The following is a 108,081-nucleotide window of genomic DNA, read 5'->3' on the forward strand; positions in this document are numbered from 1 at the left end:
CCTTGCAGGCGCCTTTGGGTGGCCGCGGGGGTCTGTAGTAGAACTCGGGCAAGTTGCCCTTTTCCACCTCTTGCCACTCGTAGTTGCCCTCCAAGGGCTTGTGATTCTGAAAATCAAAATTCCACTTGCGCTGGCTGGCCTCTTCCATGTCTCTACAGTGCTTCTCCAAGTCCCGGGTTAACTCTTCGTGATTGACCGGGCCGAAGAGGTTTCTGCAGGCCGAGGGCTTGGGGTACTCCGCCTGTCTGGCGTCCATCCGCTCCAAGCTCGGGCTCCCGTTAGACACTCGCACGTTTGACATCTTCCTCCCCGGGCTCGGCGACCGCCTCTCTTGCGCTCTCGCAAAACAAAACGAACAAAACAAGACGCCCCGACCCAGCCCGAGCCCCTCTTATAAGCCCTGCGACTGCCCTCCGAGCCAAGAGAAACAAACACGGACGAGTAAGTGCCCGAGCGTCAGGAGCGCGCGGGGCTGGGGGAGGGGGCGAGGGGCAGCCCCGGCCAGGCAGCCCCGAGTCCCCGCCGATCAAGTGGACTGGCGAGCGGGAGGCGGGGAGGGGAGGGGAGAGGAGCGCAGCGGAGAGAGGAGGGAGCAGAGCCAGTCCAAGTCCGGGCAGCTGCGAGCCCGCGGGTCCCGCCGACCGAGCGGCTCTCCAAACCTTGCCGGCGTCGGAGTCGCGGAGCGGCGAGAGAGTGGGGACAAGGGAGGGGGAGAAAAACACCCCGAAAAGACGAGCCCCCTTTTTTTAGTTGCCCAATATGGCGGTGGAAGGGAGGCTGACGAAGAAGAAGATGATTGACACCGCAAGTCTATTTAAACAGAGGAGGAGATCATTGGTCGCGGCGCCGGGAGCCGCCCCGCCGAGGCTGGCGAGCGCGGCCTTAAGGTGGCCCCGGGGCGGCCGCGGCGCCTCCCCGCCTCCCGTGCGCGCCCTCGCCGAGCGCGCGCCCGGGAGATGGGCTGGTCGCGTGACTGCTGGAGGCGCACGGCTGCCAGCAAACCTGCTCCGGCTGGCCTCGGAGAAATTAAAAATAAGACAAACAAGCTCGCCAAACGGCCGGGGAGCCGGGGAGGGGCCTGTGCAGCGGGGCCGGCGGGGCGGCGGGTTCTGGTCCCGGCGCTGCGCGGGCCGGCGCGCGGCTGCTCCGGAGCCCCGACCTCCCGCTCCTAGCCCGGGAAAGCTGGGGAGCTCGAAGGTTGCCGGCAGCTGGTTGTGCGCCTCGCCGGCGATCTTGTTTTCTCCGCACTCGCCCAGCGGGGGATGGGGGCGGGGGCGGGCAGCTGGGGGGCGGAGGCGGAGGGTGGGAGCTCGGCCCCCAGCTGAGCTCTCCCCCGGGGTCCCAGCCGCACGCACGGCGGGGGAGGCGGGGAGCCCTTCGGCCTGGGTGACTTACTTAGGTGGGGGTGAGCAGTGGTTAGCTCACCCTTAACCTAGAAGTCTGTGCTAGTCTGGGGGGGGCAGGGGGCTTAGGGGAGAAGCCACGGCGAACGGCTTTCTATAAATTAGCCTGGAAGAGACGCAGCACTTATAATGTATTCTGAGCCCAAGCTCTCCCTCAGTAAAAAATAAGGAAGGATTTCCAGATCAAAACGTCGCCTGGTCTCCCAAGTCCCCACTAAGCTTTGTAATTGTCTCAGACACATTTAGTTTAAAAAGAGAGAGATTACACCCCTGGTCCAGGTTCTTGCTTCCCAGTCACAGTTAAGGCCACTGACACGGGCTGCGTGTGGGAACTCGTCTCTTCTTTGTATTTTTCAATTCTTTGCCGGGTTGTAGCAGTTTCCTCAACCTGAGTCCCGCCGCCAAATACAACAGTTCCTTCCTTCCTCCACCTTTCTCTCCCACCAGACTCACTTCTCGGAACCCACCCAGAACACCATTCAGATGCAAGTGACGCCTTTAGAGGGCTGCAGGTCGTCGAAGAGTGAAAGTAACCGGAAAGTCCGGATTGTGAAGTGATGTATAAAACCACCACCACCGTGTTCTCACGTCTGATATGATTACTTGGGCATATCTCTGCTCCCCTTTGCAACTTGAAATTTACCTAAGCAATATGATCTTGAGCAAGGTGATGGACGTTAAAACAGGATGGACAGGGCTGTCATATCTGAAACAGAGCTCACAGTCTTTAACTGCCTCCCCCCAACCCCGTATATGATCTTGGTCTGGGTCAAAGTTACACATTTTACTGGAAACTAATCTCCAGTTCTAACAGTACACAACGGCAACTGTACACAACAGTTTTCTTGGGCGTCTATGCTACAAATGAGTTTGACTTTTAACTTGTTTTCTTAACCACGTATTATTCGTCCACTTTGTGTCCCTGCCTTGCTTCATACACTCCAGAATGTAAGAGCTGGGAGGGACCTTGGGAACCCTGTGGTTCAACCCTCTCTTTTTTACCACTGAGGAAATAGAGACCGAGAGGATTCCTGTCCAGGGACACATAACCAGTTGGTAGCAGACTAGAGGCAGGTCTCCTGACTCTAAAGCTGGTTCATTTTCTGTCCCTTTCCCTCCTGATGACCCCAACTGGTTTGGGATTTCGTCTGGATTCGCCTATGTCCCTCTCCTACAAATGATTCAAAATGGCTCCTTCTCATGACCTGGGCTGCCTACAGATGTTTCCTTGACGTGGCCTGTGGTCCCTGATATTTTAACACAGCTGTCACTGGCCTTTGGTATGACCTTGGCACTAATTTGACTAAAATGCAGATGCCAAAAGGGCAGGGTGAGACCCAGAGAGCAGTGAGGGAGGCAGTGCCCAAAATTTGTTTCAAGGTCGGGACTACCTACCTGACCGACAGAAAATATTTCACCTGGGATCAAAGTAAAAGGTCTCATCTTCTTTATTTTTTTACATTGAATGCCCCACTTAGTTTGCTGAGTTGGAGAAGAGGGGGAGAGGGACAGGAAAATTAGGGTAGGTCTCAATACCATAATTGATACCCTATTCCTGAAATTAGATCATTGTTGTTGAAATTTTTACACAATTGCTAGACTACACCGGAATTCTATATTATATATAAGCATCAATGCAGATGCATAAATACACAAACTACCACATATATGTAAATGGAGCTATTCTAGAGGATTGCACCTTGCCACAGATGTTTGATTTTATTCGTGGAATTAATATCTTACAGAAAAGTTAAAAATGAATACTTCTATCCCCTCCACACCCTGAATATTTCTTCAACTAATATGTAGGACCACCATTTTGTCGCTTTGTTAATCTTGAAAAGTAAGCGAGTCACAGTCACGCCACCTTAAGACGTCTGGCTGCCAGCAGAAAGGCTGTGCTTACTCCGACCTTGCTATGATCTAAAGTGTTTTGTTTACAGTCAAGGCACCGGAGATCTGCACAGCAAATAATGAGAAGGCAGGCGTCTGCTGTAGTAGCGACGAAGCGTGAAAAAATACTATGGAGTCCCCGGGGGAAGAGGGAACTGGGAGCTCAGAGCGCCATCCTCCTGCGGAAAGTAGGCGGCGGCTTTAAAAGACTGAGCGGGGGAGAAGAATTTCCAATAAACAGCGTAAAGGCGGAGCCTGGGGAGAAGACAGAAAGTTCCACTGGCACTGCTCTAAAAAGGGCTCTGCTGGCCCAAGACCCAGAATCTAGTCCTGGGTGATGTTTTTGCTGTCATTTTCACTCCTGGTAGTTTTCTCCTTAGAGCTGAGAAGCGTCCCATAAGCCACCCAAGATTGCGTGTCCTTCACCAGCTGAGGAGAGAGAGGAAGACCAAAATAACTTAAAAGAAAACACCTGTGTGGTAGCCAAGTGTCCCGGCGGGGCGGCAGGGCAAGCTCGCCTCCCAGGTGTGGTCCGTGGTCCTCGCAGGGGGGAAGTCAGGCAGCCCCAAATTTCTGCGAAGGCGCACGTTTCCTTGCTCTGTTGCCCCTCCCACCACAAGCACACAATTTTAATCCTTCCTCCAGGGTGTTTATGGTGAGGCAACGTTCACTCAATTTCACTATTCTTCTAAACCGACATAGTTTTAGAGTTCAGCAATTTCACATTCGTCTGTTTCTGACACTTCTCATTCAATTTAATAAATATTTATTGAGCATTTTCTATTAATTTGCTTATTCTTTATTTCAACAAAGATTTGTTGAGTGCCTTTGATATCCGAGGCCCTGGGGATACAGAAGTAAACAAACAGATTTAAACTAGGATGAAGTTTACACTCTAGTAGGGGGAGAGGAGACAGATGATACACAGTAACACATGAGTGAAATATATACACTGTATAAGGAGGTGATACATGCTATGGAGAAAGAACAAGCAAGGGAGGGAGAAGGAGAGTGTTGTGAGGTCCCAGTGGGACTAGAGTGGTCGGGGAAGGCTTCATTGAGGAAGTGGCCTTGGAGAGATGCCCCGAGGACTCAAGAGAGGGCAGCCATGCAGATATCTGGGGAGAGTGTCCCGATAAAGGGAACAGCAAACACAAAAGCTCTGAAGTGTGGTCTTGTGTGATGTGTTCAAGGAACATGGAGGAGCAAGGGGAGAGGAGCACCCGGAACATCTGCTCCTACGAGGCCATGCAGGCCTCTGGAGGGTTTTTATCAATGACTGAGTGATAGGGGAAGCCACTGAAGCATTAGGAGGTTCTAAGCAGTGGAATGACACGCTCTTACCATGTGTAAGGTATTCCCCTAGGCGGTATTCTCAGCGGCCTAAGGATGAGAAGTCACAGTCCCTGCCTTTAGGGAGTATACCTCCTAGATGGGGAGACCACCATGTGCACAAAAACTCCAGAGACAGAAAGCAAAATCTGGAAGAATGCAGTCCAAAGATAGAGTACAAAGGAGGGAGAAAGAGGAAGCCTTCAAGGAGGTGATATGAGTCAGGTCTTGAAGAATGAGGAAAATGTCAAGAAGATTATAAGGATGTATTGGCAGGGGTGTTAATTGGCGGATGGGATCAGACAGTGGCAGGTGTATGGATGACATGCTAAAAAAAAAATGTTTTATTCAGTAAGCAATGGAGCATTTGGTGAAAAGAATATCGTGATCACTGTCCAAACTTGTCTCCTGACCCGGAGCAAGCCTGGGCCCTGAGAGACAGTGTCTAGGGACAGAGCTGAATGAAAGCTGGGTGGACCGTCCCATTCTGGTCTTAACCCAAAGGGAGCTGGTTGTTGGGCAGAGTACGGGTGTGAGGCAAGAGGGTAGAAGCATGAGCCACGAGACCACAATAAGAGGGTTTGGAACAGAGAATAGGAGGCTGTCTTGTGTGAGCTACTGAGCTATGAAGGCACAGCTGCAGATGCTTTGCATGTGGTACGCACAGCCTTGACGGGAAGCGGAGGCAACTGTTAAGAAGCCCACGCCGTCTTGGACAATCAGATGTTTGTGTTCGGTAGTGGCATCTGACAGCAGAGTAGAGGATGGGCGTGATGAGCCTGGAGGGGCTGACACAGGGAGGTGACTTTGCAGGCTGATTGCAGTTGCTCCAGCAAGAGATACAATGGCCTTAAGCTGTACTGCAGAGGAGGGAATGGAAAACTAGGAATGAATGTGTGCTTGCTTACGTAGTCAGAACAGATACAGGGGCTGGAGAAAGATGGAGAAATGGAGGATGGCTTTAAGGACTCACGCTTGGGTATTTGAGAGAATAATGCCATTAATTAAGAGAAGTAACACAGAGAGATGACGTAATAGAGAATGTTAGTTGTCCACCAAATTCCATCCTCACCTTCTTCCTCGGTATCGGAATTGTAACTGGGCATACAGCTGCGCATCCTCTCTCAATTTCCCAGCCTCCTTTGCTGTTGAATGTGGCCTGGTGCTAGGTGTTTTCCAACAGAATGTAAGCCAAAGAGATATGTGTCTTTCAGGCCTAGTGCATAAAACCTGTCACATGACTCCTTCCCTTCTGCTTCTCTCTTCCCCCTCCCATGGGCTGTAAAGGTGAATATTACTGTAACCTTGGAAGCCACATGTTGAAGGTGATAGGGCCACCATCAACCCGAGTCCCTGATCTGACCCGAGAGAAAAAATGAATTTCTATTTTGTTAAACTGTGATATTTTGGAGGTCCATTTGATAACATTTTATAGTCAATCCGAGCTAATACAGAGGGAAACGTTTGGGAGATAGGGAATAGGGAAGATTAAGAATTTGATTTGATGCAGACAGTATGTGCATTGAAATTAACTGCATCCCTGAGGAAAAAAAGAATAAGAGGTTATGTTCCTTAAGAGGGCAACTGAGACAATATTGGAGACATGAATCTGACACATAATGTGAAAGGATGCTATGGTTGGCGGGGCTCTCTGAGACCTGTCCATATTTACAAATATGCCAGTAATCATATGGCCAGAGCAGATCCTGAGTAGATTAAAGCTTTCAAAAGTGTGGAAAGAAGGGGGCTTCCCTGGTGGCGCAGTGGTTGGGAGTCCGCCTGCCGATGCAGGAGACACGGGTTCGTGCCCCGGTCCGGGAAGATCCCACATGCCGCAGAGGCCACAGCAGTGAGAGGCCCGTGTACCGCAAAAAAAAAAAAAAGTGTGGAAATAAGGATGTGTGTGGTGTTCTCAATATTTTTCATCACACTTGAGCTGTGTAACACTCATTGTTTCTTCATTGTCCCACCCTCCCTTCTCAGAAAGTCTGCTCCCTTAGGCTCTTCTGCTGAGAGATTATATCCCATTTTTCCCATTCTCTAGATTTTTTTTTTTTTTTTTTTTTTTTTGCCAAGCCACGTGCCTTGCAAGATCTCAGTTCCCAGACCAGGGATTGAACCCGGACCACGGCACTGAAAGCCCAGAATCCTAACCACTAGGCCACCAGGGAACTCCCCCGATTCTCTTTCTGAAGGTGACCAGAGGAGGGGAGAGGCTATATCTATCTGACCCGAATTTGGCCAACCAAATTCTCTCTCCTGAAAATTTGAAACGAGGTCTCAGAAACTTCAATTAGTAAACTGTAAATTAGAGATTAATAAGGTAATGTAGATTTGGAATTCAAAGAGCAGTTTTAAGAAAGCTATCTTTGGTACATGTGTGATGGAGATGCAGATTAAGATTGCCTGCAGTGTCAGAAGAAAGAAAGGGACATTCAAAGAGGGGCAGAGAAGAGAGACCACGGGTTTTAGAAAGACAGATAACACTCAGCACCCCCAAACTCCCCAGTTTCTGGATCCTGCAGCTCAGGAGGTCCAACTCCCTGGATTTCAGTTCTGTGGGACAGCCTGTGTTTGTAAAACAACTCCTCTCATTTTGCTCCAAGCTAGTTTGTTACTGGTTTCTATTAGAACCCAAGACATCCCTGATTAACACAATACTTTACATACTTGAAAGCAGCTTCTCTGGTGTCATCACATTGGACCCTCATAAGACCACCGTTTCGAGACGAATGCTGTTATCCTCTCTTGCAGATGAGGTCCTGAGATAGAGAAGGCTGAGTGCTCCAAAGCTAGGACCAGTAGGCCTGCTCTTCGGAAGCTGAGTCCAGAGTCCACTGTGATGACTCTTGAAGATGTAATGACTTGGTGGGTTTGTAAATTTTATCACGGAGGCTCATTGGCTTAAATTACCTACAGTGCACTATTCATAAAAAGAAGGTTCTGGGGAAAATGAGATTCAAATTCCTAAAAAGAAGGTTCTGGGGAAAATGAGATTCAAATTCCTAAAAAGAAAAATAGCATCTTCGAAAGAAACTGGACTCAGAAAGGGTTTGAAACTGATCCAGTGGGGTCAGACTTTAAAGAAAAAATGCATCAGGCAATTTTAATTAGAGAAAAATCTTCATTTTCAAGTAAAATGTAGTAAGCAAATACAGTATTGCTGGTTTCATAAGAAGGTGAAATAAATGGCAAACCCTGGATCCATGACTTTAATTTCCATGACTGAAACATAAGTAGACAACCTCTGTGAGTAGAATATGGAATTTGGAACAAAAAAACATATTCACCACCAACTCACCATTTTCAACAACAGTCATTGAGAAGATACAAAGGAGAAAACCTCCCTTAATTATCTCAGTCTTCAGTTTACGCAAACTTATACCTAAAAAAAAATAACTGGAAAGTGCTCATTTTTTGCTCCTGACCACTCTCTGAATAACTGTTCACATGAATATTTGTTCATTCCTTCATTCACTAAATTTTTAATGAGCTCTTAGCAGATGCCAGACACTCTGGGGACACAGCAGAAAAAAAAGATAGCCAAAGTCCTGCTTTATGGAATGGAGTTTACACTCAAGTGTGGAAGGCAGACAAGACACAAATAAATAAGCATAGTATGTCATGTTGTTATAGGTGCTAAAAGAAAAAAACTAGTGTAGTTGAGGCTGCAGAGAGTAATGAAGGCAGATGCTGTATTAACAAGGAAGGACTCTTTGATTAACTGACATTTGAATAGAGACCTGAATGAAATGAGGGCATTGGACTATGTCATTTTCTGTGTTCCAGGCAGAGGGAATAGCAAATCCAAGAGCCCTGAGGAATGTGCCTAGGGTGGCTAAAGAGTAATAAGGGAACTAGTAAGCCAGACACAGTATGTAGGGACTGGGAGGTAGGAGATGAGATCAGAGAGAAAGTAGAGGCCTGGATCATGTATATTATATAAGACATGATAAAGACGTTTGATTTTATTCCAAATGAGGTAAGCCACCTTTGAGCAGAGAGTTTTGATCAGCTAACTTTGGTCACTTTCCTGAGTGGGAAGTACTTCAGAAAAGCAAGAGAGAAGTAGGGAGACCAGTTAGTAGACCATTGCAGTAATCCAAGAAGAGGTCATACTGGTTCAGACCAGGGTGGTAGCAATGTACGTAGAAAAAGGGGTAGAGTTATTAACAGATTTGCTAAAGGATTGGAAATGGAATGTGTGTATGGGAGAGAGGAGTCCGTAGTAATTCCAAGGCTTTTTCACCTAAGCAACTGAAGAAGGTTTAGCCATTTACTGAAATGGGGTTGACTGAGGGAGGAACAAATTTTGCTTTGAATGTGTTAAGTTTGAGATATCCATGGACATCCAAGTGGAGTTGCTGAGTGAGCAGTTGTATATATGAGTCTCTCTTAGGGGAGAGAGGTTTGTGCTGGAGATACAAATTAGTAAATTTTCAGCATTTAGATGATATTAAAGCCATGGGACTAGATAAGATGACAAAGGGAATGAGTTTAGACAGGGAAGAGGCCTGAGCATTACAACTTTTAGAAATCAAAAAATGGAAAGGCTCTAGACAAAGGAGAATATAAAGGCGCCGCTGCTGGAGTAAAGGAGAGCCAAGGAGAGGTGACTCAGAGGCCAAGTAAGAGAAAGTATTTCAAGGACAAGAAGAGATCAGATGGTTCAAATGCTGCTGATAAGTCAAGTAAGATGAGGACTGAAAACTGACCATTGGATTTGGCCATGAAGGTCATTGGTGATCTTGATAAGAGTAGTATTGGCCAAGTAGAGGATATGAAAGCCTGACTGGAGTGGACTAAAAGGAAAGTCATGTACATACATGCTGTAAACCCACATGAACAAAATATGCACACATAAACCTTGTCTAAGCGGAGGGTGGCTAGGTTCTAATATCAGGGAGCCAGTCTGGAAGCAGGCCCGGGGTGGGGTCTGTGTACTGGCAGATGAGGAAGTAAGCACGTGAAGAAGGTGCCACCCATTGACTACCTTAACTTGTTTCATTGTATGCCGTCACATTCTATGGTTCCTTCAATATCTTTTCTTAACTTTCCTAAGAATTGTCATGTTGACAAATTACCTTAAAGCTCTTTGAAAGGAATCCCTTTTGGAGACGATGCTAAGAGAATTAGCACAGAATGAGCTTTGCTTGTGTCTCATATTTCACCCAGCTAAGAAATAGAAAATCAAGAGTGTAAGGCTTTATTGTAAATTCTTAGCATAATAAAAGGACATTGAGTAGCATTTCTATTTATTCTTGACAAAAAGCCTTTCCTGACATTGTCATAATGGTATTCTTCTCCGAACCTCAATAATCTGCTTAAGATCTTCCTGTATCAGCGGACCAATTATACAACGTGTCTAATGCAATTTGAAGTTTGTTGCCTTTTGCCTTAACTTGGGATTTGATTTTCTGACCTAGAGTGTTTCAGAGTAGTTTTTCCATCTCTTCCTTTACCGAAGAAACAGAAACATCCAGAATAGTTAGGCCCTCTGTGGCCACATGAGGACAGAAGAGGGTAAGTAATAAGATAGAATTCCCCCGCAGAGCATTCATGAAGCAAGAATGTAATCGACCTGCTGAGCTGTTTAAACAGCACAGGAGGGCAGCACAAGGCCAGAACTGTTGGCCCCAATCCGGCAAATATTCCAAACCACCACCATACTTATGGTCTACTTTTCTGAATGCATACACAAGAGTTTTAATCCCCACCAAATTTCACTGAACTTTAAATCTGCATAGACACTACCTATTAAACATTTTCAGATCATTTTCATACATTATTCACATAATAATCTGAATTTAACATTTATGTATTTTACCATAGCAGAGTGTTTTAATAATTGTCTGTGCAGTCGAGGTAAGTGTTATAACCCTTAACAAGTGAGGAAGTAGAAATAAAGATAAAAGGTGATTTGCCTATGGTCATCACAGTTAGGTGCAAAGATAACAACCTAAGCCTGATGCTTTTCCCCTAAACTCAGCTCTTCGGAAAGATACCCCTCCATCCCCCAAACACACATGGACACATTCCACTGCCTTCGTGACATATTCACTTTGACTTCAGATATAAATCTACAGTCTTTAACCTTTTCTGTATCCTCCAGTGAGGCCAATTTCCATCCTCTAAACAAAATAAATACAGAGTAGGTAGCACCTAATAGATATTACTGGCAAACATACACAGTTGCAGTGAAGCTCAAAGAGATATCCCCTAGTGAATTCTGTTAGGTCCTCGATATAGCAGTCATGCAATCCATCAAATCTACAGCTCCTTCCAAGAGCAAATGCCCCACCCCTAGCATGGGCCACGGCATGGGCTCCTGACTAAAAACTGTGTTTTATGATGGGGCCTGGCACGGACACCTCTGCCCAAAAGGAAGATGGTTATTAGCTGCTCCAATCTTATACTCTCACTCAAGAATTAGAACTGGGAAGTATAGCAAAAACCAGAAGGTCACAGTGAAAAGAGCATAGACTGATGCAGACAGAAGACATGTAGGGACGTAGAGTCACTATGTGCTGGACTCATAGGCCATGGACTTCCATGGCAAAGATGTCTAGAGCTCTCAACATTCCTAATGGACTTATAATTCCTGTTCACATGTGACTCTTTCAAGGCCCCGTAGTTTGGGTTTCCATGGTCTAAGGATTTGGCAGTATGGCTAAGATTCCCGTCACACATGTGAACACACATTCACACACTACTCAAGGGAACAAATGAGACTGTTCCTTACAACCAAAAGAACTTAGCCAACCACCACCCATAGGTAACGCTCCATAACCAAAATAAGCAACATTTAATCACAACCAAGCTCACATGGAACATATGATTGTTTGATCAAAGCTGTACTTCATTCACTCATTACGTATCTATTGATTACCTATGTGTCAGGCATTAGGTGAGAGCTGGAGTTATAGATACAAATAAGCAAGAGACAAATAAGACAAGGTCTCTGTATTTGAGGGGTTCCCACCTCAGTGGGAAAGGCATCATACAAGAATGGAAACAAAGTGAGAAAATTTAGGGAAACTGTAGACTGATTGCGTAAATGGTAGATCCTTTTTTGCTGGTAAGTCATTCTAAAAGAGCCCTTCTAGTCAAGTCCAGTTTATCAGTCAACATGAGATTTGTGTCAGTATACTGTATACCCAAGTGAAAAGATGAGAACAGAATCATATCATCATTCTTGAGTGCCCTGATGACTGAGATGTACAATGGTGTAATTAGATGGACAGGGTTAATAATTACCACATTCATCATGACCATCGCTTCATGCTGGCTTCTCAGGACTTTAAATGTGGTTATGATGTTTTAGACTTAAAAGTTAGACATTACTTACTGATTTCTTGATTTGAGCGATTATCAAGACAGATAAATAAAACATAAGGAGTTTAAAGTAGAAGAGAAAAGGGGAAAGGCCCTGAGAAAAGGGAGAAGGAGGGAGATCTAAAATACCAATCTTTTTTTTTTTTTTTGCAGTACGCGGGGCCTCTCACTGCTGTGGCCTCTCCCGCCGCGAAGCAACAGGCTCCGGACGCGCAGGCCCAGCGGCCATGGCCCACGGGCACAGCCGCTCCGCGGCACGTGGGATCCTCCCGGACCGGGGCACAAACCCACGATGCAGGCGGACTCTCAACCACTGTGCCACCAGGGAAAATCTAAAATACCCATCTTTTAAAACATGTCATCAATATGTGGATCCAGATTTATCATAGGTCTATGTTAACTGTGGATTCAGTCTTAATCACTTAAAATATTAAAAAAAAAAAATCCACCAGTACATACTCTAATATGTTTGGTTTGATTTTCTAATATGCAGAGGGTTCTCTTGTAGTTTTTTTAAGCACTAGAGATGTAAGTCAAATACCAACTCATACTTTAAATTTTAGAAATATTCTATTAAATAAAAAGTAGATGTATTAAATAAGTCATTTTAGGATAGATACAGTACAATTAAATTCGACAAATACTTAAGTGTGTCTCGTTTGTATGAACCATAAGGCCAATCACTAGAGAAAATTTGAAAAGTAAGATACAATTACCATCTTCCATGGCAGGAGCTTTATTCTATATATAAAAGTTAAACAAAGAGACAATAACATTAATGTATGGCCAAATATATGTGCTTTAAAAAGATGGTACAAGCAAAGTGCTCTGAAGTTTCTAGAGGTGAGATCAGGGAAGGCTTCAGAGGTTGCTTTTGAAAGGGGCTTGAGAATTCAATGGAGTTAAGCTGAGAGAGGCAGAGAACTGCCTCTCTCAGCTTAACTAATTAAATGGGAAATTTTACTAAATGTAAACTTGGTAATGAGAAGAATCATCTTATTTCCCTGTTATTGTTCACTGACACTGTCCGAGATAGCTCATAAATGTATACCACCCCTCTGAAAATATAGGATTGGAATTCTCTCTCCCTTTTGCCTACTGGCAGTCCTATCTCCCACAATACGAGCTCTGTATGCCAGATATAGTCATTTTTAGCTCATATGCAATTGATACAAGGGGAAATAATGTCAACATAATTCAGAAATCACATTGGTTCTTTCATTATTTTTCCTAGCACACTTACATTTTGAAGTGATCAGGGGCAAGTCTTCTTACAATTAAATACAAAACCTTAGCAATATAAACACTTTAAGAAAAAAAGCAGGAAATTCTTCAGGAATGCCTTCCTTTAGTGCAAATAGAGGCTTGTTTGTGGCTTCAAAAACTTTTAAGAGGGCTTCCCTGGTGGCGCAGTGGTTGAGAGTCCGCCTGCCGATGCAGGGGACACGGGTTCGTGCCCCGGTCCCGGAGGATCCCGCATGCCGCGGAGCGGCTGCGCCCGTGAGCCATGACCACTGAGCCTGCGTGTCCGGAGCCTGTGCTCCGCAATGGGAGAGGCCACAACAGCGAGAGGCCCGCGTGCCGCAAAACAAACAAACAAAAAACTTTAAGATTTTTATGACATTGTTATGTGGTAAAGCTACACAGGGTAAACGAAGGTGCGAAACTGTTTTGTCCTGTGTGTGGGGTTGGGGGTTGGGGGACTGATTGATCAAGAAGGCTGAATACTGGATCAGACTCTTCTTTTTCATTAACTTAGTTTTTTGTTTTTTTGTTGTTGTTGTTTTTTTGTTTTTTTTTTTGCGGTACGTGGGCCTCTCACTGCTGCGGCCTCTTCCGTTGCGGAGCACAGGCTCCGGACGCGCAGGCTCAGCGGCCATGGCTCACGGACCCAGCCGCTCCGCGGCATGTGGGATCTTCCCAGACCGGGGCACGAACCCGTGTCCCCTTGCATCGGCAGGCGGACTCTCAACCACTGCGCCACCAGGGAAGCCCTTGTTTTTTGTTTTTAAAGAGAGACTGTCATTATGGTAATTCTAGTGGATTTTTAAAAAATTGAAGTATAGTTGATTTACAACGATGTGTTAGTTTCTGGTGTACAGCAAAGTGATTCAGTTGTAGATAGATATACATATTCTTTTCCATTATGGTTTATTACAGGATATTGAATATAGTTCCCTGTGTCATACAGTAGGCCCTTGTTTATCTATTTTATATACAGTAGCTTGTATCTGCTAATCCCAAACTCCTACTTTATCCCTCCCCCACCCCCTTCCCCCTTTGGTAATCATAAGTTTATTTTCTATGTCTGTCTGTTTCTGTTTTGTAAATAAGTTAATTTTTGTCATATTTTAGATTCCACATATAAGTGATATCATATGGTACTTGTCTTTCTCTTTCTGATTTACTTCACTTAGTGTGATAATCTCTAGGTCCATCCATGTTGCTGAAAATGTCATTATTTCATTCTTTTTTATGGCTGAGTAATATTCCATTTTATATACATATACATATATACATATATATGTATATGTATATATATATATACACATACCACATCTTCTTTATCCATTCATCTGTCGATGGACATTTAGGTTGTTTCCATGTCTTGGTTATTGTGAGTAGTGCTGCTATGAACATATGGGTGCATGTATCTTTTTGAATTATAGTTTTGTCTGGGTATATGCCCAGGAGTGGGATTGCTGGATCATATAGCAACTCTATTTTTAGTTTTTTAAGGAACCTCCATACTGTTTTCCACAGTGGCTGCACCAATTTACATTTCCAGCAACAGTGTAAGATAGTTCCCTTTTCTCCACACCCTCTCCAACATGTGTTACTTGTAGACTTTTTAATGAGGGCCATTCTGACTGCTGTGAGGTGGTACCTCATTGTAGTTTTGATTTGCATTTCTCTAATAATTAGCGATGTTGAACATCTTTTCATGTGCCTATTGGCCATCTTTATGTCTTCTTTGGTGAAATGTCTATTTAGGTCTTCTGCCCATTTCTTGATTGGGCTGTTTGGTTTTTTGTTATTGAGTTGTATGAACTGTTTTTATATTTTGGAACTTAAGCCCTTGTCGGTAGCATCATTTGCAAATATTTTCTCCCAGTCCGTAGGTTGTCTTTTCGTTTTGTTATGGTTTCCTTTGCTGTGCAAAAGCTTGTAAGTTTGATTAGGTTCCATTTGTTTATTTTTGCTTTTATTTCTATTGCCTTGGAAGACTGACCTAAGAAAACATTAGTACGATTTATGTCAGAGAATGTTTTGCCTATGTTCTCTTCTAGTTTTATGGTATCATGTCTTATATTTAAGTCTTTAAGTCATTTTGAGTTTATTTTTGTGTATGGTGTGAGGGTGTGTTCTAACTTCACTGATTTACATGTGGCTGTCCAGCTTTCCCAGCACCACTTGCTGAAGAGACTGTCTTTTCTCCTTTGTATATTCTTGCCTCCTTGTCAAAGATTAATTGACCATAGGTGTGCGGGTTTATTTCTGGCCTCTGTATCCTGTTTCATTGATCTGTATGTCTGTTTTTGTGCCAATACTATACTTTTTGATTACTGTAGCTTTGTAGTAGTGCCTGAAATCTGGGAGGGTTATGCTTCAAGATTTTTTCTTTTTCCTCAGGATTGCTTTAGCAATTCTGCATCTTTTATGGTTCCATGTAAGTTTTAGGATGATTTGTTCTAGTTCTGTGAACAATGTCATGGGTAACTTGATAGGGATCACATTAAATCTGTAGATGGCTTTAGGTAGTATGGTCATTCTAACAATATTAATTCTTCCAATCCGAGGGCACGAGATGCTAGATCAGATTTTTAATTTTGACAAAACTGCTTTCAGTTGGAATCAAATGCCCTCAAGGACCTATATGTCCAAGGAGAAAGCACATGTCCCAGGTTTAAAGGTTCTAAAGCAGCATTGTCTGATAGAAATATGAGAAACAGGGCTTCCCTGGTGGCGCAGTGGTTGAGAGTCCACCTGCCGATGCAGGGGACACGGGTTCGTGCCCCGGTCCGGGAAAAGAAATACGAGAAACATGTAATTTTAAGCTTTCTAATAGCTATATTTTTAAAAAGTAAAAAGAAACAGGTGAAATATTTCAATATAAAAACTATTAATGATATATTTCCATTATTTTTTCATACTAAGTCTTTGAAATCTGCTGTGTATTTTACATTTACATCACATCTCAATTTGGATTGGTACATTGAAACGCTCAAGAGCCACACTTGGCTAGTGGCTACCATATTGGACAGCACAGCTCTAAAAGATGACTGTGATGTTGAGTACAAATGCCAGTGGAGGTTTAATTGTGTATTTTTTATTAGCCTAGTAACTTTTATGGTCCTAGGGTAACAAAACTGCATAGGCTTTCAGTGTTCTGCTCCTAAGCTTGTATTTTCTATAAGTCCTATTATTTTTAGTGCACCACTTTTAAAAAACTACTTGTTACTTCTGTACGTATTTTCCTACCCTTCCTCCCAGCTAGAGGTAGTCATGTGACAAGGTTCTGAGCAATGTGAAGGGAAGTCTGTTAAATCATATGGGAAAGATTTTTCACCCTGATAAGAAGGGAGGCCACAAAGAGAAAGCATTTTTCTTTTTCTTCTCCCTCTATCCCTGCCTTTCTGTTTGAACATTTCACATGAGAACATGATTTTTGGTGCTGTGGCAGCCATTCTGTGACTATGACAGAAGACTCTGGTATGTTGAAGATGGCAGAATTCCTTACAGAGATGTAAATGCAATGAAGAAGCCAGCCAGGCAAAGATGGGGGTAGGAGGGAGGCGGGAGAGGAGTTCCCTAACAGCGGGAAGAGTGCTTCAGCAGATATGTCCTTAATGGGCATTGCTTAATATTCACAATCAAAGTCACCCTTTCTTCTCCCATATGCCCCCACCCCCTTGCTAATGATTCCCTTCCAACTGACTGGAACATTCTTTCTTCAGGTGTGACAAGAGTGCTGGAATTACTCCCAACACTTGCAAGAGAGCAGAGCTACAAGCAGGAGCACAGTTTTCTTGAAGTCCCTTGTTTATCATTAAGGATTCATGCACAAACACTGCAATTTGGCTGTCACATGTTTAATACTTCAAAAAATGTTTAAAATTATCTATCTTGAAGAAAGTTCTATCACTCAGTTAATAAGTAAGACTATATTGTGTTGATTCAACCAATTTTGGGTAATTGGGAATGCATACAAGATTCACTGATCAGCAATTTCTTATCTTGGGGTCACAATAATTCAAGAACCCAGGTTTACATAAATATGTGGACGCATATGGCAGCAGTTTTTTTCACTGCTTTACAATGTCAGGGTAATTACTGATTGTGGAAATTCTGGAAGTCTATCTCCTGAGTCGTATGACAGACTGAATGGATAACCAATTCAGTAGTGAGTTTCTTTTACTCATCAAAGGATTTTTTTTTTCAGTGAACAAAGACGAAGTTTTATTTGACCACTTACCAGTCTTACACTAACATTTTCATCACATGTAAATGAACCAGTAGTCTCAAAGGATTCATGGTTCTATATCAACTCTTCATCCAATTCCCATTCTCTATTTCCATTAGAACCATCTCATCACGTGCAGTAAAAGCATTCAGTTTCTTTTACAGTTGTTGATTGCCTTGACAAAGTAAGCAGTGTTTATGAGTCAGTCTTAATCACCTTAATAGGCGAACAAAGAATCAATTCAGCTTATCTACGTTTCTTTTCCTTCAGGAAGAAAATGTCAATTCAGTCCTGGCTTAGAAAACCGGCTATCACCTTACTTCAACCAAATGAGTGTACCTCTAGATAACGGAGCAGGATTTTAAAGTTCCTTGTGACTTTGGTACAAATTGTTGCCTTAAAGGGTAAGTATCCAAATTGCTACATTTACTAAATTTTACTGTCATATCGAACATAATAAGAAAAACCCAGAGGCTGATTTTTTAAGGTGAAGGCTCTGTGAACCATGCTGGAGGTGTCCAGAGCCTTCAAAATCTGGCCCCATCTGCACACATGTCCATACTTTTCCTCTACTTAATTTCATGCTACCTAAAAATTTCACCTTCCTTTTGTAGAAAGTTTCTTCTATTACAAATTAAAGTCTTCAAATCCATCATTTAAAACCTAACAGAGTCCAACAAAATTTCCAAATTGTTAACATCTATGCTATTATCCAACTCTAAGATAAACATCTAGGTTTAGCTGAATCTACCAGTTACTTAAGGCTGTTTTGAGCACATTAAAACGCATCACTGGAAATTCTTCCATAAGTATAGTTTTAAAAAATCAGCTTGCCTGCGTTTTCTTTGTTTTCAAACAGATCCAGTCATATCTATAACACAAAGTTTCACCAGATCTTCTCATTTTGTAAGTATCATAGCCTTCTAAGCCACCTGAAACTGATTCTGAAGGGAACTTAAAACCATTTTCGAAAATTTGCTTGTTGGTTTGTGCTTTTTCTGGCTATTGCTTCTAGAGTCATCTCTGTTTTTAGTTTCAAAATTTGCATGGCTCCCTTTTCGACTCTGCTTCGAGAGTCTTTTTTTTTTTTTTTTTTCCAATAGTCATTCTTAATTATGCAGGTATTGCTCGAAATTTGAGCAAGATGGGCTTAGGGTTAGTGTTATTTGCATCTTTTCCATTACAGGAGTCCATATTTTTAACAGGTACCTAAATACGACCTTCGCTTTTGGGTTTAGTACTGTTGCTGCTTACCACTTCTTAGTTATGGTTAGAGTGGTGCTATCACCTTCATTACGTTCATAATGAAGCTCTTCCACGACAGATCTGAAAAGGCAACGATTTCTAAGTGATCGAGATTGGTTTTCATTACGGCTCGTATTTTCACTGGTTTCAGGTTTACACTTAACCTGTCCTGTTATTAACCTCCCACCCGTGCTCCCGGCTGAAAACGCGACTTTCATCATGAACTACACACCAAGACCTTAGACTCCGGACTCTGAAGTGGGTACCCAGCGGCCGCCCGAGGTAGTAAACAAAGCCCCGCGCAGGCGCAGTAGCAGCAGAAGGGGGAAACTTGGTCTGTTGTCAGCCAATGGGATTTTTCCTACAGTGAAAAGTGGAAAAACAACAACAAAAATCTCCACACCGCATTCTAAGGTGATAAACTGGTTGGCTTTTTTCCATTTTTTACAGACTTCTGGATTTTGTTTCTGAACAACTTGTGCGGCCTTCGGGGCCTCGTAGAGAAAAGCCCTTCCTCGGCCCCGGAGACCTGCCGCTGGCGTGTCGCCTACTTCTAGCCTCGTTTGTTCTCGCCGCGGAGTCTTGATTTTTTTTATTTGACGACAGCATTAATCCATCGGGGCTGGAGGAGGAGGGGGTAAATAGGCCTCAAAGCACCCCAAAAAACATTACTACTCCCCGGGCTGGCCCAAACATCGCGAGATCTGCCTGCGCGAACAGCGGACGCCCCCTCACCCTCTGGGCGTTTGCTCATGCGCTTGACTGATCATTTTTAGCGCGAAAACGTTTAGAAACGTTTTGGGTGGTAATAGTCAACCAAATTTGACCCTCGAGAAAGGTCGGAGGTTAATTCACGTGGACGCGATGGATTGGAGCACACAACACTACATTCTTCGAGATTTTGCAGTCACAACTCCACATGCTTATACGGTCGTCACTCCTTTCCGTTGCTCTGTTTCGGCCGTGAACTCTGTGAGGAGGTTTCAGCGAATCGAGTAGTAAAGGCGTGGGCGTGGGAGAGCCGTCCAGGCTTTAAACCAGAGTGGTGAGCTTTCTGTGTTTGGAAAGATAACCCTGGGAGCGACATAGAGGAACAAATCTGAGGGGCCAAGAAAGAAAACCTTGTGTTTTCTTTGTATTTTTTTTTTCTGGAGACCAAGAGAAGATGTGAATGTAAATAAGGTAGTGCAGTGGGAGGGAGAAGGTGGGAAAATTGTGCATGAAGGCAGTAGCCATGCAGCACAGTGGAGGGGGGAAGCTAGGAAAACAGAACTCTGGGCAGTAGAGCACGTCTTCCTTCAAATAGTGCGACCCTGTGCGTGTTTGTAAACAGAAAGGCAGAAATGCGCCACATTTAGTTCCTCGTGGGTGAGGTGGAAATAGGGGAGTCCCTAAGTGAGTGGGACAAGGAGGATTCTGAAAGCCAGAGTCGTGAGCAGGGGCTGAGGTTGGGATGAGGAAGGACAGTTAAGGTAACGGGAGTCAAGAATTCTGCAAGTGTTTTGAGGCAACTGACCCATCTGACCTCTTTCTCTCTCAGGGTATGTGGGACACCTGCGCAAGCACTGGAGTTTGCCCTGCAGCGCCTGAAAGGTACCACCCACAGTGTCCTCTCCCAGTGGGTCCCTTGGCCCCTCGAAGCATACCTCAGGCGGAATGTGGATTGCATGGAGTGAAGTGGTGGAATTGAGCTACCAAGACACTGGCGCGCAACAAAAGTACCGACTTGTCGCCGCTAGCCTCCCAGGTCACTAGGTATGACAGCCCCATCTTTTTTTTTTTTTTTGCGGTACACGGGCCTACTCACTGCTGTGGCCTCTCCCGTTGCGGAGCATAGGCTCCGGACGCGCAGGCTCAGCGGCCATGGCTCACGGGCCCAGCCGCTCCGCGGCATGTGGGATCTTCCCGGACCGGGGCACGAACCCGTGTCCCCTGCATCGGCAGGCGGACTCTCAACCACTGCGCCACCAGGGAAGCCCCGAGAGCCCCATCTTGATGTTAGCAGCAGTCGTATGCAGCTTAGGCAGTATATTTTGATGCTCTGTGTACTGTCTGTAGTACAAGGCAGAGGAACGGTGGAATACATGGTTTTAGTAGACCAGCAAAGGAATGGCTTGTAGGTAAGCAATATAGCTTCATCTGTAAGAAAAACTCAGTATAGAAAGGCGCAGGGTTTAAGTTAGCAGTGAGGGAGAAGGATCCAGGTATCGGTCAATAGAGTGGAAGTACTTTAATAAAGGCCCAGACCTAGTAGTCTCCTATCAAGAAGTTCTGCCTGGAGCACTTCGCCTCATTTTGGCAGCCTAAAGTATAGCCTAGTAACTGGGCTGTATGTGTGGAGTTCATGGGAAAATGTTCCAGGAAAAAAAATATATCCATGGATGCAATAGACTAGGGTTTCTGCGCTGGCGCCTGTTTTTGGGGGGAGTGGGATTGTTACCGAAACGCAAATCCTGTGTGCCCGACGCACAGTGAGGCCACACAATACCAAAATGCTGGAGTCTGGAACACAGAACGGTTTATTGCAGGGCCATGCAAGGAGGTGGGTGGCTCACGCCTTAAAAAACCCCAAACTCCCTGAAAGCAATCAGCAAAGCCCTTTTATAGGAAAGGCGAGGGAGGGGCGTGGCTAGTTGGTGCACACTTCTTGGTGTCAGAGCCTTTGTCCTTGAGGTCAGGTCATGGTCAGGTCACGATGTTCCTGTAAATCTCCACCAAAACAAATGTTACTCTCTGTTCTGACAAGAAAAGGGGAAGGTCCCAAGGCACGACTTTCGCCCTCCGAGGTCCAGGCCTGGTGGAGAGAAGAGGGGCGGTTAGTCCAGCACCCAGTCTGGCTCCTCCCACCAGTGCCCAGGCTGAAGAGGCAGATCTCAGACGGTGGCTCCCTCCGGGCCAGGTCCCCAGACCCTGCCCAGTTGTCATCGCTGAGGCAGCCAGGCGCCCAGGGCCCAGCTGGCCCTCAGGCTCCTCAGGCCGCGTAAACAGTGGGGGCCAGGTTCCGCGAACTGTGTCCCATGCAGACTGCCGCTGCCATTCGGTCGCAGAGGCGGGGATGGGGGAGAGGGTCACCGCAGCCTCAGGGCCTGGGCCCGGCCCGTGGGCGGTCCTGGCGAGGCTCTGGAGCCCTGCAGGGCACACCCCCAGCCTGTTCCCTGGGCCCCCCAGCTCGTCTGCCAGCCCGAGGCCGGGTGAGCTGGAGGGCCCCGGGGAGAAGGCTGGGATCGGCCTCTTACCTCACTCTCCAAGTGGACGACCACCGCTCCGCCGACCGTGGGCTCAAAAACGCCCCTCAAACGGTGGCTCCTTGACAGTTGCTCGCTTGGGGGCGGGGCCCACGGCAGCGCCGACCAATGGCTGAATGGGGCCGTCTGTGGTGCCGACCAATGGCTGAGCAAGACCTCTCGCTGAGGCTCCAACCCCCGGCGTTAATGATCTCCCGGTAACCGTTGCCTGGTAACGGGGTGCGGGGTGATGGTGGGCAGCAAAGGCGGAGGGCTAAGGGCTGCGCCCTGCGGCGCTCCGTTACAGGGTCATCCAGCTGTAAGAGGCGTGACCTCTTCAGGATGGTGTCACAGAAAGGGTTTGACACTTGAGCATACCAGTCACTCTGTGTGCCCTCTCTGGGCCTCGGTTTCCCTATATGTCAAATAAGGACAATAGTGCCTACCTCATAGGATGACTGTAAAGAGGAAATGAGGTACAGTTGAAAAGACTGCATGAGTTACTAGCGTAGAACTTGATATGTAGAATATGATCAACAGTTTCTGCCCTGAGCCTCCCACCACATTTACGCGTGCCATCTCCTCACCAAAATGTGGATGTTCTGTGTAGCATGGATGCATCCATATTCAGAGAGCCTTAAGACAGATTCTTCGCCTTGCCTCCACAGTAGACTCAGCTGGGGAGCTTTAGAAAGTCCTAATGCCCAGGCTTCACCCTAGACCAATTCAATCAGAATCTCTGGGAGTGGAAACTGGGCATCAGTATTTTTTAAAGCTCTTCATTTTGCTGCTAAAGTTGAGAACCACTGCTTTAAGCAGGAGGAGAAAAGAAGTTAGGCCTGTGGTTTAAGACCACTTGTCTGAATAGCTATATATTTGAAAATTTTCTAGAGGTATAAGGGCTAGAGCTTGAGATGGGCCGATGAGTAGGGCATAGTGAGCTCTATTCAGGAGAGAGGGCACTATGATAAGAAGGTGGTAAGCATCGTGATTTGGGAAAGGTCAGTGATGAGGTCATTAATACAGGCCCCAGGAATACACAGGATTTACTGCAGAGATGGAGGACTTTGGCCTCCTAAGTTGGGCCTTTGATTAGCACAGGTGACACAGTTCTGGCTGGTTAGCTCAGTCGGTTAGAGCGTGGTGCTAATTTAACAGCGGTGACAGACGGTGATGTCTTTATTGCTTTACTGCGGTGTGGATCTTGGGCCATGAGCATGACGGACTGCAGTAGTGGGGTGCGGGGACCTTTTACAGTTGCTCCACTGGTTGGGGAGGGACATCGAGTCATCGTTGACATGTATGTACGTGGGTGTTCTCCAGCGGAAAGGCCATTGATGAGGAAGCCTCTTCCCAGAGCCTCATAGGGTTGATGTGGCTGCTCTGACTACACAAATGGTCCTGTCAGTACTAACAGGTGAGAAAGGTGAGGATCAAGTCTGTTTTGCAGACTTTCAGTGAGTAGAGAATCAGTTAGAATAGGAGGGACGGCGTGTCTGGGTCAAGGATGTGAGGTTCTAAGAGACAAGGTACTTTCTTTTAGGGCGACTCTGGTTTCTAGAGATACAAGTAATTTAGAAGTTGAAACCGCCATACTACTTCAGTCACTGATGCCAAGACCCAAACGTGGCAGTAATGGCCAGGAGTATCTTCTGCCAAAAGGGGAGGGAGTAATCTGTCTTTCACTGCATCCCTTTTCTTGAGAAGCACATGAGTTTAATCCCTAGCAAGAGCGTTGGTGAAATGGCCAGACATTGTTGCCTAGGTAAGAAGACAGGATTCAGAGACTCTGCAGGGGTCAATAACTAGAGGTTATGGAAGTGGGTGGATGCAGAAGTGAGGAGTGGAATGGGGTAGAAGGATAGGAGACTTGGGGTGAGGAGGGAGACCTATTGAAAGTTCGAGGTAGAAAAATCCCAAGTGCTGACAGTTTAGTTAAACGGTTATAAAAGTATGTCAGAACAGGAGTGCTTTCTGAGACCCTGTGACAAGAAATACCAGAGACAGACTGCTCTGTAGGACTCTGCAAGATGTAGGAGGCTGAGAACTGATTAGACTGCTTTTAAACTCTCACCCATATCAGGGGCATAAAGGAGTCACGAGGAAGACTGGGAAAGGCTGCTGCAGAGGATATTTGAGTGGAGTTGTTGGAGTGCTGGTAGACAGGCAAACCAGGGAGAGAGGGACGTGGCTCCACTCTTTGCCTGAACGTCAGCTTTCCCGGGTACAGCGGCTGCAAACTGGTGGGAAGGGGAAAGCCTTAACTGTAAGTCAGGGGGCAAATTTCGACTATGATACTGGACTGGAAATTTTAATTACTAACTTTTCTTACCTAAAAGTGACCATAAAAAGGAATGGGGCAGCTCAGGTTTTCATTCAGGGATGGGAGTACCAGGCACTACAGAGTGTTTTCACTGGGACAGTGGGAAATAAAAATTAAGTTGCTTTAAGTTAGTCCCTGAAATCATGCTTGTTCAGTGTGCTGGAACACTGTTGTTGAGAACCTACTTTGTTTTTGAGATCCTAGAGGTCTAAAGATGAATTAAATGACATTGCTCCCTATAGGAATCTATGAACACAATGCAATATAATGTATACAATAAAAGAAGTAATATATGTGAAAATTAAAGAAGTACTATAGTAAGAAAGAAGGTGTGAGTAACTTATTTTGGAGGGGGTGGGGCTAAGAGGGACCTAGAACCTCAGAGAAGATGAAAGGCAGCAGGGTTTGAGATGGGAATAGGTGTTCCCCAGGTGGACACGGCAGAGGAAACTGCTTCAGGTCTAACCTGTGGGAGCGTGACACAGCATGGTGTCCATGTGGGAAAACCCAGGCAGTGTGAAGGATATGCGTATTCAGGTGGGTGATTCAAACGGAGGTGACATGGAGGCCAAAGGTGTTGTGCCTGTTGGCAGGCTCACCAGTGGAGAGAGGTCATGGAATTTTAAAAGCACATACACACACACACTAAGATGCCAGTCATTTCCTCTGTCAGTCACTTCCTCCCTCTCCTTGTCCTTCCCCTTTATAAAATTTGCCAGATTTGTTAGAGAGTGTTGAGGGGTAGCACAGGAACTCTGCTCCATCCCAGTGCCTACAGCTGGTTGGATCCGCTCTGTATCCGACTTAAGCTGAGTCAAACAGACTCTGCCTCCTAAGAATTTAGATCAGAACATTGAGAGCCTGGGTCATATGTTTTCTCCCCAGCTTTACTGAAATATGATTGACAAATAAAAATTGTGTATATTTAAAGTATATGATGTTTTGATATACATACACATTGTGAAATGACCACAATCAAGCTAACACCCCATCTCACATAGTTACCATTTTTGTATGTGTGGTGAGAACACTTGAAATCTCTCAGTAAATTTTGAGTATACAACTATTATTAACTATAGTCACCATGCTGTATGTATATTAGGTCTCCAAAACTTATTTATCTTATCATTGAAAGTTTGTACCCTTTCACCAGTATCTCCCCATTTCCCGCAATCCCCCAGCCCTGGTAACCACCATTCTACTCACTGTTACTGTGAATTCAACTTTTTTAGATTCCACATATAAGTGAGACCATGCAGTATCTGTCTCTCTGTGTCTGGCTTATTTCACTTAATATAATGTCCTCCAGGTTCATCCACCCTGTCACAAATGACAGGATTTCCTTCTTTTTTAAGGCTGAATAATACTCCATTATGTGTGTGCGTGCATGTGAAGTGTATTTGTATATCACATTGTCTTTATTCATTCATCTGTCAACAGACACTTAGTTTGTTTCCATATCTTGGCTATTGTGAATGATGCTTCGATGAACATGGGAATGCAGATATCTCTTCAAGACAGTGATCTTATTTCCTTTAGGTATATACCCAGAGGTTGGATAGCTAGATCATATGGTAGTTCTATTTTTAATTGAGACTGGGCCATTTAAATAGGAGCATTGAACTTGTAAGGTCATGTAACTTTCAGAGCCGAGGTCACCATTTGGGGGCCAGTAATCAGAACCAGCTGATTGCAAAAGAGAAGCAGGTGAATGCAGCTAATTAAGAGAGAGAAAATAGGGGACAGTTGGTCCCGTAGCCTGAGAGAAAGAGATGGAGTCAGTGTCTCTTGGCTCTGACAGCTTTCTGTCCCTTCCTTCAGTCCCATCTGTGGTCTAACTGCCACTTCCTGTTCTTCGGTTCCCTGCACTTCTTCTGAGTCTTTATAATAAATCCACCTCCACCTCAGTGGCTTTCTTTTTTCCCCGTAGACAGCACTCTAATGTGGCTAGTTGTGCTCTCCCCTTCCTCCTGTTCTTGGCCTAATAAAACCACATGCTTTCCACAAGAGGAACACACCTATGCAGCATGGACACATGTAACTCACTGCAGCTCGAATATGCCAAGAAAAGGTAGTTCTCGTCATTGTTTTCTGTAGTTTTCACCTGTGTATAAGTTATCTCTAAGTTACCTGCATAACAAAATCCCCCCAAACTTAGGAACTTAATAATAAACATTATCTCCTAATTTCTGTGGGTCACGAATTTGGGAGCAGCTTAGCTGGGCAGTTCTGGCCTGGGGCCTCACAAAGTAGAGGTCAAGATGTCTGGACTGCAGTCGCTTGATAGGGCCGGAGGATCTGTTGCCAGGTGGCTCACTGCCCTGTTGCTAGTTGGTGCTGGTTGGTGAGAGGCCTCAGTTTTCCCTGCGTGGGCCTCTTCACAAGACAGCTTTAGTGTCCCTACGACATGGGGGCTGAGCAATCCAAGAGGCAGAGAGCCAGGCAGAAACTGTCCTTATGATAATCTCGCCTCGGACATTACAGAGAATCACTCCTGCCACATTCTCTTCACTGGAAGCAGGTTATGAGTCTGGCCCATGTTCAAGGGAAGTAGTATTAGATGTCACCATTTGAAGGGAGGCATATCAAAAATTTGTGGACATATTTTAAAACCATCACAACTGTTAGGTTAGAGAGAAAAAAAACCAGGCAAAGTGTCCAATTCAGTCTCAGGTATAGTTCAATTTCATTTCTTAAGTGGTTTCTTTAAATAGTATAAGTCTCCTTTGGGTAAAAATGTTTTCTCTTTCATAATGCCTCCCAAGGAGGTCCTGTCATCCTCTCTGAAGATAACATCCATTTGAATGGAGGGTGGGGAGGGGTAACATACACATCCTTGTGGAATTGCTGAGAGGGGGGTATCCCCGACTTCATTCTGGACCTAGAGTGTGCACTGGCAGGGTTCCGGCATGATGCCCCTCGCTGGCCTGAGCGCTGGGGAACCTGCTGGCCTGCAATGCTGAAGCCTGCAGCTGGTGAATTCATGGCCCATTTTTGGCTTCAGGCAAATCTCCACAGGGAGAATCGGCCTCCTCCCCTTGGGGACTCTTTTCCCCTTGGCCCCGGCTGTGGAGTCACCTCACCTGACCACGGCAGGCCCCCTGGCTGTTAGTTGAACATCCATGCTTCAAGGGAACCGGAAACACTTGGGACAGTTGACTGCTCTGTATGCCTACGTACACTGTGAGAAACTTGCCATTGGCCCGAACGGCCATGCAGAGTGCAGAGGATGAGGTGTGAGGGGCCTAGGCAGTGGTCCCCAGAGGGGAGCAAAGGCAGAGAGCTCTTGCCCTGGGTGCCCCTCTCAGCATGGAGGTAACTTACTGTGGTACGCAGAGTAAGGACCCCTGAAGATATTCACCCTAACACCCGGAACCTGTGACTGTGTTACCTTACAGGGCAAATGGGACTTTGTAGATGTGACTAAGTTAAGGGCCTTGAGAGGGGAGATTATCCTGGATTATCTGGGCGGGCCCAATCAAGTGACTTTCCAGTCTGAGGTCAGACAAAGGGAGATGTGACTGTGGAATAATGGTTAGAGAGATACAAGGTTGTTGGTTTTGAAGTTAGGAGTTAGGGGGCTACGACGAGCCAAGGAATGTGGGTGGCAAGGAAACAGATTCTCCCTGTGTAGCCTTCAGAAAAGAACACAGCCCTGCTGTCACCATAATCTTAGCCCAGTAAGACCCATGTTAGATTTCTGACCTGTAGTACTGTAAGATAATAGATTTGTGTTGTTTTAAGCTACTGTTTGTGGTAATTTGAAACAACTACAAGAGAAAATGAATGCACTCATATCCGCCTTTGGTCTAGAAAGAGGTCAGGCCCAGTGACGCGCAGGCTCAGCGGCCATGGCTCACGGGCCCAGCCGCTCCGCGGCATGTGGGATCATCCCAGACCGGGGCACGAACCTGTGTCCCCTGCATCGGCAGGCAGACTCTCAACCACTGCGCCACCAGGGAAGCCCAAGGGAGAGACTCTTACTTTCCATGTGGCATGTCCTTTTTCACCACAGAGCAGAATTTATTACTTTTTTATTTTCATTAAGACAACAAATTGAAAGTAAGTACAGTAAACACCCATACACTCTTCACCCAGATTTCGCCAGTTAATGTTTTGCCGTATTTACTTTCCCTTTCTGATTATGTGCGTACATATTTTTTGTTGTTGTTGAACCATTTGTGGGTAACTTGCATTTGTCTCGACCCTTTATCCTTAATACTTCAGCATCTCCTAAGAATAAGGAAATCCACTTATTAACCACAATTCGTTTCTCACACCTAATAGAAATAATAATTCCATGACACCATCTAATATCCAGTTCACAAGACAAATTTCCCTAATTTCCACAAAATATTTTAGAGCTTTTTTATACCAATTCTCCCTCCCTCCCCAGTCAGCATCTCATCAAATTACATGCTTTGCAATTGGTTTTCTTTAGTCTCTTTAATAATAGCTCACCCTTCTTATTTCACAACATTGACTTTCTGATAAGTCCAGACTAGTTCTCTTGTAGAATATTTTGTTTTCTCATTTTGGTCAATTATTTTCTCATGATATCTTTAATCTGTTTCTCCAACCCCTGCCTTTCCCCCCGCCCCCAAACTGGGCACTCTGTCTAGAGGTTTGATTAGATTCAGGTTAAATGCTTTTAGAAAGAATATTTCATTAGTAATGTTGGGTAGGTCACCTTGCTTTATGTTAGGCACTGATTTCAGGTTGTCCCACTGTTAGGTTAGTGATGCTAAATTTGGTCACTTGGTTAAGATGGTGAGCCCCTGCCAGTCTCACCCTTGAAAAAGTACACATTTCCCTTTGCAGTTTGTAAATAACGTACAAACAACCTGTTCCCAACAACTTTTCATCTCATAGTTTGAATACCTGCTGTGGTCCTTGCCTGAATCAGTTATTTCACTGCGGCCTGTAGAAATGGTGTTCTAACTATTATATTCTGCCTTTATTAGCTGTCATTCTTTTGTAAAAAGAGCTTTTTTTTAAGAGAACTGTTGTAATGACTCTCTCAGTGGACAATTGGATAGTGGTTTGCTTTCAGTTTTGTTTAAAGCAATTGGAAAGCTCTTGTTTCTTAAAAGGATGCGTTAACTCAATTATTGAGTTCACTAATATCTCAACAGCATCCTCAATATTTCCAGTTGTTTCTTTGCTTGTTTCCCAGGGCTTTTTAAAATCCAGGCAGTTCACCATTGTAGGATTTGAGGTAGAGGTGGGTGAGAGGTTCACCAATCTATGGTAAAAGGGAAGAAAAACTACTAGATGGGAACCAAGAACGAGCATGGCATCTTGACTGCACCAGTTCTCAGGAAAGTCAGCTTGTGGAAGTTGAGAATCTAGAAATTCCGATAGAACTGCCTGCAGGCTCTGGAACCCCTTGGAAAGTTTTTGCCTGCCTCAGTGTGAAGGCCTGCTCTATGGTACCAAACAGTCTGAGCAAAGTCTTCCATATTTGGTTGATGACAAATAAAGGAATTTTGAGAATGGCTTTCAAAACGGTAGCTTGGATTTCAAGCCTATTGTCTTGCTGTACACTCCTATTTTGAATTTCAGAAGCTGAATATTATTGCCTTCTTTCTTTCCATTACTTTTATAATTTCTGAACAGTGCCACATTCCCTATCCCCAAGGCAAATCGATTCCCCAGGCAGGCAGAGGGGAAAAGAATCACATAAATTATTTTCAAAATATTACCCTAACTACACAGTATTATGGGATTTTTATGGGTTTGAATAGAAGACAGCTATTTTCTTCCCAATGGCTGGGAATAAGTTTGGTGATTATAAATTTAATATTTTTAACAGAATAAGTATATTACATAACATGTTTTATAGCCATCAATAATATTTCAGATTATGATTCCTTATAAAATCGTTTTTATTATTTTATCACTAAGCTGTGATGTACACATACAATCATCCTAAAAAGAATGAATAATTTGGCCTTTTTTTTTTTTGCATCTCAAATGATTTAAAGAAATCTTTTTGTTTTTTTGTTTTTTTTTGCGGTACGCGGGCCTCTCACTGTTGTGGCCTCTCCCGTTGCGGAGCACAGGCTCCAGACGCGCGGGCTCAGCAGCCATGGCTCACGGGCCCAGCCGCTCCGCGGCATGTGGGATCTTCCCGGACCGGGGCACAAACCCGTGTCCCCTGCATCGGCAGGCAGACTCTCAACCACTGCGCCACCAGGGAAGCCCAAAGAAATCTTTTTGATTTCTTCTGTCAGAGGCCCATAGTAATGAATCACATCAGTCACATTAAATTGACAAGTTATTTTGATCGAGTCCATTATCCATGATACAGATTCGTATCATATAATATGCCTGCTCTGGAGTCATATTAAATACTCCTCAATCCTAGCTCCCACACTAACTAGTGGTGTGGTTTTGGGCATGTTACTTATCTTCTGTAAGTTTCCTCGTCTGTAAAACAGGAATGTTAATAATAGTACCTGTTTCATGGTTTGATAGGATTAAATGACATCATGTACTGAATACCTGGTGCATGATACATGTTAGCCGGTTTTGTTGTTGCTGTTATCATTCACTAAAAGAAGAGAGGTGATATCTTAAGTAACCATCTGGCTGGTTCTCTAAAGCTTTCTTCAAACACATATCCAGCTTTCCTGATAAATGAATTTTCTGAAAGTGACAAATATTAGAACTAACAGAGTTGAATTTCTCTGTGAGTCTTACATAGAAAAACTAGAATTAACTTGATTCTTATCCTAAAATAAAAGATGTAAACATGTCTTAAGCTGTGGATGTTGGACCAGGAAGGCACTTCAGTTTCCTGAAATTATACTCCAGCTCCTGTATGCTACCTCTTTTCTTATAGAGTTTGCATTATTGCACATTGAAAGTCAGCATTTCTATCCCTCAAAATAAATATTCAGAATTGCCATGCTTAGGATTCTGAGTTAGAAACAATCAGCTCTATGCATGCCTAATGAGACAAGTGCATAGCTAGCTTAAGTTCCTGACTTGGGATAGTCCAAATGCTATCCAAGGGATTGACCTTATTATTCAAATTTATTTTTATTCAAAATAATCCAGCAAGGCACGTTAAACCATATTTATCTTTTCTGCTATACAATTGTAAAGCATTCACAAATTGTTCCTGGTTCAGGTGTGGTTCTAAAGTATCCCCTTAAATTAAGACTGTTCGACTTAGATAAATGGCCTCATAAAAGTCAGAAGCCTCAGCCTGAGAAGAAATACGTTTCCTGTGTTCTTCCCTGTGCTCTGTGGTGGCATGCCACAGTCGTTCTGTGAAGCTGGCATTTTCATTTAGTTGCACCTAAATAGATTTTTAAGGAAAGAAGCAGTGGAGGATGGGGGGAGTTACCATTGCAGAGTCCATACTAATTCCTAGAAGCCTTTCAAGATTTAGGGTCAACAACAATTCAGTAAAGAAAGGGCCCATTAGGTAAATTTGGCTCTGCAAATGCTAATTGAAAGTCCTCTGCAATTCAGTCCTGTTCCCTCTTCCTTTCTTTAGTCAGTAGGGTCCCATGGTGACTGGTTCTGAACGAAATCATCCCCTTCAACAGTTACCATGGCAACCGGGACGTCAGTGAAGCAGGAAAGACCCTGCACAAAACTGCTCCTGCCGGGCTCCCTCTCTGAGTTGGAGAACTCAGCCCTGCCTGAGGCCTAGGGATGGGACTAAAGACATCTGGACGTGCACACTCAAACGTTTGTCTGTCACTGTGCCTGTGAGCGTAGATATATGGGCATATGGTAAACTGTGTAATGAGAATTTCCCCTCCCCCCAAAAAACATGGAGCATGTTTAAAGGGTGGGGATGGGTGGTGGGATGGGGCCGGGGAGGTAGACATGGGATGGTCTTTTTAGGTTTAATGATATGTAAAAATTATATTTGTGTTTATAAGGTTACAGTAAGTTGATAGTAGGGGAGGTTGGAGCCTTACATATATATAGCCTGATGTATATTTAGTATTTAGACACAAGACCTCAGGGGAAACATTTTTTGAATATTTTTATTTACCTGAGAGTGAAATAGACAAATGGCTTTAAGGAGCTCTGAAGGGGGTGTAATGCTGTCCGTGGTGCTGAACACTTGATTGTCTCAGATGTGCCAAGGGGGCTCTGGAGGGAGGTTAGGGAACACCTTGCCATGTTAGGGTACTGATGATAAGAAAGAAGGAGACGGCCTGGGGAGAAAGCATTCTTTCCTTCCCTTCCAAGCAATTCTGAATGCCCAGGAAAAATGTTCAGATGAAAAATAAAACAAAAAAGAAAGCGGAGAAGCCTGGAGGTTTGGGTGGTTGAATCTTCCCCTTTTCATGTGGAGATTTTTGGTCCGAGCCAATCAGGTCGGAGATTTCTGCTGCTATGCTCCCGAAAGGAAAAGTGGGGGAAGGGAGAGAGAAGCCGGCCACATTCTCCCCTGGAGCCACATGATCCATTTCCCATGTGACACATTCCAGAGCCCTGGAAAGGAGAAGGGAGGGGCACCAAGAGAGTGGGGCTGGGGGCGGGAAGATGGTTTAACAGTCAACCCTGCACAGCGTCATCTTGTCTTCCTACCAGGAAGCAGGCTCTGAGCCAAGGGGAAGGCAGAGGACAGATATGGATGTGTTCCCAAGCTTCCCTGGTGGTTTATGGCATTCTCCAAACTCCTCTGCAAGGGCTGTTCCTGACCAAGAAGACCCAAGGAGACCGTCTCTGAAATTAAGTCCGGATGAAGGTATGTGCTAGAGATCCCGCGGTTTTGTGGCTGAAATTTGGCTCAGAGGACATAATACCTTCTGTTTTCCAGACAATTTCGAGATTTTGTCCCGGCTTAGACGCTGGTTCGGGGCTTTAGATTTGTCACAGGTCCAGAAAAGATGCCTAGGTAGTTCTGTAAAATGAACAATTCACCACAGTCACTGCCTGTTGAAGAAAAACGAGATGGGAGTTGTATATAGTGATAATTAATAAAACAAAGCACTCATTGCTGAAAAGCATTCTTTTCACTGAATCCTGGAAAGAGGGAAAAAGATAATATTACTGACACCAGCCAGATTTCATTGTCACTGCAATAAAATCCTGTTTCATCCTTTTTCAGCTGCTTATTCTGTGCCCATGTTCCCCGAGGTTATTGGCAGTGGCTTAGGGAGCCTGGGTGGGCTGGCGTGCTGTTTCTTTGTGCTGTGTGATCGTCTTCCTTCTGATGTTCCTGATACCAGGAGTGCTTGTGATTGTTTCCAGCTCTCTTAGGGACAGTAGACTGTCACCAAATTCCATATCTTTCAGAATAGCTACCAAGAAGGCTTCCAGGAAGTTCTCAAAGGAATCTTCCAAAGTTACAGGCTAAAAGACTCTGCCATGCGCTCAAATCTTGATATCTTTGACTATTTCTATCCAGCACAAAGAGACGAGCTAGCAGATTTACATTTTATTTTGTCTTTATTTAACGAATACTTGTAAAGTTCTTGTTATGTGTAAAGCATCATTCTAAGCACAATCAGTTATTTAATCCTTATATAACCCTCTGGGGGAGTTATTATTAGTACCCACATTTTGGAGACGAAGAAACTAAGGCACAGAGAAGTTAGGGAATTTTCCCAAGGTCACACAGCTAGCAAATAGGAGAAACAGGGTTTGGACCCAAGAAACTTGACCCTAGAGTCCATGATCTTAACCACTTAACTATGCTGCTTCCCTGCTCCTATTATTTCAAATGATGTCAACAGTTGATTTGGCTACAAGTTTTGTTCAGCTGATGCTACTAGAACATTGAATCAGCTTTCCTGGCTAAAACAGACCCCCAGTGAAATCTATAGTAATCTTGAATTATCCCAGTAGTCACATTCTGTACCCCCAAATAACCCAGTAAGTAATTACCTGTTCTTCTCTTCCCCTTGTGCTGTATAGATATCTGGTGGTAAAACACTGTATTGCAATGGTGACCAAATGATGTCTAAAGGAAAAAAAGAAATCTAAAATTACATCATGGTTCATTTTTTTTTTTAATCAAACCTAGAAACATTCTTCCATCCTCAGGACCTAGTAATAAGACCAGCCTAAGCATATTAACAGTACTTACCTGGTTTTCAAAATAAAATAAATAGATTAAAAACTTCTGAAATTATAAACACAAACTATGTTATCAAACTGACTGGATTTATTGCTTTAAAATAATATTATCATACTTTAAAATAGGGAATAGATCTCTCTCTTTTTGCAAATTAATTTAGGTTTTTAAGGGGAAAAGAGGAATTTTTTTTAACTTCTGGAAATATCTGAAATATAAGGGTTACCTCCTGTTGGTCTGTGTAGTTTCCCTTTTGGCCCTTGACAAGAAAAGATGACTGATCTCATTCTTATATGCTGTGGGAAAACTTAGAGAAGTTACTAGGTCAGAGATACAAAGAGGAAGAAAAGGGGGTAGGAGTCCAAAATTTGTGAAATTCCTCACTATATAAAGTGTTTCCTTCATGGTTTCAATTGAAGAATACTTTGAGAGGAAGGAGTCCCCTTGACACCTTAAACTTTATTGAACTTTAGTTCTTAGATTTGATCCCTGCTGAAATCAGCATTTCCCTGGAACAAGTACACTTAACGCTAGCTACTATAGTCATCCGAAGTCAGCTTCTGGACAGAAGGGACCATCTCCTTCCATCTCTGGATTTCTAGGGCTTAGCACCCAGCCCGTTTATGATATCATCTCAATGTACCCTTGTGAATGAAGAATGGGAAGACTCAAGACTGACAGCATTCTGGGGGCCCATGCCTATTTTGTTTTGCATGCTTTTATGGGGAGGATAGTGAGGAGGTAAAAGTGTAGTAGGAGAGAACTTGGCAACAGTCAATATTATGTCTGAAATGTACATATGCTAGTCAGACAGACCCTGGAGCAATAGCAGACTAGAGTTCCAGAAGGATCCATAAATGACTTCCTGGTTATTACCAATCCCCCTGACATTTTATTTATATTTAGAATGAAGTTCTCCTGATATTTTTATTTACATGTACATGGGAGCACCCCAAATAGTCTCATTTTCCTCTGATGTTTTGCCTGGCACCGTCTCCCCGTGTTGAAATAGTTCACCTTGGGTTGAGAGTGAATGTCGTGAGAAGGTCAGCTCCTGCCCCAGGCAATCCTGCCCTAATCAGCTGTGCCTCCCGGTCGCTAGAACACTTCACCAAGAGCCCACCCGGTAGGACTACAAGACTCCTCCCTGGAGAACCATGGGATCTTCAGAGTCAGAGTGGGTTGAGCCAGACTGCCTTTTCCACACGGTGGCAATTAGGACCTGAGTACGAAAGATTGTCTCAGGGCATCTTGAAAGGTTGCTTAGGATTTGAATTTAAGTTAGCAGTCTAACCTGGCTTAAAATAGTCACCCCTCCTGATAATATACACAAATATAACCTATTCTATTCTTTTTCCATCTGATTAAGTCATTAAGGAGCATTAAGAGTGGGGTTTGTGGTTACGGTTTGGGTCCTTGAATCCTGTCTACTCATCCTCCTGGTCTTTAGTGTGACCTGGAGTGAATGAGGGGTGGACAAGAACCAGCCCTGCTGGAAGCAAGGTACAGCCAGGCCAGTGCTGCCTGCCCACCGCACGCTTGCCGGCCTTCTCAGATGAGCCAGGCTAGTGCACACAAGAGGCTTAGATCTGGAAGCCTCTCTGGGCTTCCTACTCATCCTTCTCAAAACTGAAAGGGGGCAGTCCTCTCTACCAGCTGAACAGGAGAAGTAGAATAGAGAGAAAGTGGAGTGGTTCCCCTGGAGGAGAGGCCTTGCCAAGAGTGCTTCCAGCTTGGAGGCTAGGGATGAAAGAAGAAACAAGAAGGACAATGGACTTGTCCCTCAGTGGGCATGTGAAAGTGATGCCTGGGTCCTGCTTTTCACTCTTAGTAACTTCCCGCCGCTAGTAAGCCCTGCCTGCTGAATTATCAGGTCCTTTCCTAGGATGTATATGTGGGGAGGTGGAAAGAATAGAGAGAAGGACCAAAGTGTGGATGCAATTTCTCCTCTGAACCCAGGCAAACAGTAGGTTGAGATGGGAGGTGGCTTCTCCAAGAGGACAGTTTAAAAAGCAAGAGGGGAGTTACCATCATGACTATATTTCCCTGTTTATAGAGTCACTTTTCCTGGGCCAAACTTTGAAAGCACCCATCTCTTGGAGCCTGTCATTCAGCATATTTCCAAGACACTGGATGTCTGTCATGTTTAATCCTGATGGAAGCTCTCTGATATGCATTATTAGCCCCAGTTTCTGATCAGGAAACTGAAGCTCAGAGTAACTAATCTGCCCAAAGCCACACACAACAAATAAAGCCAGGATCTGAATCCAGATCTTTCTGATTCTGTGCTCTTTCCACTATGTCACGAAATAAAGTTCTTTCCTCTACATTCTTTTAAAAAAAAGTGTTTTTGGATATTAGGGTAATACAAATACAGTTCTAGAAAATTTGGAAAATATAAAGAAATATAAAAGTGTAATGAAAATAAAAATCAGTCATGGTCTGGCCACCTAGAAACAACTTATTTTAAAATTTTGGTCTTTCTCTTCTCAGTCTTTTTCGATGCATCTAATGGTAATGAAAGTAAACATTTGTTAAACACTAGCTTTTTTCCAGACATCGTTCTTAGCTCCTGTCTGTGTCATTTGTTTTATTCTCACAACAAATCAAGAAGGTGGACACTGTTTTTATCCTAATTTTACTGGTAAAGATGATAAGCACATAGATGTTTAGTAACTTATATAGGTAACAGGTGATTTGAAACCCAGGCAGGTCGGCTTGAGAGCAGGGTTTCTCAATCTCAGCACTGTTGGCCTCTTGGATCGGATAATTCTCTGTTGGGGGTCGGGGGGAAGCTGTCCTCTTCATTGTGGAATGTTTAGCAGCATCCCTGGCCTCTACCTACCAGACGTCAACACTTTCCTCCCCGAGTTGTGACAACCAAGAATGTCTCCTGATATTGCCAAATGTCCCCTGGGAGGCAAGATGACCTCTGAACCACTAGTCTAAGAGCCCGTGCTGTCAACCATGGATTATGGTTGAGATAACGTAGCCTCTTCACATTTTAAATGTGTTCAGAGTTATTTTCTTCTACATCTAAAGAAGGGAATACACCTTTGAATTTGGAGGCAGGCTATGAAGACTCCCTGGGATGTCAGTGGCTTTAAAGAGCATAGGTAGGAAATTAATTATTTCCAGGGAAATGCTAGACTTTTGTAACAGGTTTGTCATATCCCACCGTTGCCCAGTGTGGAGAATAGCCATGTTTCTTTCTCTTATTACCTTTTCCTGGTTCTATGTGTCAGGCACCCTTAGCCTTCAAGAATTCAGATTTCAGGTGTACACTTATGGTATAGCAGGGCAATGCTTATCAACCAAAGTGTCAAAATATGTCCCAAACAAAAAATGTCTGTTGCAAATAATTTCTAGCTGATAAAATACCAAAGTTTGCTGGTGATTCATTTTTTAAAAAACTAATTAGAATAAATGTAAGGATATCTACATAATTATTTTCTTTTCAACATGACTTCTAGGTTGAAGATTGTAGGCTGAGCTCCTGATGTTACACGTAATTCTGGATGTGTCCGTAGGAGTGTGTCACATGTATGGACACATTTGTCACATGTATGGACACACTTGTCACCTCTGCCTCTGAAGAAGAGGTTGAAAATTGCTGGTGTTGGTGATTTTGGTCAATCATTGCTGATATGCAGAGAGGATTAAAATAAGAAGCACTGAGAAGTGATAGCAGTAGCATTTTAACTTATAAAATGTCTAAAAATATATGGCACTAAAAAATATATTAACCATGTGAAACATATGCAGATACATGTTCAGCCATATTTTCAGTCACATCTGACCACATATATAGTTGCATAATTTGTCCATGAAAAATACATGTTACTGCAAATTCAAATCTAACTTCTGCTCCATGAATTTGAAGGTTGCTTTCTTGGAAAACCCTGATTGAAGACAGTGGTGCAGATCAAAATTTCCCCAGAGTGTTGATGTAAACTTGATGTGAGACAGAATGTAAATGCTTCTGAAAAATGGACGTTCTTAGTAACTTCCTGTTCAGTGCTTACACTCGGTTCTTAACAAATCCTTCACCTTCTTTTCAAATAGCTATAAATCATATCTACTGTACAGCTCTTTGCTTTGAGTGTAATGAGTCTGCTCTTTGCCTCCCCCCCTCTTTCCTATTTCAGTCATACAACTAAAGATGTTGATACTGAAATCAGAGATTGGACATAAAACTGAACATTTCCCTCCCAAACTTGGACTCAGTGAGCACACGGCAACTATTCAAAAAATGTTTGTTGTAATAAATTAAATTGAATTTGGCAAGGTGCAAATTCTGGGGCCAAATTGTTTTCTTCAAAATTTGGAAGATCCCTTACGAGGAGGAGAGGTGTGGAAAGTTGGTCGAGGACAGTCAGGGGTTCTAGCAAGTGTTTCTTCCTGCTGAGAAGTTTGGTGTTACATGGGATGGGAAGCAAACACAGGTGGCAGGTCTTCTTAGACCAGACCGCTTCTTGCAAGGAATCTTCAGTAAGAGATTATTGGCACATCCAGGATAATTAGTGAGGAGGGCTTGGCTGGCCCCTCTGTACAATTCGTCTCTCCTTTGGAGACCCAGACTACCAATCTTGGACAGCAGAGGCTCAAGAACTGGGCCCCAGCAGCCCTAAACAGCTTCCCTGTCCTCCCATCACAATGCACTTTCAGGATGCACTCTCCGCCAGGTGAAAGTGGTGGATTGTAAGTTAAATGAAAGTGTGTTGCTCGTCACAATGTCTACCTATCAGTTGTAGTTCATAGAGCAAAAATGATCCTAGAAATCATCTAGACCAACTCATTCATGTTGTAGATATGGAAATAGAGATTCAGGGAGATTAATTTACTTAAGGTCCTTACACCGATGTAAAAATAAGACCTGGGCCTCTTGACTTGCTGTTCAGTGCTTATAATCATAATCATAACTTAGGTTTCTTAGTCTCCAGTCTAACATTTAAGGTGAAGTAGAAAGTGCTACATTCTTTAAGCTTTTGGGGGTTTCTAATATTCTAGATGACGGTGGGGTAGTGGAAAGCGATAGAATGGCTGGTATGAGTTTCAGTTTTCACACTCAGTTATATAACAAATGCTATATTGAATTAGTTTCTATTGCTGCTGTCACAAATTAACACAAACTTAGTGGCTTACAATAATGGCCATTTATTACATCACAGTTCTGCGGGTCAGGAGTCTGCGTGGGCTTGGCCAGTTTCTCTGCTTAGAGTCTCACAAGGCTTCAAGCTGTTGGCAGGACCATGCTCCTTTTTAGAGGCTCCAGGGACGATTCCCCTTCCACGCTCATTTCGGTGGTTGGCAGAATCCAGTGTCTCGTGCGTTAGGACTAAGGTCACGTTTCTTTGATGGCTCTCAGTTGGGGGCCACCAGTAACTCCCAGAGGCCTCTCCCTGGTGCTTGCATGTGGGCCCCGGCATCTCAGAGCCAGAACAGCACGTTGATTCCTTCTCACGCTTGGAATCTCTCTGGCTTCTGCCGCATCTCTCTGTTACTAGCCGAGAAAGTTCTCTCTTTGTAAGGGCTCATTAGTTTGGGTCCCCCTGGATAATCCAGGATAATCTTCCCATTTTAAGTTCCATAACCTGAATTGTATATGCCGAGTTCCTTTTACTATATAATGTAACATATTCACAGGTTCCAGGATTGGGGCGTGGGCATCTTTGGGGGCCCAAAGTGATTATCTTTCCTTTTCAGCCTCTGGAGAGAGGAAGGCAAGGAAGGAGTTGGGAATGGCCATTGGGTAACCAACCAACCATCTGCCATCTATTTCCCATCCATTTTGGTTCCCCATTCTGCTATATTTTTCTCCATAGCACTGACCATTTCTTTGTAAATTGTGTTGTTTTTCTTATTTAGCTGTGTAGTATTGTTTCTCCCACTAGAGGAAGGCTCCATGAAAGCAGAGACCTTGTCTGTCTCGTTAACTTCTGTATCTCCAGCGTTTAGCACAATCCTGACTCACACTAAGGGATAGAAATTTGGGTGCTTTGTGTGATTGAGGACCACTTTGCATATACCATCCTAACACATTAGGCATTTCTTACGGTGAAGTTTCTTGGTGTTTCTTTTTCTTTTTCCCATTTTATCTGACCACCGACTTTGTGAGAACAGTAGGGAGGGAAGTTCTGTGTTATTAAACCATTCCACACAGAACCCTACTAAGTGGCAGTTAGGGTGGGAAATAACCGGATAGTGTCCTTTATATATTCCCCCAAAGAGGAGCCAGTATGACCTAACATTTTCTCCTGCAACTTGGTTTGCAGAGAATTTGGGGAGGGTTGCAGCTTGTGGTCAACATAAACCTCCACGTGGGGTGAAGCTCGGGCTCCTTTCTGGGATCATAGATCTCAGAGAGAGACGGAGTCTCAGAGGTCACTGCTCTACCAATAATATGTAAAAAAATTTACTCTTTAAGTAGTGGTTACATTTTAAATGGAACTTTGGTGCTCACTTCGGCAGCACATATACTGAAATCAGACTCTGACTTTAAAAGAATGATGCTCTGATGGTGATAGAAGCCTTCCTGGTTTCTGGAAATCACGCCAAGGATGCTGACTTTGTTTATTTCTAATATTTTAGAATTCGTGTAAAGAACAAAGAAAGGTAAAGGTGATAGAAGAGGAATAGTTCCTTAAATCTAGATATCTAGAAATTTCTCACCCAGAAATGTCGTTGTGGGTTATTTTGTGATGTTAGAAGAGGCTGTTCTGAAAATCCTTCTCTGTTCAAAAAATCATGTTCTCCTTGAAAGCATAACCAATATTCAAACAAAAAGAAAATGTGCCAAGTCTGATCTCAGGAAACTGCTTGATCCCAGTTGGGAAACAAACTGAAAGGCATAGACCTGGAAATATTACGGAGGAATATTTATATATCTTATATAACAGGAGGAAAGGGAAAAGGGCATTAGGGAAAATTCCAGGCTTATAAGTCGTGATGCTAGTGGTCTCAGATGGTGGAGAAGAAACTTGGTTTTCATTGAAAGTATGAGGTTCTTTTGAAATTATTCAAAATTATATAAAGGAAATAATTTAAGCAGGATAGACTCTATATGCTTTTGAGAAAGACATGGTCAATCCAGTTATATTTACGTCTTTTGGTTTAGGGTATAGAAAAAGGTTTTATCTGGCTAACATGTCACTATAAAATCATCCCCAGCTTGGAGAAAGGTTATGTTTATTTATTTGGACCCCAATGACTTTCCCCTTAAAAACAATGTTGTGAATGATGATTAGGTCCCCAGGCCCCTTCACAAAAGCCATTCATCCTTAACAGTGCTAAATTATGTGACTAATGTTAGTATTATCACTATAGTATGTGATGTGGTTACTAAAATTTGCTTGTCATATGGCTTAGAAGACTTTTATGGGCTGACAGTAGTAAGAGTGCTAATTTTTTCAGCACTCGCTATGTGCCAGACACCAAGCTAGGTGTGTTTTAGAACTACAGTAGGATAACACTGATTGAATGTTTTTCTCATACCAGGCAGATTGACTTGTAATAACTCATTTAACTCCTGTGCATCTGTTATCTCATTCAATCCTCATGATAATCAAATGAGATAGGGACTAATTGTCCCCATTTTACAGATGAGAACACTGGAATCAAGAGGGTTAGATAACTTGTTTTGGATCACACAACTAGTTAGTGAGTGACAGAGGAAGGACGTACACTTCAGCTGTCTGCTTCAAAGCATGCACACATAACCACTTTGCAATATTCCTGTATTGTGAGATGAAAAATAAATGTTTTTCAGCAGAAGATTTTGTTCTGGGTGTGTAGGTTTGTCAGATTTAGCTAATAAAAATACAGGACACCATTTAAATATTGTAGGAGATATTACATGGGACATACTTATGCTAAAAAATTATGTGTTATTTATCTGAAATTCACATTTAACTGGGCATCCTGTATTTTATCTGGCAACCCTATCTGGGTGGCACATTATGAGAACATGTCTCTGTCTCTCTGGTTTTCCTGTTCCCCACCACAGTCATGCTGGTGGCTACCTGGGCCTTAACGTAGTTCTGTAAAGCACATAGTTCAGTGTCCGCACCAGAGCCATAGCTCAGAGCCAAAAGCAAGATAGGAACTCAGGAAGCTTCTGAAGAGCGTATGGGACCTCCTTAGCCATTTGTAAATTCAGGGATGTGTGTAAGTTCAGGACTTCGGGATAGGTTGCCCCGTAAACTCTGCCCTACTGGAAGCGGTGGGCTGGTCAACGTTTAACAACTGGCTCTTCAGGGAAAAAACCTATTTGTGATGTTTGTCAGTTTCATGGTGTGAATATTCCTACCATGGCTGATTCATGATACCAACATGATGTCGCTGAACTTGGAGTTGGGAAGGAATGTGCACAGCTGTCTCTGAGGAGCCCCATGCAGGCCGGTCCCAGTCCACCTCTGTTCCATTCTGATTTCATATATAGGTAAATCAGGCCTATATAACAGTGAAAGATTTAAGGAAAATATCTACCACCATTATATTTCCTAAATTACAACAATTAAAATTTAAAAGAGAATTTCCTACTCAGGGAAATACTATTGATCAAACTTTTTCTGCACTTTAATCAAACTGACGTCTAGAGTTCTGCTTTCATTCCGCATTTAAAAGGCAACAAGTTAATCATCTGCGATAATGAATTTCCAATATTCTCACATTCTTTATTCTGAAGAAAGGCTGTATTTCTAGACCAACATTTCTACTGCACTTTTGATGCTAAGCCTCTGTGCAGTATATAGTGGGAGTGATTTTTTTTCCCCCAAATGTTCACTGTGTCACATATTTCTCAGCTAGCATATTGAACAGATGTATCTGTGGGTAGCAAGAGGCTGTGGGGGAATAACTTTATATTCCTATGTTTGATTGAGAAGTCCATGTACAGCCAGTTTGACTGTCTGAATTCACATCCAGCCCATTGTGGCTTTCCAACAGTATGACCTTGGGGAAGAACTTCAGTTTTTCTCAATTGTAAAACAGGACTAATCATGTTACCTACCTCGAAGGGCTACGCATATGAAGTACCAGACACCTAGTAAGCACAAAATAAATACTAACTCTTGGTAGTAGTAATGTTATAAATACTGTCATCATTGTAATTAATCTCATTAGTAAACAGCCAATGTATCTGCTTAGGTGCAGCAGATACTTTCCATTCTACAGAAAATGTTTCCGTTCATTTTTTTTCCCCAACCAAACCATATAAATATTCAACATTATAAAATTCTAATTTGCCATTAAATTTTTAAACAAATGTCAGAAAAAAATGGTCTTCCTATATTATGAGAACATCTGTGGATCTTTAGAATTTCAGGAGGGAAAAAGAAATCTGTTGTTAGGGTTTTTTGAGTCTAGAAGAAACCTAACCAGCAAGGATGTGCTTATCCAGGAATAGCTGCCGGCAAACTGTGAAGTAAACACAGTTTCTCATCTGCGCCCCTCTAGTCCTCTTTGTGGTCCTCTCATTAGTTTCTAATCATTCATACATTCAGCCATCCATCAAAATATGATTTTCAAAAAGTTAAAATCATGACTGTCACGATTTTCAAAAAGTTAAAATGACTGTCATTCATCGTGACTCATTCAAATATAGAATGAACACCATATCAAAGATTTATTAACTTATTACTGAAGGAACTGATCAGATAATCAGGTTGCTTCCAAGAGCATTTGAATAAATGCTATTTATTCAATAATAAATAAATGCTATTTATTATAAATGCTATTATAAATGCTATTTATAGGTTTTTTTTTTTTGTCATTGCTGTTGTTTGTTTCCTTAAATAATGTGAGCATAAGATTGCTAGGAGGCACTGTCGTACAGGGCAATAAGTCTATAACCTTTGGGGTTATTTTATCTACTAGACAGAAATTTGCATGTTAGCGTGTAATGTCTGGGCGCTAGTCATATAGTAATAGCAAAATCAAGCACAGATACATTCTTCCAGAGAATTAAATAATCCTTGGGGAAGCCGATTTAACAATGTCATAGCATGACATTAAAATGTTATGCTATGGGGACCTCCCTGGCGGTCCAGTGGTTAAGACTCCACGCTTCCAATGCAGGGGCTTGCGTTCGATCCCTGGACAGGGTGCAGCCAAAAAAAAAAACACTTAGGCTATGCTCTCTGTGCCTTATTTTCAAGTATTGGATAATTTTTCTTAACACCTCTATCCATTTTTTTATTCAGTAAACCTTTATTAATATCTGTATGCCCCAGGGATATAAGGACACAGTCACTGTCCTTAAGGAACTCATAATGCAACAGGGGAGACAACGTTCAAAATAAAAATTACAGTATAAAATGATAGACATATCATTTTATATATAGACCCAGACCTCTGTAATGATGGGACTCTCCAGGGTCCCCCAGTCCCTAGCTCTACACCATGTCAACCCATCCACCATTTTCCCCACCTATATATTAAAACCCATCTCTTAGATCCCAATAGATGAATAATTCCTCTCTTAGATAATATATAGATAGAGATATATTTTAAAATAGGGGCCCTCAATATCAACCCAATGGAGTGTGTCATGTGGCAGTCTCTGAGTTGGTTGGGAACAAACAGGTTGAGCAGGAAAGAGGTGAAGAAGTCTTTCTTGTTGCTGCTGTAATTACTGAATATGGATGACCCAGACATAATTATGAATTCCGCAGCCCTTGTATTTCAGAAACACCCCCTTGAAGATGTATTTATTTCCAAATTAATGGAGCAGGGGAGACCTTTCTGAACTTTTACTTTGGGACCCTAGAATTTAGTTATAGTATGGCAGACCATGTTTTCTGGGAGGGGGGTGCCGGAGGCTGTCTGCGGTCACCTAAACTACCTTGACTGTCCCTTAAGTGAGAGTTGACCTGGGTGACTTCAGTTTCACCTGCCCTGCTCTGCTCTGGAGCCATGTTTTCCCCTGTCTCCATGGTCACCAGCGTTTCGGCTCTCTGAGAACACACGGTGATTTTCTGTCTCTGCATTTAATTCTCCTAGCAGAGCCACCTAGAGTAGGAGGCCTGTATTTCAGTTCTCTGTACTTATGGAGTCAATTCAGTAAATAGCTAACAAGCGATTATTAATGTAAAGAACTTCAGTGGAAGCTGTAGAGCACGGACAAAGAATAATGCCCTTTTCCCAGGACCCCCTAGTTAATGAGAGAAGACAGAAACATGGAAGCCATTCTACAGCAGTGATTGTTAGTCTGGGCTGCACGTTGGGATCACCTGGGGAACTCTGAAACATCCCGATGCCCAGGCTGCCCTCCAGAGCAATTAAATCAGAATCCCTGAGGGGGGCTTCCCTGGTGGCGCAGTGGTTGAGAATCTGCCTGCCAATGCAGGGGACATGGGTTCGAGCCCTGGTCTGGGAAGATCCCACGTGCCGCGGAGCAACTAGGCCCATGTGCCACAACTACTGAGCCTGTGCATCCGGAGCCTGTGCTCCGCAACAAGAGAGGCCGCGACAGTGAGAGGCCCACGCACCGCGATGAAGAGTGGCCCCCGCTCACCGCAACTAGAGAAAGCCCTGGCACAGAAACGAAGACCCAACACAGCCAAAAATAAATAAATAATTAAAAAAAAAAAAAGAATCCCTAAGGGTAGGACCCAGGCATCTGTATTTTTTTCCAAAGCTCCCTGGGAGAGTTCAGTGTGTTGCTAAGCTAGAGAGCCATGGCTCTAAAGCAAAACAAACTGGGAAGAGGAGTAACAACATGCTCTGTGAACAAGGAATCCACAGCCATTCTGTATATTCTTATCCACTGTGTGACCACATTTCAGCCCATGAATGTGGAAAATGTAACCTCTCATTATAACCATGGGGAAAATGTAGGTCAGTTTGACTGTAGGGCACTTAGAGACTGTATAGTCTGGGAGGTATGGTCTGCAGAAGACTATACCTCTAAGGGGAAAAGGGCCCAAAAAAGATCAGCCCTAGAAGGATGACCCCCAAATCATTCCACATGCTTTCTCCCTCCCTTGTAATGTTTGGGGCTTTTTAAAAAACCCCTTGTGTTCCTGAAGAAGGGACCTTCATCCTCCAGGTCCCCGGCTTACACCTCACCTCCTTTGTGAAGCCTTTCCTTTCCTTCCCTCTATGCCAAGAAGAATCGGGTCCCTATTTTTCTCTGTCACTTAGCTCCTTATCTACTAATTATACTTATTATAGAATTTAGTTATACTATGGCAGACAGCTCATTTATACATTTACCCTTTTATGAGCCTTACTTTTCGTTGTTCTCCCAGTACCTAGCATAGTTTCTTGGTGTATTGAATAAGTAAACAGAGCTGCAGCACTTTTAGGTCCAGTCAGAAAAGTCATGCCATCAAGCAGGGGAGACCTAGACTGGAGAACTCCTCAGGCTGCCTCGTTCCATTTCTGAGCAGCGGGATCCTGCGCTTCCAGGCAGGAGTGTGTGGGGCGGGGGCGGGGGCGGGGGCGGGGGCGGGGGCGGGGCGTCAGAGAAATTGGTGGACTTGGCACTAGTTGATGTCAAGCAGCTGGAGGAAAGGATGGAGGAAAGGATGGACGAAGGCCTCGCAGCGCTTTGGTGGTAGCGGTGATCTTGAGTTTCACCTGCAGAGTTTTGCTGTGAGAGGAAGAAAGAAACAGAAGGAAGTTCACAGGTTTCAAAGTGTGTGTGGAGCCATGGGAAAGTGCCTGTGCTCCCAGCTCCTGTTGTATTTAGGCCACAGGCATCCCCCAAAGTTTAGAACAGCTCCTTCTGTCTGGGAAAATAGCTCGTCTGTTTTATTTTTAAACTTCAAATCTTTTTAAAAAATTGTAGGGTTTTTTTGGGGGCTTTGGGTTTTGTTTTTTTTTTGAATTTTGTAGGTTTTACACATATAAAGGTGAAAAGATTATTTCAATTTTGTAAGGATAACAGTCATGCATTCCAGATTTTCTAGGACAGTGCTAATTTTAGATCTTATGTCCTGTCTTCAGATCGTGTATCCTAATTTTTTATATGGAAAGTATGGTAGCTAGTCTTACAATTTACTATCAACCAGTCAGCCGTGCTTAAAGGTCTTTTATTAAAATGGCTAATTACCTTACATTTCTCTTTGAGAAATCAAGTAGGGCTGTTTCATGGACAAAAAAAAGCCTTGAAGGGAACCTGGACCTGGCCTTCAGTGCATTGCCCTGAGCCCCAGACTTTTGTTGAATGTGGTTTCTTGGTGAGGACAATATCTATTAACACCCTCTCCCTACCACAAGTCATTGGGAAAACCCTTCAAGGAAAAATGGGTCTTTAAAACTGTTCTTTCATCTCACCTCTAAACCCCAGAAACGTTTCTCTGTGAGGTGTAGTGACAGGAGCCCTGGAGAGGGCCGGGAGGCCCTGCTGAGCCTGTCGCTGGTGTGCCCTCCCCTGCACCACCGGCCAGGTGGGATCGCTCTGGTTATTACGGATTCAATCGCTGTGCTTTCTCTTTCTGCTTAATAGATTCAGACCAAATTAAACCCTAATGATCGGACTGCAACCAGTCACCTCAATTTTAATTGAATGGCCCACAATGATACAGGCTTTTTCCCTATTAAAAAGTATACCTTTTTTTTCCCCCCCTCACTGAATAGTAGGAAAAAAAAAGTTAAAATAAAGGCTGGGTAAAGTTAGAGTTGCTTGCTTATAATCATCTGAATGCCATAAGGTTTCTAGTAACCTGGTTACACATTCATTAGGGGACATCTTGTATATTCCTCAGTCAGGGTCATTTTGTGAAATACTAACAACGGAATAGCATCAAAATATGTCACTGATAGGTGGCCTGTCATCTTTTGGGAAGAAACAGGCTATGTTTATGTGTCATTAAATGCGCTACTTCTGGCTCATGTGAAAGTGTTATGTTTGCTCCATGTGCTCCCATAATGCTTTTGTAATGGAAATTCTAAAGTAAGTAACGACAGGGTCGTTCCCAGTGGCCAGTCAGTCTGTATTCACAGATTTCTGTTAGCTTTTTCCATAGCCGACGCCTGTGTGTTTCCATCTGCCCAAGTTTTCCTCCCTTGCAGCCTTGTTACTTTAGTGGTACGACATTCAGGAACTTGTCACGTACCTACCGGGATTCCAGTAGCACGTCATTTGGGGGTAACACCCTAACCATGAGGCAGATTTGAGCTCTCTAACCCTCCGTGATCCCCAGCATATGAAGGGAACAAGGTTCAGTGTAGGAGTGGGGCTTGCTATGAGTTCCACCACATTTGACTAACGGTCAGGAGACGGGGAGGCCAGGGAAAGCCTGAGCTGGGATCAGCTGAAACCATCCTAAAATGAAAGAGAAATGGGGCCAGAGCTCTTTCCGGGTAGTAGTCATGTTTTCCTGCCAACACACAAGCCCTACTCATTGACAGATGACAACCGATCTAAGCGTCAAATAAGATTGTTAGTCTCAGGAATCAATCCGTGTAACACCATTTTAACAGGAGGCCTCATTCTTCTTTTCTTATCCAGAACTAAGAGGGAAAAAATGAATATGGTTTTTGCTCACAGAATGGATAACAGCAAGCCGCCTTTGGTTGTTCCTACACTTCTGGTGCCCCTCCAAAACCACAGCTGCACGGAAATGGCCTCCCCTCTGCTGAGCCAGGACCTGACGGCGCTTTACGAGGAGCACGGCTGGAGGAGTAATGGAACAGACCTGCGCTACAGACCTAACCCCGGGGAAGTGGCCACGGCCAGCATTTTCTTTGGGGCCCTGTGGCTGTTTTCTGTCTTTGGCAATTCCCTGGTGTGTTTGGTCATCCACCGGAGCAGGAGGACTCAGTCCACCACCAACTACTTCGTGGTGTCCCTGGCGTGTGCTGACCTGCTCGTCAGTGTGGCCGGCATGCCTTTCGTCCTGCTGCAGTTCGCCACCGGCCGGTGGGCCCTGGGCAGCGCCATGTGCAAGGCCGTGCGCTACCTTCAGTATCTCACCCCGGGCGTCCAGGTGTACGTTCTCCTCTCCATCTGCATAGACCGGTTCTACACCATCGTCTACCCTCTGAGCTTCAAGGTGTCCAGAGAAAAAGCCAAGAAGATGATTGCAGCGTCCTGGATCTTTGAGGCGGCCTTTGTGACCCCAGTGTTCTTTTTCTATGGCTCCAACTGGGACAGTCATTGTAACTATTTCCTCCCCTCCTCTTGGGAAGGAACCGCCTATACCGTCATCCATTTCTTGGTGAGCTTTGTGATTCCATCCGTCCTCATAATCTTATTTTACCAGAAGGTCATAAAATACATTTGGAGAATCGGCACCGATGGTCGAACAGTGAGGAGGACAACGAACATCGTCCCAAGGACAAAAGTGAAAACTGTCAAGATGTTCCTCATTTTAAATCTTCTGTTTTTGCTCTCCTGGCTGCCTTTTCATGTTGCTCAGCTGTGGCACCCCCATGAACGAGACTATAAGAAAAGTTCCCTTGTTTTTACAGCTATCACATGGATATCCTTTAGTTCCTCAGCCTCTAAACCTACTCTGTATTCCATTTATAATGCCAATTTTAGGAGAGGAATGAAAGAGACTTTCTGCATGTCCTCGATGAAGTGTTACCGAAGCAATGCCTACACTATCACAACCAGTTCACGGATGGCCAAAAAAAACTATGTCGGCGTCTCAGAAATCCTCCCCACGGCCAAAGCTGTAGCCAAAGACTCAAGCTATGGTTCATTTGACAGAGAAGCCAAGGAGAAAAAGCTTGCTTGGCCCATTAATTCAAATCTGCCCAATACTTTTGTCTGATTTCTCAGAATTCTTTCAATTACTGTTATGCACCAGAGATTAAAAACTTTAACTGTAAAAACAGAAGCTATTTATATATTTCTTTTCAATCAACTTTCTGAGGGAAATGTTTGATTTTGTAAAATGCACTCACTATTGATTTTAGTTTCTGTGTTTTTTATTTTAGTTGCTTTTTGTTTTCGAGGAAGCTTTCACCTTGAGCTTATGGTCAATGGTCCCTTTCCTGTATTAGTTACATACGTTAAAAAAAAAGAACGCTTTCCTACTTTTTAATTTACCAGTAGGTCCAAAAAGCATAAGCCATATACACAGTCTTTGATTAATGATTCAACCTGGTTTTATTCTGTTTCCTTTTTCTCCTCCCTACTGAAATTTTGTTAACTATGGGCTTCTGTTCCAAATGAAATCTGCTGTGTGACACATTTCAGAGACTTGAATTTCTCTACTAAGCAACATTTAGAAAGTCTTAATATTGTATATGTTTTTACATTACCTTCTGTCCGGATCTGTTCTGGAGAGCGCTCCGTATATTGGAATATATTGGAACTTGCTGGGTAGTCTTCTGTGATCGAATTATAATCAGGATTCTTAGGGAAAGAAAGCTTATAGAGTTGCCTAATTTTGGTCTCTGTCTCTTTTTCTGTCTCTTTCATTCTCCCTTAACCTAACCAGCTGATGATGCCTTGAAACATTTGAAGTGGCCGTGCTGTTTTCCTCACATCTGTGTCCCATCTAGGCTGTGTCCAGGATGTTTACGTCTCTTCTGAGTTAAACTCAAGAAAATGAGCAGGGACCCTGCCAGGGCAAGCCCAGAAAATGCCAAAGGGAGAAGTGCAGATGGGATCTCCCTGCACTCTGCAGTTCAGGCAGACACCTTTGGCTGCCCAGCGCTGCCCCTATACCCTAGGACAGCAAGTGCAAGGAGCGCTTTCTTCTTTCTCCTGGACACTCAGACGTGAGGCCGTTTCTCCAGCCAGCACTTCCTACCCCTCATCTCTCTCCAGGATGTATCATCATACCCTCACCAAGCTCAGACTCTTCTTTGGCTGTGGTAACTCGAGATTTTCGTCTCTGGTTGCCAGGTCTCCATTATTTCAAATCTAGGACTAGCACATTTTAAAGATGTACTTATTCAAACAGTAACGGGTTTACAGACAAGACTGGTGTGCATTTTCACACCCTAGTTAACGAGAATTGCAAATAATAATATCAGTTGTTCAGTGATTTTACCTGTATTATCTCACTTTATCCTCTCAAGTATTCTGTGATGTTCCTATTATCATCCCTACGTGACTTGCCCAAGTCGGAGTGTGACCGAGCTGTTTTTCACACTCAGGTCCCCTAACTGCAAGTCTGTTGCTCTTTCCTTGACAAGACAGGTTTCTCCCTATGGAATACATGAGTAGCCAAACCCATCCAGACCTCTGTGGGCCTAACGGCTGCTGCCTGCGTGGAAATCTTGAGGTCTGGGAGAACGTGGCATTCTTAACAGGAGAGTCTAGAAATTTAGTGAGCTGGCCCTCACCTTTTCCTTGGCTGTGGCTAGGTTCCTGGGCTGGTGGTGCTAAACGTCTGAAATGGGAAAGAAGCTGTACATCCCACCTCGCAGACACAGGGAAACAAGATTAGGCTTGGTATTTGGGGCAGAGAATGAGAACAATAAAGTATTCCATCCACAAAACATCTATAGAGCTGATGCATTTAAGTGGAGGTGCTTTCTTTAATCAAAGTCAGAAGATAAAAAGTGTCTTGTATTTTCTTCCTTTTCTTTCCCCTCCACATATTCTTCCTTATCCTATCAGCCAATGGCTGACCAGACAAAATGAGCCAGATGTTTATGTCACATGGCCCTGATATTTTGTGGTTCAGAGTTGTTAAAAAATAGAAGAGACCCTGCAGTACTTTTTTTTAAATTTATTTTTTAAAGTCAGATTGTAACAAGTAAAATTTCATTTACTTTAATTTTATTTATATATGTATTTTAGGTCTCAGTTTAAACCAAAAAAGACTAGATGATTACAAAGCTCCATTCTGTCCTTAATGTTCTGTGAGTTTACCCCAGTGGGTGGAAATTGAGTGAGACAACCTCTTACAAACTCTTGTTATCGAGATTAGTTTTTTTTTAAATCCCCCCAAATAATGACAAATTAAAGAGTGTTAATCAAATCACAATGGAGAGAGCTCTGAAGTCTCATGACCTATGATAATTCAGCTACATTTTCTCAGCATGTGGATAATTCATTTTATTTTATTTTATTTTTTTAGTTTAATATTTAGGATTCCTGTTGTCTCACTTGATCCTGAATTTGGAAGAAACTGGATGTAATGCACAGACTGATGAAGATTTGCATAAGTCCCAGCAGTACGGGAACAACATTCACCATACCTCACGTTTACCTGCCAAGCACAGGGAGGCAGGCTGTTGGGGGGAATAGGAAAACGACTCCAGTCTCCTTATCAGGCACATGACGAGATGCATCACGAATGTGGATTCATGTAGCTTCCAACCAGGAGTTCAGGAAAGCTAACGGGGAGCAGGGTTCTGAGGAGAGCAATTCCCCTCCCTGGCTCCAGGTGCCCACAGACCATCAGAGGAAGGGTAAGGGTCGCATCCTTTGAGGTGGAATTCAAATTTCTCCTTTCCTTCTAATCTTCAGTGAAATCATTAGTGCCACCAGCCTGCTGCCCAAAGTCCATCAGCACATCCTGCTCAGGTACACTTCCCTGTGGACCTTCCGTCACAGGTTTCCCCAGGGTGCCTGGGACCAATGAATGCCCTGGGCCAGAGTTCTCAGCAAGGGCAGTTTCATCCAGGGGGACCTCCACCAAGCATGTGGGGAGCAGAGTCATTTGCCAGATAACGTTGGCACTCTTGGCTCTCCTGGTGGGCGCAGTGCTTCCCTTCTCCCTCCAGCCTTTTTGCTACCTGCCAAACTTGCTTTGAAGCAACAGAAGAAAGATCTGTTGGAGCTGCTGGACCAGGATCAGCTTCAAGGTTATGCTCCTTATAAAAACCACACGTAACAGAAGCAAAGAATTCGACTTTTAGAGTAGAAGGAATGGGACGTTGGGAGACCTAACCCAAGCCCCTCACTGTTTAGAAGAGCAAATTATGTCCAAGAGAGGTCAATGTAGGGGTAAACAAAAATGCCTTCTGCCGACCAGTCCAACATTCTTCAAATTTGCTGTGCCGCTGGCATGATGCATTCACTGGAGTGAACAAATCCTCACTGTGTTGGGAAGAATATGAAAAGAATAAATAATTCCCCATTGCTTAATGAACCTGCTAATTCATCTGGAGCAGAGACGACCTTAGGGGGCCGTGATTAGACAGCCATGGAAACGAACCAGCTTGGTGCCACTGTTTTGCAGAACGACCGCTTGGTGGCACTGTGGCCAGTAGGCAGACCCCAACAGCTCTTCACAGGGCCTGGCACACTGGCGATTTGGGGGAAAGTCCTCGTTGCATAGCAACAAGACAGTGAAAATTGCTGAGCACCCAGAGCAGCAGCTGCAGATTAACTGATCAGTGTGTTCAAAACACAAAGCATCTCAACATAGGAGGGAATTCCAAAATAATTAATACCCTTTACAGACATGAAATCACTAGTCAAAATATTATTTTAAACCCATTTTACAAATGGTAGCATTTTCGAAAAACCCCATCTCACCAAACACGCAGTTATGCCACCCACACTTACCAGGGCCCCTCTCTTTTCTCCTTTTATTATTTGACTCTCAGAATTTATGGATTCCATAGCAGTGTAATCTAGACTTTCCCTAAAAGTAAATGTTCCTGTGTTCCTGGTAGGTAGGCAGTTATATTTTTGGCCCGTCTCATTTCCCTCAGACCCTCTTGAATTTTTTGAGCCCCTACCTACAGTCTGGGCCATTCTGAATTGTTTGCTCAACTGAACACTTCTGTTCAAAAGCTCTGTCTTTCTCAGGAGAAGCCTCATTATTTTTTTTAATTGAAGCATAGTTGATTTATAATGTTGTGTTAGTTTCAGGTGTAAACTGGACACCTGAAGGTAAAAGTATATATTCTTTTTTAGATTCTTTTCCATTCTCGAATAGGTTATTACAAGATATTGAATATAGTTCCCTGTGCTATACAGTAGGTCCTTATTGTTTATTTATTTTATATATAGTAGTGTGTATCTGTTAATTCCAAAGTCCTAATTTATCCCTCCCACTCCTTTCCCCTTTGGTAACCATGAGTTTGTTTTCTATGTCTGTGAATCTATTTCTGGTTTTTTTTTAATTTTTTATTTTATATTGGAGTATAGTAGATTTACAATGTTGTGTTTCTGCTGTACAGCAGAGTGAATCAGTTATACATATACAAATATCTATTCTTTTTCAGATTCTTTTCCCATATAGGTTATTACAGAATATTGAGTAGAGTTCCCTGTGCTATACAGTAGGACCTTGTTGTTTATCTATTTTGTATATAGTAGTTTGCATCTGCAAATCCCAAACTCCTAATTTATCCCTCCCCACATTTCCCCTTTGGTAAGCATAAATTTGTTTTCTATGTCTGTGAGTCTGTTTCTGTTTTGTAAATGTGTTCATTTGTATCATATCTTAGATTCCACATGTAAGTGATATCATATGATATTTGTCTTTTTCTGTCTGACTTACTAGAAGAAGCCTCTTTAAAAGTGTTGCTTTTTAAAAACTCTCATCAACCCTGATTGAGTTATACAATTAGGATTCACCTATAATTTGAAGAATGTGTGATTTTAACTCTGCAGGAAAATGACCCCCAGAAATGCTGGGTGTGTGTATCTGGTTTCAGGGTTATGATGCAGGTCTGGAAGCTTGAGAACATCATCTGGTTTTCAGTGGCAGACAGTCAATATAGCAGTTTCAGCTGTTTGCCCACAACAGCTAGATATGGGGAATGAAAACTATAAGGGAATTCTGAATGAATCCTCTCTATTCTGCTTCCCTGCAATACCTTCCAAAGAGTGCTCTGTTTTAGGAGACTATATTCTGCTAGTAGGACCCTGAATGTGCTATGCGGACAATGGCATGGATACCTGGGCAGCAAAAGATCTGTGAAGAGTTTTATGGTGGAGAGGGTGGGGAGCACAGTGTCTGAGAAGAATGGATTTATACTCTATTCATCAGTCCAGACTCATTAAAATTCTGGGCTGATTCTCCAGGTAGATGGACTATATATACTTGAATGACCCTTTAAAAATTAGTAAAAACTGGGCACAAGACTCCAGTGACACCTCCAGCCAGCAAAGTTTTCCTTAATCACAAGTATGATGGTTGTTTTCAAGGGCTCTGGAATCAACTTCTGTGTTGAAGCTCAGGTTCTGCTTACCACCTGTTTAACCAGCAAATTCTCAAACCCCAGCTTCTCTATTTTTAAAATGGGGAAAATAACATGCCTACCTGTATTAGGGTTCTCCAGGAAGAGCAGAACCAATAGGACATAGATGACAGATAGATAGGTGGATAGATGACAATATTTTAAGAAGTTGGTTCTTGCAATTAAGGGGGTCAGCCAGCTTGAAGTTTGTAGGGTGGGTGGCAGGCTGGAAACTCAGGTAGTTGCTGCAGTCTTCAGTTTGAAATCTAGGGCAGGCCAGCAGGCAGGATTTGATGCTACAGTCTTGAGGCAGAATTTCTTCTTAGGGAAACCTCATTTTTGTTTGCTGTTAAGGCCTTTAACCGAGTAGATAACCATATTATCAAGGATAATCTTAAAGTCAGTTGGTTGTAGCTGTTGAGCACATCTACAAAATACCTTCACTGCAACACCTAGGTTAGTGTTGATTAAATAACTTGGTATTCTACTGTAGCTGACATGTAAGACTATCATACCACCTTATAGGATTGTAATAAAATGAGCCCAGACCCATGTAAATTATTCATTCAGTGCATTACCAAACACATGGGAAGCCCTCAAAAAAGGTTTTCTATTGTTGTTATTTGAATTTAGTTGTTGCTAACCCAATGGATTTTTCCATTTTCAAGTTCTTCAGCACCTATTGCTATGTGCTAACTAGTAGAAACAGTTTTTTAATACCATTCTCAAATTGTGGCATCGTTTTCCTTCTTTAGCTTTTTTTCTTTTCTTTCTTTTTTAGTTCTGCTAATATTTTGCAGACTCAGGGGGAAGGAACACCTGGGAACAGGAACTTGAATGGGAGGTAGGTGACAGAGCTACTTCTATTCACTCACTCCAAAGGGGATTTTTTTGAACTATTAAGAAGGCATGGTCTAAATTCAGGATATGAAAACACTTGAGAATGCAGCCTTTTACCATCATTCTTGTGTTGCGATTTCCACATATACAATAGAAAGAACTGATGGAGGGAAATCAGTTTCAACTGTTAATTTAACCATTCTAGTCAAATATAAGAAAAACCGGTGAAACGGGACTTAAGTCACTCTTGGCCATAGTTAATTGTAGGCAACTCTGTAGCTAGAAACATGTAACCATTATATATTTTCAGTTGAACCATAAGTGAATTGTACTGTAACTCGAAACAAATCTAAGTGAAATCAAGTGAAATTGAAGTCAAGATAGTTTTTGTTTTGTTTTGTTTTGTTTTTTTAAAGCTATTTGATAATTGGAGTGAAGGGGCAAAGAAACACAATGAAAATCCAGACTCAAACTTACAAACACAAATATTGTAAGGAACTTTTAAGTTTATTTTGAAGAAAAATTTAAACCAGCTAAATGGTTTATGGTTTTGTTTTTTTAAGAAAAGATATGTGAGTATACTGTTTGGAGGACAAAGGGGAAAAACACTGCCTATATTTATCCGTTTTGTGGTTTAAAGAAACCCTCAACTACAACAGGCCACATATTAAAACTCAATGTAATTTCATAGACTAGGTAGAGATCTCCAATAGCACCTGCTTCCGTTTTTTGGTTTATATGAGCTGTCACACCTTGTGGAAGGTGAAAGTGAGACCTTGCCCTGTGGCAGCTAAGATCACCTGCAGGCTGGATGCACGCAGGCTGGGTGCAGCGGCGTTCATCACCTGGCCTCAGGAAACTGCTAGTGATCTTAGTGGTATTATCCCAACCTGGCTCCACCTGTCCCAGAACTGACCCCACAGACTAAGTTTGACTCTTCACTCCCTAGTCACCCTCATGTTTACTCAGGAGACTGAGGTATATTAACCAGAGGCCAGTGTATTGATTTTCAAGGGGATATATTCCTTTCCAATGACCAGAATGCTTAGATGACTTATTCAGGGCACATTCTTACTGATTTTGGAATAATTGGGAATCTGGAAGTTGCTTGGTGAATATGGGATCTGACAAAAAGAAGTATGGTTATTTTTTTGTTTGTTATTATTTGGAAGATATTTTAAACTAGTTTATTTTTATAAGTTGAATATGAAATCTATATTTCACATGGAAAAAAATGGAACGATTGTATTAGTTATCTATTATTGCATATTACCCCCAAATTTGACAGATTATAATAACCCACATTTTTTAAAATCTCATAACTTCTGTGAGCAGGAATCTGGATACAGCTTAACTGTGTCCTCTGATTCACAAGGCTGCAGTCACAGGGTTAGGGTCAGGGTCTCATCTGAAGGTTCAGTGGAGGTAGCATCTGCTTGCAGGATCACGTGGTTGTTGTTGGAATTCACTTCCTTAGGGGCCTGAGGTTTGAGGGGCATTACTATTTACTTTTTGTCATTAACTCTATACCTTCTTTTCCTGTGGTATCGGCAAGCATGGTGTTCATTCCACTGAAGTGGGAAAACCCAGAACTCAGTGTGGGCTTTTGGCCTGCTGGTTCTGGGTTATCCAAGGCTACCTAGTGGAGGCACAGGCGTCGTCATTTCTAGCCTGCTGACTTGACCAGGTTCGGGGCTGTAAAGTTCGGGGCTTGTCAGGCACTGTTTGCCTCTCAGGAAAGGGGCGCTGAGGCATGGCAGGATTGAATTGGGTTCTGTTGGATCTCAGGAGATTTTTCCTGCTCAAATACTTATCTAACTGCAGAGTCAAAATGGCCTGTAAGCCAAAGCTGACTGTCCAATTGCAGCCCAACCCCCAGCCCTGGAGTGTTGGGAGCACTGTGTCACAAAGCAATAGGTAAGTTAGTTGTACCCACTCTGACCCCAAGGCTTGCTTTAAGAATTCAGCTGATCTGCCTCCCAGTTATTTCTGGAGTTCACCTGGGTAGTTCTCTGCAACCCATAACCGTTTCTGAGTCACGACCACCATCTGTCTTGTGAAGTAATCTGAATTTGACATGGATGCCTCCAAACTTCCTAGAGACTTACAAAGAGTCCTTCCAGCTCCATGTGTCCTCCAGTCAGATACGTGGGGCCTCAAATGTGGCTGCTCGGGTCAGGGCCATGCTGGCCTACACCAGGCCTTTACAGTGGTCGGCTGGAAACCAACTCTCTGGCAGGGGAGGGAAATCCCTGATTGGTAGCATTTACTGATTTCTGTGGTGTCAGTACTCCCATCACTGCTGATTAAAAGCTACCAATCTGATGTCACTCAGCATGGAGTTGGGATAGATGCATATGATTGGCTTTCTTCTGGGGCCAGCAATACACCAGCTGCAGCACACTGTCGTTCTGCACGTTTTATGAAAGGCACCCTCCACGTAGAGGGATTAAGAAAGGCTCCTCTCTGGGCAGACCTGCACCATACGTGTGACCCGGTGAGCAATGGCAGGCACCCTTTCCTCCTCACGTGGCTTGTTGAAAGGAACGTGAGGTCGATTTTAGGCCTCCTCAACTGGGTGCCTTTGTGCAATGCACATTCAGCACAACCTCACACAGCAGTCCCGCTTCGATTCATGATACTGTGTAATTAAGTAAAATGGATGGAATGAGGGAAAAGTGAGCCAGGTTACCTAGCAGCCTGAAAACCTGCTTATACAGATGATAGGATTACTGCCAGGTGGGACATTAACTTCTTAAAATTAATCTAGTTAATAGAAGGCTATTATTGCTAAGAAGAGCCCCCAACTATACACCACTCCAGGGATAGACATAATGATATAGCTAAAAAGACTTCAGAAACATGAGGCCTGCAACACTACATGTTTAGATTCCAGACCATTAAAATATATTTATCGTTAGTGATTTAAATCTTAATAGTCAAACCCAGGCACACATGAATATTTAAAATATAACGTAATTCTTTACTACTTAAGAAGTAGCTTCTCATAACTCTATTTAGCCTACCAATTACTCTGGAAATTATCCTCCCACTTTCTTACATATGAGGAAATAAGCCGAGAGAGTACATAATTCAAAGTGACGCAAAAAATGGATTCAAGACCAGTTCTGCCTAAATCTCATACTCTTTTTACTATGCTTATACAGACATACTTCAGTATTGTGAAACAGACAACCTGAAATGGCTCCAGTGAAGATATTTTATTTTTCATAAAAATATAATTGTACAATGCTCTTCAGAGAAAGAAAAATTCCTTCAATGCCCCAAAATACCATGTGATTTAGTAGTAATTTTCCTCTCTTTTGAAACTAAAAATGTAATTGATAATGTGCAACTGATTTCTTGTGAAACATCGCATTTACGTTTTTAAATTTTATTTGCCTTTATTTTAACTAAGTCCAGTTTAAACCTATGCTTTTTGGAACAACCCAAATCAAGCCTACCAATTCAAAGATGATAAAATAAAATGCTAAATGGTGATGCTGATAAATGCTGTCAGTCAGCTGGTAAACAGTGATATGAACTTGCTGCAGCATGAAAGATCCTGATTTAGATACATTAGGAAGATTTTAGATACAATAGAAAAAAATTTAAGAACTTCAACTATATCCTAAAATTTGATCTAGTCAAACTTATTTCATATTATACTCAGTTGCTCTAGTATACAACGGATCTATGCTAAATTAACAACAGAATATGACTGGTCTAAATACGTAAATTTATTTTCCCCCTTACCTTCCTTTCTTTGGGAAAAGGAAAAAGGAAATATTACTCTGTGTACTCAGAGAGCAAGGAGAACAGCAGAACAGATGAAGGGGGACTGAGCTCGCTGACTCTTCCACCCGCTTCTGTTCTCTCTCAGCCGGTATGTTGTCCTTATAGGTGAGTGAGAGATGCTAGGATTTCAGCATGCTGCTCCTTAACTGGAATGGGGCAAGAAATGCTCCAGCTGTTTTAATCAGTGACGTTTATTAACATGCTTCAAGTGGCCAAAGCGTGCAACCAGCACAATACCCAAAGCAATCAGAACACTCCTTTTTAAGACCAAGAATTTTTCTCTCGGTTTGATCTACTCCAAAATACCAAATAGATAGGTTTAGGATTAAACTGAAATAAACTGTAATTTACTTTCACCCAGAATTACACATCGGCTACCTGAGGACAAAGTCACTGCTCTTGTAAAGATACTGAAGGGAAGGGGAGTAGCTCAAATGAGCCTAAAATTTAAAATCACAACCAGAGAAGAAACACTTCAAGCACAATGGGGACATTCCATTGAAGAGCCACATTCATTTGGAATGTTTGTTTTGAAAACAACTCTTTTGGGGAATTCAAAAGGTACTGAACAAAGCAACGTAGAGTAAGTCTTGGGCTGTTTTGCAAAATAAAAATATACATTTGAGTAGACCAGATGGCAAAAACATACCCATTACAATCTGAACACTATATTTAAAAAACTTAAATTCTGAAGGCCTGAACATTAACAATCTTTAATCTATCTATATTTGTGATCCTAAAAAGACATTAAATACTCTTAAACCCCCAGTCCTCCAAAACACAGAGAGGCCCAACAGACTGGGCTAGTGGTATATCAGTTGTCACACAGTACTAGACTAGAGATCTGAGTCTGCGACCAAAGCACAAGAGATATTCAGGAACTCAGGCTTAAGGGAAGCACTTAATTCAAATGCATGGCCTCAGAGAAGGAGGGAGGTACCTCATCACCTGAAACTATGTGGTCCATCTCATGTTCCCCCTCACAGTCAAGCTAGACTATGATGCCTCCTCTTAAACTACTTCGTAACAAAACACATATTGTTTGGAAGCCAAATGTTTGCTTCATTAGAGCAAGGAGCAATTACAATTTAGCAGCAACAGAGAACACAACTCCTGATTTAAGGACGGGAAAGAGAAGAGAGAGTGTTAAAGTGTCCCAGTGGGGACATCAAAAGATTCCCAGATCTGAGTGTATCATATTGAGTGTGACTCCTCAACCATCACTCCATTTGGTAGCCAGGAAGAAAGCAAAGGTAGTTGTGGTGGGAACTGGAGGGAACTCCTCTGCCTTCTGCCCCTCCTGCCAGGCCCCCGGCGACTCTGCTTCAGTGCTTCACTCCAGAGTGGAGGCATGGCCAGGGCTGAATCGGATGCACACCCACAGTGTGTTTCTCTCTGGCTCAGAATACATTCATAAGGAAACTCAAATCAGGGAAGAAACTAAGTGTTCTGGTTATGGCTACCGCCATTAGATCCACCAGCAATGTGTCCCTCATTTCGTTCCAGATCTCTTGAGGCAGAAACTCCATCTCAGCAGCTAATTTCATCCTATTTTCTTTAGAAAAATTCTCCAAATTAGGTGATTACACAACGAAATGTGTGTGAACATTCACTCCTGCCCTCCCCATATACATATATAGACATACAATAGAAACACACTGTATGGGTTGTCAAGACGATGTATGTTACTGAAATGCCTAACAGGTTACTTCTTATTTAAAAATAAAGTTTGACTAATTATTCTCCAAGTACAGATTAGGCCCTAGCAAACCTGTATAAATACAGTTAGAAAAGACAGCAACAAAAGTTTTAAATAGAGGCTATCTTAAGGGCTTCCTTGATGGATTTTGTTAATGTGTACATTATTTAAAACGGGCATATCATTATGGATTATAAAAATAGAAATGTATAAATTTGTTAATACATATTCACAGCTTATGCTGGAATGGCTCACAGGAGAAATGGTTCATGCAGAAAATAAACATTACTCAAGTAAATATAAAGGAATAAGATTAGGTCCATAAAGGCTGAGAACTTATAGTCAGTAATCAGCCCATTTGGTTTCTCTTTGTAGGGCAATCAAAAACATGAAAGGAAGTGACACCTAGACACACATACACATACAATTACATGAATTACATGGAAAGAATATAAATTAACCAATAAAGCAATGTGGAATTGAGGTGCAAAAAATATAATCTTCACTCATTCTCTCTACTGTACTTTCAAGCATTGCAACATGTTAAATGCCATGGGTGGCAATACCAACCAGAACAGGTCTGAATGTCTGTAAATTTTCTAAGTGTTGAAAACTAAAGCAAAATCCTTTGAGATCTATGATCACACATTTTGGTAGAAATTGCAAATTTACAGAGATGACTGAGCAGTAGGTAGTAAATGGAGCCAAGAAGTACAATCTTGCCTATTCATCCTCCAATAAGAATCAGAATATTGGCTTCAATCACTGACTCATCATTTTATATGCTCTTCACCCTGAAAAATAAAGTTACCAATGTAAGAATGCTTTTTTTTTTTTTTAATATATTTATTTATTTATTTATTTATTTATTTGGGGCTGCCTTGGGTCTTCGTTGCTATGCGCGGGCTTTCTCTAGTTGCGGTGAGCGGGGCCTACTCTTCCTTGCAGTACACAGGCTACTCATCTCAGTGGCTTCTCTTGTTGCGGAGCATGGGCTCCAGGTGCGCGGGCTTCAGTAGTGGCACGCAGGCTCAGTAGTTGTGGCGCACGGGCTTAGTTGCTCCGTGGCATGTGGGATCTTCCCGGACCAGGGCTCGAACCCGTGTCCCCTGCACTGGCAGGTGGATTCTTAACCACTGCACCACCAGGCACAGGGAAGTCTCAAGAATGCTTTTAAAGTCAATGAAGTTCGGTTAATCTGTTTTAAAATGCATGCTTTTTTTTTTTTAATTTAGTATCTACGGGAAGGCTATTTTCAAATACAGACTGAAAGAAAACTGAACTGTTTTGGCTTTTTTTCATTAATTGAATTTAGATTAAGGCAAATGTTACCTCATCTAATAACAGCTATAAACAGCCAATCCTTCAGTTTTATAAAAAATTTTTTAAAAGATAAAAAGTTTGTAACATTTCCTTATAACTATTTTCAAGTGCTCCCAAAGCAATCACAATGATGAAGAAATCAACATATGGCATCTTCATTCTAAAACCTTAACAGTCTGTCCAACAAATGGTGCTGAGACAACTGTATATTCACATGCAAAAGAATTAAGCTGGACTTCTATCTCTCACCATATAGAAAAATTAACTCAATAGATCAATGATCTAAATATAAGGCCTAAAACGATAAAACTCTTAGGAGACAACACAGGGCAAATCTTCATGACCTTCGATTTGGCAATGGGTTGTTAGATATGGTACCCAAAGCATGAACAACAAAACTAAAAATGGTCTTCCTCAAAATTAAAGTCTTTTGTCCACCAAAGGATACTATCAAGAAAGCGAAAAAACCTACAGAATGGGAGAAATATGTGTAATCATATATCTGATAAAGGTCTAGAATCCAGAATATATAAAGAACTCTTACAATTCAACAACATAATGAAAGACAATTAAAACATGGGCAAGGGACATAAAGAGACATTTTTTCAAAGAAGACATACAAATGGCCAACAAGCACATGAAAAGTTGCTCAATGTCATCAGTCATTAGGGAAATGTAAATCAAAACCACAATCAGATGCCACTTCACTAGGAAGGCTACAGTTTTCAAAAATGGAAAATAAAAAGTGTTGACAAGACACAGAGAAATGGGAAACTTCATATACTATGGTGGTAATGTAAAATATTTCAGCCACTGTGGAAAACAATTTTTGGTTCCTCTAAAAGTTAAATATAGGCACTTCCCTGGTGGTCGAGTGGGTAAGACTCCGTGCTCCCAATGCAGCGGGCCTGGGTTTGATCCCTGGTCAGGGAACTAGATCCCACATACATGATGAAACTAAGAAGTCAGCATGCCGCAACTAAGACCCGGCATAGCCGAAATAAAAATAAATAAATAAATATTTTAAAAAATAAATAAAAGTTAAATATAGAATTACCATATGACCCGGCAATTCCACTTCTAGGTATATACCCAAAACAACTGAAAACAGGTACTCAAATACATACTTGTACATGCATGTTTATAGTAGCACTGTTCACAATAGCAAAAGGTAGAAACAGATATCCATCAGTGGATAAATGGATAACAAATTGTGGTATACATATACAATGGAATATTATGCAGTCATAAAATGGAATGAAGTACTGATACATGCTACAAGGTGGATGAACCTGGAAAACATTATGCTAGGTCAAAGAAGTCAGACACAGAAAGTCACACAGTGTGATTCCATTTATACGAAATATGCAGAGGAGGTAAATCCATAGAGACAGAATGCAGATTCATAGTTAACAGGGGCTGGAGGGAGGGGGTAACAGCGAGCAACCTGCTAATGCATTTGGAGTTTTCTTTTGGGGTGATAAAATGTTTTCTAACCAGACGGAGGTGGTAGTTGTACAACACTGTGAATGTACTAAATTCCTCTGAATTGTGACTTTAAAATGATTAATTTTGTTATGTGAATTTCTCCTTAATTAAAAAAAAATCCTTACAGGTGATGGGCTACTGTACTAGATAGAGCCTGAACTAGGTGAGGACAGGTTCTACCATTATGGCTGTGTGACCTTGGGCACCTTACCAAGCAGCACCTGTGCTATTTCTTCATCTATAAAATAAAAAGTACAATTATACTTCACACAATTACTGGAGGAAATAATTACGATAAACATAAGTGAAAATACTTTGTAAATCAAAATCAAAGGTATTGTTATTATTAACAGTAACTAGGGAATTCCCTGGCATTCCGGGGGTTAGGACTTGGTGCTTTCACTGCCAAGGGTGCAGGTTCAATCCCTGGTCGGGGAACTAAGATCCCGCAAGCCGTGCAGTGCGGCCAAAACAATAACTAGACTGGTACACTCTCACTTATTGAGTGAGTCTACTTTAGAATTTTCCCATGAATTTATCAGTTGCTCTTTATAGTCCCCATGTATAACGCATTTCAATATTTAGAATCTAACACCAGTTCACTTGCTTATTAGTGTATTACAAATGACATCAGCATTTTATTTTATTTGAAGACACAGCAAGGAAAGTGGTCAACAGAAAGCCTACTTTAAGTCACTCTTCGAAAGATAAACTCTCCCATGTACTGTACTCACAGGAATTGCTGTTAGCGTCTGTCTTCCCAGCTTTCAGGTGCCTGCTTGAGTTCTGCTGAGATTTGTTCTGCTCTTCTCCAGTGAGTAGGGCCTTTATTTCAGAAGGGATTTTCCCTTGGTCCATTGCCATGCACCACTGCTTGTACTGAAATATGTAAAATATATTTAAATAAAATTTTACTAGTCAGAGTTCAGCAACCACAGGTGGAAATCCTAGACATAAGAACTCCCATAACTAGAGGTCAAATTGACTGCTGGGAATCCCACCTTCTGTTGTATTCCTGTTTATAACCTAGGACATGGATGAGGCCTGCTATCTTCAGAAGAGGGTGAAAAACTACTGCTGAATCTTCTTGTGATGTGCTGGAGTAGTGCTCAGATTAAAAAGGGCCCTCTGGCTAAAAGAATATCTCCCCATGGAGTGCCATTCATTAGAATTCATCTCTTTTTGCTGACTGTCACATTATTATTTCTACTCCTAAAATAAATAATTTTGTAACTTCCTTTCTCTATTTCATAAATATTCACTAAACATCTACTTTCTACCAGAGTGTGTACTATGGACTTTGGGGGTATAAAAGATTAATCAGTCCAAAGATTATGTCCTCCAGTGGCTTACAGTGCAGAAGGTGAAAAATAATTTACAAGTCAAATTCAACGTATTAAAAAAAAGTCTACTGAATAGTGTACATTTGGACTCTCTTCATGACCCGACTTAATTCTCTTACCTTCTAAAAAGCTGGGGGTAGCCTGTCCCAGTTTTGTAATGATCATGTTAGCATTATCTCTCTCTTTTCCAACCTGTCACCCCCTCCCCTGAGCTCACAGTACTAATGGGGTTTCTATTCCCTTTTACCTATTCTCTTGTATATGTCTACAGCTACTACCTGAAGTCTGAATGAATGAATGAATAAAACCAGGCCAAATAGTATCATACTATGCATATTACTACATACTGTTGTACTGCTTTTTCCACTTAGCAATATCTTGTAAGTGTCTTTTTACATCAGTAAATATACATGTGCACTGTGATTTTCATGGGCTGCAAAGTAGTCCAGCACATGAATGTAGTATAATTTAACCAATCCCCTACTGCTGAACATTTTGGTTATTTTCGATGTTTTTTTCCTGTCATAAACAATCCCTTAAAGAAACAGTCACTTTCCACTCCCACCCGCAATGTATGAAGATGCTTATTTGCCTGTGTGCTGGCTAACAGATGAACATGCTTTCCCACGTTCGTCAACTGGATAGCTAAAAACTGGTATCTTCATGTTTTAATATAGCTTAGGTTGATTGTTTCATGCGTTTATTGACAGACTTTCTTACCATTTCCAGTTCCTCTCTGAGGGCACAAATGGCTCTTTCCCGACTGGATACCAACTCTTCCAAATACTGATATCTCAGTTTTTTTCTGGCCCGGCATTCTCTCGCACTCTGCCGGCTCCTCTCGAGTTTTGCCTTCAAGTCAATTTTGGCTGGCTTTCGACCACGTTTGCCGGGCTTCTTGACTTTACCCCCAACAACCTTCAGCAAGAGAGAGAAACAGTTAATTTTTTTCCTAGTTCTGGGTCTAGGAAAGTGACTGCGGCTGCATATTAGCAAGGAAAACATTTACAAATAACCAATAAATGGAGCCTGTGGAACTAAGAAAGCATAATCCCATCAAATGCCTTATGATTCTTTGCTTCATAATTTCTTTTTCTGATATTTTTGATACCATGAATGTGAGAGAAGAAATAGTATAAGTTTTCATTATTTCTTCAATAATAAACTCGTTTTAATAATAAACTTTACAGAGCTTAACAGTAAACTTTATGAACCATATGTAGCTAGATAGTAAAAAACTAAAAGACTGCCATTAAATATTTTGTTCACATAGAATTTTTATTGACTTAATAAGTAAGACAAAATATTGAAAATTAAGTTCAGTATGATTTCAATCTTATAAAACAACACATAGAAGAAAGGATCGTAAAAGGTCAGTGGCGGGGAGGAATCAAGATGGCAGTGTGGGAGGACGTGGAGTTAGCGTCTCCCCACAACTAGGGTGCCTGACGGCCACTGGTGGGGGAACTCTGACCCCTAAGGAGATGGGAGGAAACCCAAAGTGAACTGGTAGGACGTAGGGGGACCAAAGGGGGTAGGAGAAGTGGAGGCCAGACAGGATCAGCGCCCCTGAGGCCAGGGAAATCAGAAGAGGCAGGTGGGAGGGACTCTTCCAAGAAGAGCAGGAGAGGAGTGGAGGGCCATCGCCCAGCCCACTCAGATGCAGGGAGCCTGCTGGGCTCCCAGGTGAGGTCCCGTGCCCTCTGAGACTGGGGTGGGGGGCATGCCTGTGCCCCTTCTGTTCCTTGAGCCTAAGCCCCACCCCCAACAGCACCCAGGGCCTTTTCCAGCCCCGTGGGTCCTGAGCATTGGCCCCGCCCACTGCCCAAAACTCACCCTTGTTTAGGCCCCGCCCTCCACAGCCAAGGCCTTCCCCCCCCCCTTTTTTTCCTTTCCCTCTGTTACTATTGTGGTACTGATATACCTTCCGGTTGTTGACATACCTATATTTTTACATTCTTTCTAACATATTTGTTAGTTTCTTCGTCTAATTTTATTTTTTACTTTATTATTTTTCTCCTTTTTTTTTTCTTGCCACCCCACATGGCTTGCGGGTCCTTGATTCGCCAGCCCAGGGTCGGGGGGAAGCTCCTGTGGTGGGAGCTCCGAGTCCGAACCACTAGACTAACAGAGAACCTCAGACCCCAGGAACTAACAGACAACTAACAGAGAACCTCAGACCCCAGCACTGGAGTGAGGTCTCACAGAGTTCCTTATCTCAGCACCAAGACCCAGCTCTACCCAATAGCCTACAAGCTCCAGTGTTGGAAGCCTCAGGCCAAACAACCAGTAAGACAAGAACACAATTCCACACATTAAAAAAATAATAATAATGAGATGGCACAAAAATATGTCACAGATGAAGGAGCAAGGTAAAAACCTACAAGACCAAATAAATGAAGAGGAAATAGGCAATCTACCTGAAAAAAAATTCAGAGTAACGATAGTAAAGATGATCCAGAATCTCGGAAATAGAATGGAAGCACAGACTGAGAAAATACAAGAAATGTTTAACAAAGATCTAGAAGAACTAAAGAACAAACACAGATGAGCAACACAATAACTGAAATGAAAAATGCACTAGAAGGAATCAATAACAGAATAACTGAGGCAGAAGAACGAATAAATGAGCTGGAAGACAAAATGGTGGAAATAACTGCTGAGGAGCAGAATAAAGAAAAAAGAATGAAAAGAATTGAAGACAATCTCAGAGACCTCTGGGATAACACTAAATGCACCAACATTCGAATTATAGGGGTCCTGGAAGAAGAAGAGAAAAAGAAAGGGTCTGAGAAAACATTTGAAGAGATTATAGTGGAAAACTTCCCTAACATGGGAAAGGAAATGGTCACCCAAGTCCAGGAAGTACAGAGAGTCCCATAAAGGATAAACCCAAGGAAAAATACACCAAGACACAAATTAATTGCACTAACAAAAATTAAATTCAAAGAAAAAATATTAAAAGCTGCAAGGGAAAAACAAAAAATAACATACAAAGGAATCCCCATAAGGTTATCAGCTGATTTTTCAGTGGAAACTCTACAGGCCAGAAGGGAGTGGCAGGATATACTTAAAGTGATGAAAGAGAAAAACCTACAACCAAGATTACTCTACCCAGCAAGGATCGCATTCAGATTCGATGGAGAAGTCAAAAGCTTTTCAGACAAGCAAAAGCTAAGAGAATTTAGCACCACCAAACCAGCTTTACAGCAAATGCTAAAGAAACTTCTCTAAGCAGGAAACACAAGAGAAGAAAAAGACCCACAAAAACAAACCCAAAACAATTAAGTAAATGGTAATAGGAACATACATATCAATAATAACCTTGAATGTAAATGGATTAAATGCCCCAACCAAAAGACACAGACTGACTGAATGGATACAAAAACAAGACCCATATATATGCTGTCTACAAGAGACCCACTTCAGACCTAGGGACACATACAGACTGAAAGTGAAGGGTTGGAAAAAGAGAAAGTTGAAGTAGCAATACTCGTATCAGATAAAATAGACTTTAAAATAAAGACTGTTAGAAGAGATAAGGAGGGACACTACATAATGATCAAAGGATCAATCCAAGAAGAAAATATAACAATTATAAATGTCTATGCACTCAACACAGGAGCACCCCAATACATAAGGCAAATGCTAACAACCATGAAAGGAGAAACTGACAGTAACACAATAACAGGAGGGGACTTTAAAACCCCACTTACACCAATGGACAGATCATCCTAACAGAAAATAAATACGGAAACACAAGCTTTAAATGACACAACAGACCAGACAGATCTAACTGATACTAAATAACCAAGAGATCACTGAAGAAATTAAAAAATACATCACTAATTATTAGAGAAATGCAACTCAAAACTACAATGAGGTATCACCTCACGCCGGTCAGAATGGCCATTATCAAAAAAGCTAGAAACAATAAATGCTGGAAAGGGTGTGGTGAAAAGGGAACCCTCCTACACTGTTGGTGGGAATGTAAATTGATACAGCCACTGTGGAGAACAGTATGGAGGTTCCTTAAAAACTAAAAATAGAACTATCATATGACCCAGCAATTCCACCCCTGGGCATATACTCTGAGAAAACCATAATTCAAAAAGAGACATGCACCACAATGTTCACTGCAGCACTATTTACAATAGCCAGGACATGGAACCAACCTAGATGTCCATCAACAGATGAATGGATGAAGAAGATGTGGCACATATATACAATGGAATATTACTCAGCCAGAAAAATAAATGAAACTGAGTTATTTGTAGTGAGGTGGATGGACCTAGAGTCTGTCATACAGAGTGAAGTAAGTCAGAAAGAGAAAAACAAATACCGTACACTAACACATATATATAGAATCTAAAAAAAAGAAAAAAAAAGAGTGGTACTGATGAACCTAGTTGCAGGGCAGGAATAAAGAGGTAGACATAGAGAATGGACTTGACGACATGGGGTGGGAGGGCGAAGTGAGAGCAGCATCAACATATATACACTACCGAATGTAAAATAGCTGGCTGGTGGGAAGCAGCAGCATAGCACAGGGAGATCGGCTCGGTGCTTTGCGATGACCTAGAGGGGTGGGATAGGGAGGATGGGAGGGAGGCTCAAGAGGGAGGGGATATGCAGACATGTGTATGCATATGGCTGATTCGCTTTGTTGTGCAACAGAAACTAACACAATATTGTGAAACAATTATACTCCAATAAAGATCTATTAAAAAAAAAAGTCAGTGAGGATTTCTCTGATAGGTGTGATTATAAAAAGCTTTTTTCTCATCTGTATTTTTTATGATTTTTAAATATTTACAATTAGAAAAACATAAAATTTGTATATAAAATTATGTGTATAAATAAATAAATAAGAATCCGAAACAATTTGGCTATCAATTCCCTCTTCAAATTTGTTGAGCCCAAGGGAACACACAGAAGTCCCTGAAATCTTCAGGATAATTGTCTCCTGCCTTTACAAGTCTATAATTATAACCCTAGACTGTCTCAGGAGATTTCTACCTGCTCCCTCTGGTGTCATAGACATCCTCTCAATATCCCTGTTATTCATTTATCTGCATAGGCACAGTTTTTTGGTGACTGCCAAAGTAATTTAATGTTCTTCACTGTTTAGCTTTGGAACCTCCCCAAGTTCTTATATAAGATGTAACTATGAGATAAAGATGATGAATTTTAAATACATGAAACTGAACTTATACATCAAATGAATTTCCTTTAAAGGAGTCACTTTGAAAGGGGTAAATTTATTCCAATGAATAAGCTTTCTTGGAAACTGCTTTTGGAGCCAGTTTCTTACAAGCCACAACACAATATTACTTTCGCCGTATTACTTTCGAATGATACGTTATTCTTTAAATTCCCAATCTGATGGTCCGCTTTGTTTATCTGACGAGGCTCCAAATGATGTCTAGGTCTTTCTGAAAATTACCCTCAGAGAATAAAAATGTCACTACTTTAGTGTACTGAAAGGAATATTGTTGAGGCTTTAGAGGCAATTCTAAAAGAGAAGATGCAAAACTCAAACACTGGCAAATCATTGGAATAAATGCAGAAGTCTTACCAGGTAACAAAACTAAAAGGATCAATCTCCATTTGGATATAAAAACTCTAATTTGTTTGTGTGTTTGGAATCACTATTAATACCATAAACCAACAATGCACAGTACCCTATAAAGATCATATCTTTACTTGGTATCATGGTTGGGTCAGGAAAACCAAACTTCAAATGTTAATCAGCTACATTTACCAGAAACTGTCATAACAAGACGGCGAACCACTGCATCTAGCATTTTATAGGGTGGCTCTGAAATGAGACTGAGGCTCTGAGGCTCTGGAAGAAAATCCTTTCCACCACCATCTTAAAAGCTAGCTGCTTCAGTACTACTCCCAAATTAGTTTTAACTTTTCAAAAACTGGTCTTTCAAAGCTTTCCTATTCTGTCTCATCACGTTTTGATTCCAATATAATAATATATACCTCAGGAAACTTTTTTTCAAAATCAAATATACGATTAGCACTTGAAGGATAACTAGTTGATCCAAATATTACTATGGGCTAAATTTTAAATTATGCCTATATTATATCAACTGCACAATTTCAATAAAGTATTTTGAAATCACCCTAGATTAAAACAAAGTGTATTTGCTATTGATAGTCTTTAAAAAGCAATATATTTATCGCCTAAAATCATGTCTATAGTGAAATAAATGGTAATCACATCTATTCTTTATGTAGTAAAATGAGTCATCAGTCACATACCACTCACTATAATCCAATACCTTATATATTGCTGTTTTTAATTAATTCAGGAATGGAATTCAGGAACGGCTGCCTTTGAGAAGCCAGCAAGAGGACACAGTGTACTGCACAGACTTCACTGATTTTTTACACAAACCTAGCATAGTCATAAAAATCAAACAAAAGGTATAGCCCTTTGTTTATTTTCATGGTAGCAAAATATTTAAACTGGAACTATTTTATTCCTTTTTTTAAATTAGAAAGGCACAGTAAATGACTCCAGGGTTCCTGCATTTTATGTCATCTGTAAAATTATATTTAAGACCACATAACCACCACTTCTCTAGCTTAATTTTTCCTCAGTAATAGACTGAATTATTGGCTTTTGGTGTCAGCTAAAATCTGATTAGCATGCCAGTTTTCAAGAGAGTGAAACACATCACAGGATTATTATAAATCTTAAGTAAAATAATGTATGAAAGCACTTTTTTAGAAAAAAAAGGGTATTATACAAATATAGGTTAGTATACTAGTTGCCTTAACAACTGAACTTTACATATTTCATAAGCCATAAAGATTGGGGAACAGATAAGGGAAGTTAATAAGAAATGAGGAACCAGGGGACTTCCCTGGTAGTCCAGTGGCTAAGACTCCACACTCGCAATGCAGGGGGCCCAGGTTCAATCCCTGGTCAGGGCACTAGATCCCACATGCATGCCACAACTAAGAGTTCACATGCCACAACTAAAGATCCTGCATGCCGCAACTAAGACTCAGCGCAGCCAAAATACATTAATTAGTTAATTAAAAAAAAAGAAATACATGCTGTATTTTAAAAGAAAGAAAAGAAATGAGGAACCAGAAACTAAAACTGAAATCAACCCCACAAATTCCTTAAATATGTCTGAGCCAAAAATTAGTCTTACCAATGTTTCTTAGAATTTTCACACTCAGTGATAACCACATTGTCCCCTTGCTCTCTCTTATTCTGTGAGGAAGCACATTAATGTGGCTAAATAAAAGTACTGATTTTTACGCACCAACACAAACGCCAAGAAGAAAACTATGAAAATAACCCCCCAATTTAACTTCTTTTCTGTTGTAGTTTTATTTCTACCGACATAGGGCCACATGAAAATTTAAATAGCTGTTATTGTAACATGGTACCTCTTTATCGGCTATCCATTTTACCTCCTCTTCCTCCCCAAAACACATTTGTGAGCTGCAGAGAAAAGGTCCTAAGGGAAACACTCACAAGGCCTGTCTCCCTAACCCACACCACCAAGAAAAGCAACCTGCCAGCCATTGATTTTGTCTTGCCCTGCACAGGGAACTTATTTCACAAAGGTAGGATATTAGAGATGTTAGATTTCAGCAGGGCCTCTGCAATTCTAAGTCTGTCTTCATTATATGTTAAAAACGTTAAAGTAAGAATGAAGGTCCTACTTTTCTGTTAACTATCTGTTTTTAACACTTTGAGATAAGCTAAAGCTAAAGGTCATGATTTTTAGAAAGTAAGCACCAAGGACTCTGTCATATTTTACCTTAGTACACAGTAAGTATTTAATAAATATGACAGATAAAACACAAAAGACATTCCTAAGTAGCCATTGAGTCATAGAAGACATCACAAGGGAAATAAGAAAAATACTTGGAGATGAATGAAAAGGAAAACACAATATACCAAAACTTTATGAGATACAGCTTAAGCAGCGCTCAGAAGTAGCCATAAACACCTAAATGAAGAAAGATTTTAAAATCAATAACCTAACTTTCTACCCTGAGAAACTAGAAAAAGAAGAGCAAATTAAACCTAAAACAAGTAGATGGAAAGAAATAATAAATATCAGACTAGAGATAAATAAAACAGAGAATGGAAAAACAACAGGGAAAAAAATATCAATAAAACCAAAAGTTGGTTCTTCAAAAAGACCGACAAAATTGACACACCATTAGCTAGACTGACCAAGAGAAAACATTCAGAATCCTAAACTCAAGACTGAAAGAGAAGACATCACTATTACCTTTACCAAAGTAAAAATGGTTTCACGGGAATATTATGAAAAATTGCCAAAAAACTAGATAACCTAGTTGAAATGGACAAATTTCTAGAAAGACACAAAGTAGCAAGACTGACTCAAGAAGAAATAGAAAATCTAAAAAGACCTATGACAAATAAAGAGACTGAAAAAGTAATCAAAAAAATTCCCATAAAGACAAGTCCAGGTGACTTCACTGGTAAATTACCAGACATTTAATAAATTAACACTAATTCTTTTAAAACCTCTTCCAAAAAGCGGAAGAGGAAAGAACATTTCCCAGTTCATCCTATGAGCCAATATTAGCCTAATACCCAAACCAAAGATATCATAAGAAAACTATAGACCAGTATGCCTCACGAATACAGATGGAAAAGTCTTCAATAAAATACAAGCAGACTAAATCTAACAGCATATAAAGAGGACTAGCTACCATAACTATGTGATTTATCCCAGGAATAAAGGTTGGTCTAACAACTGAAAATCAATTACTGTAATACACCATATCAATAGGAAAAAGGACAAAAATTACATGTTCATCTCAATAGACTCAGAAAAAGCACTTGACAAAATCCAACACCCTGGGGCTTCCCTGGTGGCACAGTGGTTAAGAATCTGCGTGCCAATGCAGGGGACTTAGGTTTGAGCCCTGGGGTCCGGGAAGATCCCACATGCCGCGGAGCAACTAAGCCCATGTGCCACAACTACTGAAGCCCGCATGCCTAGAGTCCGTGCTCTGCAACAGGAGAAGACACTGCAATGAGAAGCCCACGCACCACAACGAAGAGTAGCCCCCACTAGCCGCAATTAGAGAAAGCCTGTGCGCAGCAACGAAGACCCAATGCCAATTAAAAAAAAAAAAAAATCCAACACCCTTATATGATTTTAGAAAAACCAAAACACTCAAAAAACTAGGAATAGAAGGGAACTTCTTCAACCTGGTAAAGGGCATCTATGAAAAAAAACACAGCTAACATCATTTAAAGGTGAAAGATTGAATACTTTCCCTCAAAGATCAGAAACAAAACAAGGATTTTTGTCTTCTCTTGTCACTTCTATTCAACATTGTACTGGAGGTTCTAGCCACAGCAATTAGGCAAGAAAAAGAAAGAGAAGGCATTCAGATTACAAAGGAAAAAGTAAAACTATTTCTATTTGAAGGTGATATGATCTTATATATAAAAAATCCTAAGGAATCCACAAAAAAACTATTAGCGCTCATAAATGAGTTGAACAAAGTTGCAAGACACAAGGTCAATATACAAAAATCAGTTGTGTTTCTATATACAATGAACAAGCTGAAAATGAAAACATTCCATTTAGAATATCATCAAAAAGAATAAAATACTTAGGAATAACCTTAATAAAATAAGTGCAGGGACTCCCCTGGTGGTCCCGTGGTTAAGAATCTGCCTTCCAATGCAGTGGACATGGGTTTGATTCCTGGTCAGGGAACTAAGATCCCAAATGCTATGGGGCAACTAAGCCCGTGCGCCACAACTACAGAGCCCATGCGCTCTGGAGCCTGCACACCACAACTAGAGAGCCTGCATGTCGCAACTAGGGAAAAGCCCATGCACCGCAACGAAAGATACCGCATGCCGCAACAAAGATCCCACGTGCCACAACTAATACCCAACTCAGCCTAAAATTAAAAAAAGTGCAAGACATATACTGAAAGCCACAAAAATCACTGTAAGAAATTAAAGAAGACCTAATAAAAAGAAAGACATTCCATGTTAATGGATTGGTAGACTTAATATTGTTAAGATGACAATATTCCCCAAACTGAGCTATAGAATCAACACAATTCCTATCAAAATTCCAGCTGACATTTGCAGAAATTGACAAGATAATCCTAAAATTCATATGGAAATACAATGGACCCAAAAAAGCCAAAGCAATCTTGAAAAAGAACAAAGATGAAGGACTCACACTTTCTGATTTCAAAACTTATTAGCTACACTAATCAAGATAGTGTGGTACTGGCACAAGGACAGACATATAGATCAATGGAAAAGAATTGAGCATCCAGAAATAAACCTTTATGTTTACGGTCAATTGATTTTCAACAAGGTGCCAAAACAGTAGAGAAATGAGGAAAGAATAGTCATTTCAATAAATAGTGCTGGAACAACTGGATATCTACAAAGAAGAATTAACTTGCACTCCTACAACATGCCGTACACAAAGATTAACTCAGAACAAAGGTCTGAATGTAAGAGAGGCAACTATAAAACTCTTAGAGGAAAACATACGAATAAATCTTTGTGACCTTGGATTAGGCAATGGTTTCTTAGGTATGACCTCACAAGCAACAAAAGAAAAAATAAATTGGACTTCACAAAATTAAAAATGTTCTGCTTCAAAGGACACCATCAAGGTGAAAAGACAATCCACTAGGAGAAAATATTTGTAAATCATACATAAGGGACTTACATCCAGAATATATAAAGAACACTCACAACTCAACAATAAAAATATAAATAATCCAATTAGAATGTGGGCAAAGTATCTGAATAGACATTTCTCCAAAGAAGATATACAAATGGCCAATAAGCATATGAAAAAATGCTTAACATCATTAGTCATTAGGGAAATGTGAATCAGAATCATGAGATACCACTTTAAACCCACTAGGATGGCTATATAATCAAAAAGACAGCCAAGAACAAGAACTGGTATAGATGTGGAGAAATGGAACCCTCATACATTGCTGTTGGGAATGTAAAATGGTGGCCACTTTGGAAAACAGTTTGGCAGTTCCTCCAAAATATTAAACACAGAATTACCATGTGACTCAGCAATTCTACTTCTAGGTGTATCCCCAAAAGAAATGAAAACATATGTCACATAAGAACTTGTACACAGATGTTCAGAGCACCATTGTTCATGATAGCTAAAAAATGGAAACAACCCAAATATCTATCAACTGATGAATGGATAACAAAATGTGGTATAGCCATACAATGGAATATTATGCAGCCATAAAAAGGAATGGAGTACTGATACATGGTACAACATGGATGAACCTTGAAAACATGATGCCAAGTGAAAGAAGCCAAATGCAAAAGGCCACATACTATATGATTCCATGTACATGGAATGTCTAGAATAGGCAATCTATAGCAACAGAAAGTAGATTCGTGGTTGCTTAAGGCTGGAAGGAGAAGGAGATAATAGGGAGTGACTGCTAAAGGTTTTTTTGTTTTGTTTTTAATTAATAGACTTTGTATTTTAGAGCTGTTTTCAGTTCACAGGAAAATTCAGCAGAAAGTACAGAGTTCCCATATATCCCCTCTCTCTCTGCCTGCACAGTTTCACCTATTAACATCTTGCACTAGTGTGGTACATTTGTTACAACTGATGAACCCCATGTTGATATATTATTAATAAGTAAAGTCCATAGTTTACTTAAGGGTTCACTCTTTGTGTTGTACAATTCTATGGGTTTTGACAAATGCATCGTGTCATATATCTGCCATTAGAGTATAATACAGAATATTAAAATCCCTAAAAATCCCCTGCACTCTACCTATTCCTCCCTCTCCCGTGAACCCTTGGCAACCACTGACCTTTATTACTCTACAGTTTTGCCTTTTCCAGAATGTCAGATAGTTGGAGTCATATAGTACGTAGCCTTTTCAAACTGGCTTCTTTCACTTAGCAATATGTATTTAAGTTCCCTCACACCTTTTTGTAGCTTAATAGCTCGTTTCTTTCTATTGCTAAATAATATGAATAATATTCCATTATATGAGTATAACAGTTTGTTTATAAGGGTTTCTTTTGGGGTGATGAAAATGTTCTGGAATTAGATAGTGGTGATCATTGTACAACTGTGTGAATACACTAAAAAGTCACAGAATTATATACTTGAAAAGGATGAATTTTATGGTATGGGCTATTTTAAAAAATGACATGAACCTTAGAGGCAGAAAGAATAGCAGCAAAGGAAGAATCAAGGTGGCGCAGAGACACAAGCAGATGAGAAAGACCACGAGGGAGGGGAGGGGTCAAGCATAAAGCTCCTAATTTATGAGTTTTAAAAGGCTGAGAATTAAGATAAAACTACTGCATTTAGCCAAGAGGGAGCTCCTGATGCCACAGGCTCCCCAGTCAACGGGTTTAACGTCTGTGGAGAGCAGAGGTGTGATTGTAGATGCCCTTTAGGGGCTTCTTCCAATGAGGAGGACTCTAGTGTCCAGATTAAATCCTATTCCAAAGATTCTTGGATCATTTTACTTTGGCTTTTTAGGAACAAACAACAAAAACAAATTCAGAGCTAAATCTGGGCGTGCAAGGAGCAAGCACTCACTGCGGGCAAGGCCTTGAGCTAGGCCTCCACGTGTCAGGCTCACGTTATTTCACACCAGGGGAGGTTAACACTGTTATCCTCATCTTTTTCAGGTAAAGAAGGGAAATTTAATTTCTTATTTAACAACGATTTATTGAACACTCACTTTGCCCCAAGCACTGTCAAACTCTAGGAATATTAATGTAAGAAGATAGGGTCCTTATCTTTTTTTTTTTTTTTTTTTGTGGTACGCGGGCCTCTCACTGTTGTGGCCTCTCCCGTTGTGGAGCACAGGCTCCGGACGCGCAGGCTCAGCGGCCATGGCTCACGGGCCCAGCCGCTCCGCGGCATGTGGGAACTTCCCGCACCGGGGCATGAACCCGTGCCCCCTGCATCGGCAGGCGGACTCTCAACCACTGGGCCACCAGGGAAGCCCAGGGTCCTTATCTTTAATATATTTATTAGACTTCTGAAATGCAGCAGACATGAAATAAACACCATTATAAAGGGCAGGATATCAGTACATACAGGAGTCCTGCTGGGAGAGGGATGCACACACACACACACACACACACACACACACACACACACACACAGATAAGCATAGTGATCTCTTTATTTCATGGATATAAAATCTAGATAGAACCCAAGCCCCCTGATTAGCATCACAGCAACTGACTCAAGATGCTCAGTTGTCACAAGCTGACTCACTCTCATCAAGCGTGACTATTTCCCTTCTAGATTCCTAGGTAGGACTCATTAACCTGAACATATAACTCCCTGAAAAGGCTCTAAAGCTGACAGATGCTTTAAATGCAGTGCTATATTAATGCTATATAGTCATTCATTTAATGACTGGATTCATTTAATCCAGCTCACTGTGACATTAGTCACTTGATGGAGGGCAGCGGTGAGGAGGTTAACTAACGAATTTTTTCATTTTATGCGTCTCTGAAATTTCCCTCTGCTATTGGCGACTCTCTGTGCCCACCCACTGAAGTCATGCCAGTTTATTCCTTTACAACATGTCTGATTCAGCTCTTCTTCTCTATTCCTACTACCTACATTACTACCCTACTTACAGAGTATTGCCGTGGGTTTCCCAGTGGGTCTCCCTCCCATCCCTCCTTTTCCATCCTTACTTCCCTGGTTAATCTGTCTTGCAAAGAACTGCCAAGTTAGCCTTTCTTTTCAGCTTATTAAAATAACTTTAGTGTATTTTTTTTTTCATTGTGAAAAGGTAATACCTGATCATTCTAGACAGAACAAACTTTAACGGCCCTTTGGCCATGTCACGCTCCAGCTCAAGGGAAGGCCTCTGGCTCAGCACTGCTTACCAGTCACCAAATCCAGAATACTGACTTCCTGTAGCTGCTGTAACAACCACCATGAAGTTGGTGGCTTAAAACAACAGAAATGTACTCTCTCTGCTCTGGAGGCCAGAAAGCTGGCAGGGCTGCTGCACCCCCTCCAGAGGCCCTAGGGGAGAAGCCATCCTTCGCCTCTTCCGGCTGCTGGCAGCTGTGAGCATTCCTTCCTTTGTGGCCACGTCGATCCAGCCTCTGCCTCTGTGGTCACACTGCCTCCACAACTGTCTGTCAAATCCCCCTCTGCCTCACTCTTAGGGGGACACTTGCCATTGGATTTAGGGTTCACCCAGAGAACCCAGGATAAATTCCTCCTCTCAAATACTTAACTAAATCACATTTTTGGCCATATAATATTCACTCTTTTACCATATAAGGGGACCGGTTCCATTAGCACATGGATGTATCTTTTTAGAGGCCACCATTCAGCCCACTACATCCAGGTTCCTGCTCACCGAGCCAATTTTCTCTTTCGTTTTTCCCAACAAGTCATGCCTGTGTCCTTGGGGAGCTCACCCCACGCCCTGCACTCCTACCTATACTCACCATTTCTCTAAACGCTCCCTCTCCACCCCCGCCCCTGCCGCCCGATCCAAACCTGCAAATATTATGCTCCCTTTGGTCAGGGCCAGCCCTGGCCCTCTTTCTGTGAAGCTCTTGCTGACAGTCACCTTCTGTCCACACATTATTTTTCGTCTCCGAATCTCTGGAACACATAGTCACCATCACGCTGAATTTACACGGTATACTGGTTATTTTTAGCGGCCTCACAGATTTAAGTTCTATCTCCCCAAGTGATGTGTGCACCGCAGGCACAGAAGCTGTGTTTTCTATTCCAATCCCCACTGTATCTGGCCCAGAGCCAGGCATTTAAAAGGCATTTATTAAAAGACTGATAACTGGATGAATAAATGCAAAGAAAAATTAGCAATATTTTGCAATTTAATTTAAATTGGTATTACTGTGACCACCACTACCACCAGCTAATAGAAGTTGATAAAAAAAAGAAAACCAAACCTCTCTCATAAGGGATATAAAATCTCAAAAACCAATCAATAACTCTTATTATTTTACCACCCTTTTAGCATTTATTTACATCCTAATGCTCTTAATTCTTTTTTTAAAAAATATATTTATTTATTTATGGCTGTGTTTGGTCTTCATTGCTGGGCGCGGGCTTTCTCTAGTCGCAGCGAGTGGGGGCTACTCTTCATTGCGGTGCGCGGGCTTCTCATTGTGGTGGCTTCTCTTGTTGAGAAGCACGGGCTCTAGGCACGCAAGCTTCAGCAGTTGTGGCTCGTGGGCTCAGCAGTTGTGGCTCGTGGGCTCTAGAGTACAGGCTCAGTAGTTGTGGCGCACGGGCTTAGTTGCTCTGTGGTATGTGGGATCTTCCTGGACCAGGGCTCGAACCCATGTCCCCCTGCATTGGCAGGCGGATTCTTAACCACTGCGCCACCAGGGAGGTCCCCTAATGCTCTAATTCTTAAGGCGACACATAGAAGTTTCAAGTTGTTAAGTCTAAGAGAATTACTGCATTTACATGAAGTGGCAGCATCAGCCCCAGCTAAGAAGGAAAATAGCAGGAAAGCTTGTTTCACTTTTCTTTTGAAAACATAAAGTGAAACGTTATCTGCCATCGATTAAAGAAAAATAAGATAGATATGAATGCGGCCAGCCACTGCTCTTTACCACTTTAAAGAAAAAAACAAGCAGCTATACTTTCATTTGGTGTCAAGGCTCCCATAACTTCCTTCACAGCTGTTGGTTAGGCTTCTTCTCTTTTCTTATTTACCAGATCTTCAGAAAGAGAGAAAGTCTAATCACATCTTCCTGCTGCTAACACTTCTGTCAGTTTTTCTCATCAACAGAGGAGAAACAAGATAAAGCAGGCATTTCTGACTGTTAACTCCTGCCTCTCCTCTCCCGACCCCTAATCCTCCCCTTCCCCAGCTATTACTGTTTGAAGCTAAATATAATACATGTATTTTAGCAATGCCCCAAACTGTTACAAACTGACTCAGTAAGAGTGGCCTACAGGCATATCTCATTTTATCGTGCTTCACTTTACTGCATTTTTTTACAAACTTAACGTTTATGGCAATCCTGCATTGTTGGATGATGGAGCATTTTTTGGCAGTAAAGTATTATTTAAGTAGGGTATGTACTTTTTTTTTTAGACATAATGCTATTGTATACTTAATCGACTACAGTATAATGTAGACATAACTTTTATATGTACTAGGAAACCAACAAATTCATGTGACTTTGCTTTATTACATATTTGCTTTACTGCAGTAGTCTGGAAATGAACCCACAGTATCTCTGAGAGGTCGGCCTGTATACTTAACTGTCTTTGCTTCTTTACCACCCACTCTTCCCCAACCGCTACGTTTTGGCTTCTGCCCCATCACTCTGTTGAAACTTCTCATGCTAGGTTCATAAACAATCTCCTGTTTTTGAAGTCCAATGGATACTTTTTCACTACTTACACATGGAATAACAACCTTTTTTTTCCTGGTTCTCCTGTATCACTAACCTCTCCTTTTCAGTTTATTGTGCTGAGTCATATTCCTTGGCCTCTTCTGATCATTTTACAGTTTTCCAGGGTTCTGTCTCTTTAGCTCTCTCTTCTGTCCACCGTCTTCATCCTTCAAGGATTTTATGCACGCTGCATCAACCACAACCTACCTTGTAATGGTCTCTAGCATGGTCTTCAGCTCAGGCCTTTCTTCTGAGCAATCTAACCAAGCTGGTGAGGAGTCACAGAGGACCAGCATTTATTTTGAACCCATTATGTACTAAGTTTGTTTTAATACATATATAACATTTAATTCTCACACTAACTCAATAAGGCTTTATTAACACATCCAATTATAGGTAAAGAAATACAGTTCTGAAAAGATTAAAATAATTGGCCAACATAAACCATAGCAATATTTTCTCAGGTCAGTCTCCCAAGGCAAAAGAAATAAAAGCAAAAATAAACAAATGGCACCTAATCAAACTTTAAAGCTTTTGCACAGCAAAGGAAACCATCAACAAGAAAGACAACCTATAGAATGGGAGAAAATATTTGCAAACAATGCGAATGACAAGGGGTTAATATCCAAAATATTAAACAGCTCACATAACTCAATACCGAAAAAACAAAAACCCAAACAACAAATGGGCAGAAGACCTAAATAGACATTTCTCCAAAGAAGACATACAGATGGCCAACAAGCACATGAAAAGATGTTCAACATCGCTTATTATTAGAGAAATGCAAATCAAAACCACAATGAGGTATCACCCCACATCTGTCAGAATGGCTATCATCAAAAAGTCTACAAATAATAAATACTGGAGAGGGTGTGGAGAAAAGGAAATCCTCCTACACTGTTGGTGGGAATGTAAATTGATACAGCCACTATGGAGAACAGTATGGAGGTTCCTTAAAAAAACAAAAATAGAACTACCATATGATCCGGCAACCCCCCTCCTGGGTATATATCTGGAAAAGAGGAAAACTCTAATTCAAAATGATATATGCACCCAGTGTTCACAGCAGCACTATGGCAGTCCACAGCCAAGACATGGAAACAACCCACGTGCCCATTAACAGATTACTGGCTTAAGAAGATGCGGTATATATATACATACAATGGGATATTACTCAGCCATAAAAAAGAATGAAATATTGCCATTTGCAGCAACATGGATGGACCTAAAGAATATTATACGTAGTGAAGTAAGTCAGACCAAGACAAATATTATATGATATCACTTAATGTGGAATCAAAAAATAATACAAATGAACCTATATACAAAACAGAAACAGACTCACAGACATAGAAAACAAATTTATGATTACCAAATGGAAAAGGGAGGGGGGTAGGGATAAATTAGGATTATGGGATTATCAGATACATGCTACTATACACAAAATAGATAAGCAGCAGGCATTTACTGTGTAGCACAGGGAACCATATTCAATACCTTGTAATAACCTATAATGTAAAATAATCCGAAATATATATATATATAACTAAATCACTTTGCTGTATACCTGAAACTAATACAGTACTGTAAATCAACTATACTTCAATAAAAAAATAATAATCTGTCCAAAATCATAATAGCTTTAAGTGGCGGAAATTAGATTTGAACTCTGGTTATATGCCAAAATCTATGTTCCTTCCTGATTGGACCATCTGCCTCTAGTCTTGTTCCAGTTCCTACATCTTTACCCTAATCCAGTCTCCATATAGCCATGAACATTTTTTTTGAAAACACAAATCTGATATCATCACCTTTGCTTTAAAATCCTTTAATAGCTCCTCAACAACTATGGTGCCTTGGTTTTCAAACAAAATTCAAATTCCCAGGCCCTGTTCCCCAAAATTCTGATTCAGTCTTCTTTATTTCACACTTTGAAAAATACTGGCCCAAATTTCTGAGCTTAACTTGCCAAGCAAATCATGATCTGGCCCCTGATTATCCGTCCATCCTTATCTCTGCCCACACCTCTACTTGTGCCTTATGCTCTAGCTCAGGGATCAGTAAACTCCAGCCCAACTGGCAAGCCAAAGCCAGCCTGTTGCCTGTTTGGGGAAATAAAGTTTTATCAGAACACAGCCATATCCATTCATTACATTCTGCCTACAGTTGCTTTCACGCTGCAGTGGTAGAGTTAATTGCGACAGATCAATCACATGGCCCACAAATATTTACTATCTGCCCCTTTAAAGAAAATTCCCCAATTCCTGCTCTAGCTTGTAGCAAAATACTTATTTCCCAGTGCAATATGCTTTAGTATAGGACGTTCCCTCTTTCCCATTTTCTGAGGGAATCCTATTCTTCTTTACAGATTCATTCCTACTGTGTGAACCCATGTCTGACATACCCAGTCAGGCATCCATTCTTAGTGCCCCCAAAGCACTTTGCCATGACTGCCCTCATTTCTTACCTCACCACGTTGTAATTATTTTTCTGTATGTCTGTCTAGCCCACTGAAACATAAGCTCCTGAGAATAATTACAAACTCTTACCTGTCTTTGTATCTCTAGCACAATGCCTCGTATTACATACATATTAGGTGTCTAACAAATGTTTGACGATGAATGAATAAATGAACAAACTTTTAGGAAAACCTTAAAGAGCAAAACATTCTGAATAAGGTTATTTAAACTTAGATTTCAACTGATATCTGTAGAGGTACCCTAGTTAAAATGTACCCGTAGCCTGCGCAGGTAAGGAAGGCACATTTAAAACATGAATATCTACTGTCTAGTTTGGTAAACGAGCTGGCTCTTCTGTCTTGCTATCATGGAAAGCATGGATAGAGCAGGAGAACAGAAAAGGAAGAAATTCTCTGGGCTCCGTGGCACTGCCCAAGGAAGGTAGTTCCAACTATAGCAAAAGATGGCTAAGGGGCCGACAGGAGGGACTTCAGGGGCCAAAGGACAGCTCTGGGAATGTCAAAGAGATTTTTGGCCGGGTTAAAATTTTTGTGAGAACCAGCAGTACTCACCGAAGGGGTAAGGAAGGTATAAGAAACCTCATTTTCAAAGAATCATGTGGAGCACAGGTGGAAAGGAAGTATGGAGGAGAAGGGCAGCTCATCTTAGCATCCTGTGGCCAGTGGCTGACACGCTCTCTCACCAGTCCCTCAGCTGGAACTTGGTGCCCTAAACTGTCAGGATGGGCAATACAGAATGGTGGTCTTTTACCAGCTTAGTCTGCGGCAGGAACACAGCTGGTCTAGGATATTTCAAGTTACTCATTCATTCATTCGATAAACATGAAAGTCAAATAGAAAATAAGAAACCCTCTATGATCAAAGCCTCTGAAAATAACACATTTCAGTTTTTTTTGTAATTGAACGCAGCACGTTAGGGAGAAGAGGCTTTCATAAAAACAAGCGCTTTTTCTTAGTGGTGGACAAGCAGGTAGACTCAGGACACTACCTTTCTCACACAATCTGACAGTTAAGGGCACAGTTTAAGGTCATTTCATGCCCCATCCCGTTGTCCCTGTCCCAGTGTGGGGCATAGTTAGGAGCAGAGGGTAGCATGGGGGAAACACAGCTGCAAATGCCATGCAACAGCGCACACTTAAAAATTACTAAATGAGCATCTCAGGTGCCTACTGCACTGTGTTAAAGACCGAGGAAGTCCCTGACAGGTAATATGATAAGGATAATATTTTCTGAGTGCCTGTCACGTGTTAGACTCTATTCGATGCTTCATATGCATTATCTCTAATCCTCAGCAAAGCCTGGGAAGAAGGTACTGACCATCTAACAGACAGAATGGAAGCTCAAAAAGGTTAAATAACTTAGCCAACATTTTTGGCTTCCCAACTAGCCTAAGTAGAAATCTATTCAATCAGAATTTGAGATCTGCTACTTAGCACTTCCCCAAGCCCAGTCTGTCTCTTGCGTTATTTTTCCCCTTAGCTGTAGTCTGTATACTCTGGCTGGCTGGCTCAATAGAGCAAACTGATTAATAAAGCCCAGGTACATCTAGGGCAGTCTCCTTAATGCCACTCTGTTCCAATTCAATTCAATCACTATTAACCAGTACTCTATGATGTAACATAACAGGCACATTGCTACCTACCTGGAAGGCAAAGCTGCACTCCCATTCAAAACTGTCCTGCCCTGACTCCAGGAAACTAGATGGCAGAAGGTGGAAAGCTCTTGGCAAACTCATTCACCACCACTGATGAAAACAACTCAAAATACAGAATCTTTATAAAGGGATTCATCACATCATCATCATGTTTCCTGACCTGCTCATTCAAATACTGCCTCTCTGTAACTGCTGCACCTGCCCACTTTGTCCTCTTCCTGTTGCCCTGGCCTTGCTGTCAGCCAGTTTGTCATCTTTTATGCTCTCACCAGCACAACCACCATATACTTTCAAGCCTCAAGTATCCCCTTATACAGGGGAAAATGGAACCTGAGACTCCATCACCCATACATAATGTGAGGGAAAAGTGTGTTTTGTGTGTGAGTATGTAGGTATCTACTAGGAGAATACAATTTTGCAGGACTGTAACAACTAGAGCACAGGGAAAGGCAGGCCTAGGAGCCTTTTTAAAAGACTGTTTCATACCGCCTGACTGCTGAAAGAGCAGTCCAGTCTTGCTGTACGTGGCATTTAAATATTACTCAACCACAGCTACGACATGTATTCAAAGTGAAAGTAGTGTATTCACAGAGGCACTATCCATCCAGAGACATCTGAAGTGGTTTTTCTTTTCCGTAATCATTAAAGATTGAAGAAACTGCTGGTTTTTAAATACCGTCACAATACAATGAATTAATAAAGAATGAGTACTGAATTCGTTTTGCTTAGCTATGAACATTCTAAGAAGTTATGAAAAGCCTAGCCCCCAAAATTAACTTAACTCTTTAGGCAAAACCGTAACACTTTATACCTTCCACTAGAGCTTGCCTGTTTCTAGAAATAAGTCCTATGTTATTTTATAGGTAGATAAGATAACTCAAAATCCTATGTATTTTTCTTGAATTTATTTGAGATTACTGAAGACTCTGAGAAAGTTATTACATGTTTCAAAGGTTCAAAAAAGAAACAACTGAAAATTATGTAGAATATACTGTGAGAGTCTCAAACCGAGGACATAAAAGAATATGTTGCTTTAGCATCCTTTCCCAGCCATATCTAGGAAAGATAGTGGATACAGTATTTGGACTTAATTTCAAAATTAACACTGAAAGATCAAGCTAGCAAAGGTTGTTATGGAAAATTCTCTTCTGATTTTTCTGGAAAACTTTCAGAACTCCTCCTTTCTGTCTGGGAAATACCACTTCCTATTAGGAGGGGTTTGCTACTTCACAAATAAGCTTCCTCTAGTGAGTCCTGATTCCAGAGTACTGCCTTGGGCTTTCCCTGCTTGCATTTCTCTCGGAGCCTTCTGCAGGAACAGGAAGAGGAGATAAGGTAGAATAACAGAAGCAGCACAGAGAAGATGGAAATTTTTTCAATCTCTCTGAGGATAGGTGAAACAAAAACTTGATAGCAGCAAAATGTTACTGGTTAGATGGAGGGGGAAAGGGTACCCAAATGAAGGAAAAAGCTATCACAAGCGGCATGCCAGAGAGTGTGGAAAGCATAGGGAAGAGTGTCTATTTTGAAAACTGGCAAACTCTAGAGTCTGATTCCTTAAAAAAAAAAAGTCCAACTTCCTAAACACTCTAAAACATCGATAAGCTGATGATGAATAAACTGACTATCACTATCTTCATGACATATAACTAGACAACACTAACGCGGATAGACAAAGGTTATACATAAACTATATGAATTAACCAATAATGAATACTGTCGGTCATCTTATCATCATAGGGATAAGTGATCTGGATAGGGAAAGGGGGATGGGGATGGAATATTAAGATAGATTAACAAGAAGGAATTCATTCCTTTTCTTGGAGAAGGCTTTCTAGAGGAGGTTAGATTCCAGACGCTGGACGAATAGCAACAGGAGCTTAGCAGAACAGCTCAGAGGGGGAGTGAACCGATTATATGAATGGGGCATTGAGTAAGGGAGCCTGGGAGAAGAAAGGGGGACCGTCAAGGGGAACAGGGCCGGTTCAGGGTGCCCTAGTTAAGGTCTCCAACATGGAGAAACGCTGGGTGGGGGCAAAGGAAGGCCAAAAGAAAAAGCACAGTAGTTTCTTCACTTATCTCGGGAGGACTAGGGTTTACACTACCTGGAAAAGCTGACCAACAGGCTTGCCCTGGGTGTGATTTTCCAGAGGAGTGGGCCCTTGCTGGAAGAACGCAGCCCGCTGTTCCCTCAATTCCTGTCTGGGTAGCTGGGGTCATAGCTGGAGGCGCAGAGATGTCTAAGGCCGGTGTCTCTTGGGTGCTGCGTGGGTTACGGGGCTGAGGCTCAGCGGCGGGCACTTAGCGACAAGCAGGCGGCGGCTGCAGCAGCTGCGCGTGCAAACCCCGGGACTTACCTTGCTGTCATCCATCTCGGCAGACAGGCCAGCCCGGCCGGGCGCTCCCTCCCCCGGCCCTCCCCCGGCTCAGCCGGCCTGGCCCGGCCCGGCCCCAGCCCCGGGGAAAGAACGGGATAAGGTTCTGACTGCCTCCTCCTCTCGCCTAACAGTTCGCTTCCCTGATGCCACAGTCACGGGGACGAGGGACCAGTTCAGGGATGGCAGAGCGGACCCTGGAGGCGGCGCAGAACGCCTCCCTTCGCCGCGGCTGCCTCCTCCTCCCCCTCCATGACAGGCTCTGGCTGTGTTTACAGACGCCCTGGAGAGAGGCCCGGACCGGAGAGAGGGCGGCAGCGCGGCGCGCGGATTGGCCGCTTCGGCTGCCGTAGCACCGCGGCATTCTGGGGATTGTAGCTTTCGTTACCGCGGTCTCTGCGCGGCGAACCAAAAAGGAAACTACGATGTCCACAGAGCCTCAAGAAAGGCGTCCGTTTTCCTGCCGGCGAGCGCTACGCAGGAGGGGCCGAAACTACGTTTCCCACAATGTTTTGGTCCCTGGGTTCCAGCGGTCCGGGCGTAGGGAGGGGACCCTAGGAGCCCCGCAGAGGCGGACCTGAAGGAGGGGCCCTGGGAGCAGGCCCTCCTCATAGACACCGAGAAAACCCTGTTTATTTTAAAAATTCACCCCCCCCAAACAAAACAAACAAAAAACCTAAGAATGCACAATGGTGCAGCTCCTTCTGGAAACCATTTGACAGTTCCGATATTAGACATAGAGTTACCATATGGCCGCAATCCCACCGGAAATGACACCGTGTGTCCCCACGAAAACTCGTGCAGTAACGTTCTGTCCTAAAGGCGTTATTCTTAGTAGTCAAAAAGTGGAAACAACCCAAGTGTTCAACAGTGGATGAATGGCTGGCCAATTGTGGTATTTATATTCAAAGGAGTATTATTCCTCAATGAAAAGGTATGAGGTACCGATACATGCTGCAATGTGGATGCGCGAGAATGAGCCTTGAAAACACACAGTGAAAGAAGCCATATCCAGAAGGCCGCATATCGCGGATTCCACTTATAATGAAATGTCCGGAATAGGTACATTTAAAGAAACAAAAAGCTGGTGAGTGGATGTAGGGGGCTAGGGTTGGGGAACAGCAGGGAGGGAGGGGGGCCAGGAATGGGGAGTGGTTTTTAATAGGTACTGGGTTTCTTTTGAGGTGATGAAGCTGTTTTAAAATTGATTTAGGGATGGCTGCACAACTCTGAATATACTAAAACCCACTGAATTGTATACTTTAAATGAGTGAATATTATGGTATGAGAATTACATCTCAATAGTAAGTAACAAAGAATGTCTTGGCATCCTCCTGATTTAGTAAAGTCAGTGAGCTTGTTGTTTTGGCCTGTGTTAGGCCATTGAGAATTTGACAGAGATTGTCTTTATTAATGTTATTCTGGAGAGCCCCTTTGACTCACTCCTTTTCAGACTCCTACAGTGGTTTGCTAAACCCTTCCAAAGTTCAAATGAGGTAGAGTTCCCAGATTTAGCAATAAATATACAGGGGCTTCCCTGGTGGCGCAGTGGTTGAGAGTCCACCTGCCGATGCAGGGGACACGGGTTCGTTCCCCGGTCTGGGAAGATCCCACATGCTGCGAAGCGGCTGGGCCCATGAGCCGTGTCCGGAGCCTGTGCTCCGCAACGGGAGAGACCACAACAGTGAGAGGCCCGCGTACAGCAAATAAATAAATAAATATACAGGACACTCACATTTGAATTTCAGATAAACAAGTACCTTTTTAGTATAAGTATGTCCCATACAATACTTGAGACACACTTTTACTAAAAAAAGCATTCATTGCTTATCTGAAAGTCAGATTTAACTATGCGTCTTCTATTTTATCTGACAACTCCAAATTGAGGAAGAGTAATAATAGAAAAGCAGAATTGTCTCTGTCCGATATGTACAACGCTTCAGAGGAACTAAAGCAGGTCAGTCCCTCAGAAGTAAATGCCGCCTAACCAGGTCATCATGTGGGGTTGCAACTTTCGGCCCAGCCAGGGTGGGGGGGCATCTGTAACCTCCAAACCGCATTCCACGCAGTCTCAAAGACGTCTAGCCGCATCCTCTCTGATGCTCAGGGGAGCAAAGCCTGTGCTCCTTGCAGGTTCTTCTCCTCTTTCCTCACCTAATACCCCTTTTCCGTGCCCAGTAAGGCCTCAGTCCTCCTCCCCAGCTATGCCCTTGCCACTGCTAAGCCCTCTTTTTCGGCGTGGAACTGCCTTTCCCCCGGGGTTAGTCCTCTGTCACTCTGTCTGCATCCCTGCTGACAAAAGTGCGCCGGGCCCTCAGGAAGGAGGACTAAGACGTTTTGAACCAGGTGATGGAAATTTAAACACGTGCTAGGGAAGTAATATGTACACCAACTTCAGGAGAGTGGTTTTCTCTAGGGAGGGAGAGAGAGAAATGGGATGGAGAGGGTCTTGCGGTGGTTAGCTGTAGATTTAACTTTTTTTTTAAAGAATGGTAACATTTTTATTTATTTATTTATTTTTATATTTATTTTTGGCTGTGCTGGGTCTTCGTTTCTGTGCGTGGGCTTTCTCTAGTTGTGGCGAGCGGGGGCCACTCTTCATCGCGGTGCGCAGGCCTCTCACTATCGCGGCCTCTTGTTGCGGAGCACAGGCTGCAGACGCGCAGGCTCAGTAGTTGTGGCACACGGGCTTAGTTGCTCTGCGGCGTGTGGGATCCTCCCAGACCAGGGCTCGAACCTGTGTCCCCTGCATTGGCAGGCAGACTCTCAACCACTGCGCCACCAGGGAAGTCCTAGATTTAACTTTTAAAGAGATGAAGCAAATATGTGAAATATTGTGGTGGAGAGTACGGTGTATTGTTTTCTTCGTATTTCTGTACATTGAGAAACTATAAACATCCTCACTTTAGAAAGTGTGGAAATACTTTAAATTATTTACTAAAAATTTAATTTATAAAAACAAACAATCGGGCTTCCCTGGTGGCGCAGTGGTTGAGAGTCCACCTGCCGATGCAGGGGACACGGGTTCGTGCCCCGGTCTGGGAAGATCCCACATGCCGCGTAGCGGCTGGGCCCGTGAGCCATGGCCGCTGAGCCTGTGCGTCCGGACCCTGTGCTCCGCAATGGGAGAGACCACAACAGTGAGAGGCCCACGTACCACAAAAAAAACACAAAAAACAAACAAAAAAAAACCAATCACATCATAAAATAAGACTTGGTAAAGGGAAGAAAATCTTATGAAGAAGTATTATATAGTCATATGTTAAATATTTGCTGAGAAGTACCCAGGATTGGTAACAAAGGGGTGAGGAAGAACAGAAGAAAAGTATTTGCTTCTGTAAATTTAAATCCTCAAGGAGCCTATAATCCAGGAAGGAGAAATTCACACATACAGGAGACTAAGAACAATCACTAAACGATACAGACCAAGTTTAATATCTATGTGCTAAGTTGTTCAGAGTGGGTAGGGAGAGCCAAGCATCAGGCTGATTCATGGCAAAGGAAAAGTGAACACAGCAATTTTTTTTTTTTAAGGAGTGGGAGGAAGCTTAGATGAAGAATATAATCTCAGGGTCCTGGACATATTTTGTATACATGGTTTTCATCTTTTCTTCCTATATTGCCTTCTCGAAAGGAACCTCCGAATCATTCAGTTCCTTTGAAAAATGCATATAATTTTCTCCTCCCTCCCCTCCCCACCTTTCCTCCCCAGCACACACAAACACATTTCATGTGCTCTCAGACACCCCACATAGAGGCACTGTTGGCCTGTGATGCGTCAGGTCTCTGCTGTTGCTGTGGAGTTTCTTGTAGTGAATTCCTAAACAGCATGGCACACACCCACTCCTTCTTGATCTGCATGCCTTCCATGCCCTCATCTCTCTCTTTCTCCTGCTCCCCTTACTGCTTGGCTAAAAGAGCACAGGTGTCTAAACAGAGCCAAGATGATCATGTTACTCCCTGGGCCACATGGGTCTGCTTGGCACTAGCCCCTGGGGAACATCAGAGAGAAAGGAAGCTCATTAAAATAGCTTGTTAGGCTCCAGCTGGCTTTCCATTAAGTTTGACACATAAGAGTCTAAGAATTTAAAAATTATCCAGCCCTTCCCAAACGTTCAATGGAAATGAAAATTGGTTGATTCAATTCTGCCGTGCAGATTTGTGCTAGACTCATCTCCAATCTAGAAATAGCAATAATGAACAACAAAACCTTCCAAGAAAGAAACAAAGGTGGCCGTGAAATTGACCACGGTAACTTCTGACCCACCTTAACACACACCATACATTTGGGGAAGAAGGTATCCCAGAGTCACCCCAGAAGTGACCCGTCGTTACTTCTCTGTCCCTGGCCTGTCTTCTGAAAGAGTTGATCATCTGTGGCTGAGTGATAAAGATTTTTAAAACGCAGCATGGTTGTACAGTGAATCTGTGGATGGTCCCGATTATGACACAGAGACGGGGAAAGAGAAGGAGGAAAACTATTCAAAGAAAAAAAACAAACCACTGATTGAAGAGAGGTAGGGGGTGGCATAAGATTAAGAGAGGAGGGTAAGGGAACAAAAATTAACCTTATTTAGAAACCACAAACAAGGGGAACAGTACAATATTCTACATTCAGGAATGCCATGGCTACATTGATATGTAAATCTGGCACTAGAACAACAGAGTATTATTGCCGCTGATATGGTAATCTTCAGAGGTACAGAGAAAAAGTGGGTGGGTCATGTGAAATTCATGAAATGCTTGAGGTGAACTCACTGTTGAAGTTTTAGTCCTGTTTTGTTTTTTGTGTGTGTTTTTTCCAACGTACTTTATAGATAAGTATTTCTCTGTCCTTTTTGTTTCCGAAAAGTTTAGCTTATTGTCATGAGGCTATAAAATATTCCATTTCAAAAGTTTGGTTCTGTTCTAAAGGCATTTTGCAAAATGCTCCCCCCTCCTTTGCCTACACGGACAAATATGCCTACATTTGCATACAGCACAGTACCTATTTACTCTGCATTGGCTAGAAAGTTCAGAAGCAAGAGCCTAAAGGAACATTTTCAGAATGAGCACATAATTCAGCCTCCAGCTTGTCAGCAGGAGCAAAAGAAATAAATGATGCCACAAAGGACTGAAACAGTCTGTTGCCGAGGAATGAAAAAAGATCTGATCAGCATAAAAATAAGGAAGAGAAAATGAAGCTCAAGGAACCAAAACCTTCCACGTTCAAACTTTCCCTTACCTCTTCCCCTTCACCAATGTACTGAAAGTGTCACCTCCAACTCAGCAACAGCTTTTCTCAGTATCCTCCCAACTACCATTTCTACTGAAAATACTAAGCCTTATGTACCTCACACTGTAGGAAAGAATGAAGTGTGCCCTTGCTTAAGTAAAAAAATGGGAAATTATTTGGCCAATAAGCAACTGTTTAAAACTAAACCACCCTTTATAAGAGATGGCTTGCTAAGCATCACTATTAGTCATTTACACTTTAGTATGAATGTGCTTCTTTTTTTTTTTTCTCCTGGTATTTGCTACCTGACGATTAGGTTTAGGTTTGGGAGAAAAGAGGAATACACATATGGGTTTGAAGGACAGGTGTTCTAAGAAGGGGAGAGATCTGTGTAGATCTAATTGCTGTGCTGGAGCTTTGAGCATTTAAAGAGCAGCCCAGTAAACAGTGGATGCCCATGAAGGTTAGGGCAGGGGAGATAGGAGACAGATGAAGAACCAGCAAGTGACCAGGTACCGTCTTTCACGATTCTCCTGAGGGTTTACCCAGCAGACACACGTAAGACAGGCACATTTATTCTGCTGACTCAGACCCGAAGAAGCTTAAACTTACCATGGCACTTGTGATGGAGGAAGTAAAAAAAAACTCAGCCTGCATGTTTGCTTAGGAACATTTTTTTTTTCAAAAACAAGCTTCCTTTCATCAAAGTTCACTTTTGAGGTGTTTTCCAGTTAAGTTTTGGTAAACTCAGAGTTGTTTGCTGAATAGAAATCTGACAGGGCTCATCTTCCAGATCCTACATTGTTAAGGAACAGAAGACTGGAATCCTGGGTTATGCAGGAGAAAGCATGGTTTTGGTACCTGTGACTTCAGGAGAGCAGCAGGGGACCTATTTCTTATTTTATGAATAGCCTTAAGTCCTCCAAATTTTGCTTCAATATTCTCCATTTCTAAGAAAAAAAATGCAACCTAAAATTTACTATTGGGACTCTATCAGACTTACTTACGACCGTCAAGATGTTTTCAAAAAGCTCCAAAGAATATTTATGAGAATTTAAGTGTTAATATTTCCTGTCTCTAGGTGTTATCTACTGCTAGATGTAAACACCTTTGACTCTTTCTGGCATTACTTTTAATATTATGGGTATTCTGATATTTCTATTTGGTATCACATATCTTGATTTATTTTTTGACTCGTTTACATATTCAAGAACTTTTACAGCATATTTTCAATTCCCTTAAAGGCTTCCTCATCTGCATAAGAAGCCTTCCATTCCAGATACATCTTTAAACCATTTTACTTATACATTAGAATTGTTTCCAAAAACATTTAAGCCTGAATATGGTTAATGTCAGTCTTCTTTGGTCAATACAATGGTACTTGAATGGTATAGCACCTCATATTTTGTGAGATAAAATATAATATTAGTAGTAGTAATACCACTCAGTTTCCAAAAATGTTTGCATGAAATTTATCACGTAGGAATTAAAGGATTGCCACATGGAATTTGACCGATTGTGCTAAGGGTATTTTTGTCACCAACAGCAGTCCTTTGACAGACGGCATGATTGTCCTTAAAAGTTAGATAGCATCATTCTGCTGAACAGCCATTTCTGTCTCTGTCATTCATAAATGTGTCCAAGTCATTAAAGATTTTTTTTCTGCTTGCTATATGAAATAGTTCTTTAAAAATATGTATTATAAATGTATCTCAAACAAGTTTCACAGGACATCCTTTGATCCTTGTAAACAAGCCATGGTGATTGTGCCCTCACGGTTTCTGGTCTTCAGAGAGTCACACCGTGCTATTTGTCAGCTGTCACATATCCAGATGAAAAGTACTGTTTTAAAAAGGTCTTTCCCCACGCCTGAGCCCTGTCAAGTTTTGCAGTGGACTTTTCTGAGTGGTTTCTGACACCATCACCTCTCTTTCCAGGGACAGTCACAGAAATGCCTCAGTACCATCTCCCCTGGGTGTGGATGTGTGTGGAGCAACCACGGTTCTGCGTGTCTGTGTTTTAATCTGACTAAAAGAATTATTCTCTTTTCATTTCTGTTCCAGACTTTTTGCTGCCCAGCATTTTCTGGGGCCTTCTACTAGAAACTTCAGGGGATGGATTAACCACAGCGATCTGTAGGAACTTTGTATAAGCATATACATATTTTCCATGCAATTACTAAGCTCTTTGTGCCTTTCATTTTTTCCCTTTAAGTCAGATCTTTAAACAGCCACTTTGTCTCCCTAACAAGATAAACCGTATTATCAGAACTGAGAGTTTATACGACTAGCTGATTTTGTTACAGGGCTCATTTTAGAGTTCAGTGTAGGCATGTAAGAGTCTAGTTTGTTGCTGCACCTCTCCCGACACACCTGCTGCTCTCACGATTATGAGATTCAAAACACTAGTAGCAATCCTCTCCTTCCGCTTTCTACCAGGAGTACATACATGTCATTTCGAATTTTACGGATTCACTTTACATTTCAGCTCTAGTCTCTAGATGTTTTTCTAAATCAGAAAAGAAAGTCATTTTGTCTTAAGTGATGCTGCCTGCCTCAGACAAGCATCTCGCATGGTACCATGGCCAGTTCAGGATGGCCTTGCACTGGCTGATGCGCACGTCATTAGAGGTTGTGCAAGAAATGTCACTTTTGCCTCAGTGTCTGGCACCTCTGACATCACCGTGGACTCTCTGACCCTCTCCTCTGTGCCTCACCCTTTCCCTTTTTTTCACACGGTTCTTGCCTTGTGCTCTGTTCTTCTTGATGTTTTGTGTTTTCAGACAGCAAGTCCTGGGAGGCGGTTATCCTTTCCCTAAACCTGGAGGATTTTCTCCAGTTTGTTTGGTCTTAGAGAACTTCAGGCCTTCTGCCGTGTTTCGCTTTGATAGCCTCCTTTGCCACTCAGCACGGAGTGTGTCTTGATCAGCTCTGTTCTGGCTGCTGCAGGTGAGGCTGAAGTAGAGGCCAGCTCCCTTCCTTCTCATCACAGCTTCCAGACAGGATCACACCTCCCCTTCCCCTAGCCTCCCATGTCCCCCACAGGGTCCCAGAGGTGAGGGGGGAGTGGTCCTGGCTGCACTTGCCCGGTTTCCTGCCCTACAGTTGTGTTTCCTCCTCACTTCCCATGCCTTCTCTCATGCGTGCTCCTTTTCTCCCTTGTCTCTACTCCTAAATCAAGATGCACTTCTCTCGTCGCCTCTGAAGCACTGCTTGACACCCTCTCCAGCTCTGCCCTCCTTCCAGCTAAGCGAAGTGCTAAGGTACCCGCACTGCTGTTCTCTTGTTTCCATAGGTGTTATTGCCAAGCTCAGAAGAGGCAGTTTCTTGTGGGAGTGGAGGCTGGTGATGGAATCCCTCGGGGGGGGGGCTGCCTCCCCAGATTTCCCTCTTTAATGTCTCCAGCAAACAGGTGGTCACTCTACTGGTAGTAAATTCCTGGGTATTTTTACCCAACACCCCATAAACAAAATGGCAATGTTATTGGACATGTCATACAACCGGGCCTATTGAGTAATGTCCGCATTAATCGATTTGCCAAAGAAAGCAGGTTGTTATCTCAGCTTGTTCGGAGAGAGGCTAGCTATGGGAAGGAAGAAGAACTCAGGCATCAGGCTTACAAGTACGCGGTCAAGATTTAAATGATACCTAATCGGTGACTTGGTGCGCCGTGAAGTGAATCTTTCCCTACGCAAAACTGCACTGGCAGTACAGTTGATTCTCTCGTAATTGCTACAGGAACCTCACTAGAGTGCCTTGGGGAGAGCCTGTTGCCCTGGGACTGAAGTAGCGAGGAGATAGAACCCAAGAGAGATGCAAGTTTTACCAGATTTGTCTCAATATTAAGAAATGTTGTACTACAAAGAAATCCTTCGGCTGGAGGATGACTGATTCACTTTTTGGTCCATCCATTCATTCATAAAACACCTTGAGCAGCTCCTTCTCCCCAGGCATTGGGCTGTATGCTAGACACACCAAGATTCGCGAGGCAGGGTCTCTGCTCTCAGGGAGCTTACACACTGATGGGGGATTCTCGGGCGTACCTCTCTAAGTATGCGCAGGATAGTGTGTAAAGTGTGATAGTAAAGCTACACATAAAATACAGAGGGGATCTAGGGGAAATCTTTCCTGAAGGGCTTATTTCTGCGCCAGGTCTCAAGGGATGAGCACAAGTTTTTCAAGCAGGCAAGAAAAGAAATGTTTTCAAAGGCAGCCTGGTGTGAAATTACAATGGGAAACCACAAATAATTTGGTTTGGGTGTAACACAGGCATCTCAGGAGATGGGAGGAGCAGCGTCAAGAGCTAAGGCCAAAGACATACACAGGAGCTAGACGATGAAGTGCACTGAATTCAAACGGGGACTTAATTTGAAGCTACTTGGGAGCCACTGAGAGTTTAAGCAGGAGAGTAACAATTAAATCTGGGGGAACTTGGCTCTTTCACATGCAGTTGGCAGCTCCTCAATAACTTCCTTTATCTTGTAATGTTTTATTATATTATGTCATGCGTGTAATATACGTATGCTATACAATGGTATGGTATGTGGGATTTACCATTGTAGTCTAAGGGCCTGGCGTCTAGTATGCTCTTACTAATACCTGATGACTGATATAGTTTCTGACACAGTCTCTGACCCTTGCTTAGATGTCGGTGGTACCGGCAGGTGGTACCGGCCACACCTCTGGGCTCCCTTTCCCTCCAGGCTCTTTCTATCACCCACAAGCAACAAGTGACAGAAGAATGGTTGGGATGTCTCCATGGGGGTGCATTGCTGCTGCATGACAGTGCCCAATACATATTCCAGAAATTATCTTAATCCCTCCATCACCCAGAATTTTCATTCAACCAATTGTGACATCTCTGGGAAAGAACATTTTCAAAATGTTAGTGAGACGTGGAACTCTGGAGTGAGCTTTTACTTTCAACTTTCTTGAACTATGTCCCTTTTGCAAGGTGACAGACTACAATTTCTCAGTGCCCTTCACTTTCCCCACGCCATGCCTGTAACAAATATCACCAAGGAGAGATGGATGGGCAGGTGAAGTGAATGTTAGACAAAGAGACTGAATTTAGAATCTTCCATTTATTCAATAAAATTGAATAAATATGTTATTTAAGAGAGGTGGGGAAAAACCCTCAATGTTGTCTACAGAAACTTTCCTTAAACAGATAGAATTTCTCTTTTTGATTTGTAAAAGTAACAACAACAAAAAAAACAGTACATTTTATTTCAGAAGTAATATGTGCCCATGGTAAAACATTCCAACAGCAAAGAGGCTCATAAGGTACAAAGTAAAACCTCTGGACTCACTCTCCAGAGTTAACCACTGTATAACCTTCCAGAAATGTTGGACACACCACAAGGAGTGTGGGTATCGCCCTCTCATTTTTACACAGATGGTATTAAATTACACACACTGGGGCTTCCCTGGTAGTGCAGTGGTTAAGAATCCGCCTGCCAATGCAGGGGACACAGGTTCGAGCCCTGGTCCAGGAAGATCCCGCATGCTGTGGAGGAGCAACTAAGCCCCAGCGACGCAACTACTGAGCCTGCGCTCTAGAGCCCATGCGCCACAAATACTGAGCCTGCGCTCTAGAGCCTGCGAGCCACAACTACTGAAGCCTGCAAGCCACAACTACTGAAGCCCGCAGGCCTAGAGCCTGTGCTCCGCAACGAGAAGCCACCGCAATGAGATGCCCGCGCACCGCAGCAAAGAGTAGGCCCCACTCGCTGCAACTAGAGAAAGCCCGCGTGCAGCAACGAAGACCCAACACAGCCAAAAATAAATAAATAAAATAATTTTTTTAATTATTAAAAAAACAATAAAAAATAAATTACACACACTGTTGTACATTTTTTTCAATTAAAAATATGTACTGGATATTATTCCATATCATTGTATATGTAACACTCTCCTTCACTGTTGTTTTTCTTTCCTTTCTTTCAGAATCTACTATTTGCTTTACTTTTTATTTTGACTAGCTAAACAATGCAGAAATATTCACACAACTTTGGTTATACATCTTGCGGTTCTTGTGTAACTTTATCTATAGGACAGATTCCTAGAAGGAGAACCTCTGGATGAAGTACATACACCCTTGAATTTTGGCAGATACTGCCAAGCTTTCCTCCAAAAGAGTTACAAAATATGTACTTCCACCAGTAGTGTATGTTTCCCTAGTTGCCAGACAGCATGGTTTGTTACCAAGCTTTTAAAGCTTGGTATGTTAAAAATTGTATCTGGTTGATATTTATTTGCACTTATTGAATTAGCAGTGGGATGGGGTATTCTTTGCATATGTGGTGGGGATTTCCTTTTTTTGTTTTCTGAACTACCAGTTCATATTCTTTGCTCATTCTTTTATAGGTGGTTGGTTTTTTTTCTTATAGATTTCTGAAAGCTCCATATATATTAAAGGAATTAGTGCTCTTATCATATATGTTAACATTTTTTGCCCAGATTGTTGTCTGTGACTTTGTTGATTGTATTTTTTATTCAGAAAATTCCATTTTTCAGTAGTCATATGTATTCATCTTTTCTTTATGACTTCTGGATTCTGTCATACTTAGGAAAAGCTTTCTCCATGACTAGATTATACAAAGATTCATTGTTTTATCCCAGTACTTTTATAATTTCATTTTTGTATTTAAGTCTTTTGTCCACCTTGGATTTATTTTTGATGTGCAGAGAAAAATAGAGCTCTGCTTTTATTTTTTTTTTCTAAAAGACTAAACATTTATCCCAACACTGTTTACTGAATATTTTTCCTACTGATTTGGAATGCTCCTTTTTATCATAAACTTACTTTGTTTGCACTTGGGTCCATATCTGGACTGCCTACCTTTCCCCACTGATCTGCCTATTTCAGCACTATACTATTAATTAGTGTGCCTTTAGAATGTATTTTTAAAAATCTATTGGCTTTGGGCTTCCCTGGTGGTGCAGTGGTTAAGAATCTGCCTGCCAATGTAGGGGACTTGGGTTCGAGCCCTGGTCTGGGAAGATCCCACATGCTGTGGAGCAACTAAGTCCGTGAGCCACAACTACTGAAGCCCGTGCACCTAGAGGCCGTGCTCTGCAACAAGAGAAGCCACCGTAATGGGAAGCCTGTGCACGGCAACGAAGAGTAGCCCCCGCTCGCCGCAACTAGAGAAAGCCCACGCGCAGCAACAAAGACCCAACACAGCCAAAAATAAATATATAAAAAATAAATTAAAAAAAAATTTAATCTATTGGCTTTAAGGCAGTGGAAATACTCTACGTGATATTATAATGATGGATATATGTCATTATACATTTTCCAAACTTATGTAAAGGTGAACCCCATGGTAAAAGTGTGGATGTTGAGTGATTATGATGTGTCAATGTAGGTTCACCCCTGGTTAAAAAAAGAACCGTTCCAATGAGCAATGTTGATAATGGTGGAGGCTATGCATGGGTGGACGCAGGGATATATAGGAAATCTCTGTACCTCCCTTTCAAGTTATAAACCTAAAGCTGCTCTAGAATAACAAAATCTTTTTAAAAATAGAATAAAAGAATTTTAAAACTAATAGCACTAATTTCCCTTCATCACTCTACTCTCATTCTTTTTTAAACAACTTTATTGAAGTATAGTTGATTTACAATGTTGTGTTAATTTCTTCTGTATAACAGAGGGACTCAGTTATACACATACATATATATACAATCTTTTTCAAATTCTTTTCCATTACGGCTTGTCACAGGACATTGAATATAGTTCTCTGTACAGTAGGACCTTGTTGTTTATCCATCCTATATATAATAGTTTGCCTCTGCTAATCCCAAACTCCCAATTCTTACCTCCCCTCCCCACCTCCCCCTTGGCAAACACGTCTGTCCTCTATTATCTGTGAGTCTGTTTTTGTTTTGTAGATATGTTGATTTGTATCATATTTATTTATTTATTTATTTTTAAAGATTTTTTTTTGATATGGACCATTTTAAAGTCTTTACTGAACTTGTTATAACATTGCTTCTGTTCTATGTTTTTTGGTTCCTTGGCCACGAGGCATGTGGGATCCCATCTCCCCAACCAGGGATTGAACCTGTACCCCCTGCATTGGAAGGCAAAGTCCCAACCACTGCACTGCCAGAGAAGCCCCTGTATAGTATTTTAGATTCCACATATAAGTGATATCATATTGTATTTGTCTTTCTCTTTCTGACTTACTTTGCTTAGTATGATAATCTCTAGGTCCATCCATGTTGCTGCAAATGGCATTATTTCATTATTTTTGATGGCTGAGTAATATTCCATTGTATATATGTACCACATCTTCTTTATCCATTCATCTGTTGATGGACATTTAGGTTGTTTCCATGTCTTGGCTATTGTAAATAGTGCTGCTATGAACATAGAGGTGCATGTATCTTTTTGAATTATAGTTTTGTCTGGGGATATGCCCAGGAGTGGGATTGCTGGATCATACAGCAACTCTACTTTTAGTTTTTTGAGGAACCTCCATACTGTTTTCCACAGCTGCTGCACCCATTGACATTTCCACTGACAGTGTAAGAGGGTTTCTTATTCTCCACACCCTCTCCAGCATTTGTTGTTTGAAGACTTCTTAATGCTGGTCATTCTGACTGGTGTAAGGTGGTACCTCATTGTAGTTTAGATTTGCATTTCTCTAATAATTAGCAACATCGAGCATCCTTTCATGTGCTTTTTGGCCATCTGTCTTCTTTGGAGAAATGTCTATTTAGGTTTTCTGCCCATTTTTCAATTGGGCTGTTTGTTTCTTTGTTGTTGAGTTGTATGTGCTGTTTGTGTATTTTGGAAATTAAGCCTTTATCAGTCACATCATTGGCAAATATTTTCTCCCATTCTGTAGGTTGTCTTTTTGTTTTGTTTATGGTTTCCTTTGCTGTGAAAATGCTTGTATGTTTGATTAGGTACCATTTGTTTATTTTTGTTTTTATTTCTATTGCCTTGGGAGACTGACCTAAGAAAACATTGGTACGATTTATGTCAGAGAATGTTTTGCCTCTATTCTCATTCTTATATTTCCAGATGATCTATACTCAACTACCAATAAAAAATGTAATTGTATGCTCTGTCTGCATACAGTGACAATGGCTGGTAAGATGATTTAATGGCTCAATAGCCACTATAATTTTATTGTTTGCATTTCCAGCATTGCAGTATGAACAACATTGATTCATATCTATTTTACTGATTTGTTCATATGTATTATAATTCCTTCTTGTGCTTCCCCCAAATAAACTTTTGACTAAGGACTATTTGACAATCTCCCAGTGTTTACTCAGTCACTATACTGAACCCTTTAAAATGCACAGAAACAGGGAAAGCTTATTGAAAGCCGAAAACACTAGGCCTGTGCTAGAGTGTAGGTAAAGAAAGTTCATGCTCATCCTACCTCTTCTCCCACAATCCCAATAAGAGCAGGATCCCAGAATCAGCCTTTACTATCTTTTCCTCCATACCAGGTATCTCCCATCTATGTATTTAGAGATGTAACTTTTCAGTCTTGGAAAAAGAGAGATTTGCCCAAAGCGTTAAGGATGCATTTGGAATCTTAGTAACTGTCGTCACGGTGGCTGAATTCTAACCCATATGTGGTTTACCAGAGGGTACATCTTCCCTCTATCTGTGCCTCCTCCTCCTTGAAGTCCACAGGCATTCTGAAGGTCTCTCGAAACCTCTGTGAGTCACAGGTAGAGGGTTTAAAAATGAAAAGTCAGAAAGTTTGGAAATTAAATCCATAAGGAAGGAAATGACCACTGGCTTGTCGGTAAGCTCTGTTCTTCCCCATCATCATTTTCATTACCACCCCCTCTCCCTGACAAGATCTGAAAGTTCAAAGCTAGACATCACCTCTACAGGACCTGCCAAGAGAATTTCTCAGTTAGGCTCCCAACTTCTAACTCTCCATCTTGAAGCTGCAGGTGTACTATTTTAACCACCATTCACAGAAAACCCGGGAAACAGGAACTGACAGACTCCCTCATGAAATAGAATAATAAGGGGCTTTGACTGGTTTATGTGACCATAGAAAAGTTCAGAGCCAGTTACCTTGTGAAGACATGGGCTCTTCCTTTGATGACCTTCTACTGGGAGGCCTTAGATAGACTTCCTGCATTGGGCTAGAGATTGGACTAAATGATCTTTGAGTTGGGCTGTGTATGAGTCATGGAAAGTTTCCCCAAGGAGGTGGCAGCTGAGCCAAATCTAAAATGAGATTAAAGAGACACAAAAGGGAGAGAAGAAGAGAAAGCAGCATTCCAGGTAGAGGGAAGAGTATAAACAAAGGCATGGAGATGCGATGATACAGCATAGCAGGAGATAGATACAAATAATTTAGTACAGTGTTTTCACAGTATTCAATGCCAGGTAACAGGTGGCAGGGGTGATGTTGGGGAAGTAGGGAGTAGCCAGGTCCTGGGGGTCCTGGTGTCCCATGATGAGAAGCTTGGGTCTTATAAGTGTTTGCAGGGCTTTGAAGTAGATGAATGACATATGGTAACTGGGATAGCCCCATATATAAATATCATAGTGATGACCTTACCAAAGAGAATACAAGGCAATTTGAATTTAACCTAATTGGTGAAAGCTGGTGAGAATCTTGCTCTGTATATGCTATGGGATCATCATACCTCTATTCTAAGTTTGACAAAGGTCGTCTCCATCTAGCTTCTTAAACTGGATTATGACATAGTTGGACTTACATATTGGAAAGATCATCCTGCTAGTGTTGCAGGAAATCATTTTAAGGGTATTGAGACTGAAAGAAGAGAAATAAGTTTAAGTACTTTTGGAATTGTCTAGGTGAACGATGACAGAGGCTTGAACTAGGGCTGCAGGTAGAGAAGGCTGTTGAAGACAAAATCAGCAGATTTGCTAAAAGAGTTGGTTATATATTGTGGCAGCAATGAAAAGGTACCTCTCAGAATGGGTCACAACTGACTGATGACCCCAGCTTCTCTGCTCTGAAATCCATCCCTGATTCTTACTGAGGTCACGTTTCCCAAAGGCTGCTTCATGACTGAATGTGTGTGGCAGGGTTGGTGGGGGGTGTTGGTTGCTAAGAAAGGCCCATTCCTGGGAAATGTGGTACTTCTCTGATGGACAACTTTAGCTCCAAGATATTCCATCAGCTTTGCTGGACTTTCTTAGAATTGCACTGCAGTCTAAGATTCTTCCACTCCACCAACCTTCTCCCCTTCCTTCCTCCCTTCCTCCCTCCCTCCCTCCCTTCCTCTCTTCCTTCCTTCCTTCCTTTCCTCCCTTCCTACCTTCCTTCCTCCCTTCCTTCCTTCTTTCCTCCCTCCCTCCCTTCCTTCCTTCTTTCCTCCCTCCCTCCCTTCCTTCCTTCCTTTCCTCCCTCCCTCTCTCCCTTCCTCCTTCCCTCCTTCCTTCCTTCCTTTTTTCCTCCCTCCCTCCCTTCCTTCCTTCTTTCTTTTTATCCTCCCTCCCTCCCTCCCTTCCTTCCTTCCTTTTTTCCTCCCTCCCTCCCTTCCTTCCTTCCCTTCCTTCCTTCCTTTCCTCCCTTCCTTCCTTTTATCCTCCCTCCCTCCCTCCCTTCCTCCCCCCTCCCTTCCTTCCCTCCCTTCCTTCCTTCCTTTCCTCCCTCCCTTCCTTCCTTCCTTTCCTCCCTCCCTTCCTTCCTTCCTTTCCTCCCTCCCTTCCTTCCTTCCTTCCTCCCTTCTTTTCCTCCCTCCCTCCCTTCCTTCCTTCCTCCCTTCCTTTCCTCCCTCCCTCCCTCCCTTCCATGATTCCTAAGGGTCAGAGCCACCGCATGGTCCGACGGTTCTCGCAGAGAACCTTGACTGGGTAAGCTTTGGGGCTCTGGACTCACAATAACCTCTGTGCAAATCTGGCCCCACCACTCCTAGATATGTAAGTTCAAGCAAGTAATTTAATCTCTTGGAAGTGTCAGTCCTCTCATCTGTAAAATCATGATACTTGTTGTGAGGATTAAATCAGTCAGGCTTATAAAGTACTAAGCACAGTATGTGGCACATAAAAAGTGCCTGATAAATGTTAGCAATTCTTATTATTAGATATGGGAGATGAAAGAGAGAAAGAAATCAGGGGCGATTCTTAGGTTTCTAGTTACAGTATATAAAGTAATCATAAGTATCTCACTCAAGTTAATTCTCCTTCTGCGTACAGCAGATAGCCTTTTGAGTACAAAAGAGATTAGGAAAGCCTTCCTTTCTTTCCTCCCCTCTCCTCCATTTCTTGACCCCTCTAGCTTTCATGGCTAATGGAGGATAAACTATAAGATGATCCATCAAAGTAGACATAAAGAAGCTTCCCCGACTCTGTGGTTTAGAGGGTGGCCTTTCACCCCATTACTTCAGGCTCGCCAGCTTCCAGCGGGAGACAAGCCCTGTGGAGGACAGGCCCACGCTAGAGCGCCTTCTTGTAACGAGGGAGAAAAGCCATCTACCTTCCCCGAGGATCTGAAAAACTGGGTGGAGGTATTCCAAATTAAATGCTTTTTATAGAGTTTTATTTAGAACAGTTTAGCTGTTAAATATGCACTAGCAAGCACACGGCAAAGTGTGTCCTAACGCGTGAGCTTCCCCTTCCCAAACACACTTACAGAGCTCAAGGCAGAACCAAAAGCCAAATCATAGAATGGAACATGGAGCTTTGAAACTAGCAAAATGGCATAGAAAGGGAAAATGTAAGTGCCTGAACAAAAGTTTAGGAAATTTGTACAGTAAACCTGGGATGAGGAAAGTCCAGCTGAAGCGCTTTATATGAAAGATACCGTGGGTTTTAGGTGATCTGCCAGCTCCCTGGACTCAACAGCGCAATTCTTGGCTTGTGGAGAAACGGGTGTGATCTCAGGCTGCGCAGTAGAAGCACAATATCCAAGTCGTGGGAAACCTCAGCTTCCTCATCTGCACATTCAGGGCCTGGACGAGATGATTTCCGAGTCCCATACAGCTCTGAGATTTTATGAGTCTATGACTCTCTGACTTTACAGTTCTAAACTTGGACTCCTGCATTTTCAGGAAATGACCACGGACGAGATATATAGGCTTGATGAAAGCAGATAATTCATTTCTCTGCTTAACTCTCTAGCCTGAATTCTCTCCAGTGCGGGAAAATCTTTTTGTGTGCCGATGTGCCCCACGGAGACCTCCTGAAGCGCACGTGACACAGGAGCAAAATTGTGTCTGTCTGTTCCGCACCAGGTCAGGCTTTGCACAAGACTACTTCTCTTGAGGTGGCAAGCTTGAGCAACCAGTTTTTCCTGAAGTTTGCCTGATAAGTATGTTTATGATGAGCTGTACTGTCATTCTTCTATCTTGCCATAGCCTTGGAGGGCCCCTCCCAAGCTGACTGGCTGTCTAGTGACATTTGTAGTCAAGGATTTGGGATGCAGAGATCAAGGTCAACAGGGGACCATGACGGAAAGGACTAGAGAGCCCTAGGACGCAGGCCCCTTACTAGGCTCTCCTGCCTTTGGGCTGAGGGAGGGCATGGAGTCCAGTGTAACGGGAAGCCCGTGATGGTTTTGTGGGCAACCAGGGAGCTTGCCCCCTCCATCACTGTGGCTGCCATTCTCATCTGGACCCCCTCATCTGGCATTTTCCAGCACTTTAAACATCTTTTGAGACAAGGACAGCAAAAGGGAACAATCATGGGGAAAGGCAAGCTTTAATAAAAATAGAATTCCAAATATTTCAGCTGGGATCTCTTTGTCTAGCTAAAAGATTTAGAGAGTGGATCAAAAGACCTGCATCTCCTTCTCGTGCTGCAGTTACCCAGGTGTATGCCTTCGGGCGAGCCACTCAATAATCCTGAGCCCTTGTTTCCTCACTTGTAAAATGAGGAGAAAGCCCACCTGGCTACTTTCAAGAGTGGAGGAATCCTTGTAGCCGGCCCTGGTTCACGGAGGCCCCCTGACTGAGGACCAGGTCATATACTGAGCAGGGAAGGAGTTGCATATAGGCTTGCAGGTGAACTTCGTGTAGCCCATTAGAAGGACCCTAGAACAGAAGTGTTTGAAGGGCAATAAGCAAGAACTGAAATCCCAGGACTGCCGGGTTCCTGCCTCAGGTAAGTCCCTCCCAGGTAGTGGTTGAGTTTGTCC

The 108,081-nt window shown here is 42.3% G+C and overlaps 3 protein-coding genes and 1 long non-coding RNA gene across 15 annotated transcripts in view; 1 reads left to right on the forward strand and 3 right to left on the reverse strand.

The window, feature by feature from the left end:
- The window catches only part of CDKN1B (cyclin dependent kinase inhibitor 1B), a 6,599-nt gene extending 6,298 nt beyond the window's left edge, over positions 1–301 (reverse strand). Inside the window, exon 1 of the mRNA XM_073789297.1 lies at positions 13–301. Within this exon, the coding sequence (XP_073645398.1) occupies positions 13–301 (289 nt within the window). The remainder of the gene's footprint in view (positions 1–12) is intronic.
- An 18,852-nt stretch (positions 302–19,153) lies between these two features.
- On the forward strand, positions 19,154–103,249 carry GPR19 (G protein-coupled receptor 19). Of its 7 annotated transcripts, none has more exons than XR_004529029.2 (5): positions 19,174–19,717; positions 20,213–20,427; positions 32,785–32,941; positions 56,109–56,171; positions 96,044–103,249. XR_004529029.2 is itself a non-coding variant. In XM_019937503.3 (3 exons), the coding sequence occupies exon 3, from the start codon at positions 48,748–48,750 to the stop codon at positions 49,999–50,001; it is 1,254 nt and encodes a 417-aa protein (XP_019793062.1). In that variant the 5' UTR covers positions 19,181–19,717; positions 20,213–20,427; positions 48,732–48,747; the 3' UTR covers positions 50,002–52,252. The 7 variants fall into 7 exon arrangements, 2 of the variants coding, with proteins under 2 accessions (XP_019793062.1, XP_019793070.1); XR_004529028.2 differs by lacking the exon at positions 96,044–103,249 and adding an exon at positions 65,506–70,702; XR_012324524.1 differs by lacking the exon at positions 32,785–32,941 and having other exon boundaries at positions 19,154–19,717.
- On the reverse strand, positions 21,174–22,008 carry LOC117314284 (uncharacterized). Its single transcript, XR_004529030.2, has 2 exons — positions 21,909–22,008; positions 21,174–21,466 (listed from the first exon to the last, which is right to left on the reverse strand). It is a non-coding gene; the product is annotated as an uncharacterized lncRNA (long non-coding RNA).
- CREBL2 (cAMP responsive element binding protein like 2) lies at positions 32,214–89,062 on the reverse strand. Of its 6 annotated transcripts, none has more exons than XM_019937523.3 (5): positions 88,748–89,062; positions 66,539–66,736; positions 65,210–65,354; positions 34,084–34,159; positions 32,214–33,097 (listed from the first exon to the last, which is right to left on the reverse strand). In XM_019937523.3, the coding sequence occupies exons 1-5, from the start codon at positions 88,760–88,762 to the stop codon at positions 33,088–33,090; spliced, it is 444 nt and encodes a 147-aa protein (XP_019793082.2). In that variant the 5' UTR covers positions 88,763–89,062; the 3' UTR covers positions 32,214–33,087. The 6 variants fall into 6 exon arrangements, with proteins under 6 accessions (XP_019793082.2, XP_019793093.2, XP_073645132.1 ...); XM_019937534.3 differs by having other exon boundaries at positions 32,214–33,129; XM_073789031.1 differs by having other exon boundaries at positions 32,214–33,219.
- Positions 103,250–108,081: the final 4,832 nt, after the last annotated feature.

Source organism: Tursiops truncatus, chromosome 11 (genome assembly GCF_011762595.2).
Source record: "Tursiops truncatus isolate mTurTru1 chromosome 11, mTurTru1.mat.Y, whole genome shotgun sequence".
NCBI lineage: Eukaryota > Metazoa > Chordata > Mammalia > Artiodactyla > Delphinidae > Tursiops > Tursiops truncatus.

Excerpts from the sequence above, each read along its gene's own strand:
- GPR19 (XM_019937503.3), top strand. The coding sequence starts at position 48,748 with ATGAATATGGTTTTTGCTCACAGAATGGATAACAGCAAGCCGCCTTTG.
- CREBL2 (XM_019937523.3), bottom strand. Across the intron at positions 65,355-66,538 it reads TCAGAGAGGAACTGGAAATG|TACAAGCAGTGGTGCATGGC; the intron begins GTAAGAAAGTCT and ends TACATATTTCAG. Across the intron at positions 34,160-65,209 it reads AGACGCTAACAGCAATTCCT|ACATCATTTGGTCACCATTG; the intron begins GTGAGTACAGTA and ends TTTTTCCTTTAG.